Source organism: Pagrus major, chromosome 18, assembly GCF_040436345.1.
Source record: "Pagrus major chromosome 18, Pma_NU_1.0".
NCBI lineage: Eukaryota > Metazoa > Chordata > Actinopteri > Spariformes > Sparidae > Pagrus > Pagrus major.
In genome coordinates, this window is record NC_133232.1 from 15,511,135 (window position 1) to 15,632,857 (window position 121,723).

The window sequence follows — 121,723 nt, forward strand, 5'->3', positions numbered from 1 at the left end:
CATGCCAAAAACAGCCACCTTCAGCCCGCTATTAAGACACTACAGCATCAATGCAATTCATCCATGGATGGACACACACTGATCGCCACCAGTGTGATGTTCAAGTGGGACTTATTTCAGTGTCTGGGCAGATACAAGTTACTGATAGCATGTATTGTACGCATCAAAAGCTGCTCCACAGTCGTTTCCTCCTCCTTGTTGTGCTTCCAAGCATCTTTTCTCCTCTCTCTCTCTTTCTCCTTGTGGTGGAAAGTTATATATTCCTTTGTAGCCTTATAAAGTTTATGATATATCTATATATGTTGTGATATTTATGTAGTTTATGATATATTATATTTACAAAGTGTGGAAGAAACCAAGGTTTATGACCAAAAGTGTGGTTGTGAAATCACTATGTGGGAGGATGAACTATGCACACTCCCAGACTGATCTGTAGCGTATCGAATGTTCAAAAAAGACACAAGTAAAGTCATTAAGCAGAGGAAAGAGGTGAGAATGCCCCAACCTTGTTTACTTTAGGGGAAACTGTCCCAATTGAAGCAGACCTAAGGCCATGTGCTTGTCACCACTGAGGTAAAGGTGCCTGAGCTGCATCAGAAGCGTAGTAAGAAATAGGATTGGCTGGAACCAAAAGTTAGTAAGTTAGTTTAGATTAGTTTTTAAACGCCAGATTAAACACCTTTAGAGGCTTAATGGGGAAGGAAGGTTTAAAGACCTGATGAATTGGAAGGCACTACTAGGGATTTTTGTGGGAAGAGACATTAAAAACCAGAAATTATAATATAGAAGATGCTATAAGAGGAATCATCTTGTCTAGTGGGAAGTTAAGAAACGCTCATTGTGTAGGCTCAACTGGGGAGAGAAGGAGGACTTAATACAGAACTAGATATATGTAGTGAACCTCAGTGAAGGTTGTGAACGCAACCATCTATGCAGTAGACAAACATAGGGCTCAGCATAGACGGCAGAAGCAGGAGGACGAAGAAACACATTGGAAGCTGACACAACAGCAACTGACTGTGGGAAAGAATATATAGGGACTAACTGCTGTCTTACCTATTTAAATACCAGATCAGACCCCATTGAAACTACAGGGAAGGAACGTCCTCTTAAGCTGCATCATCCACTGTACCCCCGAAAAAGTGATCACTGACACAGATGGGGTACAGGGAGGGATGATGGCATTAAGAGCCGAGCCTATACAAGATCCGGAGGAACATGTAGCCTATTGGCTGGGAAACATGGCCCCGGAAATCCAAACAGAATTTTCCAAGTGGGATCGATTCATCTGGAACAGTGACTGCTGCAATTTTATCAAAATAATATCCACTGTCTCTCACCTTTCCACCCAACAAGTGGCAAGGCTTCCACAAGCCCTATAAGCTAACTCACAGGGTCAGACACTATTTGATGAAATGATGGAAGAGGTGCCATTGCTGCTTCGGTCACAACAAGACACTGATGTAGGGTATAGGGTATTAAGTTTGCAGAAACCAGGATGTAGACAACCATGGAAGTCTCAACATCCTTAAGACCTGAGGAGGAGGCCAGTATTGAAAGCACCATTAAGGGGCTTGTAGAAGCAGGGGTACTGATACAAGAACCACACCCCTGGAGTAATACCCCATCCTACCAGTGCTAAAAGCAGACAAAGGAAAGTATAGACTGATACGTGATTTGAGAGCAGTCAATGAGGTGTTAGGGGATTGTGATAAAGAAGTCCCCAACCCCCATATGTTGCTGTCTAATGTTCCGTCAGATGCCAAACCATTTCACAGACACAGACCTTTGTTCTGCCTTTTTGTGTACCGTTTTGTGAGAAAAGGAGACATTTATTTGCCATCCAATACAGAGGTCAGTCCTACATTAACACCCAAGTACCTCACATCTTTAACAAGGTCCTTAAGGAAGACTTGTGTGACCTCCCTAACAAAGTTCAGAGCATGGTGATCCAGTATGTTGATGTCTTAATAATATGCTCCCTCTATTGAACAGTATCACAAAGACTCAAAAACTCCGTTGAAACAGAAAAAATTACAATATTGTCAAGATCATATTGACTACCTAGGCAGGCTACTATAAGAGGGCAAAAAGGGAATATCTCCCAGCCAGCTTGAGGGCATCACTAAAGCACCTAAACCCACTACCATTAGACAGATTATGGTATTCTTGGGCATGACGGGCTGTAGCGCTGAATGGGTGGATGGTTACTCCATCATTGTGGCCCCCTTGAAGAAAATGATCAAAGAAGTAATTGGCAGCAACCTACGTGCACCTTTAGAATGGACAGTTGATGGAGTCATGTGATGGTTTAGATGGAGTGAGTCGTGCCTCGGATGAGTTCTCCTAAACTGCTAAGTAATAACAGCTAAAACCAACTTAATTTTATTTTTATAAGGGGTCAAAAACCTTCTTAACTACTTTCTGAAACATGGCTGAACCTGTGAAACCGAAGGGGCGACGCAAGAAGGCCCAAGTCAAACCTGAATGAGGGAAGCCTCTTGTAGACGTATCCAGCAAGGCAGAAAATGGCCGCGCAGTTGAGATGACAGTTGATGGTGAGGGACCCAGCTGTCCTCCATGGGCTAAAGATATCATCAACAGTCTGGCCAAAGTGCAAAGAACCATCAGAGAAATAGAACGTTCCTACAAGTCCCAGTGCTTTTCCCTATTTCAGGATTATTCAGTGGAGGTGATCACACCACATGGTATCCCTTTTGGTCTCCTTTTCCCGGCCCGGCTGATAGTCACGGCAGTACGTCTTTGGGAATCCAAGATAGGCCAAAGATGAACTCAAAAGGTTAATTGTCGACTTCTAACAGCTTTTGTTCTGTTACCAAATGGTTACACTGTAGAATAGGCTTAAAGCCTCTGCTGATGGCTTGCAGGCTGTCTGGGGGGGATTCTTTCACTGAGTGTGCAGGCATTAAGTGATTGTGTGTGCATGCATTTTTGCATATGTGCAGGTCTGCAGGCATGGACCACGCAGAGCTAGACATGTTCTGCGTGTGTACATAAATGCATCATTAACAATAGGTTTTTAAAACCCCTCTTTATGTTGCTGTGTATCTGGGTTATAAACAACTGATGAAATATTAGTGTGGACTTATGCTGTTAGCCTGTTAGCTCCTGTGAACTGCTGCTGTTGCTGTGGAGCTGCTTCCTGTGATGTCCACCTGGGACTCTCCTCTGTTTTACTATCTCCTTATATCTGTATTTCTGTAAAATATGATGCCTCATAACTCTGATCTCTCTGTTTTACTGCTAATTATCTTGTGTGGCCTGCCCTCTTCCAGGTCACCACAGTGGAGAGGAGTTTGTGTGGCTTGGGCACCACTCGGCGATGCCTCGGCCTGCTCAGTCGTCTCCTGGATCCACACACTTTATATATATTATAATTTGTATCAGATATTCTGTCAATGCAACTTGTACACTTTTTTACATTTTGTTGTTCTTTTCTGTACATGCAACATCTATTACATGTCTGTCCATCCTGGGAGAGGGATCCCTCCTCTGTGGATCTTCCTAAGGTTTCTTCCATCTTCTTTTTTTTCCCCCTGTAAAAAGGTTGTTTTTTTTCCCTCAACATGGCAAGTTTTTCCTCACTTGAATCGAGGGTCTAAGGACAGAGAATGTTGTTCACTGTACATATTGTAAAGCCCATTCAGGGGAATGTGATTGTGATTTTGGGTTATATAAATAAAATTGATTTGATTTGATAATTGACTACATGGAGACATCTGTGGACCAACAGAATGTTTTTGGTCTTTGTCAGAGACTCTTAGTTCCTTCTGATGAAGCCAGCTGCTTCCAATTGTCTTTTATTTATTTTTTGTTCACAGAGGGTACTTTCTGTTCTTGTTTTTGCTGTTTTGAGGTGAGCCTGAAAATGATTACTCTTTGAGTTAATAATTGTACCAGATAAAACATTGAAAAAAGGTCACACCATGGAATGTAGGCAGGAGAGCCTTACTTAGTGAAACTCACCTATCTGACTCAGAGGCCAGTAAATTGAAAAAAAAGGGTTGCCAGGTATTGCATTCCTCTTACAATGGTCGTAGCAGGGGAGTCACCATCCTCATAGCTAAAAAAAACCCTTTTGTATTACAAAACTGAAAGACAGACACAGAGGATCAGTTTGTTATTTTAGAAGGACTTTTATATAATGAACGAGTGGTTATTTTGAGTGTATATGGTCCTAACATTAACCCCATCCCCTTCTTTGGTAAGATAAGCTCTGAGCTCTCTTAATACTCAGGGAAACCAATTATAATGAGAGGAGATTTTGAAAATAGTGCCCGCTCCCATTATTGACAGATCTGGGAAACCCCTTTCATCAGACCATGCCAATTTAGCCGCTCTCCTTGAGGTTTGCAGAGATGCAGGTTTGTCAGATGTCTGGAGGCTATTAAACCCAGACCTTAAAGACTATGCTATTTACTCAAATCCCCATAAGACATACTCCAGAATAGATGCCTTCTGGATCATTCAACATACTGTCTAACATATGGGATACAACAATACAGAATATGATTTATAGTGACCACTGTCCTATTACATTGTCATTCTGTCCTATTAATCACATCAGACCATCTATTAAAAACTCAGTTCTGTTGAACCCTGACCTAATTAATTATATTAAAAAGGAAACAGAAAGCTTCTTCAACATTAATAGTGAGTCTGTAAACTCCTATGCAACAGTCTGGGAAGCCTACAAGGCCATTTGTAGAGTTTCGTTTATTAGCTTTACATCAAACCAGAAGAGAAAGAGAACAGAAAAACTAAACAGCCTCACCAAGGATCTGTTTGATTTGGAACTGCACACAAAATTGACCCCAAAGATGACTAGATCTATACAAAGTTGCTTCAAACAAAAACAGAAGTCAGAGAACTATTAAACAAAAAGACAGAGTTAGATTTATATCAATTGAAAAGCAAATATTTTGAGGTTGGAGATAAAGCAGGCAGTCTAAAAGCTAGAATCTATCTAAGAATGGAGAAACTCTCCAAAAGCCATTCACAATTAATTTAAGGAGTTTAATAACACTCTGCACCTCTGAAGTCGCACCAACAATATCAGACTTTTGTTTCTTCAGTAAGTTGAACCTTCCCTCACTGTCTGACGCAGACAGAGAAGACCTTGACATCTCTCAGTCTGAAATAAACCAGGCAATTAAAGCATTAATGAATGGCAGGGCTCCGAGGACGATGGTTTTGGCATATGTTTTTACAAGACCTTATCGTTTAAATTAAATGATAAGCTTCATAGAGTTTTTATGGAAGCAAAACAAAGTGGAGCACTGCCTATGCTCTCTTCGCCTATAACAGTGTTGCCTAAGCCCAATAAAGATTCTATGCAATGTGGGGGATACCAGCCTATTTCGCTCAACAACTGTGAAGGGAAGCTGTATGCAAAGATCCTAGATGTGAGGCTTGATCAGGTGCTTCCGAAACGTATTCACAGAGATCAACCTGGTTTTGTTAGAACGAGACAAATAGCAGATAGCATGAGGAAATGAATTCTTATAATGTATTACGCTAGATCATCGTCTGTACCCACTGTTGCTGTTTCGCTAGATGCCGAAAAAGCTTTTGATCACCTTGAATGGCCATTTCTATTCAAAACTCTAGGACACTTCCGGTTTGGAGCAATTTTTATTTTAATGATTTCACTTTTATATACCTCACCAAAGGCTAGAATATACCCTAATGGAGTTGTATTCAACTACTTTCCCTTGCAGAGGGGCTGCCGTCAGGGATGTCCTCTGAGCCCATTGGTCTTTGTACTATCCCTGGAACCGTTGGCAGCAATGATACAGGACGACCCCAATATACAAGGCATAACTGTCCTAAAAACTGAAATGAAAATGTGACTGTATGCAGATATTTTGCTCACAATATCCAATCAACAAGAATCCCTGAAACAGGCCCTAGATATTATGAAATACTTTGGTACGATATCAGGATATAAGGTAAAGTGGAGAATACTGAATATGCATTGCACTAGAATATCCATCAGTGACTTATCTTTTAGCTGGTCTCCTCAGGGCATGAGATATCTAGGTGCTACCCTCAAATCAGACATTAATGTTATTCCGTCATTTAATGTAAAAAAAAAAAAAACTCCTACTGGACATTAAGGATGATTTAGAGAGATGGAAATCCCTCCCAATTTCACTATGGGGACGTATAGACACACTTAAAATGAATATGTTACCCAGACTGACTCGTCTATCTTGTCTCTGCAATCCCTCTCCCTTGTGAAAAGAGCTGTTTTAAAGATGTCAATACAATTTTTAGGAAGTTTACTTTGAACGATAAAAAACCTTGGCTTAATCATATAAAGATGCATATAAATGGCGAGAATGGCTAGGCCTCCCTGATCTTTATAGGCATTATGTAGCTTTCAATATCAGGCATCCTATCCTATCAGGTACAGATTCACAGGCCAGTAATCAGTGGCTGAGATCTTTTCCTTTTCCATTGTTGTACACTATTTCAACTAAGTTGTGTTCGTGTAAGTTGTAAAAAATAAATAAATAAGTAGAAAGAAAAAAAAGAATGCACAGCTGATGCACACACTGTATTTGAAACCATTAAAACACTTTTGCAAGAGTCTTCCGCCCTTGCTTTGCCTAATCATGCCCCACCATTCCACGTGTATGTCTCTTGTAGGAGGGGACACCCTCAGCCGATAGCTTACTACTCCACTGCTCTCTACCCAGAAGAGTTGGGTTTTCCAAAGTGCTATCAAACATTAGCTGAGGCTCATTTGTTGTATGAAAAAGCTTCTGCGTTTACAAGGGTTTATCCATGAAAGTACGTTAGACCTGACTCTGCCCCAGCTAAAAGCTGGGTCCAAATTAGGAACACAACATATATTGTAAGTAATGGACACACTAAAAATTATAAGCTACAATGTTAAGGTTCTTCATAATCCTGTTAATGGAAAGAAAATTCTACACCAGCTGAAACAAGCCAACTGTCAGGTAGCATTCCTGCAGGAAACCCATCTATCTGATGTGGAACATGAAAAGTTAAAAAAGTCACGGGCAGATAAAGTATATTATTCCTCGCACCAATCTGGAAGAAAGAAGGGGGTGTCCATACTTATCCATAGACAAATTAATTTCACACAAACATTGGTGCATAAAGACACTGAAGGTAAATATATCTTGGTTAATGGGCTAATGGATGGTACATATATGCAGCTAATGAAGATGAGCCAGGCTTCATCATTCTTGGCTAGACGAGTCAATCAGATAATCACTCAAATTATTCATCCAGATCAGACCGGATTTATCACTGGGAGATAGTATGGAGACAATAATGATGAACATAATATCTCATCAGCAAGATAAGAAATTAGAATCAGTAATCATATCTTTAGATGCCCAAAAAGCATTTGACCGGGTATCATGGCAATACTTAGTCCAAACATTAAAACGGTTCAGATTCGGCCCTAATTTTATAACCTTGATACAAAAGCTGTACTCGTCAACGCAGGCTGCTGTCAAAGTAAATGGCTGTAGATCAGGGAGATTTAAATTAGAACGTGGATGCAGACAAGGCTGTTCTCTATCACATTTACTATTTGCTATCAGTAAGGTTACACCAGCTGTAAAGACTCTGAGAATTGGCAGCTGAGGTAAATGGTAGTTGTGTAAATGAATGTTAGCAACATGTGTATTTCGCAATCCCCATCCACCCCTACAAATTGGTCTAGCGCCATACACAAGCGTGTACACACACATACGTTGTTATGACCCTGGGTCATTACTTTGTGTATACTGTGTATACTGATATGTCCCTCCTCCTCCTAAAGCGGGATTTATGGTTCTGCGTCAGGTCGACGGCGTACCTACGCCGTAGCTACGCCGTCGACGCAGACCCCTACGCCGAACATCTGCGTCACTTGACGCGCGCCTCCCAAAAATCCTAACTACACGTCGAAACGGCGCAGACAGCAGGGACATGCGACGCGGACCTCAAGGGCTGTGATTGGTCCGCGTACATCATTTCCGGGTGGCAGCGTTCAAAGGACGTACAGACCACCTCCTCACACGTCTTCTCCTTTGTTTGGTATTTAACATTTGCACTAGAAGCATTTGTTCTTCAATATCGATCAGCTCCAGCTCCAAAAGTATCCTCTCTCGCTCAGTCGCCATTGTTCAATGTACTGTTTACCAGAGACCAGGCGTGTTCACTCCCCGCTTCTGGCGTAACCGGAAAGTAAACACTCCAGGTACGAATTCATGCGGTTTCGTTACTCAGCGCCCCCTAGCGTTGTGGCGGTGAATTACCACGCGATGCATAGACACCGCCGCACTACTATAAATGAAAAATCACGCCGATCATGTTCGCCGACGCCTAGGCGCACAATCGACGCAGAACCATAAATCCCGCTTAAGGTGTGAGCAGTCTCCTCTGAGTGTGTGTGTGTGTGGGTGTGTGTGATTGATAGCAGGTTGGACCTGCTGATTGGCTAGATCTGGCTGATTGCCGACCCAGGATTGGTCAGAGGCAGGAGAGGAGCCTTTTTGAAGCACCGGCTGACTGCAGTCTTCCCTCTCTCAACCTGTTTCCCCACATCCAACTAGGACTGGTGTCTAGTGTGTTAGTTTGTTGTGAGACCCAGTTTGTGAGATCCAGTATAATTCTATAATCTGATTGTTGTAACTTTGTAAATAGAAAAGTGAGTGTGGTAGCCCAGTAGGAGGGAGAAGCCTTTTCGTTAACCCTTTTTCTCCTTTTTTTCCTTATTTAGGAGTTAGGTAAGAATTTGTCTTTTTGTTACTATTTTGGTTTTGTGTTAGGAAGGTAGGGGTTAGACTCTTTTTGTTTGTTGTTTTGGCTTTGTCTCCCTCTGAAGAGAAAATAAATGCTACCTTAAATATATATAACCTGTGACACTGGCCTTCTTGGGAGTGGGAAGACTGGGGGTGAGCACATCATGTCATGTCTCTGGTTCCCCTAGACCAGGGGCGTAACACACGTGCACACACACACACAATACAATAACATAATTACAATTATCGTCAGAAAACACACTTAGGTTAAAGTAACTTATATGGTGACTGTGTCGGAGCCTCTGAGTCAAGCAGCCATCTTGCTCAGTATCCACAAGCCGAACCCCATATATGCTAGTCGTTGAAGACAGGTTTAGCAAAGCTATGATCCACACAAACATGGGGGCATATATAATCTATCTGAATAGAGTTGCCTGGCACAGATATTGAGGTCTAGAAAGAGACTATGTATACACCCCAAAAGACAAACAGAAAATAAACTGCCTGGTATTGGCTATACAGGCTATGGTGCCATGCCAATATACCAGCAGAGACTGTCACATCTAGTGCAAAATCCAGAGTAATGAACAGAGAACAGCATACAAATGCAGCTTTGTGAAATCAGCAGCAAAACACAAGATCTCACCAGAGTACCTGTGAGCCAGCTGGTAACGATACGCCTGGGATGTACCAATAATAGCTGTACAATTCTTGGGTTCCCATAGCATTGAATCCACAGACCTACACAAAACTGCACCCCCTGGAAGTGACTCAGGCGACGACAGTCAGAACCACTGCAACAGGGAGCCCGATGAGCACTTAGAGACAGACGTAAAAGACCAGTGGGCTCGAGTCACAGCCAGTCCACCCCTTCAGACAGTAGCTGGGAGGAAAGGGTATCTGTGAGAAACCCCATTCGGATGTATATAGGTGAAAAATGGACAATAGAATTTGTGACAATAGACAGACATGACTATGAGATGTATTGATGGACATTGTTCAGCTTACTTAGGACTATGGCAACAGGGTAGGCCGGAAGATTTAAAATCGCTTGGTACAAAGAGATTGCTCCAAAAAGATAAGATTCCAGCGAGCCAAGTTACTCTCAGAGATTTCCTGGTAGGAGCAGAATACTTCAAAAGGGCAACTGAGCAGCAATTACAGGATCAGAGAATCTATGAATGTACAGTGGGAATACTCGCATTTATAGTCCCTCCTTAGACCTACCACAATAGTTGCATTTCCATCCACCTTTTCTTATTCGCATTTTCAAAAATTGCGAATAAATACTTGGATGGAAACGCCAGAAATTCGAAAAAAGGCAGTAAATTCGCAAAAAAGTTTTTACGCTTGGAGGGGGTGGATTTGTGAGCGTATCGATAAAAGGAAAATGCAACTTTTTGTTATGGAAACAGATTTTGCGAATAAATCATGACTAACCCGGATGTGACGTCGTGGTACGTCTGAAGTGCTGCTGGACGACGACTTCCCAAAAGTCCTTCACCCGGCGACGTTCCCAAACAAATGGAGAACGACGCGGTCTCCCTCCAGCAAACTCCGACAGCATTCGTAACATTAAAAATCTTCTTTCCTTCTCCTCTTCAGGAGGGTTTTGTAGGCTGTGAACGCTGACAAAATTGTAGCTAATGTTCTCCCAAGAGCCGACAGGTTCACCAGTAAATTGTCCATGATGTTGAGTGTCAGCTGAGTGTCAACTGTCAGCTGAGTGTCAACTGTTGTCATGGATACATTCACGCTCTCTTATGACGTAATCTCACGGCGCACTCCTCCTCTCCCAATAATCGCAAAACAATAACGAATGGAAACGGGCATAAATTCGCATTTGCTTTTTGCGCATTTTAACAAAATCCGCTCCTAAATTCGATACATTTGGATGGAAACCCAGTTAATAACTGTGATTTCTCCATGAAATGGAATGATGGAATGAGTTTGTGGAAGAGGATATGGGAATAGAAAGACAAGCTGTACTAGAAGATGCACCAGCTAAATGCAGCTTATCAAACATGGTAACTGTAGTGTCATCAATCCCCAGATACCTATATCGTGTTGGAAAAATCTCTGCTTTGTGGCTAACTCTGATGGCCATTTGGAAGCTGCAGGAGAAGCAGAAAGGGATATAGCAAAATCAGTAAGAGGATCTGGGCAATGGAGCAATATTACCTGCAGCTTGACCAAATCTCCTGCAGATAAAACAGGGCATTATGAGTGGAGACCAAGTTATAAAGTGATTGAAACTGACATCGTAGACCTACAAGCTCAAATGGAGAAGTGCACATTAGGTATTTGGCTAACAGCTGTACTGCAACAATCGGAAATATGCTAGCATGGAAAGTGCAGACTTCTGTTGAAGTAATATCAGGTGTTAGTCACTGGACCATTGCAGTTGGTCAGGAGGGTTATACCTTGGTGTCACAATCTCAGGAGGGTCAGTGCCATTTGAGTAGGGACACTGGTTTAATTTTACCAGCCCAGATAGCCTGTGTGGGACAGGTGTGTTCAGTAGTGAGACAAGGTCTGAATGGGTCTGTTGGGACCCACAGATGAAGTCGTTCATTGTGGATTTCAAAGTAGACTCTGAACTGAACTCAGTTCCCCAGAATTCCCACCTAGTCTTTACACCTAGGTGAAAGCAAAGACTGACAAGAGACCCAGCTTTGAGCTACTACTGGTCAGTGTGATAGACCCCTCACTGGCCAGAAAGTCAAAACTCCAGCTCCTTCCTTTGTTCTGGCTCTTCTCCTCCTTCCATACGGGGCTGCCTGCCCCCAAGCTCTCTTCTCCTGGATTCTTCTGGGACCAACAGCTGCTATGAGCTGCTAGCTGCATTTCCAGCAGGCCCAAAGAACTTCTCCTCACAGCAGCTACGCGAGGTCCTGCTAGTATTCCACAAATTGTAGATTTAATTTTTTTCTTTTTGTGTGATTAAACAACTGAGACATGTTAATTATTAAGCTTTAGAGATATTGGTGGTCAGCCTGTCAAACAGTTATATTCGTGCTTATTCGTGGTCCCCAGAAAATAATCATGGACCCTTGAGCTTCCCACTAGTGTCACCAACAGTGACACAACACATCTCAAAAATATCTCAACATCTTCACTAATTCTTAATCTTTATGACCCCAAAACAAGATGGAGGATTTGAAGGATATATAACAGAAAGAACTGGATAGAGAGCTGTCACACTCAGGACATATACACTCCTGACATTTTCTCACTTCCAATTAGTCAAACACATCAGCTTGGTCAGTGGCCTTAAACTTCAAACAATGAAGCTCTACCTACCCCTCTATGTCAGTTTTGCACATGAAGGGGTCCGTGTTCAAGTTAGCAATAATAAATAAGCACCATCGATTTAGACTTTCAAAATAAAGCTTGCTGAGAAACAGTTCCCATGTTATATAACCATATTGAATATAACGTGGCGAATACATTGCAGTATAGTTTAGATCATACTTTGTGTTTAAATAACTACATTCATTACTCACATAATGTTATGCAAGTGATGTAAGTCAAGGTACTTATGGTAACTTACTTACAGTATGTAAAATAACTTCAAAGCAATCAATCTTTACTCCGGGACAAGATTCAAAACCACCCAGTCTCCAGTGGGAAAAGTGTATGACTTTTCTCAGTTTTGATAGGCTGCATTGGAGCGGCACTCCAAGAAGTGATGCTAGAGGAGTAACTAGTGTCAAACTTTAATGCAAGTGTATACTTTGCTACCTAGAGATGAAGCCTCCTAAAAATTCCTGTTCCTCCATGATGGGGCACTAACACAGGCCGTGACGGGTCCGTGCTCGGACCTGGAAGAGTCCGTGACAGGAATGGGATCCTCCATGATGACGTAGTGAACTCAAGGCCTAATCGTAACGCCCCTATAAGCGCCATGTGTGGAAACCAGTTGCAATTGTTTATCTATCCACCAGGAGGCGCAGTGATGATGGAAGCTGAAGCTGAAGTAATCTTCAGCGTGAAATCAGCTGTTCTTACTGTATCATAGTTATACAGTATTTGACGTGTGTGAGAGAGTGTGATTCCCACACAGAGCATATTTAGTGATTATTAGGCAGTACTGCTTGAAAGTGAAAGTGATATGGCCAGAGAGTTAATTATTTAACAGGAAGGACAAAAATGCGTGTGCAGCACTCGTCTGAGCAGCTGACTTTATCTGCAGTGGCACAGGGACAAACTATTACAGTGTAAGAGCTGTTTTCTTGTTTGTTATTGTAATTATATAAATGTGATTTCTCATGCTGTTAGATTACTGCTAGACCACACCGACAGGTGTATGTGGAAAATCCAACAACAAAGGTTTTTTGCTATTGTTATAATGTTATTTTTGAAAGGCCAAATGCCAACAAATATGGATTGAAGCAGAATATTTCGTGAGGTAAAAACATGTTGTAGATTATGGAAATTATTACATCAATCTTTTTTCAATATATTTTGACCTTTGGACTTTTCAAGTGTTCTGAAATTATTAGAAATGTTCGGATTACACGAGTCAGAAGTGATCCCACGCAAAACAAAACAAAGAAAAAAACATTTGTTAATTTTTTCCTTATTTCCACAAATGTGAAAGGCACATTAGAGCAATATTTGTTGAAGCGATGATGATATTTAGTCCCTGTTGACTCCGCCTTGAATGCGCCTTGAATGCTCCAGAATACTGAACATATAAACACGGAAATGCTTAGCTAGCTCGAGGTTATTATAACTTAAATACCTGCTGAAGAAAAATATATTTATGTACAGATTTAGGTAGGCTACTACATATCTGCAGACTTCATGTTAAGTAATTTCATAGTTTTAAAAATTCCAAAAGCTGTAATGTATGGAAAAAATATCGATGTACTCATTTACAAAATCCACAACATGTTTTTACCGACTGAAATATTCTGTTTCAATATGTGTTTGATCACAATAAAAATATTTTCACTGTGGCAAAACAAAGTTTGCTCTCGGATTTCCGCACGCACCTGACGGCATGGTCTAACAGGGATCTAACAGCATGAGAAATTACAGTTTTATAACTACAATAACTACAATGTTAAAAAATTAATTCCCCAGCCATATTACTTTCACTTCCATGCACTACTGTTGAAAAACAAAAAAGCTGAAGCATAACAGTGATGAACTCATGATATGGTAGATAATCTTTAAATGCTCAGTCCATGATCATATTTGTATTTGAAGTATTTGGTTTAGAATATTTCACTGGGTGTGGGTGGTTACAAGATGCATGAACTATTATGCTCAGGTGACACATTTTCAGCAGAAATGATTGTCATTGCCCTGTATAATTTTTCTGATATTTTCATCAGAAATTTCCTTATGTAGTGGCAGATGATAATAGAGATGCAATCAGTTTATAAAAGTGTGTTCACAAACAAAATCCTCTGCTTATCTTGGGAGGTGACGGAGGCCGAACACATCATCTCTTTGTTCTTATTCAATCGACAGGCTGTTGAATTACCTAGAGAATGTTGTCCCGCATTTTGTCAGCATGCATCCACAAACACAAAGAGCACAGACAGAGCTTGAGAGAGAGAGCTGTCGTGCGCGATGTCTAAACCCAGATCAAACTGTCTAAACCTGGCTTTTCATGTAGTAGTTAGCTAAAATAAATAAACTGAATAAACAAATGGTCCATTTCAGAACAAAATATTATAGTATAGTATGTTCTCGAATTATAACTATTGATGCATTAATGTGTTCATAACTTTAGGGCTGCAGCAGGTAAAGGATGAACTAATTTTATTAATTGTATTTACTGCTGGGTGGCTTAACCTTTAATGACATAACCTAGCTACAAATTAAGTAAGTAAAGTAATCAGTAGGGCTAACTAAACTAACTAAAGCTTTAAAATAAATGTAGTGGGATAACAGTGCAATATTTGCCACTGAGATGTAATGGGGTAGAAGAATATGGTTTAGGTTTAAAGGATATCTATGCTCTATATGTTTTTGTTGAGGGAAGCGGCATCTCATGTTGACACCCTGAAATTGAATGAATGGGCATGTTTATAGTGGAATCTAGACAGACCCTTGGGAGGAGGGAGGGACTCCCAGTGGCTGGGAAACAAGTGGGAACTGGCTGGCAGTCGGCTGGCAGCCGAAAGGCAGTCAGATTGGAGGGGAAAATCGAGGTGGCTGTAACTGTAGCTAGCAACAGCTACCTAGCTAGGTACAGTTGGATGATAACGACGAATAAACACAAACAGACAAAGAAGTATCAAATGTGCCTTGAATTCAATCTAAATGCACGAGAACACTGTAAAAGAAATGCAATCATACAAGGTTAATGGAGGGCTGATGATGAATTGGTGAGTCTCGCAGCTTGGGGAATGAAGCTGCTCCATAGTCTGGTGCTATGGCAGAAACTTCTGTATCTTTTGCCAGATTTGCAGGGTGAACAGACTGTGGCTGGGGTGGGTGTTGTCTTTTAGTATCCTTTGGGCTCTGTGTAGACATCTCACTTCACAGATGTCACTGATGCTCTGTAGATGGGTACCAGTGATGTTCTGGGTGGTTTTAATCAGAGTCAGGATGCTTTCTATTGCTCCTCTGTAAAAGTTGACCAACATCCAGCAGGAAGTGGACCCTTTTCTTTGCTTTTTTTTAACCAGGGTGGTGATGTGTGACGACCATGAAAGGTTCTCAGTGATGGTAATTCCAAGGAACCTATAACTGTTCACCTGCTCCATCTCAACTCCAATGTTGTAGACAGGGGTGTGTTTTTTTGCCTCCATTTTTCTAAAATCAACCATCAGCTCCTTGGTTTTGCTGATGTTGAGCAGTAGATTGTAGTGTGTGCACCACACTGCAAGATTGTTGAATTCCTGATCAGTGATGTGGCTGATGTGCCATCCCTATACTTCACAATAGAGTTCTTTTGATGTCTCGTGTTGAGCACTAACGTAGAGGAGTGTGACTGCCAATCCGCACTCTCTGGGGTCTGCTTGTGAGGAAGTCCAGCATCTAGTTGCAGAGTGTTGTACTCAAGCCCAGAGTGTTTAGTTTTCCAATCAGCTTCATGGGTGAGATTGTGTTGAATGCTGAGCTGAAGTCAAGAGACAGCATTCTGATGTAGCTGTTCTTATTCTTTGTATCTGGGGGAATGTACACAGCAACAATACAACACTGGTGAATTTTCTGGGCAGGTAATATGGTCGACATCTTAGCATCAGAAATTCAACATCTGGTGAACACTTACCATCCACTTGAACTTAGGTTGAGCACCAAGCAATAATTATGTAGACACAGAGCCCTCCTCCTCTCCCCTTACCGGATTCCTGTGTCCTGTCGGCTCTGAACAAGGTCCAACCATCCAGTACAATAGCTTGATCTGGGATTCAGGGGTTAACCACATCTCTGTGAAGATGTGCGCACAGCAGTCTCCAATTTACCGTTGCTGAATGAGTCGCACCTCATCCACTTTATCCTTCTGCGACCGGACATTAGCCAGAAAAAGGCTTGGTAGAGGAACAGCTCTTGGTCCAAGTCGGGTCAGCTTAGCTCTGATGCTGCCTGTAATGCCCACCAATGTAATAATGTCCACAAACGTAATAATGTCCACAAACGTAATAAAAATCTGCAGCATTTAATGTAATAAACCCACAAATGTAATACATTTTCCACAAACGTAATAGCCGCTGCCTACTACAAACATAACACGTGATTCCCCACAAATGTAAGAACTATTACGTTTGCAGGGAATTATGACGTTTGTGGGGAAGTGAAAATTTTTATTGCAATAACTTCCCACAAATGTAATAATACAATGAATGACGGTCGTTGTGGTTGTTGTTTGCTTGTTTGCCTATGCGCCTACTAATACTACTGACCGTGGGTGCAAAATCCACTCTCCGTTTCGCTATCACACAACGGATCCCCTGCCCGATTTGTATTATGTTTGTGGTTTATTATGTTTGTGGACATTATTACATTGGCAGGCGTTACACTGCCTCTCTTTCCTGTCTTCCGGGGGTTGTCGCAGCGCTTTCGGTGATGTTTTTTCCCGCTGTTCTGGCTGGCCACTCAGCAGATGCCACTGGTGGAGATCCTCTTGCGGTCTGCTGCACTCAATCCAAACCCCACACTTCCTTTTCCGATGTTGATAAGTGCATCTCTATTGAAGGCTAATTGGCTACAGCAGAATGGGACATAGAGGCGAAAAATCAAAATGAAAATAGGTCTACAAAATCAAAAATGTAGTGAGGATTGAAGAATCTACTGGCTGCCAAATCTGCACATGCCACCGTGGTCATAACAAAGTTATGTCCATATTGTGGGTTGTAACAAACACTGAGGCCTAAAATGGCTCTCAAATCTTTGGTATTGTGTTGTATTGTATTGTATTGTGGCACTCATCCTGCTATCCAGTGAGAAAGAGTGTAAATCTTCCATCATCACAAATTCTTAAACAAAAGAAAATCAAAATCAAAAGAAAACATTGGCACCAAACACATGTGCTTTCATATTCCAAACATTGTTTTTCTGTTTGTTTCTTTCTTACTCTATCTTTATCTGCTGACAGTCTGCAGGACGCCTGCAGGGTCAGGTGTGATGCAATCTGAGTGGAAAGCTGTCCAGAATCCACTCATGCTCCATAAAAAACAGATAAAAACTGATTTAGTTTTGAACTGCCAGTGTACAACTAGGCTGCATTATCCTTGGACAAAAGTGAGGAGAATTTTTACTTTGCTTTCTCAAATCAGTAGAGGTGACTGATAAGATAAACCTTTCAGGAAATGTATCAAGATTCAAAGAATGGGAACAACAAAGACTGATGTTTGCAGCAATGGCTGCAAAGAAATCTTACCACAACACCTTCATATTAAATGTGTCTTTCTGAATTAGCCACAAATGTTTAACACTCCGTTGACAGATTAAAATACGATGCGCGAGATGTCATGAAGCTGTTCTCTTCTAAAGGAAAACTTCTAAAATACAAACATGTCAAAGAATTTACCGCCTGTCACAACTCCTCCTATTTCTCCACTCTGTGTGGATGCCAAAGCTAATAAAACACTGATGGAGGCTGGAGGAGGGAAAGGTTAATTCCATGTAATCCCATCCCTAATGGTAACAAATGTACTCTGGGGAGTTATTTAAATATTCAACTCCTGTAAAGGAAATGAGGAGCATTTTATTTTCTGAGGCCCATGAAAACACACCATTATACTTGATGGGTGTAAAAGTTCATTTGAGGCCCAGATCATGTTCATCCTCACACTGCTCACCATGTTTAATGTCAGTCAGACGAGGTTGATTTAACTTGTTACCCACCATGTGTAATATGTGGCTGTTACACACACACACACACACACACACATACACACACACACACACACACACACATACACACACACACACGCGCACAGTCCATTACACAACAGTCTATTTCACAGTGCTGCTATGGGCTCCCTCTTCTCCCGCTCCAGGGAAGGCCACTGTCACTTAGCCGAGCGCTGCCCATCTGCACCTGTCAGGCGGCATCTTGTCTCTGCAGTTAAGCTAGCAGAAAATAGCCCTCGGAGCAGAGAGCACTAGGGGAACTGAAGAGAGGAGCTAGGCCGAGCTGAGTCTCAGCTCTGACCGTGCAATTCTTCAACTGTAAATACTTAAAATACTTACTTAAAAACATGTTTTCTGGGCAATGTGCTCTTTCAATTGTTCACCTCCATACTGGGGTCCGTATACATATAATGAGATATCCATGAGGGCTAACCATACCTGAATAAAATGAAACTTTACACTGCCCTGCTTACTGATGGTTCACTTACTTAATACAACATTTCATTCTTAACAACCTTCATCACAAATAGTCTATATATTCATAGATACATAGGTATAGTATTAGGACTGGTAATTGCACAGCTAACTGAGTGACCTAACTAATGGAAGCTACCATTAGCAGCAGTTAGCTCTTATTCTGGTGATATGCTGTCCCCTATTAGTTTGGAGTACGAATTTGACAGGTGACCAATTCTTAAATATTGCACCTTCATTGTTTCCCATCAATTAACGAGACAAAAATGTTTTTCGCTTGTCATAATGGCGCTGAAGGTCTCCAACATTTTGCACCATTGCTTCAGCAAAGCATCTTTAACTCTCAGTCTCCAATATTTCTTGTGTTTGGTGTAGCCAGAGCTGTGTAGTAGAGTAAATTGTGAGGACTGGACTAATCACCAGGCAGCAGAGCCAAAGCTTAGTGTTATATTTTATTATTTTCTACATTTTATATGGTCATGTTATTTATGAGATAGCCTCTTAATTGTTTTCTCAATGTGCACCAGATTGATACACTTAACTTTAAAATGTGTAAAATGTTCTTCTGGGGGAACATACCCCCAGACCCACTAGTGTGAGATCCACCCACCATAGGCTCACCAAATCCTTTTGGAAACAGTGACCTTTAAAGGTCCCAAATGCCAAATTTAGCACCACCAGTGGTTGTAGTTCAACACCAGCATGTTAGACCAAAACAAACCAGCCTGTTGGCCTCACCTCCCCTCTGTTCATGCTCCCCCTACCCTCTATACCTCCGCTATTCTCAGCAGCAGCAGGTGTTGCAAAGCACTAAGGAACCACCCCCTTAACAATGGAGATAACGGAATAAAGTTACCCTTTTGTGGACCATGTCAAGTGACAATAACTACATAAGGCAAGTGAGAGAATATATATCTTGGCTATAATATATTATATATTTGCTTCAGTAACTAGCAGAGTTGGGAATGCATGGCGTACACCGGCAGGCAGAGATTAAAGGCACGTCAAATGTGTGTGTGTTTGTGTGCGTGTGTGTGTCTGTTCTGACTTCTGCCACTTTTGGGGACAAACAGCAGAGTCAAGACCACATTTGCATGAAAACACTGAGTAGCTAGAGTCCGAGGTTTTCTTGCGTAAGTCTGTGTAAGTTGGCCTACTTTTTTTTTTTTTCCATGTATTTTTATTGGGCATTTATAATACAAACAAACAAACAAACAATGTGATTACGGGACACATACACAGAAACTACAGAAACAGAACATGAAGGTTGACCCCCTCCCCCATCCCCCATCCCCCAAAGAAGACCGGCCTGAAAAAAATCACGGGGACTCTATATATATATTGGAGACCGAATTTTAAGTTGGATTTGTATTAGCAAGGTACTGTAAAAAAGGTTGCCAAGTTGGATCAAAATGTTGGGGTCTGTCTTCCAGCACATATCTTATTCTTTCCAGATGGAGTGTATTAGTTACTTCTTCTAGCCACATCTTAGATGTTGGTGTGTTTATACTATAACATAAGAATCATTTTCTTCGCTATTATAAGACCATATGAAATAAAACATTGTTGTGCCTTGTTTAATTTTTTAAAGGTTTCAGACACCCCAAGGATAATAAGTAAGGGTTCTGGCTTTATCACAAACCTCATGACCTCGGACATTATATCAAAAACACCAGACCAGAAAGAATAAATTTTGGGGCATAGCGCATAACTATGTAGATGGGTTGCAATGGAAGATTTACATTTATCGCATAAAGGTGATACTTCTGGATATATATTATGTAATTTTTAAGTTGGCCTACTTTTGAAGTGTTGACGATTATGTAGACCTATTTTCATGCAAATGCAGTCTTGACTTTTTTTTGGCCAGACCGGCTGTCCAAGACAAAAAAACAGAGGAGCTCAATAACAAAACATAGAGAGGGAGTGTGTCATCACTGTCTGCTCTTTTTTTCCAGGCATCTAATAAGGCTTAATGTTGTATATTGGACCTTTAAGTGAATTTTTTAGGTATTGTACTTGAGTATTTCATTTTCTGCTACTTTATACTTCTACTCCACTATAACTCAGAGGCAAATATTGCACTTTTTACTCTACTATAGTTTATTTGATAACTTTAGCTACTAGTTACTTTGCAGATTCAGATAAATATATACAAATACAAAATGAAACTAACAAATAAAATATGATGTATAATTTATTTTAAGACAAAATGTGATTGCACAAGCTAGAGTTGTATAAAGTAGGTTAAATGAGCCCCACCTTCACCAGCTTCCACATTAAAGTGATGTACACACGAAAGCATCAGTAACTATAATCCAATATTAGAATAGAAATTTTTCGTAATTGCATTGCTTTTCAGCATAGAATATTGCACTATTCCACAAAACTAACTGACAGCTATCAGTTACCTCTGCCAAGGAGGTTATTGTTTCACCTGTGTCTGTTTGTTTGTTTGTTTGTTTGTTTGTTTTTAGTTGGTTGGTTAGCTTGTCAGCACGAAACTGTAACATTGTGAGATAGGATGTTTTTCAACATTTTCATTAATTCAAGAGGAGCCAGTTGAGGTGGTTCGGGCATCTCATCAGAATGCCTCCTGGGCGCCTCCCCATGGAGGTTTTCCAGGCACATCCAACTGGGAGGAGACCCCGTGGCAGACCCAGAACTCGCTGGAGAGACTACATATCTCATCTGGCCTGGGAACGCCTTGGGATCCCCCCGGAGGAGCTGGAAAGTGTCGCTGGGGAGAAGGAGGTCTGGAGCTCCCTACTGAGCCTGCTGCCACCGCGACCCGACCCCGGACAAAGCGGATGAAGATGAGATGAGATGAGATTAATTTCTCAGGAAATAATGCATTAATCTTAATGTAAAAAATCTGGTGTGGGCCGCTGGTATCTATTATTCTTCCACTACACAATGGAGATTATGATTCCATCTGCATTGTCTTGTTGCCCATGCAGTTGCTGTTACAGATCTGATGAGTTTAAATTATGGTTAAACAATTATGGGTGGTTTAAAAGTTAGAATGATCCAGAGCAATTGAGTTTGATATTTGAATAGACTTGATTGAGTAAAACGAGACTATTGGACCTTGGCAGAGGTATGCACTCTATGGAGTGCCATAGTTACATGACAAATTAAAATGTCTTTATCTATGAGTAGTTGAATGCGAGTATACCTTATAACTCCAATGTGAGTCTCTCGCATGCACTGAACACCCTCATTTATTTCCTTTCATTTCATTTACCTGCTACTTAGTTACCCCATTTACTTCATTGATTTTATGTATTTCTTGTTTAAACTGCATGTTGGGGTGTTATGTCCACAGGCCAATGCACCATGTTGCGTGATATGTGGTGCCTTGGTCAGTCTTCTATCAAGAATGTAGATTTTTGGTCAACATTGATAGGGATAAAGCAACCCTCTCTCTCTCTCTCAACACTGGCCATGGTTCTGAAACAACAGTCGAGTTCACTCAAATATTGAGTAAAAACTCTATTGTGAAGTAATAAGATGACACCATCATCATCGGCAACATTATAAACAATGATGAGAGTTCATACCGGGAGGAAATCAACAATCTTGCAGCATGGTGCACAGAGAACAATCTATTGCTCAATGCAGCAAAACCAAGGAGCTGATTTTTTATTTTAGAAAAAAGTACGCAAAAACACACACCCCTATCAGTGGAGTTGAGGTGGAGCAGGTGAACAGTTATAGGTTCCTTGGAATTACCATCAGTGAGAGCCTATCTTGGTCATCACACATCACCACCCTGTTAAAAAAAAAAAAAGAAAAGACTCTAAATTCCCAACCCAGATTCTGGGCAATAGAAAGCATCCTGACTCGAAACATCCCAAACTGGCATGGTTCGTGCATGGCCTAGGATAGGAAAGCCCTACAGTGGGTGATTAAAACTAGGGATGCTCCGATCAGGGTTTTTTGCCCCCGATACGAGTCCGAGTCCTTTGATTTTTGAGTATCTGCCGATACCGAGTCCCGATCCGATACTCTTATAATATATTTAAAAAATTAAAAAGATCGAAGAAAACTATCCAAGGTGTCCCTTATTTTTTATTATATTTTACCACCCCTCGATATCCCAAATTTACATATCTGACAGTTTGCAACTGCATCGTTCTCGTCACTCACTTTAAAATACTTCCACACAGCAGACATGGTGCGCCACAACTCGCCACTCCGCTTCAAAACAAACTGGCGTGCTGGTCTTCTGCGCATGCGCATGTCGTAAACGGTGGTAGTAAATACTCATTTTATTTTTTTTATTTTGAATCACCAATAGCCCATATATCAACAATCTAATACAAATAATGACTAAATAAATATATATAAAACCGATCTCTGATCGGGTCGTAACGTCCGAGTCCCGATCGAGTCTTCAGTGGCGTGATCGGCCCCGATTTCCGAGTCACGTGATCGGATCGGTACAACCCTAATTAAAACCGCCCAGAACATCACTGGTACCCATCTACCAAGTATCAGCGACATTGGTGAAGTGAGCCCAAAGGATACTGAAAGACAGGACCCACCCCAGCCACAGTCTGTTCCCCCTGCTGCCATCTGGCAAAAGATACAGAAGTATCCGCTGCCATACCATCAAACTACGGAGCAGCTTCATTCCCCAGGCTGTGAGACTCCTCAATTCATCACCAGCACTCCATTTTCCAAAATAGATGTAGCAGGACTCAAATGACTCAAACATTGTTTAGTTTTTAAAAGTCTTTGTGATTAAAATGATAATAAATTAACCTTGTAACCTTTTAAATATCGGTTAGGACATGTGCCTATATCGTCCATATGCGTCCTATGCCTTTGAATAAAAAGAAAAGAAGTCAGACAGTGGGCCAGTAACTATGAGCAATATCAGTTTACAGACCACCACACTTACCATTGTTGTGGACAAATAAGGTTTTCCTGAGCAGTGAGGGTTTATTCATAATACTTAAAAGTGAATATAAGGAACTTTCAGTTTTTGTTGATTTTAGCAGCTCCTTTTGACAAAAGTGGTATGACACCAGCGCCTGCTGTTGTAAAGATCTTTGCTAGAGCGTGCCGGTGGCACATGCATTTGTTTTGGGAGTAAGTGACAGAAAGACCGCAGCATGGTTCGCAGTGAGGTAATGTATTAATATGTAATTTTATATGTGATATATGTGATCGGACCCGAGCACAGGCATTAATAATAACTATATAAAAATAGCAGTCTTTTCGCTGCTGGTCTCATTTGCTGTTACAGGTCACTGATAATTATCAGAGGAATCACGAGGTTTCATAAACACTTAAAAGTTCCTCGTAGTCACTTTAAGTTGTGCTCTCCTTCAGTTTTACTTCTAAATAAAGTGGTTTAGATAATCTGGGAAAACTTGTTTCTGGTTTTTGCCTAGCAAAGATTCTGTTTTGCAATTTGCCATTTTTCAGATTTCAATTACTTTGGAGTATAAAATTATATTATAACTGACAGAAATTATGGCAAAACTTTGAAAGGCCCAAGTTTTACTAAACCAAAAAATGTCTAGGATAAAACAGCACAAAGAACCTTGTTTTGATTCCTGGCTGTTTGCATGTGTGTTTCTACCCACTGTCTCATATACAATTGTGGGTAGGACTCGAGACTCTGTTGGAATAGGCTTCAGCCCACAGAGACTCTGAACAAGAATAAGCAGTTAAGCTACATTCATTATTGAAGGCTATTAAATGATGAGGGTGATTAAAAGTGTTTAACTCAGTGTTCTATATCTTTCTTCTCTGTACTGTTAACAGATGTGTCTTGTGAGGAGACAACAGTTAAACTATTTTTTAGGGTAGGAGTGACAGATTCTTTTGCTTTATTAAGTGCCACACTGGATGCACGAGCAGCGCGTGTGCATGGCGTAACGTCTTGCTTTTCATAGCGGCGTCCATGTGAACAGGTTAAAGCAGCCGCACTGGCTGCGTGAGTCACACTTATCATATGCACTTAAAGCGAGGCTGCAGCGGCACTTCATCTGCAGATTCGGAGTCTAGCTTATTTTTACTGCGACACTGAGTGGTTCTCTGCAAAAATAAACCTGAAAATGACTTGTAGACAGTCATGGACATCATACTAGCGTTTCACTACAGTTTTAATATATGTACCTGTAGAATATGTCACAGACCTGAAGAGAAGAGAAGACGCGGAACAGGCAGTTTTTTTTCCTGTGCACTCTTTTTTTCTCCTCCCTCTCTCTCTTTCCCCCTTCCGCTTTCTGGCTCTTTCAATGGGTTAAAGGGAAATCATGTCATCATATTTAATTATCAGGCAAACTCCATGGAAACAGATAGGGCAACGCTACCTATGTGAACACACATGCGAGTGAGCAGTAGAAACTCAGCAATGCAGCCCCCCCATACTACACAAGCAGCCAGTGTAGCCAGCCTGTTACTTAAAGCACACTGCAGTCTCTAAAGAGTACATTCAGGTTAACACTACTGAGATTTCTCCTCTCTGTTTCAAGGATGCTTTTAGCTAGTCAAACACATGCATCCACAGCCAAAATAACTGTATAATGATTTTCAGTTCATCTTTAATAACTTTCAGTCTTTTTTTTTTCAGTGCTGGGTCCCCGTTTCTCCCAGTGTGCACAGTTTTTCTATGATGCAATACTACCTGGACCCATATTTGCTTTGTGGTAATTTAATAAAACACATTTGTTAATATGAAACATATGCATGGGTCTGGAGTAGCTCTTCAAATGCATCTTTAAGGTAGATTTGACACAGAGCCCCTCTTCAATAGGGCCTGAACATCAGGTAATAAAGCAGAATTCATCCTAATGAGATAATATTGATATTGTCATGTTTTCAATTAAATAAATAAACCTGAGGCTGTCAGGGCCCCTGGAGTTTCAAAATAGCCATGTTTCGATCAATATATTATGCGCATTGTGAAGTATTGCATTGGAATAGGTTGATGGAAAATATGAAAAATGTCCTAAATGTTTTTGCCTTTTTCGAAATGAGTTAATGCGCTTAATAGGAGATAAAAACACCTTTGACAAATTAATTCTGACGCAGTGAAATTTTAACTCACATTACTGTCATCTTAAAAGAGGAACTTTGGACTTTAATTTAACCTTTCTAAGCAAAAAATACAAACTATTTACTTGGATATTATAAAACTCTACTAAAACACAATATAAAACAATATGAGAAATATTATGACTTCCAACAGAAACATTTGGTGGCAAGATAAAGGGTCATGAGGACAGTCAATTTATTTAATTATGTGTGGGTTTCTTATTTAGCCATTTCCTATTTTACTCAGCCCATTAAGATATGATTTTGGGTTAAGCATTGTTGTCATCTCATTACAGATTAAAAAAAAGAAACTGCTGGAACACAAATGATATTGTTAAGAAATAAGCTCCTTTATTCAATCACAGTTACTGAAAAAGAAACTCCAACTATTTAATAATGTAGAAAACAGACTTGTACACTCTCATTTCACTCACCACATACAGTATAAGGTGGGGGCAGGGGCACACAGAAAATCTAACCGACAATACAAACATATACATATCTAAACCAAAACATCCTGCACACAAAACAATAGGCTCAAATAGTCTTTTAAATGTGCATTGACAAACAGAACTGCATTTGGGAACTTTGGGAAAAAAAATCAGTCAAGTGAAAAACTGAAAAAACTGATATACGGCAAATCAAAAGGAGCTTTATAGGGGCCAGAATTCAAAACAATGTAATGTTGACTGGTCAAAGATATAAAGTCCAAGAAAAAGTACATAACATCATCTTGATAATGGCACAATATAACAGAATATGTTGATGCATTGTTTTGTTTAACTTTGTGCCATTCCATAAACCATCTCTTGCTACATGTCTATTACCACAAACCAACACCTCCAATTCAAGTGTCTAAAAGTAAATGCATTTTTGCAGTCTAGCCACCAACAAGCAGCACTTAATTTGCAAAAGACACAAAAACAACTTCAACAGGCAGCTTTGGATGTAAAATCCAACATTACACTTCTTATTATTGTTTAGAAAGCCTCTAAGGAGAGTAAAAAGACACATGGCAGATAATTTTACTTTAATTAAAGAGTTTTACACAAGGCAGTGGAATCTTAGGCAGAAACATACCTCGTTATCTTAATGAAGATGATTTTAAACTAGGCAGTAAAATACAACTGTCCAGCAGCACATTGCTGCTTACAGGAAGGAAATTGCTTACACTAATTATAGCCTGGCGTAATAGATTCATTCTCCACAGAATTTTTTACAGTTGTAATTAGTGCCAATTAGAGAAAGATAATTTATTTATGCAGTAAAATACATGTAAATTGTTTGTAGCTGGGCAATGCGGAAACAACACGTGTGTGTTGTAACACATTAAGGAATCATTTTAAGACAGTGTTGTTATATATATGTATTTTAAATTACACATATCTTTGCATTTAGGGTCAAAAACATTGAGTACTGCGACATTCATGAAAATCTTGCTTGACATTTCTTTTATACAAATCCTTCACAATGACCTTAGAAACAGGGCTGAAAACTGTATAATTCTGAGCAAACATTATAAGTATAAGAGATTGAGAAATGAATATACCATAAATGATGATTGGCTGAAACTGCGTAAAAGGTTGCTTTGGTTGCTTCTGCAAATAACAGTGTATGTATTTAAACAATTGGTAGGTAAACTAAGCTACACAGGTATCACACACTAGACATTGGACGAGTCAGAAAACATAAAAACCTTACTATTCTAAAATTTCTCTTGCTCTCCACAGAAAAGCTATATTGCATACTGTAAAATGTAAAGAACCAGTGTTTGGACTAATACTAAAAAACATGTTTTATATTATTTTGCACATAAATAAATATGCTGTTTTTAATTCTGATATTTTCAGTAGAGTCACGGTTAAGCACTGTCTTTTCATTAATTTACGGCTGTTGCGTTTTGACCCTGTTGTTCAAGTCCTTTGCAGTTCATCCAGAAGTCTGCTCCGTATTTTCTGTGCTGGCCAAGGACACATCACTGTGCAGGAGTTCAGCAGCCCGTTCTAGAACTGCAGAGATATCACCTTTCTGACTATAGTCAAACAGTCCACTTTTCCAATTTGATTGTCTGGAACAACTATGACTCAACTTTTGTGGAAAACTGCACAGCAGCAAAGTCAAAGTGTTTGTACTAAGTCCGGCACATGAGAACATCGGCAAAGGGGCCCAAGAGGTTCTTGTTGAAGATACACCTGACCCACACAAGGTAAGTGGTGAAGGGCTTAATGTTGTCTGAGAAAGTGTAGTTCTGTTGGGGAAGGATATAAGGCATGTATGTGTTCTCTCCCTGCTCCTGGATCCACACCTCATACTTTACCTCTCTGACCTTCAGGTATTTCAGATTCCACGGAATCTGCCAGGAAACTGTGAGTTTAGCCTCATTACTGGTTTGTACTGAGGTCTGACACTGAGCTTCTCTGACTCGGCCTGGGTGTACTGTGCTGGCCGGCTTTGACTTCTTCAAGCTGGGCTTTGACTTCATGCCCTCTTTGAGGACTTCCAGGAAGGAAGGGATGTCTACCAACGTGTCTTGGTAGATCCGGAAGAGCCACTCTGGGTTACGGCAGCACAGGTGCCTGGGGACATCTTTGCTCGCCAGTATTCGCTCTTGTTCTTCCTTCTCCAAGTGAGCAATGCCCCCTTGTTCCCAGGGTCTGTCTGGGTGGGTGATGGTGTTCTCCTCCTTAGTGTTCCTCCAGGAGACATAGTGAAGGTCCATGCCTGGAAGGGAGGTGAGGGTTTTATACGGAGTGTACTGCTCTGGGTTGACAGCAAAGGGGAACAGCTCCACCACAGCAGCTCCTCTGGGGAGGAAGAGTGAGGTGATAAGCTGAGCTCCATGCATACTGACTAAAATGGTAGCACCACTGATCACCTGGACAATACTGGGGAAAGTCTGTTCCTCCAGGGATACCGTGACCACTCTCATCTGGAACTCCTGGGCCAGCGCCATGATTAGCTCCGCTTCATTCAGTATCAGCCTTGTTGTTGAACGACTAAACACAACAATGTATCCATCTTTCTTCTCTTTCTCCTTCTCATCTTCAGCACTTGCTCCATCCTTCTCCACCTCCTCCACCCTTGTGATGTTCATTTTCTCCATCAGAGCTCTGGCAAACTGCCGGATCTCGTTTCCTGAGACCAACATGTTGGCTTTGGGCCCCTGTGGCTGGACAAAACCGTACTGGTACCAGGTGGTCATCTTGGACAAGCCAACATAAGATTTTGTAAAACACATGAGCTTGCCAAAGTTTCTAAGCTGTTCTTTGAGCAGTGGCTGCTTGCTGCTAAGAAGTCGGTAGAGGTCAAAGTGTGGGCCTTCACCCCAGCCCTCCATAAAAACCAAACGAGCCTCATCATCCAAGTCTGAATACTGTTTCATAGTATAGAAGGCTGGGAGCAGATCATCATGGAACACATGCATTAGGTTGTCTGGATTGAACCGGTTTAGGATTAGCGTCACATCAGGTACAAACACTGGCTTGGGCATAAACTTTAAAGTAGCAGCTGGGAGCTCTAAAAAGTTGAAGTACTGGGTGTTGTGATCCTCTACTGAGGACAAGTCCAACAAGGCAGGTTGGAAGCGCCTAGACCCCAGGTTAGGCAACATGACAGAGGAATTAGAGTGAAAGAACACAAACTCTTCTGCCTCGGAGCAGTAGCATAAATAGTCAAAGCGGCAGATGCGGTCGGTGTGCATCTTGCCGGTGCAGACCATGCGTGTGCCATGTTCCTGAAGAGCCTGTAGGGCTACATGGTAGTCGATACGAGCCTGTGAGAGCTCCTGGGACTGCCTTGTCATGTGCAGCTCTTCCTCCAGCAGAGCAGCATGCTCACTCAGCTTTGAATACTTCCAAAGCAAAGCTGCAACTACAGAGACCAGCAGCCCATTAAGGAGAGCACCCATGCTCATCCTGCAGCCTGCCACTGAAGCCCGCATCATTGCTGTTCCTGAGGACCCTCCTCCCAACTCCAACTGGCCTCCGACCTCAGAGGCAGGCGACGAGACATCCGCCACCAGGTAACAGCTTAGGAAATGGGGAAGAGGAAGCAAAAGAGGGTGAAGCAGGGTTTGGAGGAGGGTAGGACAGGGCGAGGTGAGGTTAGGTGAGGAGAAAGCAAGGAAGGGAAGAGAAAAAAAGACATTCATTTAATAACAAAGTAATCATAAAAACACAACAAAAAGTCTGAAGACCTGATAACCAGTGCAGCAGAAGCAAAACAGCACTGATATAATTCACAAATCAATGGTAAAATCTATCATGCTGCAGTGGCCTTTATGTGAGCAATACAGTCCAATGACTCATCAGAGCAGGTTTCAGCTCTCACCTTTGGGAATTGTGGTTGTTTACCTTGGCAAACAAATGAGACGTTGTCCTAAACTTACATCCTCTGCCGCACTCCCTGAATATGTCGAGACAAATTACACTGTGAGGAGGCGCAGAGAAAAGAACAAGAGCACTGCTCTCAACTCTACTCATCTACATACTGAGAGAACAAGTGAGTCATTGAGAGACTCTAAATCAAACCAATGGTAAAAGGCCAACAGCTGCCTGCAAACACAAGGCAAATAGCATGCTGAATACCTATCTGAGGGCTAGCCCTACTACTTTACAGCAAAGGTTTCATATGAATTAATTATTTGCCATTTCATTACTTGCTTGAGGTGCATGCACATATCACCATGCACCTTCACGCAGCTGAGAGGAGGGAGATGAATGATCTGTTTTGGGATGACATCCGATATGTGACAAAATGGGATTTAGGTAGCCACTCCTTCCTTCTCTGAAACTGGCCTTCTGGCAGAAAGTAAACTAAATCAGGTAAGGTTGCTCTGATTGACTGGACACCGATTGTTATCTGCTGATAAACGCTGTATAAAGTTTGATCGGTGGTCTTGATCAGAAGAGCAGATCAGATAAACAGACAAGACAGTTCCTCTGCGCGCTGCTAAATTGCCAGAGTCATTCCGATTCCGATACCAGTATCAGAAATTCTGCCACTACTGCCGAAAATGCAAGCATCCGTATCAGCAAGCATCCGTATCAGCGAGTATGTGAGTCTACGCATTGATCCCACACCATGTAATTTAGAAACAGGAGCTACTTGATTTTAGAGAATATTACTGACCCCTCTTGGGTCAGTAATATTACATAACTCAAGTTCTACTACTGCTCTAACATTTTCCGAATGCTTCCTTTTATTTTGCGCACCATTTCATTCTATTTGAATCACACTTATGCTTTTTTGTTCCTTAGTTGTCACACTCTCTCTTTCCACCCTCCTCCTTTTTCTTGTGCATTGTCTCTGTTCTGCAGAGACCCTAGCCTATTATTAACATCCCTGCAAGTACAGTAGCACTAGCAAGAGGGTCGCTCTTTGTGATCAAACTCAGTGAATACACACAGGCACAATATGGGCTCCAGACACAATCTAAGAATGCATTATAAGATAGGTCTTACTGCTAAAAATATACAGTACATTTGGTATCTACTTTAAGATTAGAATAATTAAATTTATAACGTGTTTATAACAAACATTAATTCTAGCATTTGGCATTTTAAATAGGACTTTTGTGACATTTTAAATTGAACTTAACGTTTGAGTTGAAGGCCCAGGAAACTAGTAACGACAATAAACTAGCAACAATATAATTCACTAACCACCCACAGTGGCAATTTGAATGTTTAAAGTATAGAAATGACCATGATAGAGATTTTATGTGCTTTTAATTAACCTTATGGATACATAATGTTTGTGTGAGGTGCATACTGTGCCTTTAAAAAAGCTGTCAGGACTTCCATAAGGTTGTGATGCCACATCTACATAGTCACTGCCCGTAGTAATGACTCCTGCACAGCCATGGCTGGAAAAACACTTGCAGAGCTGATGCAGAAACACATTGACCATTGTCTGCTCAAACCTATGAGAACTTACCAATCAGAGTAAAGTGGGCTTTTCAGGAGGGGGGCCTTAAAAAGTCAGGCCCAAAACAGAAGCTTATAGTTAGGGCCTGCACAGGCTCTTAGCTATGCTGCCATAGGTTTAGACTGCCGGGGATTTCCTATGATTCACTGAGCTTCTCTCTCTTTCTGTACACATTCATATCTCATTAATGTACGTTACTGACTTGGCTTCTTCTCAGAGTCTCTGTGCTCTCTCATCTCGCAGGTTCCCACGGATGGTGGTTGACCCTCCTGCTGTGGTCCTGCTTGACTTCTACTATCATCATCATCATATTTTTAGTATTATTAATAATCATATCTAATAAAGCTGTTATTACTGCTGTGGCTGCTGTATGCCCCCTCCTCCCATCTCTCCCACAGCTTCTCCCCCCTCTCGCACTCCCTGTTCTATAAACACTCAGTGGACAATCTAAGCTGCCAAAAGAAATGGTTGATCTCTGAAGTTGCACTGCATACTTTCTATCTTTTAGTATTTTTACATTCATATTCACTGAACTGAACAGGACATATAATGGAAAAAATGTCTATAAAGTAAAATAAGGCTGCAAGAGAGCATTATTTTCATTCATGATTCATCTGTTCATGAATCTTTCAATTAGTTGTTTGGTTTAAAAAATATAAGAAAAAAGTGAAAAGGGATAGCCACTGAGAGTCCAGTGCAGAGCCAGACCTTCTGGAGGAATAAACAGTGTCACATCAGATTCTGCTCTGATCTGAAGCTTACTGGAGAAATCACTTTTTAATTTTGAGGATAAAAAAGTGGATTTATCTCCTGTTTATCAACCTGACTGCAGCAGCATTCTGCTAAGGTGCCTGGAATTGTCTGGTGTTTATGAACTGTAATGTTGCCTGCCAGCTGGAGCTGGGAGCAAACTGGACTTTACTTCATGAACATAACATTAGAGAGGGGAGGGGGAAAAGAAGGGAGAAAACCTGACCTCTGGTGAGCGCTGAGATTAGTGATTACTGATCTGAAACCGAAGGCTGTTGCTCGCTAGCTTATGGCTAATGTACAGTAAAGTTACCTGGCTACGGCGAATAAACACTTGCACCAGTAATGCCAATAAACACAAATAATCCTGCCGTCAAACTTGCTTCGTTGGTTTTGAACACACAATCAAACATCCACCATGGCTGATTAAAATCAGTTGAGTTAGGCAGAAAAGTTCAGGGACAGGGTCATTTTTAGTTTTAATCATTTCATTTCAATTCAATTCATTTATTTAGTCTAATTTGCCAACTTCCTTCCTCACTCGTACACTTCCTAACGTACCATTACCTTGAGTAAACTTGTGGATTTCCCGGGTTTGCACATTGTTGGAATATTTGGGAAAATGTAAGTACACAAATCAACAAAATGTATGACAAAGGTATAGTCATTTTTAGACATTTTAATACAGAATTCTTACATATTAAATCTTTAAATGAATATCTAAAATAGTGGCCAATTCATTTTCAGGCAATTTGACTAATCGATTAATTGAGTCATTGCTGCAGCTCTACACCTTACCTGGCCACACCTTGAAGGTTTGAAAACAACTAGAGAAAAAGTCAGATAGATGGAAGCTGGTTTTTATTTCCTTTCAAATTGGTCGTGAACAAATAAAAAACTAGACTAGGTCAACCTGACTGGTCAAGGTGCGGAAATGTCCGAAATTGTCGTGGTCCCAGTAATATTTATTGTTAATGTAAACTAAAGCAGCAGATCACATGACATTTCCATGCTCTTTTCTAATAAGGCCTACACATAGAGCATTTTTATAATAAAGATCATGAATTCATAACATATAGCATTTTATGTCTTAATTCCTGGACAAGCGGGATGTTGCTTCTTCTGTAACAATAAGAAGTTAAAAGGACCATAGACTTGTGTGATGATCTGTGGGTAGCCTGTATCAGTGTGTTTGCTGCACATCTCTGAGTAAGAAATATGTAAAAACACAATCACAAACAGCAGTGACACTATTTGTAATACATTATCAGTGTGTTTTCTTGTCAGATTCGGACACAGAAAATAGAACAGATGGTAAAACGATAGCTGAAGATCACAAGCTGGGCACGGAGCACCATGCTGTGAGGCACTCTGTCTCAACATCCCAGTTGGGCACCAAAAGGAAGTAGGCAGTGCTCCATGGCACTAACACCTCCTGAATGCAAACAGCAAGGGGGAAATCAAATGTTTAATGCAAATAAACACACAAAATTGAGAAAAAGAGAAAGCGATGCAGATCATGAAGACTACCAAGAAAAGATTAGTCTTCACTTCCTCAAAAATCCATTGCTGCATAATAAGCTGATAAAGAATGACATAATGTCATAGACAGCGAACGTGAATCAAAGCACTGTAGACACCAAATACTGTAGTGTTGCCTTGATACTAATGCAGCAGCCAAAATAAAGTGAAATGAAGCGTGAAGGAGAGGCTGCCAGTGAGACTAACATTAGGCCGGCATCCTGCATGCTTCTTCAGTCTGCAAGGACAAGGGCAGCGTGAGGCTAACAGTGCCAGCAGTGCTGCTTAATCCCTTTGACTGCACATTGGCTCCCACAGAGATGCATGCGAATGCCCTCTGCAATTTTCCCAAGACAAGCAACCGAAAGCTTCAAAATGTCAGAGCTCCTGCAAGACACCATAGCATGCACAAGACTCATTTGCATCATCACATTTAACAGAGACCTGGACACTGGGCGCTGTTTCCTGGTTCTGGTAAATTAAGACATGCAGGTTAAAATCAGGCTGAAGAAGGCCTAAAACATTAGAGCATTTTACTGATGCCTATGTGTGTATGTGTGCCCGTGTAATCATTTAAACAAGAATAAAAATGTTCACATTAGGAAAAATTCAGAGCAGTTCCAAATATAATCAAATGTTAGATGAGATCCACCTCCTTATGGTAACACTTGGGAACAGCCGCATATCCATATTCTATCTCTGAATGTGTATGCTAATAAGTAACCCACTGTTTCAGTGTCCAGATCTCTCCAGTCTGACGCGTCTTCCATCTGAACTCAGCAAATTCTCCTCTGAGCTCCCAAAATATCTTCAGACGCCACCACCTGCCAACACTTGAGCTACCACAGCCAGTATGATACTGGAGTTTGATCCCATTCATTACTACTGCTAAGATTAATCACTTATCATCACCATTCACAGAATACAGATTCTGAATGGTCTGCAACAGTAGTACCACACACATTACCTCTAAACATAAGACTGAAGTATCACCCAGCTCTGTGTTTACTTCTCTTACACACTTGACCTTGGGCGCATGCGCTCTCTCCCTGCCTTTACTTGCACACAAGAGATCAGGTTATTTGGGGCTATTAGCTAAAGGCAGATAATCAGAGAACATGTTTGCCTGGTTACTGTAGAACACATGTTTATATGCAACAGTAGATCAGATTACTTCCCTATTCCAAGAAATAAATCCTAACTAATGTAGGATGGGCATATTTTAAGTGTATTAGTAACAGATGCAAATGCTGCACCCAGGAGTTTTTCCTTAATGAGGAATGGACTAACTGGGCTCTCTACTTAGAGATGACACATATTCTTACTTTTGCGACTGGATTTTACAGCGTACTGTTAAGCTGTGAACACTGACGTGACGTCAGGAACAGTAAATGGGGCAAGGATGGGGAAAAAGGATGGTAACCAAAAAAACACCGTCACAGAGACAACAAACAGAAAATACAGAGAAAAGCTCTCCTGCACAGGTATAGGACAGCGAAGCTAACGCTGATCCACATGTGGTAAGCTTAGCTTCGAGGAGATACAGGACTTTCCCAAAGACGCGAAACAGCAACTAAACAAAATCATATCTGACCTCACCAACGTTAATCAGAAAATAGTAGAGGCAGAGACCCATATTGGAAATGTGGAAGACATTTCCAATGTCTAACGGGTGCTAAGTAAGATGATAAAGGTGATATATAATCAAGAAAACAAACTACTCGACCAAGAAGGAAGATCTTGACGGGAGAACATAAGGACATACAATGTTTCTGAGGGAGCAGAGGGGTTGTCTATGGTGGAGTTTGTGGAGAGGTTGTTGCGGGACACAAATTGACACTTCCCGATTCCCTAGAGTTACCCACATTAAATGAATTTAAATAAATTTTATACCAGATGAAACGAGAAAAATATTAAATGACATCATGCTGTAGCAATGGCATTTAGAGTTCAGTTTGAAATAAACACAGGTATCACATGCAATTGTGTACAAGAGAGATACATTTACATGAAACATCACTCCGTCTCAGACGTTTGTATGCATGAATGTGTTTAGCATATTGATGGTGGATAGGCCTGTCACGATAACAAATTTTGCTGGACGATAAATTGTCCTAGAAATTATTGTGATAAACGATAATATTGTCGCTTTGAGACCATTTTTCAACTAATATAATGATAATGGCATAATAATGCAAGTACACCCTTTCAAAGATCAATAAACCTTTATTTCTAAAGAATATTTAACATTGGAATGTGAAAAAGACATTTTAAATATCCAAAATAAATAAAGATGGAGGCTGTGGCCAACGCAATTGAGCCATGGCCAGCCACGGTTCCTTATTGCAGCAACAATGTTAGCACCATTGTCTGTAGTGATGTGGAGGCGTGACGGTACACGTGATGATGATGACGTATGTGTTTTTTTTCAAGGCGTTTCCCCGGTGTCCTCCTGTTAATCTAAACATGTACCAGCTGTCTGTTTATAATCATATGGATGCTGTTATAATGTGTTGTAATTGAGATCCTGACACACCAAACATCCTGGAAAGTGACAAAGTTACATTTTTCTATAATTTACATAATTACATAATCGCCATCAGTAAACTGGACGCTGTCTGACTATTTCACTCTTGGGGTTCACTAAGTTCACTGAGTCTTGTCGGGAGGACTGACCGTCACCATGACAACAGTAACTGACCGTAGCGCGACAAACACTTGGTGAGTTAAAGTTTTTTGCCGGGGACAGACGCTGTTTTTGCGGGCAGAAATGTGACGAAGAGTCGGTCAGACCGACAGGCTGACAAACACTTGGTGAGTTAAAGTTTTTTGCCGGGGACAGACGCTGTTTTTCGGGCAGAAATGTGACGAAGAGTCGGTCAGACCGACAGGCTGACAGACACTTCTCCACGAATAACTGCGGTATTTTTTTCCTCACATAAGTTGCCAAAGACACGACCAGTTACTACGTTCCTGTTGTTTGGTCCTGTAACGTTGCTTTGTGGGACATTTATTTTTATTTTGTTGAGTGAAGGATCTGTAGAGTTATCAGACACCAACACCATCAGATCGACACGCCCTCGCTCTGCGCCGCCGGCTCGGTTCGCCTCTGATACTACCTCCGGAGGTGCAGCGAAATTTCACCCCTCACCGCATCTGAAACTTTCACACAAAGGCGGATGCGGAGAATTGGCGCAGTATCCCCGCATGCAAACGGCTGCGTGAATGGGGCTAGTGACTGACAAGAGGGTTCTAGTGAGAGACACGAGGAAAACAAACAAGCATGCAAATGGAAATTATCGAGGCCAGCAAAATTATCGAGCTCATTTTAATTTATCGTATGATTAATTGATTTATTGATTATCGTGACAGGCCTAATGGTGGACAATTCAGAGAGTCACATTGATTTTTCTACCTAAAAAAAACATCTTACAATGCAAACTGTTTTCAAGATTTCAATATCCTTTATTGCTCAACAACATGTAAAAATATAAAAAGAATCAAAGACATAATACACAAGTCAGACTAAAACTAAAAATAGTTTGAGCTTGTGAAATGTAGTAAGTAGGGGGTAGGGGTTTTCCCCTCGATCCGTTTCCCGGGACAGAGACACGGTCAAATAAAATTACATGTTTTAATTGTTCAGATTCTGTGTGTCAGCAGCAGGGCCGGGCCAGGAGGACTACTGTGACTACATACATAATACATAACAGTGGACCTTTTTATTCACTTAATGGACCATCATCCAACAGGTCTTCCAGCCCCCACAAGGTGTATTGTCACACTGAGAGCAAGAGCTTTTGTAACGCTACAAATTTGGTGTTTGGTGATGCTTATGCAAGCCTATAAGTAGAGTCAACCAGCCAAAATATGGACAGCGCCACTCTGCTATTGCTGAGAACATTGAGGGCAAATGGGGTATAAAGTAAAACCCTGTCATCAGGTTTCAAGCATTCTGCTGCCACCTAGCGTCTACAGTTATCAAGTGCAGCCCCCCCTTTTACTGCTGCAGCGTCACTACGTTAACGCAGCAGCAAACGGGTCGTATGAAAGGAGAAACATCTGTACTTACAAGAATGGCTGAGGCTGAAGTCATTCTAACTTTTTTCTGGTCTGACAATTAATTCACAAAGCTTTTTATCACCATAAGTAGCTCCTTAGCATGGAAAAGGTAGAGGTCGAGAGAACTCCTGAGTCAGTAGGACCTGCTCATATAAAGTAATGTCTCTCATCATGTCAGTGCTTTCTAAAAAAAAACACAATGATAATGAACTTTTAAAACCATGTTCTGATGGCAACCAGTTAATAAGGATTCATTCAGCTCACCAACAAGTCAAAACAATCCAATAGCAGCGAAGATAACAGTTCGCACTTTTCATCACTGATTGTACAGAACCCAAGTCCCTGGCAAGAGTTCAATGTAATTTCCTATGTATTGTGTACTACTCTCAGCCTCAGTCCTTATTGTTTTGGACGTGTTTCTGAAATGTCGTGTTTTTTGAAATGTGTTTTCTCAAATGTTGTGTTCTGACCCTCAGGGTGACCATAAAAAAGCTCTGTAGAGCTGCAGAATTGGTAATAACTGTAATAATTGTGACGGAGTGAAAGAAGCAGAACTCAACTGCGAGGGCAGTGAAGCACCTGGACAATTTACAGTGTGAACAAGCTCGAGTATATTATATTTTATATTTTTTATAATAATGACAAATGATATGATTTAATGATACCTTTGCGAAATGAACTTTAAGTAGGCCACATGTTTGTGATTACTTTTTATGCTTTCATGAGATGTTACAACATAACCTTAACGGAGAGCAGCAGCGGTGAGCTCAGCGTCTTGCACAACAGTGGCAGTCCTTGAGCTAACAGTGCATCAGAGGCTGCTCTCACTGCTGGACTTGGCCCACAATGCTAATAACACAGCCGAGCACACCCCCTTATTTTGTTATTCACATACAGACATGACTGTTAGATGCTTTCAAATTAATAAATTCATTAATTAATGCCGTTGACTTTTTAACGTCAAAAGGCAGTAGATCTCTTATCTTAATTTCCAACTGTGTTTCATATTGTATTTCAGCAGATTAAGGACACCAGTGAATGGTTTAGCACACAGTATACTGGAGCAAAAGAAGAAAATAGTGCCCCCTTTTCTATTCAATCAATGATTGATTTTGAATTGAGAATTACTTTGAACAAAAAATCAATTCTGAGAGAGATTGCCAAAGATTCACAGCCCACTTAAACCTTAATTATGCACATGTTTATACTGAAATAAATTATGTCAAGTCAGGATACAGATCTACAAAGACACAGCAGCCTCAGTTTTAGAACAACAGCTGCGTGAGTCAGCAACACCCCTCTCAGCCCCCTTTAAGCCTAGTTACATCAACATTTGACTTTGTCCCATTATCTAACAGACAAATAATTACAAGAGATTTAATAAATGCAAGGGTTGGGGTGGTCAAAAGCTGATTTCATTATGATAAAATTTATGCACTAGTTTTGCACTGGCACTAATTTTTTTAGAGCTGAGCACACTCCACTGCACCTCACACAATGGTTGATCCAAGCACCAACATCGGCTACCAAGCAAGTTACAAAACACACAACCTTTTCTAAATCAACACTTCTGCAGTTGGATATCTCTGCCCAATAAGCCTTGAGGCAGTCCGCCTACATGTAGAATACTTTTTCTCCAACTGCCTGAAAGTATGCATGAAATAGCATATATACAGCAATGAAGAAAATAGATTTTCTGGATGAGACATGATCATGGCGATAAAATTAGCATGTGTGGACAAAAGAGTTTTTTCTAGAGCCCCAACTCCAAAGTAAAATCAAGCACAATACAGATCCTTTTGGCCTCAATTTCTAAAATTGCACACAGATGAATTTATGCACAAGGTATGAGGTAAAACTAATGGAAGAAAATGCTAAATCAGGTCAACAGTGAAGCCAATAGCCTTGTCCTAAAATCTACCTCTTACGAGTCTGAAACTGAGTTACAGGCTGACATTACATGATTGCATCCTTCGAACAATACTGAAAGAGCAATGCTTGAATGCAATGTCTGAATTAGTAAAGCTTTTATTACTGTGGCTGTTGTTCCCCCCGTCTCTCTCTCTCTCTCTCTCTCTCTCTCTCTCTCTGTCTTTCTCTCTCTCTCTCTCTCTCTCTCTCTCTCACAAGGTTTCTGCTTGTTAAAAGAGTATTTTCTCAGCACTGTCACCATATGCTTGCTCATGGTGGAAATGTTGGGTCTCTGTTACTAAAGGAGTATGGTCTAGACCTGCTCAATTTGGAAAGAGATGACTTTTGTTTGTGAATTGGTGCTATACAAAAAGACTGAGATTGAGACATCCTGTCCAGACTCTCTGGACTGCCTCCAGTCCCACATCACTGTAGAATCCAGGGCAGCTTAGTTCGCTAAACTGTAGAGTAAAAAAAGTATAGTTGCCCAAATTTTTTATTTTTGACCATGACAGTAGACTGACAAAGAGCCCTTTGAGTAGTCAAAATTGAGTTTTGCTGTAGGTTTGCTTTCGGGCAACTATACTTTTTTTACTCTTCTTCTTTACAAGTGTATTGCACAATAAAGGGCCCAAGGCTGAATGTCGAAGGGCAGGCTGCCCCTCAACGAGTGGCCGGGTGACAAATACCGGCTTGCTGAAACCCAGTTGTTCAAGGTTTGCATAGTGCCACGGCACTCCCTGCAGACACTCTGCCTGCAGACACGCTGCCTGTAACTCTTTATTTATTTATTTTTTTAATTCAAGCACAAAATTAAGTTATTTGTCAAAAATGTTTAAACATTGTCAGGAGAGATAATAAAATTACCAAAACACAGTGGGGCTATGGAGTGGGGCTTCAAAAAATGCCCAGATGAAACTACTGACAGGAGCACCTTTTTGTGCAATTTATGCAGCAAGGAATTTTCATACAATCTCAGTAACTTGGCTTATAGCTAACTTTCTGAGGAAAACCTTTAACAAGCGACTGACAGACCAAACTCATTTTCAAGTCTTGTGGAAGCATAGTAGGAACTATGCCACAAAAATACTCCAAACCCGGACAACAATCATCCAAGACGCTGTTGCAAAATAACTCAACTGGCATCGCTGCAGTCGGCGTTAGCGAGGACCAGAGCAAAGCTAATGCTAACAAGCCCTCAAACAGCGACATACTGGTTGTGATTCATACACTGAGGGAAGATTTCATCAAGCAATCTGTTAAGATGCTGGAAGCAATTAACAGAATTAAAGGCAAAGAGGGATTCATGTAAAGAGTTGAAATCCGGTTGTCAGTCATATCCCAATATACTGCCAAGAAAACAAGTGACACTATTATGGTTCGATGACCCTGTTAACGTAATAGGGATGGGACAAACTATCCCCCACTACTTCATGGCTCCTCGCGGTAGCGCTTAACACATGACAGAGAAATTTGAGCAGAAGTTAATTGGTCGAAGAAGAGGATGTTTACAGTGGGATAATGGAGGACAAACAAAGTTGTCAGAACTGTCTGGTAAAAGTAAAGTACACAGGCAACTCCATGAACATGAAAAGCCACTTGCAACGCCACCACTCTGATCTCCTCGTTGAGAAAGCCACTAATGCGAACATTGTCAGTCAACCTGTAGCAATGAAGGCAACGTTTAAAGCAAAGCTTCCTTTCTTGTCCCCAAGGACTGCCAGTATTACGAAGTCCATCGCTGGGTTTAGTTGCAAGGACCTTCGTCCATACAGCGTGGCTGAAAATTAAGGTTTTTGCCACATGCTACAACCACTGGAACCAATCAAGGTATGAAAGACCGAGCAGAAAATATTTCACCGGAAAAGCTGTTCCAGCTCTTTATGATGTGTCTGATATTCCCAACTCTTCAGCGCGAGTGGCAGAGCTGCACTGCTGATCAACTTGCACGGCACAGAGCCCTGTTCCCCAGACGGTCTGCCAGCAATTCTATGCTGGTCAGTTCTGCTCCTCCCTGACTCCTTTCTAATCAGAGTAAGAAAACCACAGATGTTGCCCGTTCCTATTTTTGGCACTTACAGGTTAATCATTTATTAAGTGAAATTTTCAAGGGGGCACAACATTAATTTTGCAAAATAAAATGTCAAGTATAGACCCAAATATCGGCTCCAACAAACCAACCGCCGATGGGTTGAGCCTATTGCCGATAGACGATCCATTCGTCCCATCACCTAACCTTAGTATGTATATAACTTTATTCATTATTTTGACCAAGAATGTTGTGTTATTGGGGATGGGAGGGTGGGCTTATATGGATGTCTGTTCTGTACATTCAATGGACAGAAAGCCAATAAATATATTGTTGGAAAAAATTAATCATAAAGCCTGTAATTAATTTGATTAATTTTTTAATTGCTTGACAGCCCTACTTAAAGCCGGGGGGGGGGGGGGGGGGGGGGGGGGGGGGGGGGGGAGATATATGACCTATACTGCAGCCAGCCACCAGGGGGATGATGGTCATGTCGTCCATCTTTATATTATGTCATGCTTCACCATAAAACCCTGGTCACACCAGACAGTGGCATGGTTGAAATGTATCCATACATCTTTGCAAAGTACCTGGTGCCAAAAGCTTGGTAATACAAATTTATACTCACAGGGATACTGTAGCTGCACAGTCTTCAGCTAACAAACTGGCCAACTGGGAACATGATAAACATGTTAGTCAGTCAGAACAGCTCTGCAAGATAGCTGGTTGTTAACAGTTAGTTGGCTAGCTAGCTCCGTGGTTAATGAGACATTAAGTTCATGCAGGTTGTACAAGACACATATTTGTACCATCGGCAATGAATGTCTTGAGTATCTACAAGTTAGGATATTGCAGTAGATACTAGACAGTAGAAAGATGTAGATTATGAGTACAGGTGCGTCATTATGGATGCCGCTGCTTTTCTTGCTCAGATCTGCCCAACTCTTCCTCTGATTGGCTAGTATTCATTGTCTTCACCTTACTGTGCCTCTAATTGGGTTACCCTAATATTCTTACCCTAACTCATCTATCTACTCAAGCTTAAACCTATCCAAACAACAAAGGCAACCAGTCAGAGGGAGAGTAGGTTGGGTCTTAGCAAGAAAGCAGTGGGATCCATAATAACACAGTTTGGGCAGTTGGTAGGATCAGAGGTAGCCTATAGCCTCAGAGAAAAAGTTGCACCCGGCAAAAATTTCCAAAATTTCCAGTCCAATGACCTGTAACGGTCCTGTCTCCAATTTCATTTGTCATCATCTGTAATAAAACTGCTCCAAGAACACCACACCCCCTTGTAAACTGTCTGTCTGTCTGCTTTCTCAGCGCTGCCTTTGAGGCTGACACCGAAGCTCTGGCTTCCCCAGTGTTACTGGTTAGCATATCTATTTGCTGATGATAAGCACCCCAATGATGATGTGGACGGCGGTGCGGGGCAGCCTGAGAAGTCTAATGCATTTTAATGAGAATCCTGGAAAGCCACAGCTAAGGTAGCTATGGGGGGTATCCCTGCACTGTGGCAGCTCATTTTGGGCCTGGTTCTCATGCTACCTTGCAACTCACCCTCTTTGGAGTCAAGCTCCCCTCTTTCCCGACATTTCTTTCCCTTTTAATTCAACAAAGAAAGAGAATTTTAAAAAAAGAAAGCATCATCAGCAGTATCAGTTTAGTCCTTTTTCCTCCTCTCTCTGCCCGCTTTTATTTCCCTTCGACCACTTGATTGCTCAACTCTTCTGGCCGCGATGATGCGTCCTTATTCGTTGTCATCGTTATTCCTGGACCAAATGTGGCCTGTCAGGTTGGATCAAGACACTTGGAGCTCAGGGTGGTACAAGGGAGAATTAATTGCCCAGCAGCCATTATCTGGCTGTACAAAAACAAGTGTCATACCCTTTCTCTCACTTTGCATCTCTTTCTCAAACACATTTGGATGGACACACACACACACACACACACACACACACACACACACACACACACACACTGTTCTAGTTACATAAAAGCAGTGCAATGCCATCCAGTCTCGTGGTGAAAAATAGACTGGCGGCTTCATACTGACTAGCGGTGAGTGTCAGAAAATGCCCCTGGTCTGCCACATCGCATGTCTGCCAAACTGAGACTGATTACTCTCCTGATTGATAGCCCGCTACTTAATAACATTTTCATCCTTCTCTATATCATTCATTAACAGTAACCCACTGTGCCTTCTGAAATACAGCAGACATAAGCCCAAGACTGTACTGCTGTGCTGTCTCTTCTCCCAAGGGACACAAGAGAAACAGAGGTTGATGTGGACAATCTGCAGACTGTGCGTGTTCGTGTGGAAGTGACAGACAGACAAAGAAGAAGAAAGTGAAAAGGGCATCCTCTAAAAACACCACAGCATAACAATTTAGCACTGCCCCAGGACAACAGGCAATACTCCAGAAGGGACAGAAATAGAACAGCAAAGCTGGATGTACTCTTCAAGATATATGCTCAAGTGCTCAAGCTCTTAAACTGCTGCTCCTGTCCATTTTGGAAACTTATTAAGCTGAGAATCCAGAAGGGCTCATAGTTAAAATTTGTGTGGGATAATGTCAGGGGGAAAAACTCTTGCTGAACATCCTCTAATGCATAACTACCCTTCAAGAGTGCACAAGTACTCCAACATGAATTGTCTGCAAATACTGACATAGCATTGAAGAGTTCACAGGTTTTTGGGGGAATTACTGCAGCGTAAAATAATTAAAAGTAAAAAATTTTACTTTTCTAAAAAATTGTGATACATGTTGCAATGTTTTTAGCTGTCTTTTAAGCAGGGTGTGTTTTGTGGTAGAAAAGTGTCTGTCAGGCGATTACTTTCATTCTTGTCATGGGTTCCACCACAACAATGCAAGTGGTGCACAACAGTTTACCCCCACTTTTGTGCACATCAGGGAATTGCCTTGCATAGTCAAGTTAAACCATACATTTCTAATTAGAACCTATACATCTATATCCAATTTCTTTCTCCCTTTGTTGGCTTTATGCAGATAATGGAACTATTACATTTGTCTTGTACAATGATTTTCATGCTTCCCCGTGAAATTAAGCCTGATATACCCGATAGCTTTGGAAGCTTTGGAGATTCCACTACAATTCTGAAACAAGTTCTGTGTGTTTGGCTGAACAGCATTAGTTTGTAATGACTACCTACCCACCTACAAGGGCACTGCCTTGTAAGTGGCTCACCTAGCCCAAGCATCCCACATGAAGGCCAGTGGCCCTAACGACTCTGAAACTCAGAGCTCACACATGTCCTTAACAACTCTGTAGGGACAATCCCACAGTGTTTGTAACACTGCAACTCCCCTCCAGTTAGTTAGAACTGAAGAAGCCTCTTGGATGAGGGGTGGAACGTCATCAAGAAACTTAAACACATCCAGTTGCCTACGATACAGCACTTAGAATTACAATGACCTGGATGACTGAGAACCTTCGTCAACATGTTACTTACTATTTCGGGAGGAATGCCCTTCAACTGGTACGGGAGTATGAAGAAACATTCGGAAAGCTGGCTGATTACAGGAACCACCTGCGTTTCAACTTGAGACGCAGGCAACACAGGATAATTCCTAAGAGCTTGTGCCTGGGTTCCACTGTGAAGGACACAGGGCCACAAGGATCCTTCAGAGAGCTCAAAACCAGCTACTCAATGAAAGAGTGCGACAGATTAATTTCCCATTGATGCACGCACTACTAAGACTGACCAGACATTTGAGGAACTAACATCACTGCTAGCAAGCAATGTCCTGGAAAATGTCTCCAAGTTTGTTGAGGAGGTACAAGCATCACAACATACTAAAGATAAGGAATGGCAGAAACGAAAATTCCAAACATTACAGGCATGTCAAAGCAACTCGCACAGAACAGAAACTCTCACCTGGAAAAATAAGGACATCAACAACATAGCACATCCAGACATACAAGAGAAGTGGGTGAAAAACTTGTCCAACAAAGAGCTCACCCAACCAAAGAAGGATGTCCTTGCCAACGGACTGAACTTTGCAGTAACTCCAGAATAGATACCAGTAGTAGATCACAGAGGCAGAACAGCTAAGGTTGAAGGTATCAGCCACTCTTCCTAATGCAAAAGCACCCCCCCTTCAACCTCACTACTGAGGAAAGGAAGGCCCTGGCATCACTCAAAAGAGACCGGAACATCACCATCTTGCCGGCAGACAAAGGGAGATGCACTGTAGTGCGAAACACAACCGACTACCACACCAAAGTCATTAATCTGCTACACCTATGAGACACTGAGGTGAGATCCTACCAGTAGCTACAAAAAGAAGGTTAAAGAATTTCTGCAAAAACTCGAAAGGGACAAAACTGTTGACAGGCCATTATATTACCGACTGTACCAGGGGGAAGCCATCCCATGTATGGACTCCCCAAGATACACAAGGAAGGAGCACCACTCAGACCCATCAGCAGTAGCATCAGCTTAGTTACCTATAACATATTACTTAGCCAGTATCCTAGCTCCTCTGTTCGGTAACACTCAACACCTCATCAAAAACTCACAGGATTTCGCCAACACGGTGAGAGAAATAACACTGGACTCAGTCGAAACTAGGGTTTCTTATGATGTCACATCACTTTTTACATGCATTCCCACTCGAGACTGACACACCAGGGTTTCAGTGAAGTTGAGGAGGTTTAATGGATAATCCAAAATCACAAAATTATTATTACCACCTTTACAGGTGAATCTAAATGGAAAGTTTCTCATCTGGATGAATCCTCCGACAGTTGTCCTTGTCCCTGACACCTCAGACAGTCCAAATAATATATTAAGCCAGTCAGAAACCTGAATCTTTAGACAGTGCATGTGCACAAAAGCTTGCAAACCATTTCACTAGATAATTACATTGAAAAAGACTCCAATTTATAACTTATATAATTTAATTTAATTTAATTTAATTTAATTTAATTTAATTTAGTTTAATTTAGTTTATTTGATAGGGACAATGCAGGTTAACATAGTAACACTTCCACTCGTTACAAACAAGTCAATGTGACTGATGTTCTGCATACAGAGATTATAGCTAATGCTAGTTTCCAACTCCCGTCCCTAGTTAGGCTTTTAGTAAAAGAAAGAAGGTAAGAAAAAAGACAACAACATTACATACCAATACAATAAAATGTACAATACATCTAAAATCATACCAAGTCATGACCCATTAAAAATGCATACAGCTCTGATTTTGTTTCAGCCAGACTTTAACATTTTTATTAAAAATCCTAATGTCTCGGGTTAGTTTTATTTCGGTCGATAGTGAGTTCCACATCTGGGAACCCTTTATAGAGAAGGCTGATTGCCCATTCAAGACGGGTTTGTGACATTAAGAGAATGCATGTAGGAGGGCAAGCCCTGGCTAAATCCCCACAAAAAGAAAAGGTAATGGCTGCTTGTCCAAGTTCGTAACTTTTTTAACTTTTTTGGTCTCCTCTGCTCCCAGCAGCAGAATCTGCACCATGGACAGAGGCTGCTCTCAGTCTGGTCCTCATTTATCAGTCTAGTGCTCATATGGTGCATCATGTTTTTTGTGGGTCGGGCTGGGTATGGGTTGTTGATTAGCGCATATTTTAATGGGTTGGGTGGGGTGGTTGGCTCTCATAACAGATTGGGTGGGTGTGGGTTTTGGAAAAACAAGACCTGGGTATCACTACTGCCTTGCATTTGTCTGACACACAGGACATTTGAGGGCCATGCACACCAGCTCCTCCACAAGCCTGCTGAACATCTCCACTCATTTCAGACGTAAAAGAGAACAGGGAAAACAAAAGAACAATGACAACTGACATCAAATCACATTGCAATGATGAAATCAAGATGTGACAAGACTTAACAAAACTTCAGCTAAACGGCTAAAACTTCCTCGACTGAGGCAGCCAATCAAAATCTAGAATCCAGCATATCAGAACCATGAAAACAGCCTGTAAAATTCTCTTTAAAATGTTGGGGTCAAGATTCACATTTTAATGGCAGGGGGTTTAAGATAAACTACATCAATATAAAAACGTGCACTATGTAGTTTTGCAGAAGCATTTTTAATCAGAAGAGAGATCTTCAGTGACTTTATGCCTAAAAAAATGTAATAAACAAACTCTTTATACATGTCATACTGTTTTACTTACTGTTTATATTTGCTGGACCCTGCCTCCTTTCTAGCTTGAAACAGTGTTCTGGGGACCTTATTTTTCTCTGAGAACAGCTTGTTTCTTCAGTTATGGAAAATATAAATATTTCTAATGTTGTATTATTACTCATTAGTATTGCAAAATTAAACAGTGGGTGGGGAATTCCCCTCCCCAGCACGTATTGTCAGCACGTATTTTTAGCTAATGTATTTAAGAAGACAAACTCACCAGTTTGTTTTTTTTTGGTTTTAAACCAGATGCAACCAGCAAGCCAAGGGACTTAACAGGAGCAATTTACTATCTCTGCAAATGTATGGTACCAGCAAAGGACTCTAACACTACCAATTTGCATGAGCATTTGCAAATACACCTTCATGCTGAGTACGCTACGCTTACGCCAAGAGACGCTCGGTTGTTGTTGCTGTTTATATTGTTATCATTAGCCTACGTGATTGCTGTGTGATTTTTGTGGACCAAATATTTATTCTCTTTGAATAAATTTGCCTTTACCTTACCCTCTGACATTCATGGTCTTTAATGTGAAAAGATAATTTCACTCAAACATTACAGCCCAAAGGCTACACATTTTAATAAATCAAAATAAATTTCCTTGAGATCGTAAGCTATTGTGCCCAGACAGCTTAACGGAGCTATTTGTAATTTCCAGCCACCTGCATCAAATGAATCAGGGGCAATATTTCCCCCTTTCTCAAGGTTTAGTTCAAATCCTTTTTGCCATTTATCTTATATATTTAATTTGTTTCTATGCAAATTCATTATTGCACTTCGGTAAAATTGTAAAGGCCGATAAAATTATTACTATGCATGTATTTATATACCCATTATATCACCATTGCTCAGTTGCATTCTTTTGTTACACAGTAGCTAAGTTCTAAATTAAACTTTTGAAGGTATACATTGGTATTAAATTCTGAGAACTCATTCTATTAAAGTTACAAACACAGGGTCGGTGGATGCAGGCATACTAAACAACCACTGTAACCTATATTTGAGTAAAGCTGGCACAAAAGCCTTTCCAGCAGGTTGAAATGTTTCATTTCAGTTATTCTCAACACAAAATCTCATTTCATGTTTTGCCATTTATTACAAAGTTTACAAAATTTACAAAAATATCAGTGCAAAAGCGGACACCAAAATGACCCTCCTTTTTTTAGAGGATGGAATTTGCCTTGGGTCTCCTCCTAAAGGTCTCCTCTTCAGATGAGAACAAAGGGCAGGGTGGTAATACATCACTGGGAGGGCTGGACTGGATTTCTGCTCTGCTCCTGTTTATTATACAGTATGAACAGTGATATGATCAGGCTAAGATGTGTACAGTGTGAACACTAGTGTTTTGATGTGTTCTGTAAAGCCCTCTGTCCATGTAAGATATGATTAGTAGGATCTTTAATTTTAATAAAGTACAACTAACTGTGATCTTCAGTCACTTTAGACTTACTTGTCACTGTCATTCGGTCCAATGCTTGATACAGCGGGATCTTCCAGCTCTGCAGGCCTGGCTGTTTCTTCATGGGGGTAGAAACCAGAGCTGCTTATTGTCCTGGAGCAAGAAGTTCATGATTTACTAACTGTACGCAATATCTAACAGTGACATTGCTACAGTAAGACACACTTAATAAACCTTGTAATGTCCTCAAAAATGTATAACAACGTTAGATAACAGTCTCATAAACATAATGCTAAGTCGTTACAATATAATTAACTGAATGACAATATTTAGTCTACTACTGGGTCCATACAATCGCAATTTATAGTCAGTTGTCACAAATAAAGGCAAATAACTAATAACTGACAGCAGAGCAAAAATACAGCCAGTCAAAATAAGACTGCTATCTTAAAATCTTCACGTGTAGCTCACTTAGCTGAGCTTTAGCAATCCCACCATACCTAGAAAAGTCACATCACGCTGTCACAGTTTGTGTTGTCATTAGTTACATGAAAGATATGTTTCAGTTAACAGACAACGTTAGATGTTACTTACCGGTCTTAAGAAACGTTGTGCGTTCATCTTTGAACTTGTCCACAGCTCTCCAGCTCTCCAGCGTTACAAAGCCTTGACAAAATGTACTGCTGTTTAGCTTCTTTTTACCTCACTTCTTTACTCTGCCGCGAAAGTGTTGTCTTTCAGGAACTGTTGTTTGAGATGATGATAGAAGTCGCTTTTCTGGAGCTTCTGCATCTTTTTACTGAATAAATAACAACGGCTGTTAATTTCCCTGCGGTAGTTTCTCTGGTTGGCTTGACTTCTTCATCATCTCCTGCGACACACTAGAGGCTACAGTGACTCACTATCACCCCTCGGGCCAAGAAGTATTATTACAAGAAGCGACAGCTTGAGAGGCTTGAGAGGCTACAGTGACCCTCTACTGCCCCCCGGCCAGGTGGACTTCCCGTACCTGGCTGCTTAGCAGTGGATATCTCTGCAATACAGTACATAAGTATCTTGGACATAACGCCAGATCTGGTACTTCTTCACACTCTGTATCACTGTTGATAGGGTTAGTATTTTTTAAATGTTTTAAACTAAAATTATGTCCAGATCTTACAAAATGCACCAAAATGCAACTCAGTGTTTCCCATTAGTTAATGAGACTCTGGCGTTGAAAAAAGCAATTGATTGATATTGACTATAGCTTATAGGCTTGTGCTTACATTGTATAGCCAGAGCTGTGTAGTAAATTGTGAGGACTGGACTACTCGCCAGGCAGCAGAGCCTAAGCGATGTGTTATATTTGATTATTTTCTATATTTTATAGTCTTTTAATTGTTCTCTCAAAGTGCTCAAGGCAACTTGCACACAGAGCCCTGATACCAAGGTGGTCTTCCGGCATTTCTTTGTGCTGGTCAGTTTTGCCCCTCCTCAACTCATTTCTAATCACAGTAAGAAAATGAGGCGCAAAGAGACGCACCATTAATCTAGCAATATAAAATGTCAAAAATAGACCAAAATATCGGCTCCAACAAACCAACCAGTGATGGGTTGAGCCTATATACTGTGAAACGTCGTGATGGATGATGACATCGTTGTTTACGAGTTTGAGGCAGCGTGCCCCCTCAGTGTTGTCGTAAGGCAGCAGTTGCGTATTAGCTCACCACTATAGCCACTGTTTCTCCCTGCAAAGGAAACTATCTCTTGTTACCACCGACAAACAACCCTGTGCCAGGTTTAAGCATCCTTGTGTCCGCACCACGTCCGTAACTTAGCTTTGTTCAGCTTCATATGCAAAGAACAACATTGGTCGACTAGCCAAGGAAGCTAAGCTAAGAAAACTGTGTATAAAAACGACATGACTGAGAGAAACAGCAGCCCATGGGAAAAGAAACACTGCTGCCACAAATTTAACTGGATGTCTTGGGTTCACCTAACTGAGCTGGTTTAATAAGAAAATACTAATCGGGACATGGAGATGTAATGTTGTAATGCTCATTTCCTCTCCCCACATATCACAAACAACAACAACTCTTGCCCTACAGCAACTCTGAGGGTACACGTCACTAGGGATGGGGCCGATCCGATCCAGTATCAGTATCGGGTCAGATACCAACGTAATTCACGGATCGAAAATTTCCGATCCAACCTGCGGAGATTTCCGATCCATGAGCCATGTCTGTGCTTTAACGTTGTCTGCTGAAATGACTCCACAAGTGAATCCTGCCGGCTTGTCTGCTAGCTGGCTAGCATTGAGCAGCACTGTGGCTAGCCAACATGTCCGCTATGTGGAAATAGTTTACACTGGAAACACCGCAAAGCAAGACAGCAAAATGCAATGTTTGCAAAGCCGTTATTCAGAGAGGCAGAAGCTCCCTCGCGACGTACAACACCACTAACGCAATTAAATATTTAAAAAAGCACCACGTGAAAGAGCACAAGGAATTTTTAGCCAGGGGACAGAAAGACGAAAGGAGCCGTCAGGAATCACTTCTGGAGTCATTCCAAAAGCAAGGTAAACTCCCAGCAGACAACGTGAAAGCTAAAGGGATTACCGAGAAGTTGTTCAACTTCATCATACTCGATGACCAACCGTTCAGTGGTGGAAAACGCGGGATTTCGCAGCCTGATTGAACACTTATTGTTTTCTTTTGAAGAATAGTTACAGAGACTCTGGCGTTAAGCTTAATCCAGGTCACCTTCAATGCCAAACCTCCTACTGTACTTGATTTGTGCTGATCAGATGCACACTGTTTTATTGATAGTGTGTGTGTAAGATGTTTACACTTATTGCACTTTTCTTTTATTTCAAATATTTGACATTTGAAAACCTTGATTTGTTGATGCTGAAAGAGCCAGTGTACTTAATTTGTGCTGATCAGAGGAAGCAGCCCTTTGAATTTTAGTAGTGTCTACTTGATTTGTATCAAGTATTTGTGTTAATATGACAGGTATTTTTTGTTTTTTGGAATTTAATAAATATTGACTATCAATTTGAAACCCTTACTGTTGCATCTTTTTTTTCAGGATGGGATTTTTCCTGTTAACAGGTTTTCCTGTTTTTCTGACTTCCTGTTTTTCTGACCTTATACTTACCTCAAGTTGCCTTTTGGGACGTACATGCATACATACTTACATATCATACTTGCCTGTAGAGAGGCAACAATAATGATAATAATAATATTAAAGCAAACAGAGCTCTGGTATCGGAATAGTATCGGTATCGGCAGATATCCAAATTCAGGTATCAGGATCGGATCAGAAGAGAAAAAACATGGATCGGTGCATCCCTACACGCCACTTAATTGTGCTCCCTGGCGGGCAGCCTTTTGAATCGTGATGTAACGATGGTCTGGGATTAGTAGTCGATGGCTGTCAGCCATTGGCGATGGACGATGGCATCGTTCATCTGCCCAACTCTACTGTCAGTTACTCTGTGATTCCCACCCCTACTTGTTTAAAGATTGACAGAAAACATAGTCGTTACTAAAACAGTATTTCTTTTATCAAAGAAGAATACTTTTGTTAATATTTATGATGTTTGTCTTAAAGGATCAATCCCTGTCTGGCTCTCATTCCCAGAGAGGAATGCTGTTTTCCAGGGGGAAGTACACTGAAGACTCAGTAGGGAGGGCTGACCGGGTTGCGGTGACTTTTCCTCTTTAAATGAGCTGATTTTATGTACATAGCATTTCACAGTGACTACAACAACACAATAGCGGAAGGTAACAAAGACATTGCCAGCTAAAGTTTTTCACTCGAAATCACGTCACATAATCACTGCCAGGACAGACATTGTTTTCCGGGCAGAAGTGTGATGAAGAGACAGCAGGACAGGGTGACAGCAACTTCCACCTGTAAATCTCAAAATGTCTCAACAAACTGTTTATAATCATATGTATGCTGTTATACTGTGTGGTGTTTGAGATACTGACCCACCATGCACCGTGAAAGCGACAAAAATACGTTTTATGCTTGAAATAGCTGACCCTGTCTGGCTCTTACTCAAAGAGGGATGCTGTTTTCCGGGGGGGAAGTTCATTCAAGACTCGGTCATGATGGCTGACCAGGTCGCATTATTTTTCTTCATTAAATCTGGTATAGTATTTTCTAAGTAAGTTGCCAAAGACAGTAACTACAATAACATGATAGTGGAGGGCGACAAAGACATTCCGAGTTAAAGTCATTTGCTAAATTCGGCATTGTTTTCCTCACATACGTTGCCAAAGACACTACCTGCTACCATATTACTGTTGTTTGGTCTTGTAGCGTTGCTTAAGTGGGTTGAAGTGTGGGATATTTATCTTTTACTTTGAGTGATATCCAGTGAAAGATCTGTTTTGTTGTCAGACTGTGAACACCATCAAAACATCACACCCATGTCCTGTGCTGCCTGCTTACCAGGCTTACACATGCCGATTTGCCTTTGCCGCGGCTTCATTACTACCTCCGCTGGCAGATCAGAGGCGGAATAGGGGGGAAAATTCGTTATGCCTTTCCTACATACAGTGAGGCGCAATATTTCCACCTTGAAAAGGCAGTGTGAAATGGGCTGCTGATTAGGGGTCAGCATTAACCCACCTATTTAATAACCACTGCCATTACTTCTTTCACCTAAATTGCAAAAACACATTGCATGTCTACGGTAGTTTTGATATGTCTGAAAATGTGTTCAATTGCATTCAAACTTATTAACATAATGCATTCATATCCATTCAAAATTCAATTTGGGCATTAGAAATACAGGTTCTTGCACTGCTGACAGACACTAATTCATTCATTCAATCATAACTTCATAAGTATATTTTAAATGATTGTTTTAGAGGTGTATAATATTAACAACACTTGAAAAGACATCGAACCGAATTGGGTATTAATTCAATACTAGGTTAAATATATTTACATACATCTCTATGTAGAACTAAAGCTGTACATCAGCTGGACGCTTCATTCTTACGAGATAGCAGCTGGACACACTCATCTATGACATATACCTACACCTGCACAGGCGAAGCCAGCTGTACCTGTCAGGCTACAAGATTTTTTTATCGATACAACCTCAAGTAAAAGCCCATGTCTGTACGACAATTCTTACCTCAGGTCTCAGTAAATGTTGCTTTTGTCTTTGAAGACAGTTGAGAGGTTAGCTCATTTAGGCAGCATCAGTGCCTCGTATATTGCAGAGACGGTCCTAAACAGGAACACAAGACATGTAGCGGAAATGAAAAGAAGAATACCGGCGGATACTGAGACTGTTAGCAGAAACAAAGGCGTGTTCAGTCATTACATTCTCCGAGATACCGCCGCGGCTTTTTCATGTTGTTAACGAGCTAGCTTAGCTGCGAGGAAACCAGTGAGAGAGCAGCTGGATACCGACTCAGCTCTGCTGTGTCCAGTCTCCACCTACCGCGATCGAAATCCCGCGCTCAGATCTCGCGATAACGCTCGACCTCTCCATCACATGAGCTATGGATAATTATTGCATCTTGCGCATATAATCGTAAAAGAAGTATTGAGATTCTTTATTTAAGAAAATATAACAATGTCACAATGTAAAAATACTCTTTATACTCTCAATACTTCTGTGCAATCAGCTAAATGTGTTTAGTTTTAGCTAATTATACATGCAGGCAAAATCCCCCCCTGTGATGTGATTATAATCCGATAAGATATAATATGAATTATAAGGCAATAAAAATAAATAGCTTAAAAATAGCTTTTTACAAAGTGAAGTAAGTGTTTTAAGAGTTGGTCACCATAAGCTTTATTCGCAGCAGACATTTTTGACCTGTTATAGTGAGTCAGCATGCACAATATCAGGACCAGCACAATATCAGGACCATGATACAGAGGCAATCCAACAACATATACGTAAATTGCAAGGTAATTAATAAATAATTAAAAAAATTTAAAGTGATGCATTTGTTTTTATCTAAAGGACCACGGGCCTTCTTTCATTTTTTACTTTTTTGACAGCCTGCACTATACTACAACCCTGAAACTCAGACGGCTAAATATAATGCAGCCACCATTCTTTTTATCAGGGATACCTATATTTTTAGTTCTTTGGCATGTCTTCCATGAAAGTGCCATTAACATTTAACCAAGGTTGAACTACCCAGGGATGCAGAAGATAAAATGAGTCACAGATGAAGTACATCCCCACATGGATGACCTTCATTAGTGCTTCTGGTGTGGGGAATGTAAATATCATGAAGACATCCGTACTTTAATAATAAAAGTGCAAAATGAAATTAAATAAGAAAATGAAAGGGACTGTATATCCATGATGCAATGTAATAGTTATGATCAAAACTGTAGTATGATTTGGGTTCATCACGCTATCTTTACGGGAAGAGTTGTGACACTTTTTTTAAAGTTCTTGGTGGGCCCAGTAAAGGAAAAAGGTGCAAAATAAATGTATTAATCACAGAATGAAACACGTGATGTGGCTATGTGATGTAATAGAGAGCTAACAACAACAAAAAACAAACAGAAAAAATAAACATCTATTTTAGATTTCCTCCATCAAACAAATTTTTCAATATCCAGACAAGCAACTCCATTCATGTTTTGAGAGCAGTGCACTATATAGGTACACAGAGTGGTAACATATCAAATGCAATACAACACCCCCATCTTGAGTTTAAAAAAAGAAAAGCAAGCACCACTACTTGTATTGTTTTTTTGTTTTTTTTATTGCTGTAGGTATGACATATCCCAATCACTAGATCTAGTTAATATGTAAGTATACATAAATACAAAAGACATGGCTTATATAATGAAAGTAACAAATACCATGTAGATGAATGACAACTTGAAGGATAAATAAGTGTGTTAATAAGAAACTGGTTCACAACACACCTCCAGAACAGCTTTAGTACTCCGTGCTTTTAGACTGTGCAACTCTGCTGAAATCTGCTGGAAGGATGAACACTGTTCTTCCAGATGATATACTCAGCTACTCCTTGATCTTAAATCCAGGTCAACTACACTTGTTTAGCATACTTAAAGATACCACAGTCCACAATAGGATGTCAATTCCTTAATTGTATCATTCAGTCAGTATGATGTTTGTATGGTAGCACCGAAATATGTTATATTCCATCGCTCATTCACCCAGTTTCATTCATGGTGGTGCAACATGGCAGATACAAGAGAACGCTCTCCAGGCCCCCAGTGCCAATTTGTGGCCAAACCATGTCATTACAACATCATGTGATGCACAAGGGTTGAGAAATACATTTTCCCATGAGCTTACATTGTGAAGAAGCAGGTTTAAATGCTGAATAAGTTATTTTGAGCATCACAACCTCCCTGAAAAGACTAGCTTCACCGTCAGAATTTGATCCATTTAGTCCAACAGCATTCGGAAAGTCAAGAAGAGCTGTACGATTAAATAATTTTATCCCCATTCAAGTTAGCAGAGGGCTAAACTTGAAATTAGTAGCTCTGCCTACTGACGTCTCTAGTGTGCACACCCAATGGGCTGCACAATGTAGAAGCCATGTGGAAGATTGGGGTAATTTGACACCCAGGAAGTCAAATATGTTTTGTTTTTTGCACCACTGAGCACATTTCATTACATTAATGGGGCTCCACCTTAGACCCTGTGTTCACATTTTGCCTTTTTAAATCCATGACCTGCTCCATATTTAAAGTTGACTCTTAACTAATGAAAACACAACAATTCTTAGTGTGAGGTGTGGTTTCAGGTGATAACATAGTTATGAATTATGCAACCTTTGTTCCCAAGGCTGTTCAGCTCCTAAACTCCCATCAATTGTTTTTATTGATGTTTTTATTACAGTAATTATGGCTGCATTCATGGGTGAGAGTTGATAAATGTTATTATCGTGGATGCTGGCTCACAGCCATAACTGATGGGACACTAGCCATCGTTACTGTCTGTCACCTGTGAAAAAGGTCTATTGGTCACCTCTCTGTATATTTCAAAATATTCCCCCATAAGTAAATGGACCTTGGGGTATATATATTTTGACCTTCTGTCTTTTAAAACAATCTTTGGATTTCATAAAAAAAATAAGTTATGTCTCTCTCACATGGTGGCTGTCCTCTACTTTTACAATACACCTCCTGTACCCTTGCACAGTACTTTAACTGGCCAGAAAAAAACACACCCTTGTAATTTATGTTTTAGTTCATGCTCATTACTGTAAATACAGTACAAAACCTTAAGGGCCAAGGTCAAAGCAATTGTTAAGTTGATACTTTATCACGTCATACAAAACCTGAAAGAGCACAACCTGCTGCGAGGAAACACATTCCTTTGTGAGTGCAACAGAAACAGGAATACACTGTGAGGGAACACGCCCTATTGCCAAATCAGACGCTCTTCTTTATGTGGAAACAACCTGCAATGTCTCCAAACTTAGACCACATTTTCCTTTTTAAGTCACATCCGATCAGTGAAGGAACACACGCAGATAAGTGAAGTACCCAGAAGGCCGAACAAGCGTCTCGTTTATCCGCCACTAGATGTCACTGTACGGCGTGTGTTGGGAGAACCAAGCCGCACTGACGGGCAATGCATCCGCGCACAAAAACATAGACTGTAAATGCTGTAGAATGAAACAGATATTTAAGAATGATCACCGCATCACGTGTTGTCGGATGTTGTCGACCTGTATTCAAATATAGGCTATTTCGGCGACACATCGTACATATTGAAACGTTTAAAACTATCCCCGTCATTAAGGCCACACTACCATATCTTTATCAATTTGGCACTCATTGAGCCGAATATTATTTATCGCTGTGTAAAAAGTAGAATGTTACAGTAATAGGACTTGTTTGACGTCAGAGTAAAATACGGTTGGTCATGCTCTTGTGCTGCCTTCTCCGCTCCTCGTAAGGACCTGACTCTGACTCCAAACTGTGTAAAACGTGTACAACTGGCACCTCAGGTAAGCGCTTTTTCGTCGGACAATAATATCAAAATAGTCAAATGATTTTTTTCTTTTTTTTTTTTTTAAATAGCTGTTGGATCTGAAAAAATACAAGTTAGTATTAAAGTAGATTTATTGGGAAAAGTTTGGCTTTGTATAGTAAGACTCCATTAATCTATTACATATTTGTAAAACATATCTCTTGAACAGTGAACACATTTTCGAACACACGTATAACGTTGTATTGTAATGCTGGAAAAATTCTGAAAATCTCGACACTTTTTGCAGCACGTGAAGGTAGCATCACAGCCCCACCGCCTCTGCTAGGAGGATACAACGATTCCGAATAGGGCTGCCCTTGCCAACGATACAATGCTTCGTTTAACGGATAAACCCCGGGCATAGGCACCGTCTGAGTGCCGCGGTCTCCTCGAAAAGGCGGTACCCTCCTCGTCTTCTCTGATAATTTACGACAAGCTTCAGTAGAGAGCACCCAAAATACCCGGTAAGGACCGGACTCAGGGCTTTATGTTCAACGTTACCAAAGAGAAGCTGGAGAGGTGAGCTGAGCGAGCCGTAGTAACTTTAGCATGCTAGATGCTAGCTATGGCTAGCTGTGTGTGATACAGCAGCACCTGTGTACCTGTAAGACCAACGCTCAGTTATACATGTGTCTGTGTAGAAATGATCAGTGGATGGGTCTGTAAATTAGTAGGTGACCCTCTAACGTTGAAATAAAACCCCAGTTAACGTTAGTCAGCCAGTCGGCTAACGTTGATCAATCAATGAACAACGAGCTAGCCGCTGGCAACGATGAGCTAACGTTAGTTGTTTGTGCTACCGCTGGGCCCGTAATGCAGCTGACTTCTGAACTAGTCTGTCAGTCGCAGCTGTGGTAGCAGAACAGCTGACTAAACATGCGGCTATTGAAAGCCTTCTACGATAGTTTTAGGAAAGTTTTACACATTTCATTGTAGCAGCACGAGGCAGCACATCGGGATAAATTAGCTATCGGTAGTGCAGTAGCTATCCTGTCAAAACAAGCCCGACGCCTCCTCGGAAGGTTCAGCAAGCAGGATCTAACGTTAAATATGAAGTTTTTATGCTAATATTAGGCATATTTATTTTGACTCTTTCTGTTCAGTTAATATATACTAGCATTATTCTGATCAGTGCTGCTCTCTGAGTAAGGGAGGGTGCAGGTACGTGTTGTCAGACATAGTATTGTCTGACAGATATTACTATGAGGTGAACGTAGGAAATGATTTAAATTCTATTTGCACTTGTGTATGTCTCATTCAGTTTAATTGGCAATCAGTGTTTATCAAAACTGTAGTAATACTGTGTCTCTCATATCATTTAGGAAGCAGGAGCCATGGGTTTCTCCTCCGGCCTTCGATGAACTGAACTAAGCTGGAACCACAGGACTCGGCCAACCTGCCCCTGCCCACAGTGGGGGCTCCCCTCACCCCATCACCCTCTTCAGCTATGGCAGGCTTCAAGCGGGGTTATGATGGCAAGATTGCTGGCCTGTACGACCTGGACAAGACGCTGGGCCGTGGCCACTTTGCTGTTGTCAAGTTGGCACGCCATGTCTTCACTGGTGAGAAAGTGGCGGTGAAGGTGATCGACAAGACTAAACTGGACACTGTGGCCACAGGCCACCTCTTCCAGGAAGTCCGCTGCATGAAGCTGGTCCAGCACCCCAACATTGTGCGCCTATATGAAGTGATAGATACGCAGACCAAGCTTTACCTCATCTTGGAGCTAGGCGATGGAGGGGATATGTTTGACTACATCATGAAACATGAGGAAGGTCTGAATGAAGAGCTGGCTAAGAAATATTTCGCCCAGATTGTTCATGCTATCTCCTACTGCCATCGGCTGCATGTGGTGCACAGGGACCTCAAGCCAGAGAATGTGGTGTTCTTCGAGAAACAAGGACTGGTCAAGCTCACTGACTTTGGTTTCAGTAACAAATTTCAGCCAGGGAAAAAGCTGACAACCAGTTGTGGATCTCTGGCATACTCTGCACCGGAAATACTGCTTGGAGATGAGTATGATGCTCCAGCCGTAGGTATGCAAAACATGTAGGCTGATTAATGATGGTAAATTAATGAAATGAGTCACACTGTTAATTAGAAGATGACAGAGTTACAGTGCAATACTACCAGACAGGATGTGAGCTGGATTTTTGCATCAGTCCATTTATAGCCCATTTCACATATTAAGTCTGGACAATATCCAGAGCATCAGCTCAGGATATTGTCGACAGTTGCTTGTTCACAGATGCAGCACACAACAGGAGATTGTCCGTGTTAAACATTCACATATGTTGAAAATACTCTGTATGGTTTGGCCAGGAAATGGCGCCTGGGTAGGATGCTAGAGACGGCTCAGTAGAGAAGAGAACGAGCTGGGCAGATGTTTTGCTCTATTCACACATATGGCCTGGATTTAGGACTAGGGAGCGGACAGGGTAAAGTCCGGGGCAAATATTGCAGACATTTGTGTTCATGCATAGAGCTCCTCTGGGTAAACTCTGGATAAATCCAGAGGTACAGTGCATGTCTGAAAGGGGCTTATGAAAGCCTGGGGCTTATGAAAGCCTGGTACTTTCACACAGGCACAATTGGCATTTTATTTAGAATTTAAATCCATTGATTCATTTGAGATGGATGGACCAGGGCTATGGCACCAATTCAGTGTCCAGTGCACTTATGAACTCCATCCCCTCCCAGAGAGCACAGGCTTCTGGCATGAAACTACACAGTATGTCTTTATCAAAGCCTAGGCACAGTGGTGTAATGAGGTTGACAATGTGGCTATCACCTGTTTCAGTAGTTGTCACACCCTTCTGTGACACTGTGGCTGTTAGTTTGCTTGCAGAGCCTGAATACATGTTCACCGTGGCCTGTTTAGATAGCCTCTATTCAGAACAACCATCAATCATGTGCCAGGGCCCTGTGGAACAGAATATGCAGAGTTGGATTTAAATATCAAGCTGTGTGTCCAACAGCAGTATGCTGCTAACAGTACTTGACACTGATCATTTTGCAGGTTGCCATAGCCCATGTGCTACAAGGTAAGTTCTACTATTAGTGATGTCCATGGGTGTCCCATTGCACTACATTTCACTGGCTCATTGATTTTCTATGAGGGCTGACAGAGTACAGACAGAGAGATTGTCTGGCTTTCTATGACTGATATATATTTCACATCAGGTATCTTCAGTGATGACAAACCATGGGAATGAGTCCTGCTCTTGAATTGGATAATGAAATGTGCCCAGTTAAGCTTGTATTTCGACTCGGTGTGGTTGTTCATGTGGTGCTAATCCTGAAGGAGTCTGAAATTGGTCTCATGATTGTTTATGCGTGTAGGACATGCTGTCAAAGGCAGTCAGCTAGGTATTATGTGTTTCCCCTATTTTCGTCATGGTTCTCACAAACTCACAGCAGAGGCAATGAGGATGTGGTTACTTTCTAATTGAACCTTATACAGAAACCCACACATACCCACTCCTCCTAAGAACTTTCATGTGTTATTATTTAACCTGGACAGTGAAAGTAGTATGTTGCTCTGCAGTATTGCACTGTGCTGTTAGAGCAATTGTTTGTAATAATTCATAGCTGTTCCTTGTATTGGAGCTAGGTGATAGGGGGAATATGTCTGATGCGAGATTGTCCATGTTAGGTCTTGCTGCTGTTGGCTCCATGCAATGCACAGGGACCTGAGGGTCAGTTCATGTTCGGTTCTCACAGAAGCCACAACTGGTTAAGCTTGCTGACCTGTAATGAGCTGTGATATGCTATGGAAGACTGCATTTTCCAGTTATATGTATATTTTTTTTAATCATAAACAGATTCCCTTTTGTGGACTGCATCTTCAGATAGGATTTGATAATATAGGGTGCAAGGACAAAAAATAGTTGTCCAGGTTACGATAAAATCCTCTAAATTCTGGCATTATTCAACATAGTGTAAGTACAGAATCAATGCAGACAATGCTTGTTGCCACAAGTGCAACAATTCTTTTGCATGTAAGAGCGGGAACATGAGCAATCTTTCAAAACATCTAGCGAAAGTAAATCACATACAGACAGTGAAATGCACAGTTTTCGACCGCCTAGCTCGTAGTTCCTCATCTACCTCAGGTATGTTATGCTAGCAGGAGCCCACACAGAGTTAATTGAATTCAATACAAACATAGGTTGATAGCCATTAATAACCATTAGTCAGCTGAATATTTAGCTATGCGGTCATCAATTCTGTCTGATATGGTGGAAGCATCATCCAAACCAAGGTCAATTCATAATATGAACTTTGTTGGGGTCTCTATGATAAGTAACCCTAACCAACTTTATGACTGAAATAGATAAATAAGATAATAGCTCAAACAATGGCTGACATTAAACGCGTCGCTCCCCACTATATGAAAATATTGGACTGGTGTAGTCCTATATTTTCATATAGTGGGGTGTTTCTTCATGTATAACGTTTGCCGAATGAACAAATAGGCCCAATTAGTCAAGAATGTGTTGTAGACAGTGTTTCACAACTTTTATACAATTTCTCCTAATGCAACACGTTCAAAATTTTGTGTTTTTTTAAGGGAGTCAGGTGAAGAAGGTACAGGTTTTTACAGCAATGCCGCGAAGAAACTGACACTTTTTACAAGGAAAGAAACATCTTAATGCTGAATTTACAAGAAGGCACCAATGAGTTAAAATTTGCCATAGCCGTTTCACAAAGTTGCTTAACTTTCTCCTCATGATGCAATAACTTCTAAAATCACTCAATTTGTAAGGGAGTCTAGGATATTGCTGTTACTAGTGACATTCATCACTTCATTATGTGGTCCATTTCCATGACTTTCACACACACAAACACACACACACACACACACACACACACACACACTCACACACACAAACACACAAGCCGATAAGAGTACTGTTAAAGTACTAGATTAATAAGCAGTATCGTTAAGAGTAGTGGTACCTTTAAAATGTTAACAATACCCGTACCTAGTGTTGAGGGCTGACATGTATCAGCATTTCTTTTAACCACGTCCAATCTTTCCATCACTGCTCTGATGGTTAATATTTGTCTGACTGCAGAGCTCCTGAAAAACTCCCGAGCTGGAAAGCATGTTGTGTTACTATGACAACAGTTAGTTGCAAAGTCATTAGCTGTGGTGAGTTTTTATGGCCCTTGAAAGACCAGGCCGTGAGTGTCTGTGGCCCTAGTTTTTGCTGTGTGTCCCACAACGTTGACATCGGCAGCCCTTGACGAAGGCCCGTCAGTGAAAGAAATCACTCTTATTGGCTGTTCAGCTAAGTGAATCAGAAACGGAGGTGAGAAAAGCAAACAAATAACTAAAGTATAGGTGACGCACAGAATGCTCTTCTCATTTGCCATTGGCAACCTTTTATCAGACATATTCTTGATTGAGATAGCTATATTATGTCTAAGGCACCGATACACAGACATTTGTTGTCACAGGTGCATGCACTTCATTAAGTGAGAAAAGGACGTTTTGGGCAAAATGGCACCCGTGGAGCAGGCCATCATGTCCAACCTTGCATCATATGTAATAAATTGAAAACGTTGTATCGTTGTACATTTTTAACTCATACAGGTGCAGAACATACAAGCTAGTTGACGCTGGCTGTAGTGTTTGTGGTGTATTCAAGTGCAACTTGAAGCCCAGGCACAGGTGACGTAAGGCAGCATAACAGTTAGCCTTTGTCGCTGCTAGTTCTTTGATGGTTTGGAGTGTCCATAACTTACACCAGTAATTTTGATATAGACTGCTTTATACTTCTTTTTTCAAATGTTTAAAAATAGAACATAAAATGTAGCTAATGAGGCAGATTTTATTTCTTAAATTTGGTAAAACCTTATTTAAAAGCACACAAATGTACAATGATAAGATAAAACGTGCGGCACCCGTGGCCCATCCACAAGCAGCACCCACCTTTGGAAAAAGACAATATTTAACATTTGTGAACTTGCCCAACACTTTTGTGTTTGTTGAAGTAGTTTTGAATGAAAAGTTTATTCTTTTGCTCCACCTACTGCATTGTTGAGGTCAGACCAGAGGCATCAGGTATCTTGTTCCATTCTTCCCAGTATTAAACTGTTTCCGTGCAACTGTTGATGCTGCAGAGGCTATGTATGATCGGACTTTTGAATATCCAGAGCATCTAGTCCAAAGTGTATCCCATGACCTGTGTCTTGAGGTGTTTAATATGACCTTTTCCTTCCATGAGCCTGTAGTGTACCACCATCTGCACTGGCTGCTGGCCTCCCTGCGCTCAGAATTATCAATAGTCATAATCAATATGTAGCTCACTATACTTTCTTGCGCTGAGCAGGGCTGTTTAGTGGGCCTAACAATCTGTGTGCTCTGGCAGTTGTGCATGATACACTTATAGGGACTGATAGTAATTGTATAGGTCCTTCTTTTGGCCATGCTATACAGCCAAAGCCCTGTGCAGTTGTTGTGTTTAGAGTACTTGGCAGCCATCGATGGCCACTCTTTGGCGGTGCCATGTTTTTGTTCTGTACTTCTCTTTGCAGTTTGGTCAAGTGTTGCAGTGGCTGTGGTGAGGCTTGTGGTCAGAGCCGTTAGCTTTGTATGTTTGTTCCTGCCCAGGCCACAAAAAGGCTTACATTTGGTCTTAAAGTCTTTCTTGGTGCCAAAACAGAAGTGTATATTTAGGCATGTTTGAACGATTAAAATTACGATATTTTTTCCATAACACATTTGAGAAGCACATTTATTGTCTTTCCATTTCATCCTCATATAAATGAAGCAGGATAAAGTGCAGTACAATCAATGACAACTGGTAGTTTCATTACAAAGGGTGATGTCTTACCTTCATGTACCATTTGATAGTGAAGCCAGATGAACACTTGTATTAAGAGTCTCAACATGTTCTGCTTTAGGCACTCTTTGGTTAATGGAAAGCTCTAGACTTTAAAAAGCCTTCCTGTGTACAAGTAGCCACCAATGACCTATATCAACCTATGTGTGCTTTGCAGAGCCATTTGGCAGGACCTGTTGTCTGCCCTGTGAGCAGACATCATCACAAGTGTGTCTCTAGAGAACAGGCAGAGAGGCTCTTAATTGCAGTCCTGGTTACTGTTGCCTGCTGCCAGTAGATGAGAAGAACAGTTAATCCATGCTATTGTTTGGACTGGGCCAGGAGAGAATGAGAGGGAGGTAGGATGCGGCGATTACACAGTCCCGTATTGACACAGACTGGCTTGCTTTGATTAGAACTCATTCATCTGGTTACTTCCACTGGGTCAAAGACCAGCTTCCTCATTATGTGGACCATTTTCCTCCCCAAACCAAATGTTTGTCCTTGTTTCTACTAGTTGTGCACTAGTAAAGTATTACTTTTTTGGGTAGATTTGTTTTGTCTTAAATCTGCTCAGGAAGAATCACTTATACATTACACATTATATTATATCACAAAGACAATGGAGTGAGACTTAATGATGACAGAAGAACTTCAGTGTCTATATGCCGATTTCATAAATCACTGGTCCTTTTGACTCAGTGTTACAGATACTTTAAATGGCCTGAATCATTTCAATGGCCCTGCTGGCTTTTGTTTCACTAGTGCAGTGCATGCTGTTTGGCACAGATTTTCTGATATTGTGAGGGGTTGACAGATCCAGTGTCAAGCTTCCTGAACTGCTCACAGCTTCATCAGGGTCACCCGATATTAATGTCAAACATGATATATACAAACACAATTTGCAATATAAACTCTTGATTATTACATTGGTACTATCCGAGCCGGGCCACAACAACCAATGAGAGAGGCATCCCTAAGCAGCTGACGGTGCTCCTGAGTAATGGCAACCATTCTTGTCCTTGAGGCTAACATTAGCTAGTATGCTACTGTTGACAGAAACTTAAAATCTCACCTCCAGTCCTGGCTGAAGAATAGAAAGCCCACGTCGACCACTTCTCCCGACTCATTCACACTTGTTGAATCTCTACTTTTGTTTTGTTTGTTCTTACTGCAACTCATTACTACAGGAAGTTGTTGCACCATGCTAATCTCCTTTTCCACGCCCCCACTTCTGCACAGAGTGGTGTTGCTGTTTAAATGTATTAATATTGAACGTGTTGCGTGTCTAAATTGCACCAATCTATAGTAATAATACTGAGTTAACAGTTCATTTTTATCGTTACTGTGTGAATAGGAGGCTGTGATGTAAAATGAAGAGCCCTGTCCTTCCTGTGATTTACAGGCAATCTAACAAATTAGTCAGGAGGACATCCATGTTTTTGTTTGGATCGAGGTTATGTTCACAGAACAATAATGAAATTCACATTGTTGGTTCGATTGTGAATGTGCACGTTGACAGTCTTCATTTGTCTTGGAGCAGCATTTTGTTCCTAGCATTTTGTAATGGCTGACCAGGATAGAAAGATGTGCATGTTCAAACACACACAAATACACTCAAGTACAGCAGTTTTGTCACATAGAAGTGTTAAAGAGGCATGTGCAAATATGTGTTGCATAACTCAACATCTCAGACCGACCGATTTGAAGGTTTGTAGGAATTGTTCATGGACAAACAGGTTTATCCGGAAGGATGACTTACTTACTTGCTGCATACTCATGTGCATGGCCGTACCCAGCATTGAGGTCACCAAGGTCCAGACCTCGGTATTTTTTTTCCAAGTACACTTGAATCTTTTTGAATTGCACTTTTTGTTTAATTTATTTTGAGCTTGTGGATAAAAACTGCTACTGAAAAAACTGAATTTTTTCCATAGTGCAGTGTTGGTTGTCATAGTTGCACTTTTTTATTTATTTTTTATTGCTTAAATAAGTGACTAAATAGTTTTAATAGTATAGTTACTGAAGTGTTATGTTATGTTAAATAAATTTGAGAAGTTGAACATTTTCCTTGATTTGGGTCACGGCTTGTCGTTAAGGGGTGATGGTGGGTCCCGAACCAGTTGAGAACCACTGCTCTACTACATAGCAAATTTGAATTTTGGACCTCTGTATTTCTAAAATCCTGCGTACAGCCCTGCTCATGTGTCCACGGTGTGCACATAGTTTTTTGAGGGTGACACTACAGTAGCAACACAGTTAGCATGATAACCTGATAAACTCTGTCAAACCTTTTGGCTGATATTAGTTTACAGTTATCTAGAGAAACATTGGCAAATTATGTCTTTACTGATGGTGTTAAACTAAGTTCTGTTTCTGCTTCAAAGGTTTCTGTTCACCTTCTTGAAATCTTTAAAAAAGGAACTTAAAAGTAGGGCTACAAGTTGGTCTTATTTATCATTTCTTTACTGGCATAGAATTAGACAGTAGAGCTGTGAGTCTTCACTGACCTCATAATATTTCACCTCAACGATACGAGTGCTAAATTATTCTTAATGCATCATGATGCATCTCAATGTATTGCATCCTCAATTTTCTACATTACTGCACATGGCAAATTTGTAATCTTTTAATACAAGCAGTAAGACAAATCTAAATTCCTTTTTTATTGAGAAAACAACATACAATATAAAAAGTTGCATCTTATCAATCTGAATGACCCATTTCAGTGCATAAATATTACAAAAACAAAACATAACTCCTTCTGTAGTGCATTTCATTTATGCTGTAATCTACAAACATATCGTCTCCATATAGTAACTCCCAGTTACTAATAACATTAACAATAACTGTTGTGTCCCACTAAGTCATGGTTGTGTAACAGTAAGCTTTTTTTGCTTTATTGGTTAAAACTGGTAACTACATTGCATCACTAGCTGTTTTCATTCTTATTTAGAATGTATAACATGTACTGTTTGGTAGTGGAGAAATGTTTTGACAGAGTGACTAAATCTAAAACTAGATGTCACTAATTTTTACATTTATTTTGTCTCTTTTGACCTTGATTGTTTTTTTTCTTCTGCGAGAATGATAATAATGAATCTGAGATCGGCATTGCTTGCATCAGTGTTGACATATCCTGATGCTTCTTGTGATAAAAGTTGAGCTGATATATTCAGGTAAACGCAGAGTTCATTAATATGCTTAGTGCTTTACACGTGTGTGGGAATTGATCTGGGTATAAAGAGTCAGTCGCGAAGAAAAAAAATACAACTTTCCTCATCTCGTTTCGTCTTGTCTGGTCTACTCTTCAGGTCATGTTTCAGCAGTCGAGGTGTGCCCGCTGCTAGGTGCATATAGGGGAAACACTGGTTTGAATTAACACTGTTTTTCGAGGATGAGTAAAAGGCAGCCTTCTTATGTGTAACTTTACAAAAATATGGACAAAATGAGAAGTAATGACAGCTGGTAAGCTCTCCAGTTTGATCCATGATGATGCCCTAATATTTGACATCCTGGTATACAGGATTGTCATACACAGTCTGGTACAATGTAGTTGTGTTGCTGTCTTCACTGATCAGAAAGGAAGTGGTATGAAAATGTGTTTAGGATTATTACTAGTCCATTCTTAATTAAGGGGCTGGATAGGATGGGCCCATATAGCCTGTTAAACTGCTAAGAGAAATGTAAGTGTCTATTTGTGTCCCATTTATGAGGTGACACTTGGGAGACGAAGTTGAATCTCAAGGGAGAGAAGGTTGTGGAGGAGTGTTGCATGTGAATGAGGATGGGAGTTTCAGAGCACATGCATTATGTTCTACTTCCATTAAAACCAGTTTGACATATGATGCCAGTTGGCACATCTGGCATCAGTCACAATATGCAAATCACATGAGCATTAGGAGCATGCTACTGAGAATTACTCCCGCTGCCTCCCACAATAACTTGTAGATCTGAGCTTTTGTCCCAAATTCTTGAGCTTGTAGAGCTACAATGGCTAGATGTTCATACTTAGTGGCCCCTTGCACCTCTTGAATTAATTTCAAAGCATAAGAATTCAGGAAAAGATGGTGGGTAACCTGATATGACTGTATGACTGTGTGTGTGAAGTAGTTATTTAGAAAGGCAAGGGAGGATGCAGGCCTACTTTGGCATTGTGGTTGAGAGAGCAAATAGTCAGCTGAAGTTTTGGTGGGGATTAATCAGAGCTAGCCGGGCACCCAAGAGACACACACAAATGGAGAGAGACACAAATGGATGACTGGGTGGCAAAGGTTAAGCATTGCAATCATCGGGCCATTTTCATGACTTGGAGAAAGATCATTTTGTTTTTATTGCTGGTGTGTGGAACTGTGGGATTTTTCTTCTCTTTTTAAGGGAGAACTTTAAAGGGAAAAAACTAACAAAAAAAACCCAGATGCATAAGGCTAGGTTTTGTTTCATTTATTTTCAACTGACAGTTTGTTCCAATTAGTGATTAGTGCGATAGTTGATACAGCCTGTATGCAAGGCAAGTTTATTGAGCACCATTCACACAAAAGGCAAATTCCACATGCTTTACAGGGGTAAGACATTAGAAAGTTTGAAAAAAAAGACAATTTAAAAAAAAATAGCTAGCAAATAAATAATTAGATTAAAGACAGGTTATGTGTTATCTAATTGTAAAAAGCCACTGATGTAGCCCTTACTGCAATGAGCTGACAGTTTCACCTTAGGTATTCAGGAAGCTTCTTCCACAGGTGGGGAGCAATCATACTAAAAGCTGCTTCTCTTTGCATGGAAGAGCATTAAGTAAACAGTGAACATACACTCTAACATACAGGGCTGGCCCAAGGCATAAGCGAACTAAGCGGCTGGAAAAAAAAAAAAAAGAAATAATAAATTTGTGATTTTAGTACCCTCTAAGGCATAGGTCACTAACAGGTGGACCGCGGTCCGAGTCCGGACCCAGACGCTATCCTATACAGACCTGGACCTATAGTCAATAAAGTATTTTAAATTTTGATGGGGTGCTTCTATTTTGGCCGGTGCAGCTTTTCTAGACTTTACGGTACGGGTTTAGCGGATCAGGAAATCCACTGACCAATTGCATGCGAGTTAAGCCATCCCACGTGATGCTACTCAGCCAATCAAATCTGTGCATTCCAGGCGATAAACATTGCGACTCTGAATACGAAAGAGGTGAGAAGCGAGTGACGGAAAGATGAGTGAGCGATACAGGGAGAAGACAGAGAGACGAGTGAGCCGGAGACAACAGAGAAAAATAACCACACATGGCGTTCTCTAAGAAGAGAAAAGTGGACAGCAAAAACAGAGCTTTCAACCCAGAATGGACAGACTCATTCGTGTTCATTCTTCCCAGTGCAAGCACAAAACCAGTCTGTCTCATATGCTCAGAGACTGTGACACTCATAAAAAGTGTCAATGTGAAACGCCACTATGAGACAAAGCACAAAGTTTCTGACCAAACATACCCACTCAAATCTGAACTGAGGTCACAGAAAATAGGCAAACTCAGAGCCCAATATGAACAATTCACCCGGATCCTGACCCATTCATTCACTGCCCAACAGCGTGCTAATGAATGTTCCCTCAGAGTCGCTTGGATTTTGGGTCAATACAAAAAGCCATTTACTGATGGAGGGGTTGTCAAGGAGTGCATGAGTGCAGTAGCTGAAACCTTACTTGAGGGGAAACAGAAACAGAAATTTTATTTTTCAAAATGAAGTACTTTATTTTAAGATGCAAACATTTTTTAAAAGCTATTTTATTTATTTTCACTTTTATTTTTAAATGCAGCCCTTCTTTTTCTTAGAGAGAAGAAAATAATACATATCTACAGTATTATATCTGTATAATTAAATGTTAAGTGACAATAAATATTGTCGAAATGTTTTTGAAATGTTCTTTCTTTATTTGATTTGACTGTCAGTTGTTGATTACATGCAGACGTTGATACAACTACTAGGCTACTTCAATATATATCACACTAAATCATAACCCAAGTTAGACATTATGATGTTCCAGACCTTTGCTTGAGAAAAATTTCTCTAAAGGTGCGTTCACACCGGACCTTTTATTTTTGTTGCTGGCGACAAGTTTACGTATTAAGTCAATGCAAATGAGCGACTGAGCGATTAATCGCTCAGGCGAAAAAACCGCTGGGGCTCCGAGCGACAGCGACCGAGCGACGGAGCGAAAAAGCGCTCAATCGCTCTGTCGCTCGAGATGAGCAATCCCAAGTCTCTGGCCGTCAGTCGCTTGTTGCTCAGCGCTGATTGGCTGCCGTAATCTATGTGTAACTATGACAACTACTAAAACCATGGAAACGTAATACAACTCCACCGGTCCGGAAGAGCAAAGCCAGCTTTACGTTGACACACACACACACACACACACACACACACACACACACAGCCACTCACCGGAGACAAATGGCCAGGCGCTCCTCAGCTGGGATGGAGCGCCTGTAGTTGGTGTCCAACCGGGCAATCCTGCCTCCGATTCTCGCCAACAGCTTGTCAAACTGGGCTGTTGTCAGCCGCGTATACCGTTGAAAATGACGTCATCAGAGCGATCTGTTGAAATGTGCCGACGAGCGACTGCAGCTAAGCGACAGAGCGATTTTTTTGGAGCGACAGCGACAAAAATAAAAAGTCCAGTGTGAACGCACCTTTACTGGACCTATTTGAATTTTAGTTGAATACCCCTGCTCTAAGGTTAAAAGGTGACTGGTTTGGTGTAAATAACAACTATATTAATACAGGGGTCTACCAAGCCCAGGGGGCCAGAGGTCTAGAGGGGCCAGGAGCCCCAAAACATTTGTGGCATGTGAGCAAGGATGGATTACTGAATGAGCCTACCGGGCCAAAGAGGTCAAGGGGCCCTAAAGCCCAAGTCGTTGCGTGAAGTAACTACCTCAATAAGTCAAAAAGCAAAAGGCTATGAATCTGAACTAATTTAGGTATTGCCCTTCTCCAGCTGGTCATCCCAAAAATGCATTAGAATACAGGAAATCACATCTACCAAATTCAGAATTTCCTGGGGGAGGACCCCCAAACCCCCCTTCCCCCATTTGCACCCACTTTCGTTCAATTAAGGTAGGGGGCGTCCTTATGCATCTGTGCCCAGGGGGACAGTAGTTCATAATCCATCACTGTACTAATACAATTTATAATGTAACATTATAGTGTGACATTTGTGTCAATAATTGTCAAGCACAGGTGACTCCGCGGTGGTGGGAGGGGGGCCCTAAATCAAATTCTGCTTAGGGCCCCCAAAAGGCTTGGGCCGGCACTGCTAACATGGGTCATATTTTTATGCAGGGCTGATAATAAACACATGTAAATGTGATGTAAATGCCAATTTCTTTTTTATTTTCACCTGTCTGCTTTTACATCTAGAGGCTGCTTAAAAACAGCCTCCGTCCAGAGACTGGATGCATCTTGGCGATGCCATCTTATGCATTGGCATGCTCGAGGTGTTTTCACTCGCATACAACTGTCAAACAGTTCTGATGAACAGATTTGAAAGACACGGGTGGGTTCATTATTCCCTGTAAAGCTACTGTGTCTCATTTGAACTCCGCAAACTGTATCATCAGTCACAGTGTCGTCTTCTTCTTCTTGTTTTACTCACCACCTACTGGATTGGAGTGTGGATAAGAATGGTTATATCTCGCCATAGTGTGACACAGAAGTATTCTTCGTATGACCATACTCTGGACAATGACCTCTGTACCATGACGTGACAGACGAATACATGTACCATTACACCCCTCACATATGGTATGTACTGTAAATGAATATCAAACATGGGCCTGAGTGTAATTTTCCCCAGTTGACCTAATTTAATAAGCTAATAATCAGACAATTAGATTAAAAACATTATAGAGAATTGTTGAAGTTATTTACAATTGCATGACTAATGTGCATACTGTCTTTTTTTTTTGTCTTTTTGTGACGTGATTTTTTTTAAAACATAGGGCTACATACTATATGTTTTTTTCACACCCGCACTCGAAGCTCGATTATTTTTTTTTTGCGTTTCAAAGAGATTTACATAGAGTGATAAATTGCAAGATAGGGTCGATGGACTTGTTGGATCACAGTCCAGTTGCAAATAAGCCCAGGCAGCAAATATGGATGGATATAAAAGAATACCTTGATGAAAATGATAATGGGGGAATAGGGTTGGGCGATATGTAAAAAAATTTCCAACCGGCCATCGTCAGCCCATCAACCGGCGGTTGCCGATATATTCAGCAGTTGTGTGTGTGGCGGAGAAAAAAAAAAGAGGGGGGATGTTGCATTCATGTGATGTTGGAAAAAATCTAAGAATGACTTTCAGAATGGGATAATTCACATGAACGCCACCTCATGTCAGAAAAACAACTCAGCAACTCGGATCTTCCGACACCACATGAATGCAGCAAAAAAGTTTAGCGTGCTTTGTGGGCGCAGGGGGCGAGGCTGCAGAAGGACGCATTCGCTCACAGCCTCTAAATGAGCAAACAGGTGGGAGATCAGGATAACATACCTGTCCTATTATAACGATCAGGGTGCACAACTGCACATCTTTTTTTGATGTAGTTCTCAAATATGGTTTATGGATTAACGTTACTTTCAGCTCCGCCATTTTGTGAAAGACTCGTCGTAAATCATGTGTGAAGCTGCCAGTTCCAATACGCGCACACTTTGAATTGTGCTGTACATAGTAATTATGAACTATATGTACTGTGTTGAATTCTGTGGAGGCAGACCATTAATTAAGCAAAATAAAATGACAAAAATCGCCAAAAATTAAACCAACCATGATGGTCTCGGCCGATGGGCGATATATTCGTCCAATCGCCCAAGCCTAATGGGGAAGTGTCCCCACCAATTCTTCGGGACGCCTACAAAGCTGTCTTTGGGGGAAAATTATAGGCTATTGCTCTTAATTAAAAAAGAGAATGAATGTACATAAAACATACATAAAAATACACTGAATCAGGCAACACAAATAGAAATGGACAAGAAAAAGAATTAATTGAATGACATCTACTCAAACAACATTAAAAAAAAATTATCATATTTTAAGATAATATGAAGCAGGAGGAAAATCAACGAAACTGCTAGCTTACAAATTTAAAAAGCTGAAAACACAATTCATAAAAGAAAGGACCCTAAAACAAATTATATTCAATATAAAATAAAAGACATACAGCAATCATTTGAAACTTTTAACAAAAACCTATATACACAGCCTAGTAGATGAAACAAAGACGGAAGCTTTTTTAGACCCGATAAATCGACCTTAAGTGGGGGACGGACAAAATAAAGGTTTAATTAAAGAAATTACAGGTGAAGAAATTAAAAAGGCAATATCAAATTTAAAACCCAAGGCAGCAGGACCTGAAGGTTTACCTTCGAAGTGGTACAAGGAAATGAAAGACCTGCTGATCCCCATGATGAAGGACACATATAACCATGTTCTCAAGACTGGCATAACTCGTCCTTCTTGGAGAGATGCAAGATACCAAAAGATGGGAAAGACAAAACCGATTGTGGAAGTTATCGGCCAGTAACTGAATCAGGATTACAAAATCTTCATACACATTTTGGCAAAAATAATTTAAAAATCCTCCCCCAGATAATAAGTCTAGACCAGACAGGCTTTATCCAGCAAAGGCAGACACAAGATAACATTCGCCGAACATTACATGTAATCAAACATATAAAAAAAAATAAACATCAGGCAGTACTATTTAGCCTTGAGGCAGAAAAGGCATTTGATCAAATTGGTTGGGAGTCATTATATAGTGTATTAGGAACATTTTAATTTCATCATTTATTAAAACTATTGAAGCCTTTTATAGTAGCCCAAAGGCAAGAGTAAAAATAAATGGAGTCATATCAAACTCATTTGGCCTGGAAAGAGGGACCAGACAGGGCTGCCCACCAAGTCTGTTACTGTTTGCAATTTTTATCGAAGCGTTAAATCAGGGAATTACTATTAATAATATTACAGGCATAAAAATGCGAGGCCAAGAACACAAAAACACTTATATGCAGACAACGGCATACAGAATTTAATTGGCATATAATAAAACCAAAAACCCACGGTACGATATCATTAGACATTTAAAAAAAGAGAGAAAAAAAGATGACTTGCACTTGGACAAAGACCTAAAATAATGACAATTCATTGTGTACAGCATTTGTTTTTCGTATACAATTTGTTGTTGATGAAGGTTCTCGGTCATCCAGGTCATGGTAATTCTAAGTGCTGTATCGTAGGCAACCGGATATATGTTTCAGTTTCTTGAAGACGTTTCACCTCTCATCCAAGAGGCTTCTTCAGTTCTAACTAACTGGAGGGGAGTTCCAGGCTTTTAAACTCTGTGTGGGAATGTCTTTACAAGGTCGTTAGTGCCACTTGTGGGTCATTGACCCAACCGGCCTTCATGTGGGTTGCTAGGGCTAGGTGAGCACAGGTGTGTATGGTTGTTAAGCTGTCTAGTGAGGTAGCTCAGTACTGCATTGTAGGTGGGTGATAATTAATGTTGTAGGCCACCTCCTCTGTTCAAAGACGGTTGTCCAAGTTTGACAAAGATGGAAACAACCTCTCCATAAACAAATGGCACAACACAGGAGGTCCAACCTCTCAGGTCAAGACTCTGCTGTCATCATCATTTGAGGACAACAAGGTAAACATCTTGGCCAGAGAAGACAGATGATTTGAAAGAAGAGTAAAAGAATCCATCTATGTCAAACTGGGACAACCGTCTTTGAACAGAGGAGGTGGCCTACAACATTAATTATCACCCACCTACAATGTAGTATTGACTTACCTCACCTAACAACCATTCACACCTGGGCTCACCCAGCCCTAGCAACCCACATAAAGGCTGGTTGGGTCAACGACCCACAAGTTGCCCCAACGACTCTGAAACTCAGAGCTCACACGTGTCCTTAACAACTCCCACACATAGTTTAAAAGCCTGCAACTTCCCTCTACTTAGTTAGAACTGAAGAAACCTCTTGGATGAGAGGTGAAAATCTCTGTCAGCTGACACGATATTATTCCCTAACTATGTTCAATGGTTGCCTGATGGGTTGAGTTTTTCTTGTGGTTGGTTTGTAAAAATAGTCAGTGGTGGAGCTGAAACAGCAGATTGTGAGCTGTAGTTTCTCCGGTGGTAAACACCCTGACACCTTATGTCCTGCTTCACACAGAGTGCTGTGTGCCTGATGCATGTTCTTGTCAGCTGGCATTGGATGTTTCATCACATGTACCATCAAACAGAGATGATTTTCATGGTGATCATTGCTGTTTCTGTCCCATGTGAAATCAAAAATGACCACTGACTTATTAATTTAAATCCAGACCATGATCTTTTCTAAAACCTAAACGAATATTTTTATTACATAAATCTAACTTAGTAGTTTTATTTTCCCAATATAAACCAATAGATCTATTGCCCACACCTAACCAAACTGCAGCTGAAATTTGGATATATTCTTTTGAGTACATGAAGAAAAATAAATGTTAACATGTAATTTTTAAAAGCCATTAAACAAGACTCAGCTTCCACTCCGATCATGAACCGTGGTTGACCACATAAGTCTTTTGCACAAACTGCTCGACCAGATTTTCATTCAGCTCTACTGGTCATTGAGCAGAAAACTTCTCATAAAGCCACCCAAAAGTTATAATATCACCTTCCATGCACCTAGATGAGGTTTAATACACAAATTATGGGAAAACAGTGTGCACTGCTACGTCCTACAGAACCATGCCCATCCGGCTGAAATACCAAGTTTTTGACCCAATGGCCCAATTCCTATGAATTTTAAATACAGCCACCATTAGGGGGGGCATTGCTAGCCAGGAGAGGGCAGCACATACAGTTTATTTTATTTGTTCTTACCACTACTCACTACATGAGCATGAAATTGTTTTTGAATTGGCCATCTCACCCTGGCTTGTCCTCCCCTCTGTCATCTTCACCATTCCCTTCCTCTTCCCTAACAACAGTTCAGGTTAAGCTGGCAGATGACTGATCTGCTCTGGATCTGACACTTCTGCTATTAATACGCACACTAAGCTTCTAATGAGTGGGACAGGCACTCTCTGGTTGACTTATACAAAAGGTCACATCCTAGATAAAGGATCCAGCACCATGAGCGCTCGGTGAGCCAGCCAAACAGTGAATCTGTCAGATGTGTTCTTGTTTGTTGTCTTTATCTCTTTCCACTGCTTATTGACATGAATGAAGATTTTAAGGAGAAAGCTGTAAAAAAAAGAGAGAATGAAGAAAGACAATTATGTTGGCCTTAGTTCTAACCAAAGGCAGAGCTGCTGGATTAACTATCATGGGTACGACTCCACTGTAGAGAAAGGATGACAAGCTCGCTGGGAAACGGATGATTAGGTGTAATTATTCCTTTCAGTGATCCATGACAAATGAGAGGTCTCATTGCTGTGTGCAATGAGACCCATCACTGTGTATCATCACAGGCCACTGGTTAGGCCTCGCTGGCTGTTTCACATTCTAATTTTGACTGGTTGATATGTTTGTTAACTTACAAGCTGGCTAGTTGCTGTTCCTTTAAAGATGAATATCTTGTCATATTGATGACTTTGGTATTAACCTTTGGTGTAGGCATGCGCATTTTAAGCAATTTCTTTATTCGATAGTTGACTGCCTATCGATTATTGGTTAATCCTTAATAATATATGAAATATGGTGGAAGATTTATCATTAGAAAACTGTTTGTAGGCTACATTGAGTTCAAAGAACAGATAAAGCAAACACCAGGTTACTTGAACAAAATAAGACAAAATAATAACTGAATTTTGATAGCGGAGCTCCTGTCTGTCTATTCAACCCAACAAAATCCAACCCACTACGTTTCTTTCGGATTTTAATGCATCAGAGATGAATAACGCGTACCTTTCAACATCACTGAGTCCAGTCATTCATTACCAAAGACAATTCATGGCTACTTTTTGCACATGCTTTGCTACTTTTCTTATACTAAAGCAGAAGTACCTTTTAGTAAAAATAAAACAAGTTTATTCATAATAAATGCTGTATAAATCACATTTTGTCACCCTTGTTGGCAGTTTTTTGGAAAATTGAACATGTTAAATCACATTTAAGATCTTGGGTTTCATCTGTAAACCAGGGTATAAATGTATTTGATCATCTTATTTTGGAACTGAATCAAGGAGATTTTTCACTTGGTAGCTGAAATTGCCAGGCTGATATAATTAGTAGAAAAAACATTTGTGGCACCGGTACAAGGATAAGCTACAAGAATAGTATGTTTTGGTGGCCTATGCAGGTAAGGATGACGGGATGCAGTAGTTGGTATTTGTTTTGTATGACTGTATGAGGTTCTTGTTGAGTCATTCTCCGGTGGTGGAGATGATAATTGGAATATTGTGATTTACACATTTAGAGGACAGTGATTTAATGAAAGAGTGGCAAGGGAAGGAGACAGTCAACGTTGTAAACTAAGCTATCTGTCTAATATTCTGCACTATTTCCCTGACTAGCCATATTAACCTGCTTCAAATACCTGTCTATTTTGCAAGATAAAATAGCAGCGCCGACACCAGTAGGTTGAAGGCCATCTGCTCTCAGCTGGAGGGGGCGGCTCCAGAAAGAGGGCAGGTTATCCACAAGCCTATATCCCTGCTCAAGACAGTGACGCGCCTGCCAGCTTTTCATAGCTGTAAGCATACTGTATTTCTCATCATCCCCCTGCATGGGTAAGGGACCAGAGACATTAAATCGATGGTGACACATCTTTCTAGCAACCTGAAAAGTCCTGGGTAGGCTATCTTTAGTGATCTCCGACTGATTCAGACGTATACTTTTGGTACCAGCATGAACTACATTGTTGCTGTGGTTGGTGGTGTTGTGGGTGGGTTCCCTCATTTCTCCCTGTGTGATGCCAGCACCCTAAGATTAGCCTCTATGTTGGAAGCTCTCGCCCCAAGTAAACAGCAAGCAGTGGCTGGCAAGGCTAATCTAAAGTTGCGGGTGATGGAGTCTCCTATCACTAGCATGTGGTGTTTAACCCCGTCAGTGGGGACTGGGAGGCTGGTGAGCCAGCAGGACTAACAACTGGGCTAGCAAGAACAGAAAACTGGTTAGCAGTCGGGAGGGGTGACTGCTGACCAGGCCACACAATTGGTGACTTGCTCTTGTGACCCTTCCCACGCCGCAGCCAGGCAGGGACAAACTCCACAGCAGCTGCCAACAAGAATGAGTTAGTGCTAGGGTTAGCAGGCCAGCTATCAGTCCAGGGGCTAAGGCTGTCTGTAGTGCCTGCAGTGCTAACAGAGAGAAGCCACTCTAACTCATGGACATACAGTTAGCGATAGTAAAGTACCAGTGGAACTATGACAGTAGGCTTCACAGGAAACGACTGACTTTCATATCGAGAGGTGGATTTGATGGTGGTGAAGTTTAAGGAGTGAAAGCTGCAAGGTCAGTGACTGCAATTTGAGACTGTGTTTCAAAATTTGTAAGTTTGAAACCAGTGAATACTTTTAAGGAGACCACAGGACAATTTCAAGCTGGCTTCATGGCAACAAAACAGGATGTTTTCGACCGGTAAGTTGAGGCATCTCCAGCCGTGTTTTCTGACAACAAACCCTTGCTAAAATGTTAATATGGTATATGGTAATATGGTAATAGAATTTTGCTGTATATTTGTGTCTGTATTATGCGTGTGTATGAATATTGGTAACGGGGTTGGAGGGGACAACTGCAGCTGTGGGAGGCAGCATGAAGGAGTGAATGGCCATGTCTTACTAGCACCTGTCGCCCTGCTCATGTTGAGGTATTTTTTGAATTTCCAGGGTAGAGTCATTTTAGCCAAACCTCTGAGGTTTAGTTACTCTTTAAAGAGCTGCTAGCATAGCTGTAGTCTTGTTTCAAAAAGAAAATAATAAAATGTTTCTTGGTTTTAAAGGGGTTGTTCAGACTGGTCACCCTGGGCTTTAGGGAATTGTGACAATTTATAGACCACAGACCATAGATGATTAATTGAGAAAATATTGGCATATTAACTACTAACCATGCTAGTAGTCAAAGAGTTAAGGATTTGTTTTTCTTCTGTATCCAGAGCAGAGGAGAAGCCCCTAGCCATCATGCTAATATAAGACAACTTGAGGCCGGAGATGCCTGGGAATGAGCTGCACATTATTCTGGGCCTTTTGGCTCTCATCCATATTCAGCAACAGCAGCTTTGCTCATCACTAGCATATTTCTCCACTCCCTCCTTTCTCTGTCTTACGTTTTCACCATCTCTTTCATTGTCACATTCACTAGTACACAAATACCAAGCATGTGCACAGATATTGCATACACGCACATATTCATTTTTTTTGCCTTCTCTTACACCAAAACACTCAACACCAACAGAAATATGCCCCAGTGATAACATTTGGATTCACCCAGGAAAAAAAAATCAAAAGTCAAAAGTGCTTGCACAGTTACTTTTTGTGTACTTGAAATGTTTAGAGCCTCAGTTAGTGAGTGTTGGGGGCTGTGCTTGTTAGTAGAGTAGACTGGAAGAGTTGTCTGCCTCGTCTTACTTTATTCCTGCACTCTATTCCTGCAGTCTCACTCATTGTCTTTCAGGGAATGTAGCATTCTTTAGATGTAAAAATAATTATGTGCTCTATTCACTACCAATGACTTTAGTTGCTACAGTTTGCTAAGAGCATGACTGAGAATTGTTTCAAATTGAATCTTTTTCTTGGACCCTACTGCTGTATCCCTAATTTCTCTTCCCTTTTCCTTAACATGTACATAATCCTATGCTTCCAGGTTACTTTAGGTGAAAGTGCACTTGTGTAACTAGTTCTTGCTGCCATTACAAATTGAGGATGGGCAAATTTGGAGAGTTAGTACTAGGGGTGTGATGATTCAGTTAGACTTTTGTTTTAAATGTATTTTTCAATTTAAACATTTTTCCCAACACTGACAGCTATGCCGTTGTTAAATTGCCTCTGGCTTTGTAAAGATCAACAAATAATTGGTTTTATGACCTGATGATTCATGGATAACATAATTGAAAAGGGCTATGCCATCAAGGTACCCAGCAAAGGCCTTAGCTGTGATGACGGTAAAGTTTGGTACCTGCCACACCACAGGGCTTATCACCCCAAGAAGCACAAGCTTTGTGTGGTCTTTGACTGCGGAGACCTTGACCTGGATAGGGACGTGCTTCCAATAGAGATAGCTTTGGGAGTCCACTGGTGTATCCAGTCCGACAGCTTTAGGTTTAAGATCATCATTGGACAAGGCTCCCACGAGGAGGAACATCCTATCCATCGTTAGTTCTATTTATGACCCATTGGGTATCTTGGCACCAGTCGTGCTCCTAGCGAAGAGAATCCTCCGAGAGCTTTGCAGAATGAATCATGGCTGGGATGTCCTGATACCTGATGAGCTTGTTCATGAGTGGTCTATGTGGAAGTCTCTGCTCCAGCTGGAGAACATCAGTGTCCCACGGTGCTTCAAGCCAGTAGGCTTTGGGGAGGCAGTACTCAACCAACTGCACCACTTCGCTGATGCTAGTGAAGAAGGTTACGGGACAGTTAGCTACTTGTTATAGAAGAACATAAGCAACCAAGTCCAGGGTGCATTTGTTATGGGGAAGGCCAGAGTGGCCTGCTCAAGCCCGTGACTATTCCTTGGATGTAGCTCAGCGCAGCCACCATGGCTGCCCGCGTGGACTAGATGCTGAGATTGGAACTGCAGCTGCAATTTCAAGAATCAGTATTTTGGTCAGACAGCACAACTGTATTGAAATACATCAGAAACAGAACAAGCAGATTCCGCTTTGTTGTTGCTAACCGAAGTGGGAACATATAGAAGATGTATGAGTCACCGGTATTTACATCCAGCTGTGAGCGACCGAGCGACACACAAACACAAGTGGGATCTGCCTGCTCTAGTGATTTGAAACTTTGAAACTCACAGCAGGATATACCGGTGTGTATCTATCGCGAGTTCTGTTGATCTCGTCTGGCGCGGCTTCCGTAGTGCAAGCGGCTGTGAGGGAGACTTGCGTGCACGCGGGAACGTGCCTCCAGGCAAATATAGTATAGTGACTGTTTAGGCTAGAAAAATTTACTAAATGACGTCGTTTCGAGTAAACTCTGGATGTCGCCACTTCAGGACACTTGGATTGTAGCGGACGAGCAGTATGGAGGAATATTACAAAGTTTTTGTGTAGTTTTATGGACCTTTTCGTATCGGATGCTATTGACGCCCGTTATATGGATTTTTGCTGCAGGAGAGTAGCCCCGCGGGTCTCTAGCTGCACTTTGAGGAATAAGAAACTACACTGGACTTCTCATCAGCATGAGGGTGAGTCGATAATGACTGAATTTCGTTCTAGAGTGAACTATTCCTTTAAACTTAACCCAATCCTCAAAAATGGGTCTTCAGAGTTGGAGGAAGACTCAGCAGGGTGGCTATGCCTGAGGAGTCAAAGCGGCCAGCAATCCTGGACAAGGATTTTCATGTCACAAAGCTTATCCTCTGAGAAATCCATGAGAACTTGGGTCACAGCGGTTGCAATCATGTCCTCTGTAAGTTGCGAAGATTTAGAGGTTGCCAAGTTTTGGATCCCTGGTGCAATTTCAGCTATAAGGAGAATCCTATCCAAGTGCCGTGTCTGTCGACGCTCACATGGAGCTGCAGGACAACAACAAATGACCTATCTTGTGACCGAGTCCTGCCAGATGAGCCTCCATTTACCAACACTGGAGTGGTCTACTTCAGTCCATTCAAAGTAAAACGTGAAAGAAGCACAGTGAAACGATACGGATTCATTTTCACATGCCTGGCTGTCCGTGCAGTACACTTAGAGGTAGCGTCTTCACTGGACACAGACTCATTCTCCAATGCTCTTTGTCGTTTCATAGCTAGTAGAGGCCAGGTGAAAGTCCTATGCTCAGACAACGGAACCAACTTTGTTGGAGCCAAGCGTGAGCTGAAGAAAGCTATTGAAGAGTGGAATATCTCCAAGATCAAGAACACACTCCAGCTGAGTGGCATCCAGTGGATGTTTAATCTTCCCACTGCCTCCCACAACGGAGGTGTCTGGGAGAGGTTGCAGACACTAGATGAGGAGGGCCTACACACACCCTGTTATGTGAGGCAGAGGCCATTATCAGCAGTCGCCCTATAACCAAGGCTTCCAGTGATCCAAATGATTTAGAGGCACTTACGCCCAATCACCTCTTGCTCCTCAAGAACAAGCCGTTTCTACCCCCAGACCTGTTTAATCAGCAGGATCTCTATGCATGCAGGAGGTGGAAACGAATCCAGTATATGGCAGACCAGAGTCCTGCAACGGGTCGGGTACCCGACGGGTTACCGGCAAAAACAGTTTCTGACGGTTAAAAAATATATTCGTACAAATTAACGGGTACGGGCGGAACTGAACTAACACGGGCGGGGCGGCGGGTAACTATTTTCATCATTTTATTGTGAAAAGCAGTGACTTGACACTTGCGTGACGCTTGACTAGTTCTGGCTAAATAAACAACGTCACGGCCACTGTCACTGAGCCGCCCGCGCCCGTTAGCTGCTGAGCGAAATGGAGGACATAAAATTGAAGTTGGTGAGTGGAGAATATGAAATTGTGGACAATACATCATCAAGGGCCAAGTCGGACGTCTGGGAAAAGTTTGGTTTGCTTCAAGACCAAGAAAATAACGTAGTTAGTGGCTACGCCGTCTGCAAGACGTGCAAAGAAGTTTTAGCTTTCGAGCCCCGCAAGCTAGGTACTTCGTCGCTGAGAAAACACGCAGAGACTTGTTGTGGGAAAGCTGCTGCTGGGTCAATTGAGAGATTCATTTCCAAAAGCAAAAATGAGGTCTGGCTGTGGTATGTTTTTCTTTTTTCCTTTTGCACAACGCACTTGTACGGACTGGTGTATGATTTTATTTTGAAGATTCAAAACGGAACATGTTTATATGCAATGCTGCTGAATTGATGTTGTCTGTAGCCTTTATCACAAAGGTAAACATAAAGCGGTTAAAATTGAGTGAATTGTGTCTGTGCTGTTTATGTAATGATGGATGACGGGTCGGGTAACGGGTGTCTTTATTGACGGGCGGGTCGGGTCTGGATTAGATTTAGATATAATCACGGATAGCGGGTCGGGTAACAGGTCCCTTTATTGACGGGCGGGGCGGGTGCGGGTTTCCAAAATTGGACCCGTGCAGGACTCTGTGGCAGACATGTTGTGGAAGCGATGAACCAGACAATATCTACCACAACTGCAAGAGCGCCACAAGTGGTCCCGTCCATCTCGAAACTTTGTTTTGCCAGTGCCATTTGCAGATATCAGCGATGAAATGATTTTGGTTGCAGACCTAGTGGAAACCACCACCATGAAGTACTGAGTTATATAATTGAAAGTAGTGAAGCAGAAGCAGAATGTTGGTAACACACAGATATAATAAAATAATTATTCTTCAGAATTTACAGTTGTGTTCGAAATAGCAGTGTGTTTAAAAAAGTGAGTGAATAAAGCTCAAAATCCTTATAATAGCTTTTATTTCCATACACGCAAATGCATTGGGAACACTGCACATTCCAATCAAAACATGAAGAAAAATGTATCAAATTTGTTGTTACTTTACAGAAAGTGACGAAAAAGGAATATTTGGCTGTTCAAAAAAATAGCAGTGTCGGCATTTTTCTTTACAAACTCAAACATTTACTGTAAACTGAAAAATGCCTGAACATTTAGCTTTCCTGTGAATCACTAAACTAATATTTAGCTGTATAACCACTGTTTCTGAGAACTGCTTCACATCTGTGTTGCATGGAGTCGACCAACTTCTGGCACCTGTGAACAGGTATTCCAGGCCAGGCAGTTGGACTACATTCCACAATTCTTCTGCATTTCTTGGTTTTGCCTCAGAAACTGCATTTTTGATGTCACCCCACAAGTTTTCTATTGGATTAAGGTCCGGGAATTGGGCTGGCCACTCCATAACGTTAATCTTGTTGGTCTGGAACCAAGATGCTGCTCGCTTACTGGTGTGTTTGGGGTCTTTGTCTTGTTGAAACATCCATTTCAAGGGCATTTCCTCTAAGGCATAAGGCAACATGACCTCTTCAAGTATTTTGATGTATTCAGACTGATCCATGATCCCTGGTCTGTGATAAATAGGCTCAACACCATAGTATGAGAAACATCCCCATGTTATGATGCTTGCGCCACCATGCTTCACAGTGTACTGTGGCTTGAATTCAGTGTTTGGCGGTCATCTGACAAACTGTCTGCGGCCCCTAGACCCAAAAAGAACAATCTTGCTTTCATCAGTCCACAAAATGTTGCGCCATTTCTCTTTAGGCCAGTCAATGTGTTCTTTGGCAAATTGTAACCTCTTCAGCACATGTCGTTTTTTTGACAATGGGACTTTGCAGGGGCTTCTTGCCTATAACTTGGCTTCACATAGGCGTCTTCTAATTGTTACAGTACTCACAGGTAACTTTAGACCTTCTTTGATTACACTGGAGCTGATCATTGGCTGAGTCTTTGCCATTTTGGCTGTTCTTCGATCCATTCGAATGGTAGTTTTATGTTTTCTTCCACGTCTTTCTGGTTTTGGTTGCCATTTTAAAGCATTTGAGATCATTTTAGCTGAGCAGCCTATCATTTTCTGCACTGCTTTATATGTTTTCCCCTCTCCAATCAACTTTTTAATCAAAGTAAGCTGTTCTTCTGAACAATGTCTGGAATGACCCATTTTACTCAGATTTTCAGAGAGAAATGCACTATAACCACCATGTACAACATTTGCTGCCTTCATCCTTACATAAGGGCCACCTGTTTGACACCTGTTTTTTCACATAATGAATGACCTCATTAATTGAACTCTACACTGCTATTATTTTGAACACGGCCCTTTCAATTAATGATTCAATTACACAGAATCAGCAGCATGCATGTCATGACTGTTGGGTCTGTTGGTTTTCTATTCCTCTACTACACCTACTAGTAAATTATTTGCCATGTAGAAATATAATTTCTACCAAAAACAGTGATTGATCTGGTTAGTTATGTTGGACTGCTATTATTTTGAACACATCTGTATACATTGAGCGATATACATACTGCATAAAACTAAATCTGTAATTGTCTACATGTGTCTACACGTGTGGCGCTATAGCCATCACCCAGAGTGCTCGCCACTCTATCTGCGTGTGAATGACAGTGCTGTTTATATTGATGTGATGAGAGCGTGTGTGTGAGAGTGTAATGGTCTGAAGGCGTGCAAGTGCTCTTCTGCACAGCTCAGCATATGTTAGTGACAGCCTTCAGAATTGTTGTCCAAACTGCTTCCCAGTTTTATTTGCTGTGCATTATCAGATGTCTGGGTTTAGCTCAACCTTAAATGTATCAACTGATTGTAAATGGCTGTTAGTAAGCCTTTGAGAATTTATATTGCTATCAGCAGAGAGATAGTATTCTAAGTCACATACCATGTGAGACTATACAACAAAACGTTTGAAAGTAGTTTCACTTTGAACATGGCTACTTTTCTTAAATCAGCTTCAAATAAATTAATGATACAAACGTGCAAAAAAGTCGCTGTAATGCATTGTAGGCACACAAAGTATCATGCAAGGGCATCCTTGTGAGTGTTTTGAGCTGTATTAAGTCTTTGTTTTAGTCTTTGTGGTTTCTTCTGTGCCTTATCTTGTGGTGGTGTAACTATAACAATCTGATTTCAGCCTCTTTTAGACATGTTTTTGGTTACCCAGATGATAAAACAAAATGGTCTTTTTGCAGTTTATAGTTCTTTGATAATGTACTGGACAAAGCTACATAGTCAGTGATGTTGCTAGGTGCGCGTCCCTATTTTATCCCTGATAATGCCACATTATGAACAACAAACCCTGATTAAAATATTATAAAAAGAAACTCGGCATCAGAACAGAACAAACCGAAGTTACAAATTTGTTACACTAAACTCCTATTAGCCAACATAAGTATGTTTTACCTGCAGCCTCAGACTCCTGTTTCTTCGTCATCTGTGATGTGAAAACATCACATTTCCGCAGAAAGTTAAATGTGCATCCTGCTCATCGTTCAGTTATAAAATCTCAGCAGACACGGAGTATCTCTCTTGCCAGCTGCAGACAGTGCTCAGAGCAGGGCCTGCCCTACACAATTTGGGGACAAAATCCAAAATTGGTCTCTGACTGACTGACTCATCAACTTCCTTTTTAACTGTCTCACTAGTTTAGTATTTTTTTTTAATTTTCAGACACATTTTCATCAAACATAAAACCATGATCATAACCATATAACATGAAACACGTGTATGACACTAAAATTCGTCAAAATCACAAATTTTATTGGGGACCCACAAAATTTCCCTGAGATGCACTCAAATGACCACCAGTAGTTCCCGGGGACTCACTATATCTAAAACTAGAGATGTGCCCGATCTTGACATCATTCACTCATCCGATATCAGACGGACAGGGCCGATCCACTTACCAATGTAATTCCAGTCTGCAGCTTGAGCTGGACCATGAACCCGCTGTAAAATAGCATGAGACGCGTCACTGATCCAGATTCCATTCTACATCTTACCATGAACCTGCGACAACTTTCTGTAATTGTAGTCTGCAACTGAGTGAACCATTAACATTAGCTGCTGGAGATATTTTAGTCTCGAAATGTCAAAAAACAAGACAGCAATGTGTAATGTATGCAGTGTTTCCCACAGAATCAGACTTTAATTGTGGCGGTGGCTGTCCAGCTGGGATGCCACTCGAGACTTCCGCCGACCGAGTCGACTAACTTCCGGTTTAGCGCCGAGCTTACTTGAATGAGGATAAAATGGAATAGGGCGGCTCTTCCAGACTTTCCAAATTGTATTGGACTGAATTGCTCAAATTCTGACAGTAAAACAGGTCATTTTGCGGGGGTTGTAGTCCTCCTCCTCTTCTTCGTTGGTTTTACCAGCAGATTAAAAACCACACTGCCATCCACTGTATCAGAGTACATAACAACATGCTATTTGCTGACAGGTGCGCTGTCTTGAGTGAGTGAGAACGGGATGCGCGGCTCCAAAAATATAAAATCAATATGTGGCAGCCAATGTTGATATTGTGGCGGACCGCCACAAATAAATTAATGTGTGGGAAACACTGATGTATGTAAAGCCAGCGTGCCGAGGGGTGGAACTCCAGGAGTTACCAGGAGTACCAGGAGTTCATGCAAGCAAACAGTGAAAAAGACACCACCAGGCAACAGACTCTCGCTAATGCTTTCCAGAGACGCAAAAAACTTCCAACAGACAACCCAAAGGCTAAAGGGATTACAGAGAATTTGCTCAACTTCATTAGACTCGATGACCAACCACTATCTGCTGTGGAAAATGTCGGATTTTGCAGCACTTAGAGCCAGGTATAGTCTGCCATCCAGAACATTTTTTTTTTAACTGGAAGGTTATATTGATAATGTAGATATTAATTTCTCTATAGTTTGTTTTTATTTCAACAATATGTATTTATTTACATATACAATGACAATAATTGAATTGGACAATAAAATAATACATAGACATGACTTCAAAATTAAAGGAAAATAAACCATTCAACATTAAACATCCATACCCTTGACATATTTGATGAATAAATAAAAACAGACAATTAAAAAGAAAATGCAGACATACTCAGCAACACAGCAATTTCGAAATGACAGTGCACCTTGACCGCCAAGGAATTCCACTAAAGATTTCCACACTGTTTCAAATTCTCCTATCCTTCCCCTTGTTATGTAGGTCAGCCTCTCCATTACAACACAATATGCCATCGCCTTCACCCATACATGTAACGAATATCAATTAAAGTTACCTGTTTTTAACTGACAATAACATTTTTGGGATATATACCTAATGCACACATTAGATGGGGTATCTTAAATATGTTGATGTGCTTTGTACTAAATGTCAATAGTGTTTTTGAGAACAGGGTTTTCTGTTCTTCTCAAAGGGTTAGGCCAATCATTGATATGGGCATTGTCATCCATCGATCTAGTGTTTCCCTCACTTAATCCACCAATGGTCATAATTTGTTGGGACAATTGTTTTAATTTCAGGTGTAATTTTGACACCGAGGTAGCTGAATCCCTCCTTTGCATTAATAGAATCTGCCCATCTCTGGAAAACCGAGCAACATTGCTGTATATTTGAAACAATTACCTGATTAATATATTTTAAACTTACAAGGCCACTGGATGTGCAAGATCACATGATCATGTGATCTCACAAATCCATCTTGCCAGGCTTCAAACTATGTGCCTGTGGCGGAGCGCACAGGTTGAACCGTTCACCATCCTATGAGGAACTACTGGCTAACAAATGACCGGCAAGAGAATAGACTGTTCATTTGGTCACAACAATGGTGGCTCCTAAAGAGGTTAGCATAAATGCTGCTACTGAAGGTTTTCTTGATGGAAATGATGTTCTCTCTCCTGTTGTGACCGGTTTTGGTAAGAGTTTGATTCACAAACTGGCCCCACTGGTCACAGCGCTCTCTTACTGTTGATCTGATTGGTAAGTTAGCCTGTGATAGAAGGTGTTAGACAGATGGTTCGTCCAATCTGCCAAGTAGTTTTTGGAAGTGTCTGCCCTTTTCCAAACAGTTTGTAGCAGCACTTCCTAGGTGGTTCTGTATGCTAAACCATCTGGTACGTCAGGTTCAATATTTAATTTGGTCGATGTGAAATTAATCAACTTATTTGTTAATTGATTAATAATGTGGCTCATTTTCCAAGCATTTGCTAGCTTCTCAAATGTTAGGATATTCTACTTTTCTTTAACTTATACTGTAATAATCTTGATATCTTTGGGTTTGGACTGGTAATGATGGGCATTTTTTCTTTATTTATGCATGTATTGGCAACACTTTCAAGACAAAATAAGGCAGATTAATTGATGATAAAGATAACTCCTTTCTGCCACTACCCTAGCAATAATTTTGTCATCTATTTAGCCTCTGATGAAGGAAGCAATAATTTAGCACAATGCTCCATGGCACAAAACATGCTACAGGCTGTTCTACCTGGTATGTGTCCTTTCCTGTATAAGTAGATGTACAATGTTACATAGAGCAGGTACACCCAGAACCAAGTTTTTCGACAACCTACCCTGAGGTTGTCCTCTGTTACAGATCCCTCTGCTGCTAGTACATTGTACAGTGGTCTTATTGAAATGAATGAATACCCCCCCCCCCCCCCTTTATTTTTTATTTTCTTTGAGATAGTGCTACCGTTGGTGGCCTGAAGGGCTAGAACCCTACTAAATTGCTCGGGTTAGTTGTTGTTATTATTAATATTATTATTATTTGTCTCCTGCCGCGGCTCAAATTGCCATGAGCTGGAATGAGCTAGAAACACGAAACTCGGCACAATAACTGGAAATGGTGTGCAAATGCTTCTCAACATATAATGACCCAGAACAAAATTTGATCACAGAAACATTTGCCAAATAAACACAGTAAGTCCAATCGACTTGAAATTTGGTTTCCAGGTGTAAGGACTTCTCTTGGAGCATATAGGTCTTGGATTTGTGCTAATTAGCATGAACTGGAAAACAGCAAAGTGACATGACACTGGTGACATGGCTAAATCCTTGTTTCCACCATTGATTTCGAAGGTCGAGATCGTTACGTAATTTCGGTCAATATCCGACTCACAATCAAGATCATGACACCCCTGATAATTAATGCAAATGTACATTAGCTGAAACATGCAGTTCCTCTCCCTCAGCATGAGAACAGAAGCAGAGCCTCATCCTGCATTTGTCAACAAATTCCAGAGACATAATTGGTACACTAAGCAGTGAGATTCTACACTGATGTCATGCTGTGCTAACCTTTCTCTAACATGAACCTCTGTTAATATATCAGTATGAGACAGGGTGGAGGAGAGTTTTTTTTAGGTTTTTAAAACATTGCATATGTGGTGATGGTGAGCTCAGTAAGTGCCTGGACATGTATGCCAGCTGTTCTTTGGACATGCTTTACATAGGTTGTTTTATTATCTTGTGTTCAGGCAGCTTTTTTGTCCATTAATATACTTAAAATGAAAGGCCAGGTCGACTAATAGCCGTTATAAAAACTTTGGTCAAATCGGAGCATTGCAGGTTCTTTGTAAATGGGGTTAGGAACACTGATGCATTTTTAATTTTAGTCAAAGTCATCAGCTGCTTCTCTTGTCCCTGTAACACCCCATTTGTTAAGCTTGAACAGTGGCTCAGTGTTACTAATGCCTTTCACTTTGTCTACTCTCAGAACAAATGCCAGCTGGAAGTCCGACATAAAACAGGAATTATCCCCTGAACTGTTACATAGCCTGTGTTTTGCTTGTGGGGACTTGTGGACCCCTGCCACAGCTGCTTCCTTGTGCATGCTGTGTCCAGTTCTAGTTGGTAAAAATAATATACTAATTGGTATAAAACCTGCCCAAGGGACACTCTCTGATAACGTGCCATGCTTGATGCAGCAGACCTTGACCCTGCTGGCTGTAACTGACAAGATGAAAGAGCCACTCAGAGCTGGAACAGAGCTGAGGATAGCTCCTTACACATAAAGATGGATAGATGCATAGATGGATAATATGCTTAAGTAGCTATAAAATAAAATACTGTGGTAGAAGAGAAAAGGTAAGTGGAACACAAGGTGTGAGAGGATAAGGTGCAGTATTTACATGACTAATAATTTAAAGCGCAAAGATTATTTGAGTCTTTTGGAGTGTGCGTTATAGAGTCTGATGGCACCAGGAAGGAATGATTTCCTATGCCGTTCCTTAAGGCAGCGGGGGTTGAATGAGTCTGTTGCTGAAGCTGCTCTTAAGCTTGTCCAGAGTTTTGTGGAGGGGGTGAGAGGCATTGTCCATGATTGCCAGCAGTTTTGCCAGCATCCTGTCTTCCACCACCTCCTCCAGGGTGACAAGCTTAGAGCCAACAACAGACCTTGCCTTTTTGATGAGTTTGTTCAGTCTGTTGGCATCCATGGCTTTGATGCTCACACCCCAGGACTCCAGAGCAAAGAAGATGGTGCTCGCAACAACAGACTGATAGAACATCTGGAGCATCTGGTTGCAGACATTAAAGGACCTGAGCTTCCTCAGGAAGTAAAGCCGGTTCAGGCCCTTCTTGCAGACTGCCTCCGTGTTTGTAGACCACTCCAGTTTATTGTCCAGCACAACACCCAGGTATTTGTGTGAATGCACTAAGCAGGAGTGTTGGTCAGCCACGTAGGTGGAGCACAGGTGCATCTAAAGATTGAATTTGATGGGTTGTATTAAAATCCAAACCAAACCAAACCGAACAATGAGCTTCAGTCCAGCTCATTCTGCTCACTTTCTGAATGGTCACTCAGTTAGTTTAATTATACACAGCAATGCTTAGCCTAAGGCTAATCCTGCAATGCTAAACTCAACAAAGTCAGGTTTATAGATAGGTCTAGCCCAATTTAGAATGCATCAGATACCAAACTCAAGGCCAATGCAGGAGGCCATTTCATAATCCCTGTGAAAAGTCTCTATTATGCTTTTCGTCCCACCCCCAAAAAGGACTTTTCAGGAAGTAATTTTCTTGTGCATGATCAGGGCTCCATTCTGCCAACCCATTAAGTATTGAGGGAATTTGAGCATTTGAGCTAAACTAGAAAGTTACCTAAAAATCCTCATCATGGTAATTATTTCAGAGCTGCCAATGTTTGACTGGAGCTTCTGTGGGAGTTGGCTCTGGCTCTCTGCTAAACTGGGGATTGGAGATTTTTTCAAATAAATTCTCAAATGTGTTTCATGTTAGGACATACAGTGGGGGAAATAATATGAATTATACTAAATTGGTCTCATGAAGCACACTTATTTTGATTGCTAATGCATACTTATTTTGTGTAATTAATTCATTTTATATACATTTGAAATAAAAGCCAATTGCAGCTTCATGGTATGGGCCTGCTTCTTTTCTCATGATACTGTAAGAATTCAAATGATCGAAGTGAAGATGATTGGAGCCACATATTGGGAAATTCTTGAAGAATCTGTTGTCATCCACCAGGATGATGAGGATGAGACGTGGGTGGACATTCCCGCAGGACAATGATCCAAAACATACTAGAAAGGAGACAGTCAATTGGTGTCAGTTAGGGAAAGAAAATAAAAGTGTAGGAATTGGCTAATAAATCAGGAGACTTTGTGAACATTTGTGAAAGACACCGAAGATCAAGATTTGTCACAAGCTCCTGTAGGCCTGGGCAATATAGCTGAAAAGTCTATCATGATGGTGAAATTACATATCGGTCTATCAATAGTTATTTATAATTGTTTTTATCAATTGTTATTGATAATACCTGTTCTATTTTAATTATTTCTAAAGACCAGGCAAAAAGGTTGAATTCAACCTCTTTATTTTTAATTTAACCACTTTATCAAGGCACACAAGTCATAATTTTTGTTAACATAGCAAACATAAATAAGTAGAATTATTGTCATACCTGTCTGACCTTATTCACAATTTTCTCTCTGGCAGCACAAATTTTCTCACTCTGGTGTGAGTGGGTTGTGCTTGTGTTTGTCCCGCGGTTGGTTTTTGTAAAACACTCCGATGGTGCAGTGGATTGTGAGCCATAGTTGCCCTGGTGGTCGCACCAACCACTTTGGCTCTGTATGGTTCTTCCACATGCTACTGAGGCTCCTGTTTGTTAAATTAATGTGTATATTAACATGTGTATATATATACACGTGTGTGTATATGTATATGTGTGTATATATATATACATATATATATATATATATATATATATATATATATATATATATATATATATGTATATATATATGTACATATATATATATATATATATATATATATATATATATATATATATATATATATATATGTATATATATATGTATATATATATATATATACACATATACATATACACACACGTGTATATATATACACATGTTAATTAATATATATATATATATATATATATATATATATATATATATATATATATATATATACCCAGAGGGATTTTCTAATTTAGCTGTTGCATGATAATACATATTATGATGTTCCATGTTGTTAAAAAAGTTTTAATGATGTGTCTTTTCATCTTGGAAAATAAGAATTATAGGCCAAATCACAAATGGGTTTTTGCACCTAGCACAGTGTTTGATTTCTCTATTCTGACTGAATAGAAATGTTTGTAATATTCATTTTGATCATGTATGCTCTAATTAATGGAAACAATTAAACAGCACCTTGTATTTGTCTGGCAGCACACAGATTCTGACTGTATTTCTTTTTGGTTCCTGCCTCAGATATCTGGAGTCTGGGTGTGATCCTCTTCATGTTGGTATGTGGCCAGCCACCCTTCCAGGAGGCTAACGACAGTGAGACCCTCACTATGATCATGGACTGTAAATACACTGTACCAGCCCACGTCTCCAGCGCCTGCAAAGAGTGAGTGATACATGCACAGCATTGACTGATGGACCAATGAACTGCTCTGTCTACTCAGTTTCGTATGGAAATATATCTAAAAGCTCACAGTTTATTATATAGAGCTTGGTCTTGTGATTTTTGATTTCCTATCCTATTTCCCCAGTGTTGGCTACCATGCCTTGACTTATTATTCCGCCCCACTTACCTCTATATCCCTCTGTGTTTTAGTTTGTATATCACGTTTTCTTCCTCTGTCCGTGTCTGAACTATTGTCAACATACTCTGTAAGTGTTTTGGAGAACAGCCAGACGCGTTAAGCAGACACGGCCTGTAGTGTGTAGCTGGGGGCTTTGACCTGTTACCATACTGCAGTTACAGTAGCTTGCAGCAGAGGCCTGATCACTGCATGGGTAGGCCACTTTTTTCAATGGGTGCCATAGTAACACCTGTGCTGCAAAACATGTTTCATATAGTATAAGATATCTTACAGCGCAATCGATCAACAGTTATTTCGTGTTTCAGATCTACAAGTAATATCTCATATTAGTAATCAGTCTAACTACAGTACGGACAGTAACAATACGGTATGTCCAACAACATCTGAACAGCTTTTGTATGCCTCATCTATACTGTGGTCAAGCTGTCAAGCCACAACAGGAACAAAAATGTTGTGTGAGAACTGCCTCGTGGCTAAACAATTAGTGAAAAAACATTCCCATTGAGGTGGCATTATTACATCTTTCATGACAGAAAATGTTATAATGTGTGTCCTCAACAAAGGGTCTGCGACCCCTAGGAGTCCTCAGAATTACTGAAGGGAAGTGGCCAAGTCCTTGTTTGATTATTTTGAAAGTTTTACATTTTTCAAAAATGAAATGTCTGAAAATACACATTAACATGAATCCAACATATTATTACTATCATTATCATAAAAACATTTAATTTAACAACATTGATGATAGTCTACCCATGATTCCTCGCACAATCATGTGAACAAGCTAACCTTACCTTATACTAAATCACTGTGCAGCACCTATCCGTAACGGTTTTCTTGTCAGACATATTTGGCAGTTATCTATATTATTATCCCAAGTGTACAGACATTCTTGTCATCCACAATGAATGGTTTTCGAACAAGAGACTTTGACAAAGCTTCCACCTCAGAAATGATAGGAGAAATTGCAGAGGGTGAGGCTTGTGTGCCTAACATTAATCATGTTACAATTGCTGCTGACTTGTTTAAACATGGCACTATAGGCCACCCTTCACGTCATGTAGGCCCAGTTTAATATGCAACAGATTTTTATGCCATATATGCAGTAGGAGATCTCTTCTCCATCTCTCTATCAGCCAAGGGAATCCTTGAAGACCCCTGTGTTATAAAACAAATAACCATCCTGGAAAAAATATAATTTGTCTCCCCAGTATATCACTGTAAACACAACTAGCAGTGTTGGCAAGAGCAATGTAGTGTTCCTTGCCGGGCAGGATGATGGAGTCTTCGCTAGCAGAGTTACAGCATTACTTTTGGTGTCCAACTAAGGAATTCATGTAGTTGAGCCCTATAAAGTTAATATTAGATTTTCACCCCAGCAGGTTTGAATTTTCAAATGAGTTAAAAAGACTGTCTAATCACACCTCATATGTACTTTACGCCGCACTTTGCAAATGTACAAATTATTGTTTGCGTGTGTGACACCTCCGCTGCTACAACTCCATTCTATGGGAAACACTGACAGGTTTAAATAAATGTGGGTTGTAATATGATATGATGTATTGAATGGAATATATTTTATCATACGGTGTCATATACAAATAAGAAATTGCATTAATAAATCCAATATAAAATATACATAATAAAAGTAATGCCTTAATGTAATAACCAATGTATCATCAATATGTGACTGTGCTAAAAACTGCAGTACAAGAAAATACTTTATCAGCTATAGCTTAACCCCTTCCCTCAGTTATTATTAGAAGTCACTGGAACACAGCAGGAGCCACACTGATTTATTCCAGGCCCTGCAGACCAATTTGCTCCCGTAGCTGGCAGTGACTCAAACCCTGCCAGCAGTTTGAGCAGCCCAGCTGCAGAGCTGTACAGTCCAACAGCACACGCCAACACATGTTCCACTTTCAAAGTAAGTCAGGCAGTTAGGCAAATAAAGTAGCAGTTGCTGTGTGTGTTTGAAAGTCACACTCTTAATTTTATACTAATTAATTCTTTCAAGATACACTGGGGTAATCTTGAAGCAGTATAAACTGACAATTTTCCAAATAAGTGTGGCCATGTTTAATTAAGGAAATAATCATGATGCAGTTTTGTTTTGTTTTTTTTTGTTTTTTTTTATTTTAAGCCTGACCCAATCTGTTGTCCTCACAGATTTTCATCAGCTTAATGAGAGACAAGGCCCTTTTGTATCCACTGTTAACCTTATTGTCTTAATTTTTCTTGAGTATCACAGCATTTAATATCTGGCTTTGACAACACCCCTCACTTCAAAGACCTATTGCAGAATTGATTGTCCGCATCCTGTATTAGACATCCTGTAGTGGATCAGATCAGACAAACTGTCAGAGGTGAAAACTAAAACTTTTCCGAAATAAGAATTGAATTGAATTGATGGAATGGGTAATGAGGTTTTTCATGGGCAAGAGCAATGGCATCAGAGCCACTGTGCTCAACATGTTGTGAACACCAATTCTTTATTTCCACTGTCACTGCTGAGTATTTGTAGACACAGGAAATCAACGCTTCTCTCCTCTGAGTTGAAGGAGAGATCTAACTAGATTGGAGGGCTAAGCTGAAGCAGCTGTGAGCAATCTGATGGGCTCTGACTTCAGAGCAGATGAGCTATCTGTTGCATGCTAAGTCTCATGCTTATATTTTAACCATGTCACTAACTGGTAAATTATCCACCCTTATCACAATTTTGGGTTCCCAGCAGCCTATGCTGATACTGCAGTGTTTCATCTTAGCACAGTATAGGATTTGTGCTGTTTCACTGTTGTCTTAACTTTCTCAATTAGAGAAACAGTTTATCTAGACTTAGGCCATAATCTATCAACCATTCCAAGAAGATACTAGTGGATGTGGTCATAAATGACAAAGGTGGTGGGATTAGAAAAATACTTGAAACTTCTTTATTTAAGCTGAGGTTGAAGTGTCTTGGCTGAATGTGCAATGTACCTCAAGTCACTTGGAAAGACCCAAGGAAAAAGAATTGGCCAGGCCACAAATTTCAGTAGCAGGAAAACACTGATGTCAATGCATCGTAACAATAGCATTACACCGAGTAGAGAGGATTTGGGCTTGTTGAGGCAACCATGGCAATCCCTCTTTAGGATATTGTCGTTACTATATTCAGGAAATTTCTTGCAGATAGAACTGCAAGGCTTACCATGAAACTGAGTTATAGTTTACTTATAGTTTGACGTTATGTTGTCATAATCAAATATCATTGCTATCAGAGGCTCAATTATTAGTCGCACATGCTGGTGTGCTATTTTACATTTTTTTATTGCGATATGATGGAGTTCTTTTGATTAAAGGTGCACTGTGAAGTTTGGAAAAAAGAAAATTAAGATGAATTTACAATATAGCATGACCAGCACTGGATTTTTGAGGGTAAGTAAACTATATTTGAGAGTTTACATTTGCAAATTATAGGTAGGCAATGTTTTTCTTTTTGAGCTATTGTGGTATACACTGGCTGTCTTATTCTGTCATCCTTATTATTTTTTATCACATGGTATGAACTTTCTTTTTAACCATGCAATTTTTGGGGGATATTTTTAGTTAGTTAAGTTGAGTTCCGTGTTGATGTGCACCAACATATCTCAGATACATTCATTGTGCAAAAGCTTTTAACTAATCCATGAACAGATTTTGGCCAATTGTGCATCACATAATGAACAACATGGCTGATGAACCAATGACTCCCCATTTCAAGCCAGGATAAATCTGAAGAATAGTAAAATACAAATGCATACCATTGGAAGTGTAGGTACTTTATTTACTGTGGTTTAACGTGAAAGGGTAGAAAAAGTTAGTGTATATGTGTTGACCACTGCTGGTCAGAATGGAAATTCCAGTAAGAAACGTACCTTTTTATGTAGAGTGCCAGCAACAAGTGAAAAGTAATTACGTTGTTGAAATGCTAATATCATGTTTAATCAAAAGAAGCTGTAATGTAAACTCTGTGGACACTGGTGGAACACAAATTGTTTCTGAAACACCTGCTCTCAGTGTGAGCTGTTGCTTATTGGGAGGGCAGAGCTTGTCAGCTGCCTTATGTTTCGGAGGAAGGTAGACAGACACAGACAGAGATATTGTGTGTATCTCATAGAGGAACACAAGGAGCAAGATTTGTTTTGGAGAGTGTTAAGAGTGCAGGCAGATACTATGAATTTAGGCTTAGAAAATGAAAGAAGAAACCCTAAATGAAAATTATGCAGAAGTTGAACAAGTTTAAAACTGTCATGGTTTTCTGTTGCCCTTTTTCTCTTTTCTCAGTCTGATCATTACTTACTGGTGACGACAGGGAACCAGGACATCCAAAGAGCTGATGCAGTATTGGAAACATATTTCTTTGACACAAGGACTAGACTATATACGTAATATATCATATGCCTGCTAAGTTACGGACATGTGGAGCATCTCCTGCTAGCTGTTTAGCCCAAGAAGGTATACACAAAGCTAGCCGGCTAGCTGAACTGAGGAAGCTAAGCTTAGAAAACACAAATAACAATGGCATAATGAAAGAAATACACTAACCGAAATGCAAATAGAAACACTGCTGCCACCAATGTCATGTGTCTTGGGTTCGCCAAACTGGGCAGTTTTAATAAGAGAGTCATAGAATACAATGCCAACTACCGTATAAATTGACACACTGGTGCGGCTTTACACCGGAGCTGCTTGGTTCAGTATGAACAAACAAATGCAGAGAAATGGCGAGCCTTTGCTGTGCTGATAAGGCAGAGTCTCTGTGTGAAAAGGACTACTGTGTGTCCAGATCTTTCCTACTTTCTAAGCTCTGGTCCCTGTTGACTCACCAAAATGCATTTACACACTTCAGTTAATTAATTATATTCACCAGCTTGCTTTTGCAATACCACACGTCCTACTTCGGAGCTTTGTCTTTGTCATCCTTGATTTAATTTCTAGCAATTAGACTAAAAAATAAATGTTTGTTTTAAACCAGACCACCCGCCACCACTCCCTGCCATGGCCACCATCAGCCCCATAAAAAAGTGTTGAAACAGACAAATGTATTGTCTTTGTCACAGAAATACGTGTTGACAGTCATTGTGAGGACCATTTCTGAGCTAATCACAACCCAACAGAACACTGTGTTCCTTTGTTTACATACACACAAAGAAACACTCAACCCTCTCCTCTCTGTTGAGAGATGCGTCATAACTGGCATTTAGCCAGTTCAAAGCCTGTTGATTTCCATTGTTTGAATCTGGGGGAGCATAGAAAATATTAGGGGTGGGAATTTCGAGGCACCTCACAATTCGATACGATTACGATTCAGAGGGTGTGATGCGAGGATAAAACGATTATCGATGCATCTTTTTTTTTCTATTTCTTTTTTCCTCACTGTGTGACTACTTGGTACTTTCAAAGCAAAGTATCTGTAATGATCCATACTGAATTTACTTCCAATATCTTTTATTAATAAAACAATGGAAGAAATGTGGCAAGTCAGCTGGAAGGTTACATTTGTCAGCAACTGTCCCAGCTTTGCAAAGAACCAACAGGAAAAGAAAAGTGTGCCTGTACAGCAGTGGCCAAAAGTTTTGAGAATGACACAAATATAAATTTTCACAAAGTCTGCTGCCTCAGTTTTTATGATGGCAATTTGCATATGCTCCAGAATGTTATGAAGAGTGATGAGATGAATTGCAATTAATTGAAAACATGAAAATGAACTTAATCCCAAAAAAAACATTTCCACTGAATTTCAGCCCTGCCACAAAAGGACCAGCTGACATTATGTCAGTGATTCTCTCGTTAACACAGGTGAGAGTGTTGACGAGGACAAGGCTGGAGATCACTCTGTCATGCTGATTGCGTTAGAATAACAGACTGGAAGCTTTAAAAGGAGGGTGGTACTTGAAATCATTGTTCTTCCTCTGTTAACCATGGTTAACCAAATCAACCATTTATCGGATCATCAAGAACTTCAAGGAGAAAGGTTCAATTGTTGTGAAGAAGGCTTCAGGGTGCTCAAGAAAGTCCAGCAAGCGCCAGGACCGTCTACTAAAGTTGATTCAGCTGCGGGATTGGGGCACCACCAGTGCGGCTGTAGCTCAGTGGGTAGAGCAGGTGACCAGCAACCAGAAGGTCGCTGGTTCGAACCCAGCTCCCCTGGGCAGAACTGAGCCACATGCCGAAGTATCCTTGAGCAAGATACTGAACCCCGAAATTGCTCCTGACGCGCAGTTGGCACCTTGTGTGGCAGCCTCTGCCATCAGAAAGAGCTGGCGACTCGTCCAGTATACCCTGGCCTCCGCCCATATGAAAACCGCAACCCCCTGAAAGGGATAAAACGGTAACATCCCCGCGACGCTCCTGAAAGGGGGGGATAAAACGGTAACATCCCTGCGACCCTCACAGATAAAGCGGTCAAGAAAATGAGAGATGAGATGAGACAGTGCAGAGCTTGCTCAGGAATGGCAGCAGGCAGGTGTGAGTGCATCTGCACGCACAGTGAGGCGAAGACTTTTGGAGGTGTCAAGAAGGGCAGCAAAGAAGTCACTTCTCTCCAGGAAAAACATCGGGGACAGACTGATATTCTGCAAAAGGTACAGGGATTGGACTGCTGAGGACCGGGGTAAGGTCATTTTCTCTGATGAATCCCCTTTCCGATTGTTTGGGGCATCTGGAAAATTGATTGATTATGCAGGAATGTGCTGCCATCAGTCAGGATGTGGGCCAGAAGTTGATTGACAGCATGCCAGGGGGAATTGCAGAGGTCTTGAAAAAGAAGGGTCAACACTGCAAATATTGACTCTTTGCATAAACTTAATGTAATTGTCAATAAAAGCCGTTGACACTTGTGGAATGCTTGTAATTATACTTAAGTGTACCATAGTAACATCTGACAAAAAGATCTAAAAACACTGAAGCAGCAAAGTTGAAAACCAATACTCATTCTCAAAACTTTTGGCCACCGCTGTAGCAGCATACATATAGTAAATTAATAAAGCCTCAGCATATAAATAATAGAGTCCAAGACATCTCACTATAAACAAAATCCTGAGCATACAATCCCTCAGACCAAAAAACAAACAAAACATTTTGCTGTATTCCACAATCAAAAACTGCTTTCATACAAAAAAGGTCTTAGGCACTTAAACATCTGCAGAATGTTGCGTCACTTTTTCTCAATTGCTGCATTGATACACTCTGTGGAGGGCAGTACAGTAAACCTACTTAAGACACGGGGTTTACCTGCAGATCTGTTTACAGCATATTGATGTCACAGCTAAACAATACAGAAAGCAGCTCTCATACAAAAACTATGAAATAGGCCACAATGAAATCATACCAATGCCTGGCAGTGCAAATGTGCTTAGCTAGGTAGTGCTAATGTGTAAGTTCTTGTGTAAGAACAGGAGCTGGTCTACATGTTCAGATGCAAGTGTGATCCGCTGTGCAGTTACTACAGTGGTGCTTGAATGTTTGTGAACCCTTGAGAATTTTGTATATTTCTGCATAAATATGACCTAAAACAACATCAGATTTTCACACAAGTCCTAAAAGTGGATAAAGAGAACCCAATTAAACAAATGATACAAAAATATTATACTTGGCCATTTATGTATTGAGTAAAATGATCCAATATTACATATCTGGGAGTGGCAAAAGTATGTGAACCTCTAGGATTGGCAGTTAATTTGAAGGTGAAATTAGAGTCGGGTGTTTTCAATCAATGGGATGACAATCAGTGGGCGCCCTATTCTATTTAAAGAACAGGGATCTATCAAAGTCTGATCTTCACAACACATTATTGTGAAAGTGTATCATGGCATGAACAAAGAAGATTTCTGAGGACCTCAGAAAAAGAGTTGTTGATGCTCATCAGGCTGGAAAAGGTTACAAAACCATCTCTAAAGAATGTGGACTCCACCAATCCACAGTCAGACAGATTGTGTACAAATGGAGGAAATTCAAGACCATTGTCACCCTCCCCAGGAGTGGTCGACCAACAAAGATCACTCGAAGAACAAGACGTATAATCGTCAGCGAGGTCACAAAGGACCCCAGGGTAACTTCTAAGCAACTAAAGGTCTCTCTCAGATTTTGCTCCGTCGTCCTCGGGCAACCCCCACCAGCTGCGTTTTGAGTCCGCCAAACAGCTGGAGTTAGGAAACCGAGGAATTCCCTCGATAATTACATAATCACGCACGACCGCAGTTATATGTATGTGTTATAAACACAACAACACGAAGTGTTCCCGACTGAAGGATTAGAAGAAGAGCGCGTATTTGTCTCTTATTTGAGTTTTTTTTGCTTGTATCAACACGGAGTGTTTTATTTTGAAAATTAACCGGATGTCATGTTGTTGTTTTGTGTCTGACTTCCTGTCTACTCTGTGCTGAATTTGGCTGAATTGCTGCGTTAAATAGAAGTCTTGCCTATCTGCTCTGCTTCTTCGCCGCTCTTAAAACAGTTGCACTGAGCTGCCATCGGCAGCTGCTGTTTTAGAGGTGTGAAGAAGAATTGATCACCTGACACCTGTAGACAAGGAGCTAATTGTGGCTGCACTTTAATTTTTTTAAAAATAATTATTCCTAGATTTATTTAGTTAAGTTGCACTACTATTTTATACTGTTCTATTTAAAAATAAATTTAAAAATAAATGGCTTTCATTTGCTGTATTCAGTCATGTTTTACAAAGGGTTTAACCTGAGCCAGGCCTTACCACAATGATAATCATATCACAGTCATGCAGGCGTAGTATGATATATATATATTTTTAATAACATACTGGTATCGGTACTCGGTATCGGCCGATACCCGCAGCATAAGTATCGGAATCGGTATCGGGAGGGAAAAAATAGTATCGGAACATCTCTAGTTAATGGTGGCCGAAATACAGCTTTATGCACATCAGCAAGCCTCTGGAGGAGGTCATCGAGAGGTTCTTGGGACTCCAGAGGCACCAGCAGCTTCAAATACCTGTTTGCTACTCATCAGTGGCTTTTTCACAACTGCTCTCTTAATAGGATGAACTTGCCTTACAGAAACTTTCCTTAATACGCCTTTATCTGAACGAACCCATCTGCGCTTTGAATCACAGACAAATCTTTTCACAGTACGATGATCTCTCTTAATTTTTCGTGAAATATCCAATGTTTTCATACCTTTTGCAAGATACTGCACTATTGCATGCTTTTCATCTGCAGAAAGATCCTTTTTTTCCCCATATTGCATGAAACCTGTGGTTTGCTTAAAAGTGTGGAACAACCTCCTTAAGTAGTTTCCCTTTAATTAGGCTCACCTGTCAAACTAATTACCAAACGTGTCTGAGATTGATGTCAGTGATCTAAACAGACAGGAGAAGCAGCACAATTGAAAACTTTAATTGAAAAACTAAAAATCAAATGTTTGTTTAATTGAAATCCTATTTGCATAATAATTTGGAACACAGTGTATAAATGTTGTGAAACACTGTCTACAACACATTCTTAACTATTTGGGCCTACTTGTTCATTTGGCAAACGGTATCCATTTGTGCTAATGATGTCGGTGTGGCCCTATATTTTCATATAGAGCCGGGCGCAATGCGTTTAATGTCAGCCATTGTATGCGCTATTATCTTATTTATGTATATCCATCCAAACGCTGGTTAGGGTTACTTAATCATATACCCCTTTTCCACTGGTCAAAAATCCCACTGAAACCCGCTAAGATCAGGCTTTTGTGTGCAGTGGGAATGTGTACACTCGGCATTTACACCTGGGTCAACTGACTCTGCAGTAGACAGGTTTTTATCACCTCACCTCAGCTTTGATCTAAATGTAAGACCCGGGTGAACCATTGACCTACTACTACTGGACACAGCCCTCAAGGCAGAGCCCCATTCATTCCTGCGAATGCTGCTCAGCGGTGCATCAAGCCAAAAGCGCTCAACTTAAGGCCGGGGCTCTTCCACATAGCTTCCGCATTGTGCAGCCCATAGAGCGTGCGCACTAGAGATTTCTGCCGACCGAGCTGGCTAACTTCTGGTTTATTGCCCGGCTAACTTGGTCTTGGTCTTAATCTGGTGGTGGCGCGTAAATGAGGAAGGAATTCGATGTGCAAGGTAGCGCTTCAGATAAAGATCACAGAAGGGCTGCCTTGCCTGCGGGAAGTGGGAATGGGGTCAATGCACTATTCAAGCGTGTGTACCCGCATTTAAAAAACCCAAACACACTGCTAATTTTGGTGGAAAAACGGTTAGAGACCCCCAAAACGCTCATTACATGTATGACTCGAACCCTGGTTCGAATGATGTTTCCACCATGTCAGACAGAATTCATGACCGCATAGTTAAACATTCAGCTGACTAATGGTTACGAACGGCTATCAACCCATGTTTGTATAATTTAATTAACTCTGTGTGGGGCTCCTAATTGCACTGTGTTAATACTGTACAGTAATTTTTTTTGCTCCTACAGAGGGCAACTATTCACTAAAACCAATGTAAAATGCAAAACACATCCACCCTTGTAATTAGCATATGAATGACAAGCCAAAAACCTAAGCTTGTTTACATTTAAATGTAACAGACAGCCCTCTGGTATTAGAGCACAACAATAAAGGAGGCCCTTTTGAACTCTCACTATACAACCCACTGTATTGTGTGTCCTGTAGTTCAGTTGAGACAGCATCTACTTTGTAAGTCTCTCATGAAGATCTTTTTCATTTAATGCATGTCTTTGTCAGTCTGTGTCATCTGCATTGTGTACCTGAGATTAATGCCTATTTTTCTGCCTTATTATGCAGATGACAAAGATGGCTTACTTCTGGGTGCATGATGCTTTTTCTGTTTTTTTCACTAGATTCCATATTCCACCTAATCCGATTAAATTGCAATCTCAGCTTTCAACAGTGTAATTTGTGTGGAATTTAAGCTGCCATTTGACCAGATGTAGTTTCACATCCTCAGCTCTGTCGGTGCCAATGTCTGGCACAGTCTGCCACTGTACATAATACACCATACATTCAATCCTCCATCTGCTCTTCCTCGATGTACCAAAAAACAGGTTGGATTGTACTTGGAAAAACAAGTCCTGGTTTAGAGAACAGCTGAAATGTTGGCTACATCACAAAAAGACTGTGTTGTCCCAGAGAGAGTGGTGGCAGATTACTGAGCCTCTTACAAAAGACTGTCAGGGTTGTAATCATGTGTCACTTCATCATGTCAATTCAAGTTCAATCAATTCAATCGAGGCTATTTAGGACTGAGGATGTCCTAAAGTTCTCAGATCAGGCTCGGGACATCTTTACTGTTTACAAAGACAGATGATGTAAATGTGCACAACTAGAGACAAGTATATTGAAATGCACTGTCACCAAGTGAATTATCTATGTCTGGTATATAGGGTAAATCGAAGTCTAGGGGCCTGTGTCCACTAGGGGTGTAAATCTTTGGCAATCTCACGATTTGATTCAATTTAGGTTCTCTGGTGCCCGGTCAAATTCAGAATCGATTTTCGATTCCAAACAATTCTCGAATCAAAATTGATTATTGATTGAAAGTGAAAAGGAAACATTATTTTCAGTCTTTTGCTTCAGTTAATTGTGTGCTAAACCATTAATTGGTGTCCTTAAAATGCTGCAATACAATATGAGACACAACTGGAAATCAGGATAAACAATCTGCAGCCTTTTCATTTTAAAAAGTTAACAGCAATAAGTAATGAATTACATGATTTGAAAGCATGCATGGGTGTATGTGGATAACAAAACAGAGCTTGTTAAATGTGTTGAATGCCAATGTGTGTGTTTGTTAGCTTGTTAGCGGTTGCCAGCTGGTTTTGTTACTGTTGACGGCTGCTCTGCTCAGTTAACGTTACATTGCAACGTCTCATGATGGCATAAAAAGTGTTCACAAACATGTGGCCTGCATAATGTTCATCTTGTCAAGGTTATTATCCAGTCATTAAATAAAATAATCGCTTACAACCATTGCCTTATTCAAAGGTGAACTTCAAGATGACGCATGTGCATGCTGTCAATTTTAATAAAACTGATAATGTGTAATCATTTTAAAGGGTTTCTGTGTCCTTTAGATTCAGATGAATTTTAATTTTGCTCTTCCTATTCCTCCTCCTTCTTCTCATCCTGCCTTCAGTCTGATAGACCGTATGCTTCAGAGGGATCCCAAGCGACGGGCTTCCCTGGAGGAGATTGAGAGCCATGCCTGGCTGCAGGGGGTCGACCCGTCCCCAGCCACCAAGTATAGCACTCCCCTGGTTTCTCACAAGAACCTGTCAGAGGAGGAACACAACAGCATCATCCAGCGCATGGTGCTCGGAGACATCGCAGACCGAGAGGCCATAGTCGAGTAAGTTGTGCTCTGTTTGTCTTTCTGTCTGGTCTACAAACTTGTGGATAGAGCTCAAAGACACGCTTTAATTGTTGTGCACAAGAATGCCATGTTTGGTTTGTTATGCTCTGTAACATTACTTGCATTTAGGCTGAAAATGCATGGTCTAGTAAAATGTAAAATACCCAAAACAGAGCTGAAAATGGTTAAATAGTAAAACTAGGGCCTGACCACTATATCGGTTGGCAAATGTTATAAGCTGATATTAGCTAATCACAGATATATCGATAATTGGTGTATATGTTGTCCGATATGCACCAATATGACACTGGAACGACACTTTCTAATATCGGTATCGCCATCAGCCTCAAAAATCAAGTATCGGCTGGGGGGCGTCTAAAACTAGTGTCATCTTGCATCACAACCTGTGTGTGGTGTGTGTGCTGTGGTGTGGTATTTTCTTTGCTTTGGTGGAACCTCAACAACAACACGCCTCCAACACTTGTCTACTTTGTGTTTGCCACAGCTGTTGCTGGAATATGTCCCTCTCTGTTGTGTCTTCATATCTGATTCTGATCAGTTACAAGTTGAGACTTGTAATGATTATATAAATTATTAAATTTCACCCCAGGATAAATCCATCTCAACTCTGTGCATCAGTGCAATGCGGTCTGCCGTCGTGTGTTGATAGCAATTCATTTCCTTTTGTTTTTTCACATTTGTTTTGACCTAGACGAAAGTACAGCTGCAACAGTTAATTAATCAATTAGCTGATTAACAGAAAACCACTCTGCAACTATTTTGATAATCATCATCATTTGTCAGTTCCAGCGTCTCAGTTGTGAAGATTTGCTGCTTTTCCTTGCAATATCTGAGGATTTTGTACTGTTGGTTGGGATGTTGGAAATTATCAAAGCCATTTTTCAATCTAATCTTGAAAAAATTAATTGTGAAAGTAATCGACCAACCATTTATCTTGTGCCATGGTGTTGGAGATGTAAACTATTTTACAGTTGCTGGTAACTGGAGCTCTGGACACAGGATTTGGATCATCTTAAACGAAGACATTTAGCACTCTTTTGTTGCCATGGAGTTACCCCTGTTTGTAATTGTCTTTAACTCTGTTCATTTTTTCCCCTGTGTCTATGTACAATATGCTTTGTATTTGTACATGTCCCTAATCCGACTGTTTTGTTTCAGAGCCCTGGAGACCAACAAATACAACCACATTACAGCCACATACTACCTGCTAGCGGAGAGGATCCTGAGGGAGAAGCAGGAGAAGGACGTTCAGACCCGCTCGTCCAGCCCCAGCAACATCAAGGCACAGTTCAGGTAACGAACAGTACAACCTTACAAAACACTGTCAAAGCAATAACAAGATGCAGTGACACAGTAATCTTGAAAGTATCACTATTATAGCTGGACAGGGACGGACCTTTGCTGTGTTTTGGCCTGTGCAGAATATTTTTTTTATGATGACCAAGTGAAAAACGTGGGTAAGAAATATCATTGCTCATCATCATAATAACTATCTGAGTCATAGTATGAACTAAGAAGAGGGTAATTGACCTATCTCACTCCACCGCCTCACACAGCAGCCTGTCTGGCTCCACTGTGCTGAGCCCAGACACACTTACTTAAGACTGGGCTACATCTTCAAATTTTCGTTTTCATTTCAATTGTCAGTTTCATTTCCATTTCTGGGTTCAATGGGCCTCCACCTGCTGGGACGAGGGGAAATGGAGCAAAGGGAAATGTTTGAACTATTAGCCAATTTTTAACAGTCTTTTCAATCTGGGTCTTAGTCTCTTTAATTTTCTATCATTATTCTAAATCACTCTAGTGCTTTACATTCCTCCCACTTCCATGTGAGGTATGTGATAAAAGTTCCACTCCAGTCTGTCATCATCATAATAAAAACTACGAACATATCTCATAGTTTTTCCCTTAAGCTGTCTAAGTATTTCCTCTTTGCTTCCTTGCCAACATTGTTTCTCTTAAAAGGAAGAGGACAGCTGGATGATGCACAGTTATAAAAGGAAGAGTGACAGAGGAGAGGAACAAATAAGAAAAAGTGAGGACTGAGGAGGCTTCAGCAAGCACAGCTGGGGTTGTGAAAAATTGGCACAACTCCCTCCATATTCTAGCCCTGCTCTACAGAGGTTGATTGAAGACATCCTAAAATAAGCCAGTTTAAATTGCTATCAATTTCTATTCTTGAAATCATTCAGGAGTTTGAGGGATAAGTTGGGTTATAGAGATAGGAGTACTTAGTGATTGCAACCAGTGTTGGAAATTAAATTGTTCTTTTATTCAGTTCTAAATTCTACCAGCCACTCAATTTTTTTTACCAGCCAACCATTTTGCAATCATACTTTTGTGTGATATCTGTCTCATTAAAAAAAAAAAGAAGAAAAAAAAAGATCAACAATAAAACAATCACATGAAAAATGTTTTTTTTAAATTCTTATGATTATCAATTTTTTATTCTCTGTATGAAGAATTGCACAGTATAATGTCTCAGTATGTGCAGTATGTGCACAATTTATTTCTCTATAGAAGTATCTGCATTGCAGTATGCATGTTAATGTCAACTGTAAACAGTACTGAAGTAATTTTAAAGTGACAAGTTTACAATTTTAAACTTATGAAGTGCTTCCTTCTAAAACTGAATTAAATAATGGAAAATAGATTATGAAGATTGAAAGAAAATACAGTAAAATGTATGTCCTTAAAGAACTGCTAAACTGATGAAAATGATTTTGTCCATGTTTAGTAGCTTCATCAATTTTCATTGAAAACTTTGCTTTTTAAGCTTTTCAGATAAACGTTGTCTAAACTCTGGGGCAAGGCCATGTGTGTTTAAATATCTTGAATGCTTCTTGAAACAGACAGCTTTGTCCAGGCAGTTTTGTTTTTCATATTTTTACACAGATCGAAGTATTTTTTGGTTGCAAACACGGTCGGTCATTAAAGGTGCAGTGGCAGCTGTAGCCGTTGTTCCCGGTAATGTACTTGTATGACGGTGTGCAAGGTATGAAGCTTTGTGACTGGCACCTAATTCATGGTGAGCAAGCACTTTCCTCCTGCTGCTGCTGTACAGTAGCTTCTTCGAACACACGCTGCAAAAGCAAGCACCCATCTCCCTTAATTTGTGGCACCAAGTGCTGAATGGCTTCCCATCTCCACCATTTTCCTCTATCCATGCCCAGCGCCATCTGTTCTTAACTCCTCTCTAAAGTAAGGTTTAAACTATTGTTAAGTCACATAGCTATATACACCAATCAGCCACAACATTAAAACCACTGACAGGTGACGTGAATAACATTGATCATCTCATCACAATACGATGTTCTGCTGGGAAACCTTCGGTTTCTTCGCCAGGTTTAATAAACTTTGCTTCCAGTCGAGCCGAGTTGCAGGGCTACCACACTGCAATCATGTTTCTTGGCAAGACCGGTTCTACTCTGCCTCTGATTGGCTAGCACTCATTGGTTGGCCTCATACCATTGGTAGGTGGAACTAACCCTTTGCTGCGCTGAAGATGATTGGTTAAACCACGTCAAAAACAAATCCAAATCCATAGTGAACATACGGCGGAAATCCGGCCCCACGTCGGAGTACTCTAAGCCCTGGGCAGACTAGCTGCAGCACAGGTGTATTGCTGCCCCCGACAGGTCTGAATCTACTGTCCAAATTGCTAACCCGCCACTGTGGCTTGTGGGCTGATCAAATTCACCCGCCACGTCATAAATTTACCCGCATTTGGCCAGTGAGGGGTGCTAATTTCCCTCCCTGATGACAACACATCTGCTCCTCATCTAAAATACAAGACAAAACATAATAGAAAACATGAGTCATATTCCACACACCGTATGTACATGGCAACAGTGACCTGCACAAACCCTGTAATAGGCCTCTATGGTGAGTACCTACATCATCAACTATTGATTTTGGATTGGAAAATATTAAAATTTGTCATAATGCAGATGTTTTAAGTAAGTACAGTGTGTTTTATTAGGTTATAGTATCCTGTGTACACATATATATATATATATATATATATATATATATATATATATATATATATACATATATATACATATATATATATATACATATATATATATATATATATATATATTTACACTTGAAAAGCCCTAATCTTGTCCAAATACAAATACTTTTGTGTTTTTTACTTATTTCCAGATTTTTCTTAAAAATGTAAAGTAAGTATTCAAACGTTGTACATTTACCAAGACCAAGTACACTTATATGTGAAAACAATGCACTCATAAGTTATTCTTTGAATTAACTTAATTATATCATGGAAAGTATTTCCATGTGATTAGATGGCTTTCTTTCAGCATTAAGCAATTCTGTTGGGCCAACTTAATTTACTCGGGTTGGATCAACTTTATTTATTAGTGTAAATATACTAGTGTAATATAAGTTGGACCAACCCTATAAATTAAGTCGGACCCAACCCTAGTAAATGAATTGAATGAGCCCTTATAAATTAAGTTGACCCAACCCAAGTAAATTAAATTGGACCACCTCAATTGCTTAATGCTGAAGGAAAGTCATTTAATTACGTGAAAATACTTTCCATGATTTTATTGAGTTCAATCAAAGAGTTATTTCTTTGAGTGTAAGGTCAAAATGTCTTCTGATGTCTGAAGAAATTGAGGGCTATGATTATGGCCACCTCCTCTATGCTTATGCTTTACAAAGTGCTTCTTCAAACACCTCTGTGTTCCCTCAGTGCAGCCGTAGCCTGTTGCCTGGTGTTACTGAGCTCTGCTAAAATGAACGTTCAGCCTCCTGTGCTGTGATCCCTGTCCAAAAGGTAGTAACTAATGTGTTTAAGGGGGGGCCTCTGCTGATTGGCTCCGGCTAACCCACATACCAGGGCCTATTCCACTGCCAGGCCTTCTACTACACATTCCCAGGCACACACACACTTGCTTGTGCACTAACTTGCCCACATCCCCAAAACCGGATTTTGAGTCAGGTATTTAAATAATGCTAAAACAGAAGTTGTGTCTCTTACTGTGAGTAAGGCCCCTATCAGTTACATTTACATGCAACTGTGTGTGTATAGGCTTATATATATGTGTGTGGTTGTCAGGCCTTGTCCAAGATACGAAGGCTGGATTTAAACTAGTCTCTCTTTGCCTTCGGTCCACATTCCACACAAAGTTAGAATTTTAGACATTAGTAAATGGAACTTGAAAATGAGGTACTTCAGGGTGGATGTAGTCTGTCACTGTAGTGTGGATGGCTGCTGTTGATGCACAGCCAGTGTAGATGAGGTGTAAGACTTTTTGCTCTCATAATTTTGAATTTCAGTACAGCCAATTACACAGCGCAGGTGTAATCATTCATCTATATTTTTATGTTTAAGTGGTCAGATGACTTTGCAGCATAGAAGATGCAACAAAATGGATGTTTTCCTGATACAGCTTCTGTTTTCACTCCTAACTTAATTGCTGTAATGCATAACTTATTATTGTTATTTGAAGACTGAAAAATGATGAAGAATAGTTTGTCTTTTTCAGTTTTGTTTTATCATTTCTGTACATACTAGATATGTTGCAAACGACCAGAGAACCAGGTATAAATGCAACAGTTTATTCAGATTTGTCCATCTTAATGTGGATGTCTGTGTTTGTAAGATGTGCTTTCTATGCAAATATGAGCTTGAGTAAGTGAGAGGGCATTTGTTTGTGTTGAGCTGTTTGCTCATTAGCCATGCCTTTTGTATGATTCATTGTTTTCTGGCTGTTGTGCACTTTCAGTGGATCACTTGGTCTCACTGTTTGTTTGAGCTCTTTCCTCTCAACACAATTCCAGGAGTCTGCCAAGCTGTAGAATTGTTTGTTTTTGTCATATCGAGTACATTGGTTAATTAAATGTTGATATGGATCTCATCAGATGCTGTCATGATACATGCTCTTCAATACTGAGACCAAAATAACTTTTGTCAATATCTTACTGCACTGAAAATACAGAAGTTTTCTTTTTTGTTGCTTTCTGTATTTTTTATTTTTTTTTAAACAACAATGCCAAGCTAATGTATGCATCACATATCAGGAGGGCTAATGATTCCCAGCACTGAACTTGTTCTTTCCTCGTTAAAAAGAACAGAGCAAAACCAGCACTTAATCACTGTTAGTTGAAATCAGACAAATACACATTGTGATGTAGGTGTCAATATGACAAAAACCATGGTAACTGCACCACAACAAACATCCTGCCACCTGTGTGGAAGTGGTGAAAGTCACTTGTCTTCTGCTCAAGGCTTCAGCTCAAGCAGTACATAGAGACATTGTAAACAGTCACAGAGTGAAAAATACTGCATGTGTAGTTATGTAACTGTGATGATGATTCTCCTATAAACTCACACACTTTGTGAAATGTTGTTTAGCAGTTCTGCTTTTATCTATCTGTCAGTTGCTGGCTGTCAGTACACAGGATGACACTATTTTCTGCATTAACTCAGCTAAACTGATATTCAGCTTTTACAGATGCTGACCATCACAGGTCACTCTCCCCTCTGATTCCGACTGATTGGCTTTTTCAACCTCCGTTCCTTCTTTCTTCCATGGTCTAGGCAGACTGTGTTTAATTGGTGCATCATTCACAGTCAGTGAATGGAGTAGGTGCAGTTTAACTAACAATGAAAACAGTTACAGTGTGGTTAGAGTGTGGCACTCTTAGACAATGACAGATACTGAACAAAGCGCAGACATAAATGACCTGTAATCAGAATCACTTCTGTTGGACTGATTAGGTCAAGAGTCCTGATTTCCATTTAAGAAAATTGAGGGCAATGATGGTGTTGTATAACATTTGAATATTTGAGTGGAACAACGTATTCACCGCATCTTTGAAGTCGTGTGCAATCTCCCTCCACTATCTGCTCCCTTGCAAATTGTCTATATTTGTCTATATAATCTACCATAACTAACTGAGAGAAGGTCTTTACTTGCTGATAACTGCAAAAGTCACTTGAGGAGGGAAGAAATTGACAGTAAATCTTGTGTTCAAAGTCTCCCGCCAGAGCCGATAGAAGCCTTTTAATCACCAAAGACCTAAGAAAACTTAAAAATGCATGAAACTCCAAATTAAATCTCCTCTGTCTTATCTCTACAGGCAGTCATGGCCCACCAGAGTTGACATGCACCAGGACATAGAGGACAGCCTGGCAGCTTCCTCCATCTCCCATGCTGGAGGCCCTCAGTCCCCAGCCCGCAGCGCAGAGAACCTGCTCAACGGACATCGCTCCAAAGGCTTGATGGAGCTGGGCCGACGAGAGGAAACAACAGTGACTGACTCTCCAGGACCACCAACACAGGTACACTCATTATCATCACCCTTTTCAATTTCCACTGGGAAAAAATCTTAAAGGAGGCTGTGTTTGGGTGAGTTTGTTTCAAGGACGGCTGAAGTCTATTCATGCATGATTTTGAGTTCTGCTTCTAAATGAACACACTGGGTACTAATCATTATTTTTTAATTTATTCTGATGCATGTGGCTGGTCTCATTTTTTTATTTCCATCCCATTCCAGGGAGCCTGTGCTGCCGCCTCGGGCCTCGCTCCTGGGTCTGCTTCTGGAACCATCAGGGCACAGACTCCTTCCACCTCAGCAGCAGCCAAGCAGCGAACCTGCCTGTTCAGGTCTGACAAATACGTATTCAGTCTTTGGAATTGGAATTTTGTTGTTTTGTGTTGTTTTAAAAAAAAAAAAAAAATTCATTATAACTGAACGAAAAAGAAGTAAATGACACAACGCGTGGAACCAGAATAGGCATCAAATGTTAAGTCTGTTTTTTATAATAATTAGTACATTTTTAAGGAAACGACGTCAGAGCTTCTCAAATGTAAAGATTTGCCACATTTCTCTGTTTTATATCATGTGATCTGAATATGTTTGGGGTTTTGAACTTTGATTTAGTCAAAACAAAGTTTTCACCTGGGTCCTTAGAAACTATGATTTACTTTTCACACCGTTTTCTGTTATTTTAAAGCCCAAGCAATCCAATGATTAATCAGGCGAAGAAGTGGAAGACAATGGAGATAACTGTTAGTTGCAGCCCCGCTTGTCCAAATAGTCTACCATGGTTTTAAGGGCTGCAATTAATTGTCAGAAAATGGTGAAAAATGTTTGATTGATCGATTGATCACTGCAGCTCCTGCCTATCTGGTACATAGTCAAATCAATCATGTTTTTTCAGGGTGGAGGAGGACGAGGAGGAGGAAGAAGAGCAGGACCCGTCTCCCTTACCAACCCAGGTGATCCTGCGCCGTAAGCCCCCCTCTATCACCAATCGCCTCACCTCCAGGAAGAGTGCCCCGGTGCTCAACCAGATCTTTGAAGAGGAGGGCGAGTCAGACGACGACTTTGACATGGACGAGGGCCTGCCGCCCAAACTCAGCCGTCTCAAGATGAACATGGCTGGAAATGCTGGCAACCTGAGCTCTGGGGCTGGCTCCTCCTCGTCCCCGGGCTCCACGCAGAAGCGCTACCATCGGCGCAAGAGCCAGGGGAGAGGGTCGTCATGTTCCAGCTCTGAGACGAGTGATGATGACTCAGAGAGCCACCGAAGACGTCTGGATAAAGACTCTGGCTTTGGTTACGGCTGGAACAGAAGGGACAGCAGCGAGGGGCCACCTGGAAGCTCTGGGGGCAATGGGGGAGGCAGCAGCTCAGGACAGAGTAAACCTCCAGGAGAGGGAGGGGGAACCTCTGGGCCAGACAGGGGGAGTCCTCCTGGAGGGGGTGAGAATGGAGATGGAGGGGGTGGAGGAGATGGAGGGGGGGGGTGGGGGTGGAGGAGGGGGGAACAAAGGACAAGACAGCCCCTCCAGTTGTTGCAACAACAGTAGCACTACTAGCCCCTCCCTCAGCTCCTTGCCCCGCTCCTCCCGTACGGCCAGCCGCTCCACCGAGCTGGTAGAGAGCCTAAAGCTAATGAGTCTGTGCCTCAGCTCCCAGCTGCAGCACCACCGCAGCGGGCGGGGGAGTAGAGGTGGCGGAGGAGGAGGAGGGGGGAAGTTCATCATAGACCCTCGCAGCCTCTCAGGAGGGAGTGTGAAAATCCAGGAGAAATCAACCTGGAGGATGTGCATTGGCTCCACCGGGAGCCTGGACACCATCACTCTCCCCACCACGGCTACCACCCTGCCTCGCACCCACGCCGTGCAGCACCACCACCGTAAAACAACGGCGCACAGCCCCCCGGGCCTTCCGGGCAGCAGGGACACTCACAGCAACCTGAGCGCGTTGAAAAACGGCATGCTTCAACTACCTCTGTGTGAGAAGACCATCTCTGTCAACATCCAGCGGGGCAGAGGCTCCAGGGATGGCCTGCTCTGTACCTCAGCTCCAGCCAGCTGCTGCCAGGTCATCTGAAGCCCCCTGACCCTCTATGGACCATAGACCACCCACCACAACCCACCCACCACAACCAGCTGAAAACCAAGCTTCTCCCTCCATGTTCACCTCTCCACCTTTTCTCTGTCCCTCTGCACACTCCCGCTCCTTTTAACTTCGTCTTGTGTTTCACTGTAGCAGATAGCTGATCTCATATCAGCTCACCACCAACACACCTGCCTTCTGCTGCTTTGGTCTCAGCTCTGAGTGCTTTGTGGCTCCACTGGATCTCACTGTCACTTTGTTTAATGTGTTCTGTGCTCTGCTCACTGTTCATATGTCTGAGGTATCTGTCATTTTTTACATTTATTATTGTGTTTAGTAAGTTTTTCATTTAGTTTTTCATGTCATCCTTATTTTATGTCCCCCTTACTGCCCTTCAGGTTAGTTTCACTAATGCCCTTCAGATTTCAGTTTCTGAAGGGCAACTTAACTTTTATGATCTAAATAAAAACACAGTGGTAGAAGTTTTTGAAAGAATAGAGAACTGTGTAGAAAAAAACAACCAAAAATCAAAATATTTTGAGAAAATGTTTTAATGTTTTGAGCATCAAGTCAAAATTATCCAAAAAGAAGTACAAAATAGTAGTAATTTAATCAGACAAAGTCTAAACAATGTAAGAATGAGTAATTAAAATAGTAAGTAAGTAATAATAATAATAATAATGATAATAAAGTTTTAACATTTTAAAGTTGTAATTTTCCCCCAAAAAACCTTTATTGGTTTAAATTGAAGTAAGTTCTTAATAACAGGTTACAGGTGAGAAATACACATTTTTTCCCTTCTAAAATTACAAACTCATCTCTTAGCGTCTGACTTTAATCCCCTAATATGACAATTTTCTTATAAAACTATAACTTTAATGTTAAAATATGTCATGTATGACATATGTATGTATGTATGTATGCCTTTTTAGATAAATTATAACTTAACTTTTGAAATTTGACTTTTTAAAGTTTATTCTTGTGATATTATATGTTATTTTTTGTACAACTTTATTCTCAGAACACCATGCTTTTTCTCAAAACATTTTGATTCTTGAAATGTCTGATTTTTTTAGCCATTATACTGTGGTCGTGGGTGATCACAGTGCAGATTACTTCAAAAATGGAGCACTTGAAATCAAATTATCAGGATAGTTGCAGTGTTGCACTATAGCAGGCAGCTGACATGAGGAGGGCACAGTAGCTCTCAATATTATTGCAGACAACAGAAACTTTCCTGCCAACAACATCCTTCCCTCCTTCACCTCTAACCTCTGCTACCCTCTGAGTGTTAGGTAGTAGTGGTGGATTACTTATACAGTGGCTTTAGAAAGTGTTCAGACCTTTTTACTTTTGCACACTTTGTTTTGTAGATTTAATTTAAATTGATCAAATTACCATTTTATCCATCAGTCTACATTCAGTATCCCATAATGAAGTGAAAACATGTTTTTGGGAATGTTGAAACATTTCTTGAAAATCATTTTACATAAGCATTCAGACCCTGAATTCAGCATTTGTAGAAGCCAATTTGGCAGCAATTCCAACTTTGAGTCTTTTTGGGAAAGTATTTATAAGCTTCACACACCTTGATTTGGGATGTTTATCCCTTTCTTCCTGGCAGATCCTCTGAAGCTCTGTCAGTATGGATGGGAAACGTTCCGTGATCTCCACATATGTTCTGTGGGGTTTAAGTCTGGACCTTGGCTGTGACACTCAAGGACAGTGAGAAACTTGGTCCAAAGCCACTTGAGCATTGTCTTGGCTCTATGATTCATGTCATTGTTGTGCTGAGCAAGTTTTGTTGAAGGACCTCGGCCAGGGCAGTAGTCATAAGCCTGCATTCGCATATTTATGACCATACCATTATGTTGCCACCATTATGCTTCACTGTAGGGATGGTATTAGCCTTGTGATGAACATTGCCTGATGTTTGCCAGAATGCTTAGAGTTCTGACCAAAGAGTTCAAAGAGTCCTTTAAATGCCATTTGGTTAACTCCAAGGCTGTCATGCTTTTTACTCAACAGTGGCTTCTTTCAAGCCACTCTTGTATAACAGCCTGCTTGATGGAGTCTTGGCTGAGATGGTCATCCTTCTGGCAGGCTCTCCCATCTCTGCAGAAGACTTCCAAAGCTTTCAAAGCTCTCAGAGTGACTTTTGGGTTCTTGGTCACCTGCCTGACCAAGGATCTTTTTGCCTGGTTTTACAGTTTGGCTGGACAGCGAACTCTGTGAGGAGTCCCGGTGGTCCCAAACTTTTTCAGTTTCACAATTATTCACTGTGCTCGTGGGAACACTCAAAGCATTAAATATGTTTTAAGTGTTTATAAAGATGTGACCAGTCCAATGCAATATCAGCCTCAGAGGGGCTCCACTGGAGCTGGTTGGGGTTTAGGGTCTTGCTCAAGGGCACTTTCCCCACTCAGATTCAACCTGCCAGTCAAGGGGATTTAACTGGAGCCCACAAGCTCGCTTCTCTAACCTTTAGGTCACCACTTGGTTTTTGTGCTGACATGCAGTGTGTGACTTGTGGGACCTTGCATATTTAGGTGTGTGCCTTTCTAAACTGTGTCCAAGTCGATTCAATTTGCCACAGGTGGACTACACTCAAGTTCTAGACACTTCTCAAGGATAATTAAAGCAAACAGGATGCACCTGACCAACTTAGTTTCAAGTCCCACCACAAAGGGTAAGAGTACTTGAGAGATTGAGAGATTTCAGTATTTCATTTTTTATGAGTTTGCAAAAAAATCCAACTTGTTTTCACTTTGCCGTTATGGGTTATTGAGGGCAAATTTTTTGACAAAAATGCAATTTTATCCATTTAAAAATAAACCTACAACAAAATAAATTGTGCAACAGGTGAACAGGTCCAAATACTTTGTGAAGCCACTATATGTGAATCCATGCAGGTATCTTTGACCACTTCTGTCATTGTTTTTATTTTGACTCCAGTCTGGACTCCATATTCCAGTCAGACAATCGTTTTATGTTGTTTTGTTTAAAAACAAAAAAAATGATATTCACTAGAATCCTTTAAGCTCCATACATTCACAACTGCAACATATTATCTGTCAGAACCCCTTTAAATTTGGACGAGTGTCTCTTCCTTGAGGCAGCATGTTTTAGCTGAATAAATGGGACCTGGAGAAAAAACTGGTTTGTTAAAGCGTGTGCACTCCACTGTGGCAGCAAACAGGTATTATATTGATTCTGTAGCAAGACAATGCTAATCACCAACAAGTTTGAAATGTTACTGCTGACCATATATATATTTCAAATAAGATATTCTTATTTACTGTATTTTTTTTCAATGTGTTGCTGATAGAGAACATTACAGTAGTTGTGTGTGGCTCTGTGTGGAAAAACACTACCAATACCCAAGTAGTCTGATCTGTTTTGACCTCTGCTGGTTTCTTGAAGTCCCATCTGCACCCACATGTCACCCAAAGTGCACTGTACATGTGGGTGCAGCATGTTGAGTCATGTATTGAGTATGTATATACATTATGATGAAAAGTAAAGTTTATTTTTAAAACTTGTACATTTATTTTGAGCAATCTGCTGTTTGAAAATGTCGACAGGGGCCTGTGTGAAGTCTCACTGGTTGAAAGGAAGTGTGTGTGTGCACCAGGTAAATCAGTGTGACCTCACCTGTGCAGGAGAAAACGTTTGTGACTTGTGACAGCCCTAACGGAGCTGGCCAAGAGATGAACAAATGAAAGAAAGGAAAGGGTAAATGGGGAAATTCTTTAAGGGCATTGGCAATAAGCTATACTGTGTGTTGCAGCTATCTGTACAGAAACATTTTCATTAGTTACATTTTTTAAATTCCAGACATGTGCAGCCTTATAACGGCCACATTGGACTGAAAAGAAAAAAGGAAAGCTATGATTTAAATATTTTTTCCTCTCTTTGGTTGTTGTCTGAGTTTTCTTTTAAAAAACCAAATGTGCATAGAGTTGTAAATATGGTGCTCTTTACCTAGAACAGCGGAGTGAACTTTTTGGTGCATAGCTGTACAGTAATCTAGCCTTATGATAATAGTAATACTGTATGGGTGTCTCAGCTAAAAATAAAAGCCGTGTGAGAAAAACAACACAATTCTATTCATACTGTCAGGTCTCTTTGACTGTTGTCTTACTCAGCTGTATCCAGGTGAATGACGTGCATGTGTTTCAATGTTTGACATTCAATGACACAGAGCGGCCACAGAAATGTTACTGGACCAAAACATAACAGAGGAAGAAAAAGGAAAAAAAAGATGAGCTGGAACTGACAGAAATATTCAGTGTATTATTCTGTAGTTGATACCTGTTGTCAGAATTTATATATAGCTATGGTAATATCCAAAATAAAATGTGGAATACTGTCTCATACCTGTGGTCTATGGGGTCTTTCTTTCAAAATGGGTGAGATGAATGAGCCACTAGCGCTAAACTTAGTTTCTATGACTGAAGTTTAAGTTAGATCTTAATCCTACATTAACTGATTTTTAGGCAGGTTAGCAGTGTGGCTCGATGGATAGCAATTTATCAGACCAGCACTTTGTTGACTGTATATGTTGAAGGCTTGACCATACTTCTATTTTGCATTTGTTTCAAATGTAATACTATTTTTTTTTATTATTACAAATGATAATATCATCTTAACAATTTGAGTGAAAAGTTGAATCTTTGTCCATGGATTTCAAAAAAGCATACACTCGAGCTAGCATGGAAGAAAGTCAGGACTCCTTTGTCTTCTTTGGCCTTGAAATAGTTCTTACAAACCTTTAGGTCATTTCCAGTCATTATCCTGCTGCAGAATGAATCCTTCCCCTCAAAGATGCAAACCAGAGGGTGTAGCATGTCTCTAAAGAATTGAGTGGTACTCAGTCAGGGTAAATTCTAATAACTTTGGTTGTACCTGAACTTCTCATTTGCCACTACAAATTTAACTTGTCCAATACTTTTGTTTATGACCAAATACCTGCAGCCAC

At 40.7% G+C, this 121,723-nt stretch overlaps 2 protein-coding genes across 3 annotated transcripts; one reads left to right on the plus strand and one right to left on the minus strand.

Moving 5' to 3' along the window:
- Window positions 1–25,969: 25,969 nt before the first annotated feature.
- pomgnt2 (protein O-linked mannose N-acetylglucosaminyltransferase 2 (beta 1,4-)) lies at window positions 25,970–54,821 on the minus strand. Of its 2 annotated transcripts, XM_073487054.1 has the most exons (3): window positions 54,744–54,821; window positions 54,552–54,647; window positions 25,970–29,668 (listed from the first exon to the last, which is right to left on the minus strand). In XM_073487054.1, exon 3 carries the CDS (start codon window positions 29,581–29,583, stop codon window positions 27,772–27,774), a length of 1,812 nt encoding a protein of 603 aa, XP_073343155.1. In that variant the 5' UTR covers window positions 29,584–29,668; window positions 54,552–54,647; window positions 54,744–54,821; the 3' UTR covers window positions 25,970–27,771. The 2 variants fall into 2 exon arrangements, with proteins under 2 accessions (XP_073343155.1, XP_073343154.1); XM_073487053.1 differs by having other exon boundaries at window positions 54,552–54,747.
- A 3,885-nt stretch (window positions 54,822–58,706) lies between these two features.
- On the plus strand, window positions 58,707–121,121 carry snrka (SNF related kinase a). The gene is given in 9 exon segments (XM_073487602.1): window positions 58,707–58,870; window positions 59,729–60,442; window positions 94,639–94,780; window positions 107,119–107,331; window positions 108,514–108,648; window positions 114,475–114,676; window positions 114,892–115,001; window positions 115,559–116,120; window positions 116,122–121,121. Coding segments are annotated over 8 exon segments (2,568 nt in total). The 5' UTR covers window positions 58,707–58,870; window positions 59,729–59,853; the 3' UTR covers window positions 116,737–121,121.
- The last annotated feature ends 602 nt before the right edge of the window (window positions 121,122–121,723 follow it).

What these genes read in the sequence shown, in the direction of transcription:
- pomgnt2 (XM_073487054.1), bottom strand. Translation starts at nt 29,583, where the DNA reads ATGATGCGGGCTTCAGTGGCAGGCTGCAGGATGAGCATGGGTGCTCTC.